Source organism: Coregonus clupeaformis, chromosome 17, assembly GCF_020615455.1.
Source record: "Coregonus clupeaformis isolate EN_2021a chromosome 17, ASM2061545v1, whole genome shotgun sequence".
NCBI lineage: Eukaryota > Metazoa > Chordata > Actinopteri > Salmoniformes > Salmonidae > Coregonus > Coregonus clupeaformis.
The window spans coordinates 40,526,331-40,632,062 of record NC_059208.1 but is presented as its reverse complement, the minus strand read 5'-3'; the positions used below and the strand labels follow the sequence as shown (position 1 = coordinate 40,632,062).

The 105,732-nt window shown below is 44.5% G+C and overlaps 8 protein-coding genes and 1 pseudogene across 11 annotated transcripts; 1 reads left to right on the top strand and 8 right to left on the bottom strand.

The window, feature by feature from the left end:
* Positions 1 to 5,241: 5,241 nt before the first annotated feature.
* On the bottom strand, positions 5,242 to 22,500 carry LOC121586396 (acyl-protein thioesterase 2). 2 transcript variants are annotated; one of them, XM_041903041.1, is made up of 11 exons: positions 22,453 to 22,487; positions 16,872 to 16,879; positions 16,315 to 16,407; positions 15,243 to 15,274; positions 14,563 to 14,628; positions 14,316 to 14,363; positions 13,416 to 13,486; positions 9,620 to 9,693; positions 9,341 to 9,442; positions 7,449 to 7,625; positions 5,242 to 7,312 (listed from the first exon to the last, which is right to left on the bottom strand). In XM_041903041.1, exons 3-11 carry the CDS (start codon positions 16,390 to 16,392, stop codon positions 7,262 to 7,264), a joined length of 699 nt encoding a protein of 232 aa, XP_041758975.1. In that variant the 5' UTR covers positions 16,393 to 16,407; positions 16,872 to 16,879; positions 22,453 to 22,487; the 3' UTR covers positions 5,242 to 7,261. The 2 variants fall into 2 exon arrangements, with proteins under 2 accessions (XP_041758975.1, XP_041758976.1); XM_041903042.1 differs by lacking the exon at positions 16,872 to 16,879 and having other exon boundaries at positions 22,453 to 22,500.
* Positions 22,501 to 22,729: 229 nt separating this feature from the next.
* Positions 22,730 to 25,624, bottom strand: pithd1 (PITH (C-terminal proteasome-interacting domain of thioredoxin-like) domain containing 1). The gene is made up of 6 exons (XM_041901891.1): positions 25,287 to 25,624; positions 24,796 to 24,839; positions 24,600 to 24,677; positions 24,006 to 24,110; positions 23,676 to 23,784; positions 22,730 to 23,479 (listed from the first exon to the last, which is right to left on the bottom strand). Exons 1-6 carry the CDS (start codon positions 25,482 to 25,484, stop codon positions 23,378 to 23,380), a joined length of 636 nt encoding a protein of 211 aa, XP_041757825.1. The 5' UTR covers positions 25,485 to 25,624; the 3' UTR covers positions 22,730 to 23,377.
* Positions 25,625 to 26,172: 548 nt separating this feature from the next.
* Positions 26,173 to 36,889, bottom strand: LOC121586395 (elongin-A). Its single transcript, XM_041903040.2, has 12 exons — positions 36,736 to 36,889; positions 35,428 to 35,484; positions 33,246 to 33,361; positions 32,598 to 33,127; positions 30,405 to 30,739; positions 30,073 to 30,184; positions 29,639 to 29,794; positions 29,032 to 29,129; positions 28,565 to 28,745; positions 28,290 to 28,419; positions 27,139 to 27,284; positions 26,173 to 26,968 (listed from the first exon to the last, which is right to left on the bottom strand). Exons 1-12 carry the CDS (start codon positions 36,805 to 36,807, stop codon positions 26,907 to 26,909), a joined length of 1,995 nt encoding a protein of 664 aa, XP_041758974.2. The 5' UTR covers positions 36,808 to 36,889; the 3' UTR covers positions 26,173 to 26,906.
* Positions 36,890 to 38,172: 1,283 nt separating this feature from the next.
* On the top strand, positions 38,173 to 53,696 carry LOC121586394 (kelch-like protein 31). The gene is made up of 6 exons (XM_041903039.2): positions 38,173 to 38,373; positions 49,213 to 49,986; positions 50,156 to 50,502; positions 50,860 to 51,159; positions 51,326 to 51,501; positions 51,704 to 53,696. The coding sequence occupies exons 2-6, from the start codon at positions 49,545 to 49,547 to the stop codon at positions 52,482 to 52,484; spliced, it is 2,046 nt and encodes a 681-aa protein (XP_041758973.1). The 5' UTR covers positions 38,173 to 38,373; positions 49,213 to 49,544; the 3' UTR covers positions 52,485 to 53,696.
* Positions 53,697 to 54,740: 1,044 nt separating this feature from the next.
* Positions 54,741 to 55,659, bottom strand: LOC121585759 (annotated as a pseudogene).
* A 230-nt stretch (positions 55,660 to 55,889) lies between these two features.
* On the bottom strand, positions 55,890 to 59,083 carry LOC121586393 (60S ribosomal protein L11). The gene is made up of 6 exons (XM_041903038.1): positions 59,035 to 59,083; positions 57,887 to 58,037; positions 57,642 to 57,748; positions 56,974 to 57,105; positions 56,726 to 56,836; positions 55,890 to 55,965 (listed from the first exon to the last, which is right to left on the bottom strand). Exons 1-6 carry the CDS (start codon positions 59,065 to 59,067, stop codon positions 55,936 to 55,938), a joined length of 564 nt encoding a protein of 187 aa, XP_041758972.1. The 5' UTR covers positions 59,068 to 59,083; the 3' UTR covers positions 55,890 to 55,935.
* Positions 59,084 to 60,225: 1,142 nt separating this feature from the next.
* Positions 60,226 to 64,797, bottom strand: LOC121585758 (cyclic GMP-AMP synthase). Of its 2 annotated transcripts, none has more exons than XM_045226326.1 (7): positions 64,419 to 64,797; positions 63,690 to 64,009; positions 62,525 to 62,739; positions 61,709 to 61,937; positions 61,193 to 61,480; positions 60,959 to 61,058; positions 60,226 to 60,827 (listed from the first exon to the last, which is right to left on the bottom strand). In XM_045226326.1, the coding sequence occupies exons 2-7, from the start codon at positions 64,003 to 64,005 to the stop codon at positions 60,302 to 60,304; spliced, it is 1,674 nt and encodes a 557-aa protein (XP_045082261.1). In that variant the 5' UTR covers positions 64,006 to 64,009; positions 64,419 to 64,797; the 3' UTR covers positions 60,226 to 60,301. The 2 variants fall into 2 exon arrangements, with proteins under 2 accessions (XP_045082261.1, XP_045082262.1); XM_045226327.1 differs by having other exon boundaries at positions 61,193 to 61,477.
* A 1,985-nt stretch (positions 64,798 to 66,782) lies between these two features.
* LOC121586391 (elongation factor 1-alpha-like) lies at positions 66,783 to 70,967 on the bottom strand. 2 transcript variants are annotated; one of them, XM_041903034.1, is made up of 8 exons: positions 70,861 to 70,967; positions 70,088 to 70,237; positions 69,157 to 69,336; positions 68,743 to 69,039; positions 68,413 to 68,563; positions 68,056 to 68,312; positions 67,607 to 67,841; positions 66,783 to 67,250 (listed from the first exon to the last, which is right to left on the bottom strand). In XM_041903034.1, the coding sequence occupies exons 2-8, from the start codon at positions 70,229 to 70,231 to the stop codon at positions 67,126 to 67,128; spliced, it is 1,389 nt and encodes a 462-aa protein (XP_041758968.1). In that variant the 5' UTR covers positions 70,232 to 70,237; positions 70,861 to 70,967; the 3' UTR covers positions 66,783 to 67,125. The 2 variants fall into 2 exon arrangements, with proteins under 2 accessions (XP_041758968.1, XP_041758969.1); XM_041903035.1 differs by having other exon boundaries at positions 70,088 to 70,261; positions 70,861 to 70,962.
* Positions 70,968 to 71,217: 250 nt separating this feature from the next.
* Positions 71,218 to 74,759, bottom strand: LOC121586392 (elongation factor 1-alpha, oocyte form). Its single transcript, XM_041903037.2, has 8 exons — positions 74,653 to 74,759; positions 73,780 to 73,940; positions 73,070 to 73,249; positions 72,671 to 72,967; positions 72,425 to 72,575; positions 72,064 to 72,320; positions 71,736 to 71,970; positions 71,218 to 71,634 (listed from the first exon to the last, which is right to left on the bottom strand). The coding sequence occupies exons 2-8, from the start codon at positions 73,921 to 73,923 to the stop codon at positions 71,513 to 71,515; spliced, it is 1,386 nt and encodes a 461-aa protein (XP_041758971.1). The 5' UTR covers positions 73,924 to 73,940; positions 74,653 to 74,759; the 3' UTR covers positions 71,218 to 71,512.
* Between the last annotated feature and the right edge of the window lie 30,973 nt (positions 74,760 to 105,732).

Sequence of the window (105,732 nt, the reverse complement as noted above, 5' to 3'; positions counted from 1 at the left end):
AGCCATAGCTGTCTGGGTTTGCAGCCACCTCAGGGGGATGTAACGTCCCTCCAGGACACAGCCTCTCGTGACATCACACCCCCCTCCTCGGGACCGACGTCCTCGTCGGGTAAAGGCAGCGAAGAAGGCATCACGCCGGGAGAGGGCGTCCGCATTGCCGTGGTGCTTGCCAGACTGCTCTCTCTTCAACTCCTCCAACTCTAGGACCAGGGACTCAGCCTCCTGTTGTCTCTCCTTGAGTTTCTTACTGAACGCATCAGCCTTGGTTTTAGCAGAGTTTAGCTTCTGTTGAGCAGCTTTCAGTTCCTTCTCTCTCTCTGCCTCCGCATTCTTCATCTTGTTCTCCAACACCTTGTACTTCTCCTCTGCCTTCTTCTGGACCTCCTTACTACTGCGCAGGGTCTCCTCACACTCCTCGATGGTCCTGCGCAGCCTCTCCAGCTCCTCCTGTTGCTTAGGGAAGGAGCTCTGTTGGAGTTTAGCCTGGAGGATATCTAACTCTTCTGTCTTCATGTCTAACTGTTGCTTTAACAAACGATACCTCTCAGCGGTCCCCTTCAGACCAGACAGTTCTTTGTCCAGATTCTGTAGCTCCGTCTCTGTGTCGGTCTGGGCACCTGCCATCCCTATCAGAGCCCGGGCGGGAGTGAGTAACTCGGAGGATTGCACCGGAGCCTTCCCAGGATGAGTCTTGCCTCTCCGTTTCCGAGGTACTCGGGTTATCCTCTCCTGAGACTCTCTCCAGAGTGGGTAAAGGCTGGGCAGTCTCGTCCAATTAGGACAGGGACGGGGAGGAATCAACCACCCCCGCCGTCGTGTGTATGGTTCCCCGTGTGCTGGTCATTGTAAGTTCAGTAATGGGGTATTCTCTGGTGTCCCCATGGACACAGGAAACTGGGAGGACTTTCCCCGGGGTCAGACACGTTGGGCCCACCAAATCCTTACGCACCAGGGTGGCCCGGCTACCAGAATCCAGTAAGGCCTCCACATCATGGTGATTCACAGTTACCGGGCAGGTGGGGGTCGATCTGGGCCGCCATCTACGACTCCCAAGAGCGAGGCAAAACGGTGTGTGGGTGCTGCGCTGGAGGACTCCGCAGTGGGCATAGGTTCATCGGCTGGTTTCCCACACTGCCAGGAGATATGTCCCATCTCCCCACACCGGTAACACTGTCGAAGTTTCCCCCTCCTGGTGTACTCTTCTTGGACCCGCCTGGTTTCTGGCTCCCCCTGGAGCCGGGATGAGTCCTGACGTGGCTGGGTTCGAGACCTTGGGGGTCCTTTGGACGGGTTCTTCCCATTTGTGGTGGGGCCGCACTCCTGGGGTCTTTCCGGGGAAGCATTCAGCATCTCCGCTGTGGCCTGGTACTTTTCCACAGCTTCCACGGTCAGATCAGCCGTGGTCAAGGCCTGTTGACTGATGAACCGTTTTGCCTCATAAGGCAGGGCGCGTGGGTAACGATCCACCACAACGGCCTCCACCACCGCCGCTGCTGTATTCCTCTGCGGATCCAGCCATTTCCTTGCGATTCGGACAAGTTCATGCATCTGCGCCCGAGGAGGTTGGTCTGGTTGGAAGGTCCAGCTGTGAAAGCGCTGGGCCATACCAAACTTTTGTGAGTCCATATCTGCTGAGGATCTCAGACTTCAGGGCATCATAGTCAGTAACCTGGTCAGGGCCCAGGTCCCGGACAGCATTCAGCGATTCCCCGGTTAGGAAGGGGGCTAACAGACCAACCCACTGTTGCTTGGGCCAGGCTTCCCTAGTGGCCGTGGCCTCAAATGCATGCAGGTATGCCTCAATGTCATCGGTAGCTCCCATCTTAGATATAAAGTCACTTGCCTTTATTGGGCGGGTATTTTGGACAACCATCTGTCTCTGCAACTGCAATTCCTCTGCCTTCAGAAGGTTGGCTTTCTTTTGCTCCTCCAAGAGAGCCACGTTTGCTTGCATCTGGGCTTGCTGGCCAGCAACAAGGGCTTTCAATATGTCCTCCATTTCAGTCGGCGGGGAGCCTACGGCCAACTTGGAAAACTGGGTGATCAAACCTTGGGTATCCTCCTCTGACATGCACTATTAACGCTAGGCGTGCCCGTATTCTCCACCATCTGTGATGTCACGAGAGGCTACACAGCTTTCAGCGGGATTGCTCAAGTAGTGCAAGGAGACCAGGTTCAACCAAAACAAGGATTTTATTAAAGGTCTGGGGAAACTAACGAAAGTATAACACAATACTGTTCTCTGGTGGCTCTTAAGGGTTAACAGTTCAGGGATGTCTCTTCCACATCCAAAATCATAACTCTCCCTTGCTCAAATAACTTTTCCCCAGTCTTACTGTCTTCCACGTTGCAGCTAGTGGCCAACCCAGCAAAACGTCCTTCCAAATGTCCCACACGTATTTCCACAGGTGTATATATCCAAAGGTGAGTATTTCCCAAAGGTAAGTATCTCCAAATCCTTATATTCCTCATGGAAGTGGACGTGCAGCACTCTTGTCCTCCAGAGGGCCCAGGTTGGAGACTGTGTCTCTTCCCTTCCCAAACCTTCAGCTCATCAGCTCCTCATTTGTTTCAGCTGCGTGGGAAGATTGGCCATAGAGGGGTGGAGTTCCCGACCATACCAGCAGATGGAGCCATAGCTGTCTGGGTTTGCAGCCACCTCAGGGGGATGTAACGTCCCTCCAGGACACAGCCTCTCGTGACATCACAATACAAACAAATTACGTTGGTAACAAAGGTAGCAAAGGCGGACATGGCTACTCTTGAAAAGATGAAACAGTTGACAGAGGAGAGATTACAAACTGTAGGTTTGAGGAGTTTGAGCAAAGTAAGCCTGAGACAACAATGACAGATGTAAGAGAATCCACTATGGAGAAGAGAGAAAAGCAAGCTCAGGTGATGGATGACCTGCAAAAAGACCAGTAAAAAACTGAAAGAAAGGAGGAAACTAAGGGCATACAAGAGACAAAGACAGAGAGGGAGAAGGATGGGCTCTAACGGGTTACCATAGAGTCCTAGAGACTGTTGGAAGATCTAGAGAACATTGTGGAGGAGACCACGGAGAAAGAGGGTACAGAGGAAATGGCTATCCAAATACAAAAGCAAAAGGAGGACAATGTGAGAACCATTGAGGAGATATAGCAAAATAAGGCTGCTTTAGAGCAGATGAATGTGGAGATGCAAAGTGAGAGAAAAGAAACTGACTCAAACAAGGCCATAACTGAAAGGGAGAAGGTTGGCCTGCAATAAATGAAGTCTGAGATTACACAGCAAAGAGCTGAAATGTAACAATTCCCAGCGGTCTTAAAGGATGAGAAGGACACTCTTGAACAATTTAAGATTGAGATGGAAAGACAGAGACAAGAGATGATGAACAATATGGACTTGATGGAAAGAGAGAGAGATGAACTGGAAAAGACAAGGTCTGAGATGGATGAGTTGGAACACATGACAGCTGAAATAGAAAGACTGAAGGATGAAATTGACAAAAGAAAGGGTGCAGCAATGATGGAGGTGCCTCAGCTGGAGGAAAGAGAAGATAGCATTCAGAAACAGAGGGATGAAGTTGTCTTCGCCTCAGATACAACACAGACAGAAAAAATAAAGGATGAACCCGAACAAAGCAAGGTTGAGACACTTCAGACAGAGGAAGAAATGATGGACTCAATCAAGAAGGAGAGAGATGATCTAGAACAAATGAGAGCTGACATACAAAAAGACATGGAAGACATTAATAAAAACAAGAATGTGACAGATAGGGTGAAGTATAGGTTGGAGCAAAGACAGTTACTACTAAACCAGCATGAGGAGGAAATGGAAATCTTGAGGCAACAGTTAAAGAAGGAGAGAGAACTGATAAAGCAAGAAACAGAAAAAGATATAAACCAATCATTAAAATGAAAGGAGCTATATACGAATGCTGTGACACAAATGCATTCAGAAGAGATGGAAAAAGCGCACAAAGGTCTGGAGCAGGTGAATTCTGCAACACAAACTGGAGAGAGAATAAATTGAGGAAGTAGGACAGTTGAAAAAGGAGGATGCAAAGGATGACCTTGCGCTACTGATGGCTGAAATAGACAAACAGAGAAAGGAGCTAGAAAACAACATGGTGGAAATAGAGAGAGAAGAAGGAGCTGCAACAGATCAGAGCTGAGATACAGACAGACAAAAAAGAACTGGTGGAGACTGAGATGCAGAGACAGATCAAAGATTCCACTCAACTTAGAGAAGAAACTGAGAACAACCTCAGACAGAAGACAACGACAATGTAAGTTGAGCTGGATCTGACAACAGATGAAAGGCTTCCAAAGAGAGATCATTTGGAGAAAATCGGTCAAGAGGCTCGGACGGAAAGTGAGGAGATTGAGAAGATTAAGTGCAGGTTTCATGAAATTAAAGAACATCTAGAGGAAAGACTAGTGGTGATTCAGAGACATGAGTTGGTACAGAGAACAAGAATACAAAGAGAGAATGAAGAGTTAAAGAAGATGACGGCGGAGTTGGAGAGAGGCAGCCAAACTCTGCAAAGAGAGTGGGACAGAGGTAGGAGGAAACTTCAGGACAAGGACCAGGAGCTTGAGATGCGAAAAGTGGAGATGTTCAGAGAGATTGAGAGACTTCAGGTTAATATAGACAAAGAGACGGAAACACTCAAGACAAGTGACAAACGTATCCAAACCTCAGACGTGGTATTAACCATAGAGGAAGAGAGACTGTGGTTGATAGAGGAGCACACAGTGATAGAGGATGCTCCGATGAGCGTAGTAGGAGCAGAAGCTGCTCCACCTGGATTCAGCAGAGCGCTACGGTGGTATGTCATATATCTTGTTCTGTTCGTTTAGCGTGGTAACTACCCCTTAAAACAACCCAAATTCATACATATTTCAGTGTTTGCACCATAGATAGAGGACTCATCTTTATATCTGTGCTATTATAGCGTCTGTGACCGCATGGGCAGCGCCATTGAGGCTACCACCCATAGGAATCCCCACCCAGTTGACTACTTTGACTACTTTAAAAATGGCAGAAGCATGGTGGAAGCCCTCAATGGCTCTGCCCATGCTAAAACAGCCTTTTGGCCACTAGAGAACTCTTTCATTCTCTATGGTCTGCAGAAGTGACTTGCACACATGCACACTTTGGCTGTCTGTATTTTCTTGAACAATGTTATGCACAGTTCACAGACCAGACATATTACTACTGTAATCATGTTCGACAACAAAAAACTCAGCTCAAATATACTGTTGTTATTTGCATCATTTATTTCACACACAGGTGTCCTAGAAAATAAAATAACCTGAGGGACCAACAGTCGCTCAACATGTTTTAGCCAGTCAAATTAACAGACACAATGATGACATGACAAAGCGACAAAACACATTCAAACAAAATGAAAAATCTAAATGAGCCACAACTGTAAAAATTCAAACAATGACAAACCACAACTCAAGAGAACATTCATGAGACACTTTATCCAACCTTGTCCCACAGGTAATTAGGTGATAGGAGGATGGGACTAGAAGGCAAAAAGGGATGGAAGAGAGATGAAAGTAACACAGAGAAAAGCATACAAAATGTAGCCCACTAATACAAGCGAAAAGTAAACAGATGTGTTGGGGTCAAGGAAGATGACATGGGGAAAGTTGTATAAGACATATAGGGAGTAAGAGACATTCATTAAATAGCGGAACAATCAATACAGATGTTTTTATTCTCCAATGTCTACCATTTAAAATTAAGTTTCAGTAATACAGAATAGGTCATCATAAAGAGAAAACATTGACAAAAGGAAAATACAGAACACCTGATTTTAGCACAATGACTCAGAGTTAAAGTCCTACGCCCAAGCTCTGCAAGTTGTTCAAGATTAATGCTTTTTAAAAATCACCCTTCAATTAAAACGAACAGCTTTTTTCTATCAAAGCCTTCCCAGTGCACACCCATTTTAAGAGTACAATTACAATAGAGCTGGTTAAAGTTAACTCCGACCTTTCACACTGTATTAGTGGGTGAAGGTAAGTTGTCAAATGAGTAAATCGTTTTGCTTGACAGTAAAAATGACCTCTGTCAGCGTGAGAGCGGAAACTGATTTGTGCTGGACATGGATGGAATGGAACATGGCTCACTGGTCAAATGCTAGATGCTAAGAGGGAACGGCTAGGAAGAGCTGCAGTGAAATGAGGCAAGTTGTGTAAACTACACTTTATGTTCTGGTCTGGTTCTGGCACCATCTGGAGTAATACATTACCAATCTATTTTAGCGTTGCTGACTTTCTTTAGTGCAATAGATGAATACAAGTAGCTAAAACAATTTCTATGATAATTTTTTAAGCCCTAAACCCTTTAAGGTGTATGAAATTAAACATTTTAATCTTTATCAGTCAATACATTTAATGAAATCCTGCCACTATCATTTTGGACTTCGGCAATGGAAATGTCAGATTTTTTTTATCATGGCCCATTCATGGCAAACAAAATAAATCACATAAATGTACACATTATCCACATCATCAACAACCCTAAATTGTGGTAAAGAACAGAACATTGTGGCAAAAGTAATAATCAATTTGTTTCCTTTATTTAAATTGGGTTTTTATAATGTCAGATATTTGAATCAGCATAAGTATGGGCACCCAGGAGTAACAGGGGCACCCATGGGTAGCTGAGGCGTGACCACAACCCCACCAGCGGCCGTGAACCAGTTGGGAACAGCATGCAGAGCAGCGTAGCACCAGAGTCACTCCAGACGGCACCAGACCTCGGGGCCTGAGGACCAGAACCACAGGCTGCTGAACCTGCTATCTCCTCAGCCTGGGTCAGGCTCTCTGACACTGGGTGGCATCTAGGAACAGGAGGAGCCCACCTGCTCACTTACTGCTTCACTAACTGACTCACTGACACACAGCATTGGAGGGAAATAGGAGTGGAGGTTGAGCGAAAGAAAGAGGAGAGGATAATGGTGGGTTGGGTAAGAATAAAGAATCCCAGGGGAATGTACTGTGTGAATCAGTGATTCTCCCTCAAAGCTAAGACTTGTTGTTTGCGCACTTCAATGTGTTAAAAAAATGGTGTGTCCAGTCTGATGTGCGTTGGATTGTTATGGAATGAGGCATGTATTTTGATGTTATGTGAAAGTAAGTGTTACTGAGTCTGTTTGTGTGTGTGGAGGGGGCGGTGCTCATGGCTGTTTCCTGTGAGAGAATGGCAGGTCAGAGGTGAGAGATCAGTGTCTAAGGGTCACAGTGAGGTTGATGTGAGGTCAGATTCGGGGCAACTGCTTCTCAATGAATTCCTTCACTGCCGCCATCTCCTGTAAAATCAAAATAAAGAGGCTTATAAGAAACCGAACATCATGAATACTTCCACACTGATACTCATAGCAAACCATTAACACACATAGAACAACATTGATACTCATGCATGTTACAACCAAAATCCCCTTTTACCTGAGGACAGGAGCTGTGCATGAGTCCCGGGTAGGTCCGGAAGGTGATTTTCTGAGGATTGACGATGATCTTGAGCTTCTCGGCTGTCATGGCCCCAAACTGCACTGGGATCATGGGGTCCATCTCCCCATGACACTGCAGTATGGGCATGTCCCTATTCCCACTGGCGCTCGCTGCCTAATGGGCACAACAGATCATTACATTCAATTACTACAAGCAAAAAGTTCATTCATATCTAGACAGCAGAGATCTAGTATATTTTCCAGTTTGGAATCAAATCAAATTCTATTTTTCACATGCGCCGAATACAACAGGTGTAGACCTTACCGTGAAATGCTTACTTACAAGCCCCTAACCAACAATGCAGTTCAAGAAATAGAGTTAAGAAAATATTTACTAAATAAAAGTACAAAATAAAATAAGTAATACAATTACATAATAACGAGGCTATATACAGAGGGTACCGGTACCGAGTCAATGTGCGGGGTACATGTTAGTCGAGGTAATTTGTACATGTAGGTAGGGGTAAAGTGACTATGCATAGATAATAAACAGCGAGTAGCAGCAGTGTAAAAACAAGGGGGGGGGGTCAATGTAAATATTCCAGGTGGCCATTTGATTACTTGTTCAACAGTCTTATAGCTTGGGGGTAGAAGCTGTTAAGGAGCCTTTTGGACCTAGACTTGGCACTCCGGTACCGCTTGCCGTGCGGTAGCAGAGAGAACAGTCTAAGACTTGGGTGACTGGAGTCTGACTATTTTTGGGGCCTTCCTCTGACACTGCCTACTATATAGGTCCTGGATGGCAGGAAGCTTGGCCCCAGTTATGTATTGGGCCGTACGCACTACCGTCTGTAGCACCTTACGGTCGGATGCCGAGCAGTTGCCATACCAGGCGTTGACGCAACCGGTCAGGATGCGCTCGATGGTGCAGCTGTAGAACTTTTGGAGGATCTGAGGACCCATGCCAAATCTTTTCAGTCTCCTGAGGGGGAAAAGGTGTTGTCGTGCCCTCTTCACAACGGTCTTGGTGTGTTTGGACCATGATAGTTTGTTGGTGATGTGGACATCAAGGAACTTGAAACTCACGACCCGCTCCACTACAGCCCCGTCGATGAGAATGGAGGCGTGTTCGGCCCTCCTTTTCCTGTAGTCCCGATCATCTCCTTTGTCTTGCCCACATTGAGGGAGAGGTTGTTATCCTGGCACCACACGCCCAGGTCTCTGACCTCCTCCCTATAGGCTGTCTCATCGTTGTCGGTGATCAGGCCTACCACTTGTTGTGTCGTCAGCAAACTTAATGATGGTGTTGGAGACGTGCTTGGCCAAGCAGTCGTGGGTGAACAGGGAGTACAGAAGGGGACTAAGCGCGCACCCCTGGGGGGCCCCGATGTTGAGGATCAGCGTGGCAGATGTGTTGTTGCCTACCCTTACCACCTGGGGGTGACCCGTCAGCAAGTCCAGGATCCAATTGCAGAGGGAGGTGTTTAGTCCCAGGATCCTTAGCTTAGTGATGAGCTTTGTGGGCACTATGGTGTTGAACGCTGAGCTGTAGTCAATGAACAGCATTCTCACATAGATGTTCCTTTTGTCCAGGCGGGAAAGGGCAGTGTGGTGTGTGATTGAGATTGCGCCATCTGTGGATCTGTTGGGGCGGTATGCAAATTGGAGTGGCTCTAGGGTTTCCGGGACGATGTTGATGTGAGCCATGACCAGCCTTTTAAAGCACTTCATGGCTACCGACGTGAGTGCTACATGAGTGCTAAGGGGTGGTAGTCATTTAGGCAGGTTACCTTCGCATCCAGCCCAGTAATAAAAGAAACAGCTCTGTGGAATGTTCAGGGGACTGAGTACTGTAAATGTTAGAGAAAGAAGTAAGCTATGTAAATGTACCTGTGGGAAACTCTTGTGAAGCGGTAGCCAGCAACTGAGAGCAACAACACCCGCCAATTGCTGCTGACAGGTGAGGGCGGTATACAAGGACAGAGCCCCACCCTGGGAGACAGTGAAAAAGAGGGAAAGAGGTAGAATGTGTTTAGACCTATGGAGATGTTGTTCATGGTTCACACAGTTTAAACAGCAATGTTGAAAAATCACTTACAACCAGGAACTGGAAAAATAAGTCTTCATTTACACAACACCTTCAGAGCAATTCACATTGATTAACCTTACCTGAGAGAACCCTCCAAGCATCACACGATTGGCGGGTATCCCATTCTTTGCCTCATGGTCGATTATGGCCTTGACTGTGGAGAAGTAGGGTGAAAACGGAGACTGAATATATACCTGGGGGGCTGATAATGTCTAGTTATGATGCACACCATTTTAGCTAACATGGTTATGTTCATAGATCTTAGTATGATATCTATGTGCATCTACAGTGCTACACGGTGCATTCAGAAAGTATTCAGACCCTTCCCCTCTCTCTCCAGATAACATCCTGCGACTTGTGACTGCAGGCCGCCCAACAACCTGCCCGCTTGACCCCATCCCCTCCTCTCTTCTCCAGACCATCTCCGGTGACCTTCTCCCCTACCTCACCTCGCTGATCAACTCATCCTTGACCGCTGGCCATGTCCCTTCCGTCTTCAAGAGAGCGAGAGTTGCTCCCCTTCTCAAGAAACCAACACTCGATCCCACTGATGTCAACAACTACAGACCAGTATCCCTTCTTTCTTTTCTTTCCAAAACTATTGAGCGTGCCGTCTTTAGCCAACTCTCTTGCTATCTCTCTCAGAATGACCTTCTTGATCCAAACCAGTCAGGTTTCAGGACTGGTCATTCAACTGAGACTGCTCTTCTCTGTGTCACGGAGGCTCTCCGCACTGCTAAAGCTAACTCTCTCTCCTCTGCTCTTGTCCTTCTAGACCTGTCTGCTGCCTTTGATACTGTGAACCATCAGATCCTCCTCTCCACCCTCTCCGAGCTGGGCATCTCCGCGCGGCTCACTCCTGGATTGCGTCCTACCTGACCGGTCGCTCCTACCAAGTGGCGTGGCGAGAAGCTGTCTCCGCACCACGTGCTCTCACCACTGGTGTCCCCCAGGGCTCAGTTCTAGGCCCTCTCCTTTTCTCCCTATACACCAAGTCACTTGGCTCTGTCATATCCTCACATGGCCTCTCCTATCATTGCTACGCTGACGATACACAACTAATCTTCTCCTTTCCCCCTTCTGATAACCAGGTGGCGAATCGCATCTCTGCATGTCTGGCAGACATATCAGTATGGATGACGGATCACCACCTCAAGCTGAACCCCTGGCAAGACGGAGCTGCTCTTCCTCCCGGGGAAGGACTGCCCGTTCCATGATCTCGCCATCACGGTTGACAACGCCGCTGTGTCCTCCTCCCAGAGTGCGAAGAGCCTAGGCGTGACCCTGGACAACACCCTGTCGTTCTCCCGCCAACATCAAGGCGGTGACCCGCTCCTGCAGGTTCATGCTCTACAACATTCGAGAGTACGACCCTGCCTTACACAGGAAGCGGCACAGGTCCTAATCCAGGCACTTGTCATCTCCCGTCTGGACTACTGCAACTCGCTGTTGGCTGGCCTCCCTGCCTGTGCCATTAAACCCCTACAACTCATCCAGAATGCCGCAGCCCGTCTGGTGTTCAACCTTCCCAAGTTCTCTCACGTCACCCCCATTCTCCGCACACTCCACTGGCTTCCAGTTGAAGCTCGCATCCGCTACAAGACCATGGTGCTTGCCTATGGAGCAGTGAGGGGAACGGCACCTCTGTACCTTCGGGCTCTGATCAGTCCCTACACCCAAACGAGGGCATTGCGTTCATCCACCTCTGGCCTGCTGGCTCCCCTTCCTCTGCGGAAGCATAGTTCCCGCTCAGCCCAGTCAAAACTGTTCGCTGCTCTGGCACCCCAATGGTGGAACAAGCTCCCTCACGACGCCAGGACAGCGGAGTCACTCACCACCTTCCGGAGACATTTGAAACCCCACCTCTTTAAGGAATACCTGGGATAGGATAAAGTAATCCTTCTACCCCCCCCAAAAAAAATTGTAAAGTGGTTATCCCACTGGCTATAGGGTGAACGCACCAATTGGTGAGTCGCTCTGGATAAGAGCGTCTGCTAAATGACGTAAATGTGCCCTTGAGCAAGGCACTTAACCCTAATTGCTCCTGTAAGTCGCTCTGGATAAGAGCGTCTGCTAAATGACTAAAATGTAAATGTAAGGTAAAAACAGAAATACATTATTTAAATAAGTATTCAGACCCTTTGCTATGAGACTAGAAATTGAGCTCAGGTGCATCCTGTTTCCATTTATCACCATTGAGCTGGTTCTACAACTGGATTGGAGTCCACCTGTGGTAAATGCAATTGATTGGACATGATTTGGAAAAGGGACACACCTGTCTATATAAGGTCCCACAGTTGACAGTGCATGTCAGAGCAAAAACCAAGCCATGAGGTCGAAGGAATTGTCCGTAGAGCTCCGAGACAGGATTGTGTCAAGGCACAGATCTAGGAAAGGGTACCAAAAAATGTCAGCAGCATTGAAGGTCCCCAAGAACACAGTGGCCTCCATCATTCTTAAATGGAAGAAGTTTGGAACCACCAAGTCTTCCTAGAGCTGGCCGCCCAGCAAAACTGAGCAATGTACTCCTGAGTGGCGCAGTGGTCTAAGGCACTGCATCGCAGTGCTAACTGTGCCACTAGAGATCCTGGTTCGAGGCCGGCCGCGACCGGGAGACTCATGGGCGGCGCACAATTGGCCCAGCGTCGTCCAGGGTAGGGGAGGGAATGGCCGGCAGGGATGTAGCTCAGTTGATAGAGCATGGCGTTTGCAACGCCAGGGTTGTGGGTTCGATTCCCACGGGGGGCCAGTATAAAAAAAAATGTATTCATTAACTGTAAGTCGCTCTGGATAAGAGCGTCTGCTAAATGACTAAAATGTAATGTAAATGTAAATGCAATCGGGGGAGAAGGGCCTTGGTCAGGGAGGTGACCAAGAACCCGATGGTCACTCTGCCAGAGCTCCATAGTTCTTCTGTGGAGATGGGAGAACCTTCCAGAAGGACAACCATCTCTGCCGCACTCCACCAATCAGGCCTTTATGGTAGTGGCCAGACGGAAGCCACTCCTCAGTAAAAGGCACATGACAGCCCGCTTGGAGTTTGCCAAAAGGCACCTAAAGGACTCTCAGACCATGAGAAACCAAGATTGAACTCTTTGGCCTGAATGCCAAGCGTCACTTCTGGAGGAAACCAGGCACCGCTCATCGCCTGGCCAATACCATCCCTACGGTGAAACATGGTGGTGGCAGCATTATGCTGTGGGGATGTTTTTCAGCGGCAGGGACAGGTAGACTAGTCAGGATCAAGGGAAAGCTGAACGGAGGAAAGTAAAGAGAGATTATTGATGAAAACCTGCTCCAGAGTGCTCAGGACCTCAGACTCGGGCGAAGTTTCACCTTCCAACAGCACAACGACCCTAAGCACACAGCCAAGATAACGCAGGAGTGGCTTCTGGACAAGTCTCTGAATGACTTGAGTGGCCTAGCCAGAGGCCGGATTTGAACCCGATCTAACACCTCTGGAGAGACCAGAACATAGCTGTGCAGCATCGCACCCCATCCAACCTGACAGCGCTTGAGAGGATCTGCAGAGAAGAATGGGAGAAACTCCCCAAATACAGGTGTGCCAAGCGTGTAGCGTTATACCCAAGAAGACTCGAGGCTGTAATCGCTGCCAAAGGTGCTTCAACAAAGTACTGAGTAAAGGGATACTTGTGAATTTCTCTTTTTATACATTGGCAAATATTTCTAAATACCTGTTTTTGCCTTGTCATTATGGGGTATTGTGTGTAGAATGATTAGGAAAGAAAACAATTTAATCCATTTTAGAATAAGGCTGTAACGTAACAAAATGTGGAAACAGTAAAGGGGTTTGAATACTTTCCGAATGCAGTGTATATAACATGTATAATACTTGTGTTTCACTTAATTACTTACTGTTCTCCGCTGCCCTCTTGATGCCAGCCTCGTCCTCTGGAGAATCTGGGCTGAGACCCATCAGGTCAAACCTACAGAAACGTACAGATCCATGTTCAGACGATTTAATACATCTCATCTCATACAGTGAGCTCCAAAAGTATTGGGACAGTGACATTTGTTGTTTTGGCTTTGTACTCCAGCACTTTGGATTTGAAATGAGTGATAGTTTGACGCATAAATATCATAATCATCATTATTCACGACTCATTCAGGACTATCCGTAATCATGGTAGCATCCACATTAATGTACAAGTGTTTAGAAACATATTATATTCTTATTTACAATAAAAAGTGACTCCAAAATCACAATACATTATTTACCATTAATTTCTATTGGGCACAAAATAATCTGAAACAACCAAAACAAATAGCAAATGCATCCAACAAGTTTGTGGACTTACAATCTTGATGTAATCATTGCGTGCTAGGAATATGGGACCAAATACAAAACCTTTAACTACTTTAATACACATAAGTGAATTTGTCCCAATACTTTTGGTCCCCTAAAATGGGGGGACTATGTACATAAAGTGCTGTAATTTCTAAACGTTTCACCCGATATGGATGGAAATACCCTCAAATTAAAGCTCTGACGATGAGATTAAAGTGCAGACATTGTATCATTTCAAATCTAAATTACAGAGCCAAAACAACAAACAATGTGTCACTGTCCCAATACCTTTGGAGCTCACTGTATATCTTATGTAACCCTGATATCCTGGTAGTGTTCGTGTCTTTGAAGGAATTCCATGTGCACCAAATCGCTTACCAAAAGGAAATATTTTCCACTGAAGTGTAGTTTACAGTCAAGCCATTGGCCAATGTCAAATATTTTAGATCAGTGCCAACATGACTCACCATGAGGGCATGGTCATCTTCATATTAAGAGTGACAGGGATTCTGGGCCTGTGGAGAAACAAGTGAATCAATGTACACATGGTATACATGGGTGGAGGACTAAATGGTTGTACAGAAAGATAAGAGATGAGACACTACCAAACAGAAGATTCGACTCTGATTGCAACACTCCAGAAACTGAGACAAGAGGCACTCAAGAAGAGAAATAAACATGTCAGAAAATATGACAGATAATACATAGACTCACGCGTGGGGGCAGATATACTTTACATGTGGCAGTCGGATAGCAGTCATGGTGTCTGCCCAGCCATGCCTGACAAGAGGAAGAAAAGGAGCAGTTCAGAGAGAGAAAGTGGTACTCTTTACAGTTTAGGCTATAAGACTTATACTGATTATAAAGGTGCCCGCATACTAGGTTCGGTTTGCTCCTAGCAGAATTCTGCTTGGCGAAGCAAACGTCTGTGCCTCGCATACTCCCATAAAAAGACCTTCGCTTGAAAAACGAGAAATACATGAAATTTTACTGTTTGTCCCCCTTGAGACGCCGTAGCAACATAACCAGTATACACCAATGACCATAGAAGTGTTGGTATACACTTCCTCAAAATAGTCTGATTTAATCTAAGATAATTAATTACAGATTTCTTGATTTGGCGCTTTTGACGAGGTCTTAGTTGTGCAATTTTACATCTAACTAAGATGTTTGGTGCAGTATTTCTCTAGTGAAAACATTTGCATGAAAACTAACAGTTTCTCGTTGAATGACAAACACTTCATTGAAGAATCCCGTCCATAATTCCCAGTCCTACTAGGAGTTGTACTGTCGTCCAATCACCGACGAAGGGGTGTAGACTTCGACTACATGCCTCAAGAAAAAAGTGTGTGGGTGTGTGTGAAATGCTGGGAAGCCTGAGACAGGAAACTCACCCTGAGTCACCCAAACCATGAAGGAAGATCACCTGTGGTAGAGATAGGGAGATTGACAGTTTTACAGTAGGTAATGGTGCATTATGAACATCAATGAGCATGCCCATTTACTGGCTACTGCCCTGTATTCGCATATAAACACCATGTTCAAGTGAATCATTCCCAACAGCAAAAACAAAGGGCAAATTCCTACTGTTGCCAAGACGACGCTCAGTTTATATTACTGCTTGCCAACTCTAAAGAATTGCATTTATCAGAGGCATCATAAGAGAACATCTGAATTTGGCGAACAAGATAGATTTGTTGCACTCTATGTAAAAATCTATTATTCGCCTTCACAAATGAATTGAGTTGGTTCTGACCTAACAAGTGCTTGCAGACCCACTTAACTTCAGTGTAATCGGTTTGTTATGCCTTTAAGCGACAATATTTTAACATAGCACAGTTCTGATAGGGCTGTGCAGCAACCATGGTAAATCAGTTCAACGTTTTTTATTTATTTACATTTGGTTGAGTTGTCAACTAATGTAAATTCAATGTGAAATCACCAAAAAATGTCACCATGTCATTGGATTTAGGTGAAAAGTTGGGTGGAAAAAAAGACTAAATTCTCTTACGTTGATGACTTTTTGCAAATCCAATCAGTCTTCCACGTTGATTCAACCAGTTTTTGCCCAGTGGGTTCACAGTAGGGCCGGGACGATAACAGTATCGCAATACTTGTTAGTATCGTGGCAAGTAAACAAAACGGATCTAACTTCTTTAGGAAAAAGCCCTAATGTTGCAAACAAACATCATGTTGTCATCCAGAGTCACATTTATTTATTTTCCAATTCAAAGACGACAATATAATATATACAGTAGGTTTTTAAAGGACTAAAGACTTATCTGCTTCGGTTTTTCATTTTTGCCATGGTACTGGTATCGTCCCTGCCCTAGTTCACGGCACCTCTGAACAACAAATTAGCTTCAGCATGGCAACTCTTGCGCTTGCTTTGAAGCTTTGCAACAAGTGGCCAAATTTGCTGATGGATGCCGTAAGTTACACTATGGTGTTGCTGTGGTCTCTCACCGCAGCGGTCTCCTTCTCTGTCCCAGACACCGTCACAGCCTCGGCGAGCAGCGGCACAGACATGTTGTTGCCACACATACACTGTAAGGGGTGCTAGAGAGAGGGGGGGGCATATCAATGATGTGGCTGGTTATCAATGCAGCTATTCAGCATAGGGACAGACATAACAAAAGAACTGAACATGCCACAGTTTATGGCTGCTATGAACCAATGAGACAGGCTGAGTACTGAGAGTAATCTCTTCAGTCAGGAAGTTCTGAAACTCATTAACTAAATGCACTCCGAACTGCAATTATGTTAACCAAAATGCCAATAGGCTAGTATTAGCGCCACTGCCTATACACTGAAAATGGATATCGGCTTGCTAGAGCATATTGTTTTCAAAGTCAACATTTAATACCCTCATAGCGTCAGGTTGAGCGACATATGACAAAAGGTTGAGGCTAGCAAGAGACAAAAAAAAAACAATGAGAGGAGAAATGAAAAGGGAAAGTGAGGAGGTTAATGTATAAACCTTCAGGGAGATTATACACCGAGTTAGTTACAATTCTACCCACCTAATGACCTGCAGTTAGTGAAAGCAAAGGGAGACAGAGAAAGAGCCAAATCAGGGGAATGAGAATGACAGGCTCAATAGGGAAAAAGAACAGGACTGTGCGTCACGCATCATAACTTTTTGCACTGCAATGACACGCATGCTCATTGTGCCTTTGCCTCATTTCCTTGTCACTGTCAGCTATTGTACACTTTAATAGGCTTAGTGCCTACCTTTAAAAAAGGTTGTACCTTCAAGAGGTGATGAATAGCTAATATTAGTTCAGTTAATTTAGGCCCACTACAAAAAACCAAGCAATACAGTGAGGGAAAAAAGTATTTGATCCCCTGCTGATTTTGTACGTTTGCCCACTGACAAAGACATGATCAGTCTATACTTTTAATGGTAGGTTTATTTGAACAGTGAGAGACAGAATAACAACTAAAAAATCCAGAAAAACGCATGTCAAAAATGTTATAAATTGATTTGCATTTTAATGAGGGAAATACGTATTTGACCCCTCTGCAAAACATGACTTAGTCCTTGGTGGCAAAACCCTTGTTGGCAATCACAGAGGTCAGACGTTTCTTGTAGTTGGCCACCAGGTTTGAACACATCTCAGGAGGGATTTTGTCCCACTCCTCTTTGCAGATCTTCTCTAAGTCATTAAGGTTTAGATCCACAACTAGAATCCCTCCACAGCCTCATAGAGGATCTAGATACATTTTCTAACCTCTCTGGATTAAAACCAAATTATGACAAATGTACTATATTACGTATTGGATCACTAAAAAATACAATTTTTACATTACCATGTAGTTTACCAATAAAATGGTCTGATGGTGATGTGGATATACTCGGGATACATATCCCAAAGGAAATAAATGATCTCACTTCAATAAATTTTAATAGAAAGTTAGCAAAAATAGATAAGATCTTACTACCATGGAAAGGAAAATACCTGTCAATTTGTGGAAAAATCACCCTGATTAACTCTTTAGTATTATCCCAGTTTACCTATTTGCTTATGGTCTTGCCTACGCCTAGCAAACAGTTTTTTAAATTATATGAGAAAAAAAATATTCAATTTTATTTGAACGGCAAGCCAGACAAAATTAAAAGAGCATATTTATATAATGAATATGAATTCGGAGGACAGAAATTATTAAATATTAAAGCATTAGACCTATCACTAAAAGCTTCAGTCATCCAAAAGTTATACTTAAATCCGAACTGGTTCTCAAGCAAATTAGTAAGATTGTCTCACCCACTGTTCAAGAAAGGCCTTTTTCCCTTTATTCAGATTACAACCTCTCACTTTCAGTTATTTGAAAAGGAAATAATCTCCCAAATGTCACTATTTCTAAAACAAGCCATAGAAAGTTGGTTGCAATTTCAATTTAATCCTCCAGAAACGACAGAACAAATAATGCAATAAATATTGTGGTTAAATTCAAATATACTAATTGACAAAAAACCTTTATTTTTTGACAGAATGTTTAAAAAAGGTATAATCTTCGTAAATGATATCATCGGTAGGACTGGTGGAGTTATGTCGCACATGCAGCTAACAAAAACATATGGAAATGTCTGCTCTACCCAAAATTACAACCAAATAATTGCAGCCTTACCGCAAAAGTGGAAGAGGAAAGTTGAAGGGGGAGAAAGTAAGGAACTTGTCTGTCGGCCTTGCATTAAAGAACATAATTGGTTAAGGAAAACTGTGATAAATAAAAAAGTATATCAGTTTCACTTAAGGACCAAAGGATTGACAGCAGTCCCATATAGATTGCAAAATAGTTGGGAAGAGATCTTTGACGTACCGATCCCATGGCATAGTGTTTATGAACTGACACGCAAAACGACACCGGATTCAAAAATTAGAATCTTTCAATTTAAATTATTATATAAAATTCTTGCTACCAATAGAATGTTATTTATATGGGGGATACAATCTTCCCAGCTCTGCAGATTTTGCTGTGAAGAGATAGAATCATTAGATCATTTGTTTTGGTTCTGTCCATTTGTAGCTTGTTTTTGGACACAGGTCCAGGAATGGCTAAAGGATTGCAATATTTACCTGGAACTAACCTTGCAGATAGCATTACTGGGTGATCTGAAAAGTCATAGTCAATCAATCAATAATATAATAATACTTTTAGCAAAAATGTTTATTTTTAATTCACAATCTGTAGAAGCAATGAGAATAGAAAGGTTCAGAACTTTTGTAAAACATCACAGTATGGTTGAAATATATATGGCAAATAGAAATCCTATATGGATGGTGTTAAGAGATAGATGGGAGGTATTGAATAGAGTTGAAGGATGGGACTAATAACAAATAACAACAAATAATAACAAAGATAGCTAATAATGTAAGCATACTGTGTCCATAATAAGTATATAGGTTGTATGTTGGGAGCTTTTGGGAAAGAGCACAGTTAGAAAGATATGGCATTTAGAAGCAAACCGGATGGACATCATGAAAATGATCGGAGAGGTTGAGAGTAGAAGAAGTTCAGGAGCAAATAAATAAATAAATAAATAAATATATATATATATATATATAGATATAGATATATAATTATTGTAAAATTAACTCTGTCCATAAGGTGTAGATAGTAAGTATAGACCGGAAGTAGAGGCCTGGGCGTTGTTGTTCACTAATTTACTCCAAGTAGGGAAAGGATGGTGGGGTTGAAAAGTAATAAAGGGGAATATATATATAAAAAATAAAAAAAACATGGGGGATTGGAAGTGATGCAGACAACTACATTGATAGAAGATACAATCTATCTGCAATATTAAGCTGATCCATCCCCCCGAGAAAAAAAAAAAAAAAAAAAAGTCATTAAGGTTTCGAGCCTGACGTTTGGCAACTCGAACCTTCAGCTCCCTCCACAGATTTTCTATGGGATTAAGGTCTGGAGACTGGCTAGGCCACTCCAGGACCTTGAGCCACTGTGTTTTGGGTCATTGCCATGCTGGAATACCCATCCACGACCCATTTTCAATGCCCTGGCTGAGGGAAGGAGGTTCTCACCCAATATTTGACGGTACATGGCCCCGTCCATCGTCCCTTTGCGGTGAAGTTGTCCTGTCCCCTTAGCAGAAAAACACCCCCAAAGCATAATGTTTCCACCTCCATGTTTGACGGTGGGGATGGTGTTCTTGGGGTCATAGGCAGCATTCCTCCACCTCCAAACACGGCGAGTTGAGTTGATGCCAAAGAGCTCCATTTTGGTCTCATCTGACCACAACACTTTCACCCAGTTCTGCTCTGAATCATTCAGATGTTCATTGGCAAACTTCAGACGGCCCTGTATATGTGCTTTCTTGAGCAGGGGGACCTTGCGGGCGCTGCAGGATTTCAGTCCTTCATGGCGTAGTGTGTTACCAATTGTTTTCTTGGTGACTATGGTCCCAGCTGCCTTGAGATCATTGACAAGATCCTCCCGTGTAGTTCTGGGCTGATTTCTCACCGTTCTCATGATCATTGCAACTCCACAAGTCTTGCATGGAGCCCCAGGCTGAGGGAGATTGACAGTTATTTTGTGTTTCTTCCATTTGCGAATAATCGCACCAACTGTTGTCACCTTCTCACCAAGCTGCTTGGCGATGGTCTTGTAGCCCATTTCAGCCTTGTGTAGGTCTACAATCTTGTCCCTGACATCCTTGGAGAGCTCTTTGGTCTTGGCCATGGTGGAGAGTTTGGAATCTGATTGATTGATTGCTTCTGTGGACAGGTGTCTTTTATACAGGTAACAAACTGAGATTAGGAGCACTCTCTTTAAGAGTGTGCTCCTAATCTCAGCTCGTTACCTGTATAAAAGACACCTGGGAGCCAGAAATCTTTCTGAGAGGGGGTCAAATACTTATTTCCTTCATTAAAATGCAAATGAATTTATAACATTTTTGTCATGCGTTTTTCTGGAGTTTTTTGTTATTCTGTCTCTCACTGTTCAAATAAACCTACCATTAAAATTATAGACTGATCATTTCTTTGTCAGTGGGCAAATGTACAAAATCAGCAGGGGATCAAATACTTTTTTCCCTCACTGTATGATTCCCCGAGGCAGGTAGGCCTACAGCACTCTGTACTTGCTATCCGGGATCCTTGGGACATCCCTACCCCATTGAAGTTGACATTTAAAATGGATAAGGTAAGGGTTAGGCTTGGGTTATGTAAAGGTTATGGTTAGGGTAGGGATGTCCCAAGGATTCCAGATAGCTCTAACCCTTGCTGATGCATTTATGAATTGGATACTAGCATCAGTGACACAAAATTGAGGCTTTGTTCCAGCATGCCTGTGTAATATTTGACTTTATGCCATCACTTAACGTTAGCCAGCCTGTAATTGTATTTGCAAGGCAAACATCCTCAGTTCAAAAATAAAGTTCAAATAGCTGTTTGTCCTGCATTGATTTTCCATGATCCCCTGTCAGCAGTTGAAAAATAGCTAAGCATGGATGGAAGGAAATGCACCGATTTCACGGTCACCTCTCTCCCTCTCAGCAAGCCTTCTACGGGTGATACAAACAATGCCGTACATGCACTGCTACAACATCACGAGTTCCCATCTGACTTGCATTCAACTGGAAAACCAAACTTTGACTGGTTCAGTGGTTGGCGTAAAAATAACGTGCCACTTTGGCCCTTTATTCACTTGCATTTATAACAGCTAATGGCTCGATTTTATCAGTAGTCAAGCGCAATTGTTACTGGGATAAAGGCCCTGTAAGGTCTACCCGGTGCGCAAATTCTAGCCACCAGGCAATCATCGAGTAATATGCGACAGTCAGTATAGCCAGCTAGCACCGGCAGCAACACTGGGGTGTATTAATTCCGCTGATTCTGTTGCAAAACGTTTCTTAAACGTAACAAATCGGGACATACCTGGAATTTTCCAATAGAAAATCTCGTTATAGTTGCAAAACTATACTGTTTGGATTAAAGATTACACCCCTGATTTTATTAGCCAGCCAAGTTACGCATGCTAGGTAGCTGCTGTGGCTACTTGCAACACGTCATTCAGTTATATTTTTATATTAGCTAGTTTAGTTCAATCATTTGACGTAGACATATGTGGCAATACATTGACAACCAGCGATCCATGGTACGGATATGTTGTTAATTAGCTAGCTTAAGGAAGGGGGTGGGGATGAAGAAACAATGGGGGCTGAGATGCAGTTTAGCTCGCTACTAGCTAACACAGCCGTTGTGCAACCTGGTGCGCGAATTCAGGAGAGAATAAGTGCAAAGCCGCTAGCTAAATTGTTTCAAAACGTGGAAAAGCTAGCCATCTACATCCAAGCAGCCAGCTTAATCCTGTTTAGCTGGCTACACTCACTTTACATCCTCAAACGCTCAATGACTACCAAGCTAACCACACAGCAGCAATTTGTCTCAGTACACTGCCCTCCGCTCTCTTTCGCGCTTGGTTCGATTGACATGTGGGCTAAATTCGACAAGGTATTTGAATATATCACTTCCCCATGCCCTTCAACCAAATCTGTAAGCAAAGGCCCATGTGGGTTCGGTTCGGATGGGGTAAAGGAGTATTGTAATCCCGCGGCCCGCTAATACAAATTCATACACTCACCACTTGCTGTCCCAGAATCTCAACGGAACTTCCGCTACTGGTGTAGAAGGGCGGGGATTCTTTAAAGTGATGTCATCATGATGTCCACACCCTTTCTCGTGCTTGCACTGTACACCCTGCCATCAATTGATCCATTGATAGGCAATACATTCCAGATAGTGCAATTTACACTAAACAAATTTATTATACCAAATGCAAAGAGCATCTTTTCAATAAATAATACTGTAGCTTTTTATCAATTCAAAATCTACATTTCAATAAAATAAAAATACAATTATTATCTTATGTAACATATCTTTATTCTTCAAATAATTACATCACACACACAACAGCATAGGGCATTTTCTATTTCTCAGACTAGGCATACAGCATTTTCCTCAAATTCCCAACTCCAACAAAGCAATCACATTCAGCCACTGGCTGCCACAGACCGATCGCCTCATTAATAATGCAATGAAATCATGAGTTAAACAGCTTTTGTGTTTCGTGGGTGTCAAAGGAAGCAGTGTGGTATAGTAAGCAACTCAAATCTAATCCATTCAAATGAAAACATTATGCTGATCTACTTTTGTTGTGTCAAAATGTCTACATCGTCACATTATTGCTATGCATTCAGAGCTTGGATGAGAAAGAATGTGAGTGATCTCCCACTGCAGGTGATATTGGAGTCATTCCAGTTTTGCTGAGACAAGTTGTAATATTACAACAAACCACTAGGTGGCACAGTGTCCAGATATATTTGAGATAAAAGCACTTTGATGCTTTTTCACAGGGTTACCAGTGAGTGATATTAAATGTATTCATTTACCAAATGAAAACTTACTCACTTCTTTCAGCCTCCACTCTTTGTGGTACAATAAGTGTAACAACTGAGTATCCATCACCACTTCCTTTTGACCCATATCTGTCCCACCCCTCCTTTTTCTCAGGAGATGAAATTTGTTTGTGGGATGATGCTGTCGACTTTATGGTCTGCAGGGTTAGCGGACGCCTCGTAGTTGCAGATGGTTACTTCATGTCTGTGAGCCTGGGAGGAAGAAAGCAAAACAGATGAGACTGAGGTGAGGTGTTTTGCCATTTAACAAATGGACAAGACAGAACAGTCAAAGTAAAGCCTGATACATAAGTGAAACATAATTCTGCAAATCAATAGAGCGATAAGAAACAAAGAAAAAGAATTCAGCCTCAGAAAATGTACTGAGGTGGGTCTCATTTGTTCTCACCTGGGAGTACTCCCCTCTCAGCCCAATGTAGTAGACCCGTGTGGACTCTGTCCCAAAGTTCCGTGATATGTGAATGGACAAGTGATTAACGTTGGAGAAACGGGCAATCCTGGAAAGAATGGTAATTTAGGGATGATTAGTTTAGTGGGTTTTAGGTTAGGTGGGTACTTAGGCATATTTCACCGAAATTGTATTTTTTTTCAAGTGTTTTGTTTTCTTGTCTCTGAAATAGTCTATGGGTGAGCAGTGACCACAAACCCCACTGTTTTCTGGGAAAACAATAGTACTTTTAGTGTGTGTGTGTGTGAGAGAGAGTTCTGTTGCTCTTACTTAGTTGGGTATTCCAGCTGAGCCAGTGGATCTCTATTGAGACGGAAGGCTTGCTCAGGTTCTCTGCCTGTGTCATCAAAGGACATGTGGGGTATGTTCTTGTACCTACACGGACAATGCAACACCACACAGTGACAAACAGTTAGTTCTCAAAACCACACATGCTGACAATAAATAGATCCAGTTCCATGCTGATGTAGCAGGAACTAGCTAATTGTCACTAGCTGTCTTGTCTCACTGTGTGAAGTGTGAGTCAAATGTCACTCACAGAGCAATAAGTTAGCTACTTGCTCTTTCAGTTTGCACAGTTGGATCAGAGCTGGGGGTCTATTCACCATGAACCAAACGAAAGCAAACCGAAGCAAACGGAACAAAACGGAGAGGGACCTACCTGAATCTGTCCAATAGAAACTTGTTGCAAGACATTTTCCGTTGTGACCCGTTTTGCACTAATGAATACACCCCTGGTTGAGTTGTGAGTAATAAGCATCATATCAAATCTCAGAGCGAGTTGATACATGCTACACTGGCGCAATGCAATCCCACAGTCAGGACCCAAGGTGTTTCTGAAAGGCAGAAACAGTACTCACTCACAGTCTCATTTCAGCAGGATGCGATTCATCGTCTTCACCGGCTATGATTATCCCTTTCAGCTTGACACTTCCGGTGAACCTGAGAAAAATATGATTTGTGAAAGAATGCATAAACACAATATGATGAAACAAGTCTGAAGTTAAAATTACAGGATAAGAAAGGGTGAAAAGGGGGTTAAAGGGTGGGATTTTCTTACGGGATGTTGAACAGGAGCTCTTCATCAGCATCACTCTCAACAAACTACAGAGGATAGAGACCGTTTCAAGAGAATTCATGGTAGAGAAAAAGTTGATCACATAACAGTTATGAGAAATTGGCTTTCACTAATGGAAGAGGTCGTCCAGATCAGCTCTAAGGATAGGTTCACTGACACTAAATGTTCCACCACCTGTGTACATATTTCGTTTAGTGTACAAAACAAGTCAACATGGGTTTTTATTATTACAAGGAAATGTGTACCATATCATCCAGTCTGGCCTTTACTGACAAGTGCAGTATCGCTCCATACAAAATTTGTCTAGCCAATTACGCGATACATTTTTGCAATGTTTGATATACCGAAGAGCCAAAATGGCAGCTGTCACAACTGAGTTTAATAATTTCAGACGAGAATTCAGGGCTTCTACACCCTCAAAAATTGTTACATTCAGATGACGTACTATACACTCAAGGAGTCGATAACATTACCTTCTCCCTGTCTGTCCGTTGATCCCATGGTTTAAACACGAGTTTCCCATCGCCTTCTCTTGTTTCGTTGAGACATTGCAGTTTCTCGATGTCAATGCGCTGATACAGTGCATACTCCAGGCCTCGTTCCGCTGGCTCGTGCTCGTCTTCACAGCAGCGATGGCTGTGCCCACCATGACCATGGCCGTGACCAGACATCGCAATGCTAAATATCGCACTTTAGAGAAAAGTAAGTCCAAGCTACAGGCTGTCTGACTAGCTAAGTTACTTGTTTCAGACTGACCTGGCTGTTTTCACTTTTCCACAACATTCTGGAGAGGAAACGTTTCAAAATCACATGTACGTTAATAGCCAATCAAGATGGACGTACAGATGCAGAACATCAACGTGCTCTCTGATTGGCCTGGCCAAAACCAATGAACAAGCACACGGTTTCCACTAGCTATTTGGTTAATAGATTTTACACCAACAAAATAAGGTTAGCAGTGTGGTTAAGGTTAGGTTTAAAAATAACATTTTAAGATTAGAAATTGTAGAAATGGGCGGGGTTTGTCACGACCCAAGCACACGAACCTGTAAAACCCATAACTGATCTTAGATCCGTGTCTAGTGGAAGGTTACTCACATTTGTTCTGCACCCAACATCCATTGCATATTTATTTCAGTAGTCATTATTACAGTGAGTGATACAATGTTACAATATAAAGTTGAACAATTAGGTATTCTCTATGTTCTCAATAGTGTAGGGCATACAGAATGTACCCTACTACATACAGCAACTTATTCAGTGCACTATGGCCAGGTTCCATTGCTAGATTTGAGCAGTGTTTTTCTCTTTCATTTCAACATCAACACATTAGACTGAAGAAAATAGACTATGAACATATTTGAGGGCAAAACGTCAATTTTATTGAAAATGTCCATATAACATTTATTAAAATCTATTAAAATTACTATTTGATCCACTTCCATTTGGATCCAGGTTCAGGGGGAGCCAGGGGTCCCAGAGTTGAAAATAAATACATAAGATTGAAGCTGCAGGGTCCTACCACTTGCTCTCTCCTCTTTCTCCCTTTTTGTGTTTTCCTCTTTCAGCACTCAGTTCATTCCTCACTCATCACAGTGAACCAGATAAAAGTAGGGATGCACATGTGGTTCAACACTGAACACAGTAGGAAAACAAGGTGTGGATGCACTGGAATATTATGTGTCTACTCAATTGTATTTAAAAACATGCTGCCTGTAACAGCATTGTCATTTGATGTCTTAACTTATGCGTAGCATAATAAAGCATAGTTCTGTCTGTGTCAGAGTCCCTCTGTAGTGTATGAAGTTGTAACAAATGACTTGTTTTGCCTTTGACATTTTATTTTGTCTGCATGTGTGTGTTTGCCAGGGTCTAGCTGGGAACATTTAAAAATGGAGGACATAATTGTGTGTGTATTTAAGAAACGCTAAAATAATGGAGAAAATCTGTGTGTTTGTATATGTGTGTGCCTGTGTGCACATGTCTGGTGGGCGTTTGTAGATCTCCCATAATTCATTGAATTAAAAAGATCTTAGCTCCTACAATCTCTTCCTCTCCTCTCAATCACTCCATACATTTATCTCTCTCTAGCTCTATCGGCGGGAGAATCTGTTCTTGAAAGCTTTGATAGTTTTGGCCATCATGGGGGCGATTTCTGCAAGACAAACAGATGTGACATTTTAACAGCAGAAAAGTTAACCACGCAGACATGTCCTCTCAGAGATGAAAGTCAACACGTTTTAAATCAGGAAAGTACTTTTGTTTTACATGCATGTTGAGTCTAATATAAATACCTTAACCTATTTTCTTACACACGATACTCACTTTTGACCTGTGGTTTGTTGTCTCTGGCACTGGGCCCACCCCCACCGCTGGGGCCTGAGGAGCAAGAGGTCTCAGGGGGACTGTCATGAGAGGAGGAGTAGCTGGGCTCAGCCGAGTGAGAGCTATACGACAAGGCTGGCCTTATTCTGAAAAGAAAAAACAGGAAGGTCAATCCAATCAGTGTACAGAAAAATACAAAACAGTAGATTTTCATTATAGTGTGTTTTCAAATCCGGGGGGCATTATAAGCTCCATCTCGGAATACTCGGAAAACAAGTAAGTGATGCGATCAACATTTCAAGAACATTTCTATGTGCTCTTCTTTACTCATGTAGCCTAGCTGCTATATCTTCAGATTGAACAACTGTCACGCTTTATTTTCCTGTCTAGCTTTCACAATGTCTCGCTGCAAGTTCGGAATGGCCAGAAAACGTCAGAATGTCTGTCTCTCTTCCATTTCATCCTCCAGTGTGTTGAACCTTTATAATATCTTATGACTGTTCATTCCTCAAACAAGACATATTTGGGTCAAATTTGGGACACAAATATGATGTAGTGCATATTTTCTTAAGTTAGCAATCAGCCAAGCATTTCTGTGTATATGAAAATGTAAGTGCCAATATAACAAAGTGTTTGATGGTGGTGGGGAAATTCCGGAATGTTTGTATGCGCTCTTCTCTTCTAGCCTCCATCCTCACCCTGCTGTCGGATTGAACACACTGGAAAATCTGTGGCTTCGGTCTCTTGCCCTTCCTGTTTAACATACAGTCCTCTGGCTACTCTGGCATCCCTGAAGCTGTGTGTCCTTCAGGGGGTTACGGCATTTTAATTAAATGCACGTTAGGAATCGTAACCCCTCTGTGTGAACTTGGTTAACCTTTATAATTCCCCATGATGACATTGCAACAATTCACATAGAATCATAACGGAATCACAACTTGTAGATTAAAATATGATGTAGTGGACCTTTGAGAATAAGTTTGAGAGTCTGAATTACTTGTTAGCATATAAAGTTACCATTCAGCCAGTCATGTCTTCGTATATGGATATGTAAGTAGGAAAAAATAAACATGGAAGTGCCAACATGAAGAGTGTTCCCTACTATGCAGTGTGTGATAGTGATTGTGGTATGCACATTAGTGTCCACATACTTGATCGGAGCTGCAGCTACGGTGGAGCTGGCAGTGGAGGTGCTTGTGGTGCCAAACTTCTCCTGTCGCCGGCGGACATCACGCGGAGGTTTGGCGACGGAGTTGACAAATGCCATTTTAACCTCTCGACCTGCCAGGAAAATACACAAACATATAAACACATGCCCACTCAAAATAAACACCTTCTGTACACTTTCATTGATGATAACAATAACTCCTAGTAATAATTACTGTTTAGTAGGATTCCGGTCATAGATAGGACATAGAGAAAGCACCTTTGGGCTTGTTGGCATGGGCCGAGCTGATGTTCTGGGTGAGCTTGCGCAGGCGCTCCTCCCGCTCGTCGTACTTCCGCAGGTACATCTCCCGCCACGACTCGTACTCCTGGGGCGTCTCACGCTTGAAGTCCCGCTGGCAGTGGCGCTGCCAAAGCTCATCAGAGTCCTCCATAAAACACTGAGAGGAAAGAATTAGGGTTAAAATGATCAACTACATGAAATATATCCTACAATTTAGTAGCGAGAGTAAACACAATTCATTGTTCAAAGCATAACAGTTAGGAGTCAAGTTTTTGTTTGTACACTTCACCTAGGGTCTTCCTGGTATACAGTATGACTTGGCAGAGCATGAGAACTTGTGTACTACATGCTCACTGACCATCTCGTACTGGGTGAGGGTTTGTGCATTCATGTGTGAGACGCTACTTTGATTGTGTGTGTGTGTGTGTGTGTGTGTGTGTTACCTGATTGCACTGCTCAATTCTGTAAAGTTGTTCAGGGGTGCATCGCTCTAGTACTGGTTCCAGAATCTTAAATGGCACGCCTCCCACCTCATCAATTGCTGGACAAACATACAGTAAGCATCTCATTATACAGTGACTCACACAATCAGCAGGGTGTTAAGTATCTCTCAGATAAAGAATGACAGTGTGGACAAAGCATGGACAGAGCTGTGGTTAGAATACATTTCCTGGACCTAGACAAATATAAGTCTTCGAGGAGTGTTCCATGCGGGTGTAATGTTAAAGAGGAAGTCACGTGTTGTTCTTATTTTTGGTTAAATTATTTTAAGACTGTGTGCAAGTGGATCTAAGTGGGCCAGCAGCCATAAGAATCCACACGACAATTAAGTTGGTGGTGTTTGAACAATTGCCCATTATAAATGGGTTAAGTGATCCATGTCTTTGCCTTCTCTCTTTTGGGAGATGTTAGGTGTACTACATTAACATATAATTTACACTTGACTAAATTAACTACATATGTGATAACAGAAATTGAAATAAAACCTAAGCATTATGATAACGGCGCCATTACATGGCATTCACAGTGTCACTAGGAGACAACACTCACAGTCAATGTTGTTTTGAAGCACCCTGATGCACTGCTCGTACAGACTCATCATCTTGGGCAGGTAGGACGTCTTTGAACCTGAGTACACTGTCATTTTAGAGTTAAAGCGTCTCCCAGTGAAGACGGTGTCCTCCTCGGCGTCATTTGACACAGGACCTGCAGGAAAGAGGGCAAAAGTTAAACATGAGAAATTACCGACAATCAGAACTAACTGTATTAGGCCTAGAGAGTAACGCATATCTTAATACAAATGTACCCAAATTACAAGTCCAGACAAGTCCAACACATACAAACTGTACTTCCGATATCCACGCTAGCATACTACATAGAATGAATCAATGTATTGGCAATGCATTCTCAGTTGTACACAAGTATGGATATTGGAACATACCCACACACAGACATTCACAGTGTGAAGGAATAATAATAAGTACCTTTGCGCCGCTGAGGGGACAATGGTGTGAGATCAATGGAAGGCAGAGGTCTGTAGTAAGGTTGGATGGCCGGCAGAGGGATTTCAGGAAGTGTGGACACAACCTCGACCACCTGGGGTAAAAGAAAGAGTACATTAAAGAGAAAGTTCAGTCAAGAACCTGAGAACAAGGACTCTCATAATATGAGAACATCAGGGTCAGGGTAACTGGTTAATAAAAGCATATCGTAAGGACTTACTGTACAGCCCCCAAAAATATGACAGCAAATTTAACATTCTCCAATTGAACATACGCATCTTGTGAGAGGAAAAGTTCAGTGAAGGTCTTCTTACCTTGCTGCGTTTCTCAGGCACCGGAGTCGTTGCTGTCGAGGTCGGGGCTGGACCCGCCCTCTTGCTGCGGCTCCCGTTGGCCTTGCTGGGTTTGGACTCCTTGGAGGAGGAAGGAGCAGCAGGCGAGGGCTGGACAGGCGGACGAGGAGGTGTGTGGTGGTGGGAGGAGGGCCGACTGCTGCTGCTGCCGGGCTTCTTCTTCTTCTTAGTGGGCGTAGGGGCGTCATATGTGAGGAAGGATTCAAACGACATGGTGGGGGTATCAAATGCCTCTTCCGCCTGCTCCTCAGGTGCCTGGACTAATACAGGGGAGTCCCTCGGCTCACGTGACCTCCCTAGAGAGTAAGGAGAACAAGGAGGGAATAATGTTAATGGGATGTCGTTTTTTAAAGAGAGAAGTGGGTGAGAGACAACCCACATCTTTCAGGATCAGGTTAATGGGAAAATGGTTCTCATTTTTATTTAACCTTTATTTAACCAGGTAAGCCAGTTGAGAACAAGTTCTCATTTACAACTGCGACCTGGCCAAGATAAAGCAAAGCAGTGCGATAAAAACAACAGGGTTACATATGGGGTAAAACAAAACAAAGTCAAAAATACCACAGAAAATATATATACAGTGTGTGCAAATGTAGCAAGTTATGGAGGTAAGGCAATAAATAGGCCATAATGCAAAATAATTACAATTAGTATTAACACTGGAATGATAGATGTGCAAGAGATGATGTGCAAATAGATATACTGGGGTGCAAATGAGCAAAATAAATAACAATATGGGGATGAGGTAGTTGGGTGGGCTAATTTCAGATGGGCTGTGTACAGGTGCAGTGATCGGTAAGGTGCTCTGACAACTGATGCTAAAAGTTAGTAAGGGAGATAAGAGTCTCCAGCTTCAGAGATTTTTGCAGTTCGTTCCAGTCATTGGCAGCAGAAAACTGGAAGGAATGGCGGCCAAAGGAGGTGTTGGCTTTGGGGATGACCAGTGAGATATACCTGCTGGAGCGCATACTACGGGTGGGTGTTGCTATGTTGACCAATGAGCTAAGATAAGACGGGGATTTGCCTAGCAGTGATTTATAGATGGCCTGGAGCCAGTAGGTTTGGCGACGAATATGTAGTGAGGACCAGCCAACAAGAGCGTACAGGTCACAGTGGTGGGTAGTATATGGGGCTTTGGTGACAAAACGGATGGCACTGTGATAGACTACATCCAATATGCTGAGTAGAGTGTTGGAGGCTATTTTGTAAATGACATCGCCGAAGTCAAGGATCGGTAGGATAGTCAGTTTTACGAGGGCATGTTTGGCAGCATGAGTGATGGAGGCTTTTTTGTGAAATAGGAAGCCGATTCTAGATTTAACTTTGGATTGGAGATTCTTAATGTGAGTCTGGAAGGAGAGTTTACAGTCTAACCAGACACCTAGGTATTTGTAGTTGTCCACATACCCTAGGTCAGACCCGTCGAGAGTAGTGATTCTAGTCGGGTGGGCGGGTGCCAGCAGTGTTCGATTGAAGAGCATGCATTTAGTTTTACTAGTGTTTAAGAGCAGTTGGAGGCTACGGAAGGAGTGTTGTATGGCATTGAAGCTCGTTTGGAGGTTTGTTAACACAGTGTCCAATGAAGGGCCAGATGTATACAAAATGGTGTTGTCTGCGTAGAGGTGGATCTGAGAGTCACCAGCAGCAAGAGCGAAATCATTGATATACACGGAGAAAAGAGTCGGCCCAAGAATTAGGTCCAGACAACAGGCCCTCCGATTTGACACATTGAACTCTATCTGAAAAGTAGTTGGTGAACCAGGCGAGGCAGTCATTTGAGAAACCAAGGCTATTTAGTCTGCCAATAAGAATGCGGTGGTTGACAGAGTCAAAAGCCTTGGCCAGGTCGATGAAGATGGCTGCACAGTACTGTCTATTATCGATCGCGGTTATAATATCGTTTAGGACCTTGAGCGTGGCTGAGGTGCACCCATGACCAGCTCAGATTGGTTTTAACCGACATGGTTAAATAAATATAATACATGACTGGAAAACCATCTATTAACAAGCCAACAGCCCAACAGTGACTCAAAGCTTGAAAGAGGCATCTATGGAATAGGGTGTCATTTGAGAACCAGCCTCTCTGTAAATGTCACAATGACACAGAAGTCACAGTGAAATTCTCTCAGCAAACTCACTCGGCAGCACACTCACCATCACTTCCCCCTCTCTTGTCCTTCTTGCTCTCGTGCGGGGTGGAGTGCCGACTGTGCTTGGAGGCCTTGCCAATGTGATGCGGTTCCCTCTCCGCGCTGCACTTCTTCCCTTCGCCACTGCCGCCGCTACCACCACCACCGCCCGCCTGGGCATGACGTCGCCGCCTATCCTCGTCCCAGTCGCCGTGGGAACCGCGATCCTCCCTGCCAGGCTCTTTGTGTGGTTTGGCGTGTCGGACCTCTTTGCGAGGGAGGCTGGGCGCGGGCTCTGGCTCTTCCTCCATGGGGCTCTCGTAGCCCTCAGACTGGTATCCCCCTCGCTGGCCGCTGTGGCCGAGCTGTGGGGGGCTGTAGTGGTGCTGAGGGGGGGAGGGGGAGTAGTTGGTGTGGTAGCCTCTTTCCTCCTCCTCCTCCTCCTCTACATGAGGCTCCTCCGGGGATAGTTCCCGGACACGTTTGTGGCTTACGTCCGTTCCCTCGGATCTGCGAGGGTGCGCATGTGTCCGTAAGTCCTTGGCGTTACCGGGTCTGTGAGGAAGAAGAAAAACAAAGCTACACTTCAGTAGAATTTAGATGACAATACGCTGAGAAAAAGACGAAGAAGACAAATCAGAAGAAGTCCCCCAATCCCTCAGTAATAGCGTACCTTTCAGCAGACGGGGTGGGAACCAGTTTCTTCCACTTGGCCACAAGGCTCTTCGCAAGATCTCCAGCAAGATCATGTTTCCGGAACGAATTCACAGTTTTTTCTACTCCAGTTTCCTGCACCGGCGAGAACAAAATATAAGCATGACATAGATAGTAGGCGGGTGTCCTCATTATCAGTACATTATGTTTTGACACTGGTGTCGTGTGGGTCATGTTTGGAGAGCAACATGGTTTGTATAGATTCAGGCGCTCTAATGGTTAAGTGAGCATGCCAGTACACTTAGTAATGCACATAAAAACAGGCCACATTAGCATTATTGCCCATCATAAAAGGAAGTGAGCATGTTCTGAAGGTTGCTTGACAATATTGAACAGCACATCAACTCCTATAAAGCAGCTGGCTAGGAGAATGTTGCAAAACCAGAGCCTGTATTTGGATTCCTCTTCTAAAAGAACACTGTGAGGAACTATAGTGCAATGCAACCAATGTGTGCAGTCTTGAAGACTACAGAGATACTATCACATTTGCATTTATGAAAGAAGAATCATGACATGAGCATACAGTGAGGGAAAAAAGTATTTGATCCCCTGCTGATTTTGTACGTTTGCCCACTGACAAAGAAATGATCAGTCTAATTTTAATGGTAGGTGTATTTGAACAGTGAGAGACAGAAAAACAACAACAAAATCCAGAAAAACGCAGGTCAAAAATGTTATAAATTTATTTGCATTTTAATGAGGGAAATAAGTATTTGACCCCTCTCAATCAGAAAGATTTCTGGCTCCCAGGTGTCTTTTAAACAGGTAACGAGCTGAGATTAGGAGCATACTCTTAAAGGGAGTGCTCCTAATCTCAGCTTGTTACCTGTATAAAAGACACCTGTCCACAGAAGCAATCAATCAGATTCCAAACTCTCCACCATGGCCAAGACCAAAGAGCTCTCCAAGAATGTCAGGGACAAGATTGTAGACCTATACAAGGCTGGAATGGGCTACAAGACCATCGCCAAGTAGCTTGGTGAGAAGGTGACAACAGTTGGTGCGATTATTCGCAAATGGAAGAAACACAAAAGAACTGTCAATCTCCCTCGGCCTGGGGCTCCATGCAAGATCTCACCTCTTGGAGGTGCAATGATCATGAGAACGGTGAGGAATCAGCCCAGAACTACACGGGAGGATCTTGTCAATGATCTCAAGGCAGCTGGGACCATAGTCACCAAGAAAACAATGGGTAACACACTCCGCCATGAAGGACTGAAATCCTGCAGCGCCCGCAAGATCCCCCTGCTCAAGAAAGCACATATACAGGCCCGTCTGAAGTTTGCCAATGAACATCTGAATGATTCAGAGCAGAACTGGGTGAAAGTGTTGTGGTCAGATGAGACCAAATCGAGCTCTTTGGCATCAACTCAACTCCCCGTGTTTGGAGGAGGAGGAATGCTCCCTATGACCCCAAGAACACCATCCCCACCGTCAAACATGGAGGTGGAAACATTATGCTTTGGGGGTGTTTTTCTGCTAAGGGGACAGGACAACTTCACAGCATCAAAGGGACAATGGACGGGGCCATGTACCGTCAAATCTTGGGTGAGAACCTCCTTCCCTCAGCCAGGGCATTGAAAATGGGTCGTGGATGGGTATTCCAGCATGGCAATAACCCAAAACACACGACCAAGGCAACAAAGGAGTGGCTCAAGAAGAAGCACATTAAGGTCCTGGAGTGGCCTAGCCAGTCTCCAGACCTTAATCCCATAGAAAATCTGTGGAGGGAGCTGAAGGTTCGAGTTGCCAAACGTCAGCCTCGAAACCTTAATGACTTGGAGAAGATCTGCAAAGAGGAGTGGGACAAAATCCCTCCTGAGATGTGTGCAAACCTGGTGGCCAACTACAAGAAACATCTGACCTCTGTGATTGCCAACAAGGGTTTTGCCACCAAGGACTAAGTCATGTTTTGCAGAGGGGTCAAATACTTATTTCCCTCATTAAAATGCAAATCAATTTATAACATTTTTGACCTGCGTTTTTCTGGATTTTGTTGTTGTTATTCTGTCTCTCACTGTTCAAATTAACCTACCATTAAAATTATAGACTGATCATGTCTTTGTCAGTGGGCAAACGTACAAAATCAGCAGGGGATCAAATACTTTTTCCCCTCACTGTACATTGTTTCAAAATCTTACCACAAGGATATCCACAGTCATAGGCAGCTCCCCCAGCCTTTTGAGGGTCTTCAGGAGCTAGATAGTGCAAATACACAAGAATTACAGAGCGCTCACTACATCCTCTGTACTGATCAACCTAGCTAGCCTGATTCTGAGAAGAACAGAACAGTCTGCACACTAGCAAAGTGCACACAAAGCTTGTTAAAGGTAACGTTCAGGTTAATTCAAGGCTGCTGATCATTGAATTAATGAAATATAAAGAGATAACAATATTTACAAAATCAAAGCATTGAAAACAAGAGTCTACTGTGTGAAAGTGTGCGCTATATGTATAAAGGTGTAGGCCAACTGGTAATTTGACTTTGTAGGCTATGTCAAACTGTGTAGTACTTTCAGACTGTGCTTGATTCAGAATTTAACTACACAAATTTGCCCAAATTGCACACCGTCATGGTGTCATCAAGATTTGTCCATTGTCGTGGACTATGTGAGGGGGTTGTGGGGGTAGGCTAGCTACACATATCCGGAGAGGGGGTTGTGTTTACTAAAGTTGATCAGCTGACAAACATCCACCACAACATGGCAATGTGTGCAGGGATTTATATGTTCAATGAGACACAATTAAGATACGGCCGATATCACAATAAGGCACTATGACCGAATGTATTGTTGTTGCCCTTAAACTTGTACTGATCCATTGAATAATGTGCAACAATCTAACAACTAGGCCCGTGCTGCTGTTGCGGTCACTCGATCGTGGAGTTTATACAATCGCTGTGGGGTCATGTCTAGAAGGGATGCAGTTTTTGTCAAATTAACGTCAAAAGTTGAAATGTTTTGCATTTAAGCTAACCCATTTTCCTTGCCATAGCCTAATTCGCCTAACCTGCTACGTTAATTCTAACCTGCTGCGTACATTCTCCTAACCTGCTACGAAAAGTGAAATCTTGACGTTAATTTGACAAAAGCTGGATCCCTTCTAGCCAGGACCTCGCTTCGTTTTCGCTTGTTGTGGTTGTTTCAACACTAGCTAACTGGCTACATTATTGGCACTTTATTAGCAGTGACAGGCTCCATTTCATAAAGTACAGGTCTGCGGAATTGGCAGGTAGCTCGAGGACTAGGTTAAACTTAACATGAACTCTGGTTAAGAAACCCAGTTAGTAGGCTAAGCTACATATCGTGACGTGATCTTAGAAAAAGCACTAGCTAGCTACATTCGCGAAACTACTGTTACCTCCCACGCGACAATATTTGAAAATTTATAGAGGGCGCAAGTCATCCGCTACAACCTTGCTGTTCCATTCTGGCCCTTTCGATTATTACCTTGCGAGGCTCTAGGTTCTCGGAGAGCCGAGACTGAAGTCTCTCCACCGCTTCCAACAGCTCCTCCGCCATGTTTACTGCTGGTGCTCTGTGCCCGGAAGCTGCTTCATTACAGAAGAAATGGGTCAGCGCAGTCCTATCCACAGCTTTAGTCAGCATGCAGTTGACATGGAGATTGGCGGAACTACGTAATAAAACAGCTGACAAAGGATAAACCAGACACCTTTTTGAGGATTAAAGGTCCAATGCAGCCGTTTTTATCTCAATATCAAATCATTTCTGGCTAACAATTATGTACCTTACTGTGATTGTTTTCAGTTCAAATGGACAAAAATATCTTCTTAGCAAACAGGAATTTCTCAAGCAAGAATTTGCTAGGACTGTCTGGGAGTGTCCTGAGTGGGGAGGGGAAAAATTATAACTAGCTGTTATTGGTCTAACTCTTTCTTATAGGTCTATTAACTAATTTACAGCATAGTCTTTTCAAATAGCTCTTACACTAAAAGGGCATTATCATAATTTTCACAATGAAACTGTATTTTTCCAACCTCATAGTGTGGAAATATATAATAAGCACAGGAAAATCACATTTTTACTGCACTGGGCCTTTAATATTATTTGTGCCATCATAATGATATTGGTGATAATGTACTGATATGGCCCTATAGAAATGTTACATCTTACAGTTTTTATAAAAACACACTTTTACCATCATTGGTTATTACCCTTACAATACTGGAATGTATATGTTAATGTGTTCATAATCAATCAAATTATATTGTTGTCAGTGTCATAGTGCATGTGACCTTTCTTGTTGATAGAATCTCTACAATGTTCGGAGTGTCAACATAACACAACTCCAAGTTTAGCACCAGAGCCTCTTCCTCACACACAGACACGCAGACACGCAGACAGGCAGACAGGCAGACAGGCAGACAGGCAGACACGCAGACACGCAGACAGGCAGACAGGCAGACAGGCAGACAGGCAGACAGGCAGACAGGCAGACACGCAGACACGCAGACACGCAGACAGGCAGACAGGCAGACAGGCAGACAGGCAGACACGCAGACACGCAGACAGGCAGACAGGCAGACAGGCAGACACGCAGACACGCAGACACGCAGACAGGCAGACAGGCAGACAGGCAGACACACACACACACACACACATACACACATACACACATACACACACACACACACAACACAGAGAGAGAGAGACTGTGAGACAACCATTCAAACACAGAAACTTGAGCACAGCATATTGGCATACAGAGAGCAAATAGCCCCTCTCCTGTCTGCCCAGCCGAGTGACTGAAGGGGGTGGGATAGCAGAGGGCTGGCCACATATGGAGTATTTTTGGTGGGGAGGGAGGGGGTGCCTGTATTTGGAGTTGTAGGTGGTGGGAGCTGGTAAATAGGGAGGGAGGGTGTCTCATTTCATAGACTTGCTTGGACCTTGACTCACTCAAACACTGAACCACAGTGCACTGACAAACAGACAGAGGACGGAGGGACAGAGGAAAGAGGAAGAGAGAGTAACCTGTGAGCGAAAATCAACAAAGCGAAAGAAAGCCAAGAGAGTAACGAGGAAAGATAAGGAAGAAGAGTGAGTGGAAAGTGAGTGGAGAGAGAGGTAAGCATTTTGACTGTATTTTTCATAAAATGATTTGCATGTCTAATTTGAGTCATAATTTATCCAACTTTATGAGACAGCCTATTGCCTAATCATAAAGCATTTATATATAATATGCAATATGCTGACATTAGAAGTCGAACTGCTGCGCTCTTGTATTTCACCAGAACTGTACAACTTAACTATCGACAATAACACAAAATACAAAGTGTGCAGACATTGTCATGAAAGAAATACCCAAATAAGTACCTTTTCAAACACATTCATTTTAGCCTCAACTTGGCACTATGTAGAATCTGAAGTTGCATTTTCTTTCACACACACTCACAGCTCAAACACATTAAATGCGAGGGGGGGGGGGTAACTCATTCCAGCTCTAGCCTCAACATCTAGAAATAATCTCTGGAGATAGGCAAAGGAATTCTGACACTGGGTAGGTGGGAGTCAGACGCATGATGGCAGTGTACTGCACAGAGCTCCTGCATGCCAGTGTACAGTGAGTTTTGCGCTTTGAGATTTTGCATCTAAAAGTGTTAGTGTTAGTACTAATTATCATTCTTCCTGGCTTTGTGTTTGTTTTGTCATGGTGTCACCTACACAGCTACGTCGGCCGTGTTCCAATATCATTCCCGCCAACTTTTATTCCATCTCTGCTATTTTTCTGATGTTCATGCCCCCTTTTAATTTCTTTCCTCCTTTTGCCTTAACGTCATAAACTGTTCTCTGTTCCTAACCTAAACCATTTAATCTGGTAGTATTATTATCCTTCTTTCCTTCCAATTCTGACCCTCATCATCCTCAACAAAGACATATGTTCAGTATGTAGGTTTTGGCACACTAGTCTTTAGCCCTACGCTTTAGAGTTAATTTCCTGCAATTCTACACATTTTGCCATGGAGCGTAGAGAACATTTTGCAGTTTTAAAGCACGTTTGCTGCTATTCTACACATTTTCCCATGAGGTGGAGAGAAGATTTATCTATTTTATAACTAATTTCATACAATTGTATTTAGTTTTGCCATGGGGCAGAGAGAAATGCAATTATAATTCGTGGTAAAGCCAAATCAACTATCAACACTACCAAAGATTTATATAACTAACCAATGGTACTGCAATTTCTCCAAAAGCATCTGTTTTTGCTGTCATTTGTCACTTGAGTGAGCTCCACTGTCGTAATGTGGAACTGAAGACTCGAGTGTGTCTTCCAAGTTTGTTGCCAGAATATTGCCAAGGAGAAAACAAGTCCTTGATGTCATGTATGGCCATATGCTTAATTCGTAGGTTGATAACAGAAAATGACAGGTAACAGATTATATTTCAGGGTATAAGGGGAAGAGACATTACAGGCTATCCAAAATAAAACTATCATCCTCCCTCCTGGCAGATATCAGACCAAAAGCATTAGATGTAAAACCTGCATAAACAAGTTACGTCTCAGCATTTGACACTTTAAAAAGCAAATCAAATGAGTAGATATGAGGTGTATGTAAACTTCTGACTTCAACTGTATGGGAAGTATTTACACCTATTGAGAGAAAAGTAAACTGTTAATACATGGTGTACGAGGGGAGATGTTTGCGTTAGAGATTACATTAATTACTACACTTCTAATACATTTGTATAATCACATTCTTGGACTCCATTTCTGCAACTAGCTCCGTTTCTGCTTCTAGCTGGGCAAACCTTCTGTCTAAATATTTGGATCTGTTGAGCTGAAAAAGAAAAGGTGACAACCATAGTACTTGCATGGTTATGATTAGAAAGTGTTAGACTTTTCATGACCAATATTTGACCTCAGTGACAGCAAGACTACATAAGTCATAAGTTTGGACACACCTACTCATTCAAGGGTTTTTCTTTATTTTTACATTATAGAATAATAGTGAAGACATCAAGACTATGAAATAACACAAATAGAATCATGTAGTAACCAAAAAAGTGTTAAACAAATCAAAATATATTTTGTATTTTAGATTATTCAAAGTAGCCACCCTTTGCCTTGACAGCTTTGCACACTCTTGGCATTCTCTCAACCAGCTTCATGAGGTAGTCACCTGGAATGCATTTCAATTAACAGGTGTGCCTTCTTAAAAGTTAATTTGTGGAATTTATTTTGTTCTTAATGCATTTCAGCCAATCAGTTGTGTTGTGACAAGGTAGGGGAGGTATACAGAAGATAGCCATATTTGGTAAAAGACCAAGTCCATATTATGGCAAGAACAGCTCAAATAAGCAAAGAGAAACGACAGTCCATCATTACTTTAAGACATGAATGTCAGTCAATACGGAAAATGTCAAGAACTTTGAACGTTTCTTCAAGTGCAGTCACAAAAACTATCACGCGCTATGATGAAACTGGCCCTCATGAGGACCGCCACAGGAATGGAAGACCCAGAGTTACCTCTGCTGCAGAGGATGAGTTCATTAGAGATACCAGCCTCAGAAATTGCAGCCCAAATAAATGCTTCACCGAGTTCAAGTCACAGACACATCTCAACATAGAGGAGACTGCGTGAATCAGGCCTTCATGGTCAAATTGCTGCAAATAAACCACTACTAAAGGACACCAATAAGAAGAAGAGACCTGCATGGGCCAAGAAACACGAGCAATGGACATTAGACCGGTGGAAATGTGTCCTTTGGTCTGGAGTCCAAATTGGAGATCTTTGGTTCAAACCGCTGTGTCTTTGTGAGACGCGGTGTGGGTGAACGGATGATCTCCGCATGTGTAGTTCCCACCGTAAAGCATGGAGGAGGAGGTGTGATGGTGTGGGGGTGCTTTGCTGGTGACACTGTCTGTGATTTATTTAGAATTCAAGGCACACTTAACCAGCATGGCTACCACAGCATTCTGCAGCGATATGCCATCCCATCTGGTTTGGGCTTAGTGGGACTATCATTTGTTTTTCAACAGGACAATGACCCAACACACCTCCAGGCTGTGTACGGGCTATTTTACCAAGAAGGAGAGTGATGGAGTGCTGCATCAGATGACCTGGCCTCCACAATCCTCCGACCTCAACCCAATTGAGATGGTTTGGGATGAGTCGGACGGCAGAGTGAAGGAAAAGCAGCCAACAAGTGCTCAGGATATGTGGGAACTCCTTCAAGACTGTTGGAAAAGTATTCCAGGTGAAGCTGGTTGAGAGAATGCCAAGAGTTGTGCAAAGCAGTCATCAAGGCAAAGCGTGGTTTTTGAAGAATCTCAAATATAAAATCTATTTTGATTTGTTTAACACTTTTTTGGTTACTCCATGGTTCCATATGTGTTATTTCATAGTTTTGATGTCTTCACTATTATTCTACAATGTAGAAAATAGTTTAAAAAAAAGAAAAACCCTTGAATGAGTAGGTGTGTCCAAACTTTTGACTGGTACTGTACATCGTTTGCAAACTCACCTCCCCGGTCAGTGATGATGTTGTCCACAAGTCCAAAATCAATACGTTTGTTGGTGATTATTGAAGCTATCTCTGTTCCCGATTTGCCCTCCAAGGGTTCAGCAGTTACCCATTTGCTGAAGAGGTCAGTCATGGTTAGGGCATATTGGTTACCAGCCGCGGTTCCCTTCTCAAAGGGCCTATGAGATAGAGGCCCAGAATAGACCATGCCTGTCTAACTTCGATAGGATGCATCACAGGGTCCCGCGTTTTCTTGTTATAGTAGAGTTGACACTCTGCACTCCTCAACCTTATAGAATGTGAAAACAGTACATTAGATATAACAAAGGAAAACACTCTTTCATCTTAATTTATAATAACTGTAATAGCACAGTTATAAAAACGGGTTGTTTAGATCCTGGATGCTGATTGGTTGATAGCAGGGAGTTAAAGCGCCACAATCCCCATATTCCACGGGTTAGATTCATCAATACCCATCCACTGTCCCACAGCCCAGCCAGTCAATTTATAAACTTAATCTCCCCTGGAAAAAGGCATCTAGACAATATTTATTCCCCATGCTACTAGCCTAGCATTTGGTTTGGTACAGCAAGGGTTAATATAAGACTCGCTGTGTGCCTATCCGACCTATGCAACATGTTGCCATTTTTTGTATGTCATCTCCACGGTGCCATGCATATGAACGTGACGAGACAGACAGCTTCTCTGATCCAGGCAAATTCATTTATCAGGATCATTATTATAATAGTATATCCAAATAATTGGCAATAGAAACTAAGGAAAAACTAATGAAAATGCACAATTTGCTGTCATTTCAGCTGCTTGGTGTGATTGTGTTACGCTGTAACGCTGAATTCCCGCAATATGGATTGCATTGGCTAGCTAGCAAAGGAGAAGTAACGTTAGTTTGTGATTACGTGTGACTGAGAAAGATAGAAAGTTAGCACTTACCTAGTAGATAGTTTCCTTCAGCAGATGTTCCCAAGTACTGTTTTGAGATAGCCGTCTTGAACAAATATATGCACTATCAATTAAAAAAGTATAGCCAAGTCTTTGCAAAAAATCTCCTCACATCAACCCTCAGCACTTTGACGAGCGAGGCAAAGCAGATGTAGCAAATGCACGGGCCCACAAAACAGTTTTTCGAGGGTGAGAGAGACATCCGCACGAGCTCAACCATCCACACAAAGAGACGCGCGTGCAATTTATTATTGAACTGGGATCATATTCACGCTGTGAGAAATTTTACAACATGACGTCACAATCATAATACAATCAGAACGTGCCTGGTCAGTAATTCGACAAGGATTACTACAAATTCAGACAGCTGGCTAAACTAATTTACCAATCTAAACCATTTTGGCTGACATGGGCAAATTGAGTGACTGTCAGTGACTGACATAACAAGAGAAAAACTGCTGATGCACAACCAAATTTATACATCGCACCTTGTGTGTTCTACTATTCTAACTCTCAACAGTAAGACTCGCTGTGCCCTAAGCAGTCGCTTAGTGGCTAGGGCCGGCTCTGCACACTCCAATACACATTTGAGAAGTAGCCTACACCACATCCTCCAACAATAAGCTCTGCCTCAGACCTCAACTAGCTTGTATAATTTTTTACAAAGATTCACATGCATACTGTATTTGATGCTCTGCCTCCCTCCCTTCCTACTCTCTCTATCTCTGAACTTTGTGTTTTAAAATAGCCCTGGTCAGTCCAGTGGAAGATGCTTGTGACTGGGCTGTGCTCCCCACATATGGAGAGGGAGACAGGACAGCAGCTGTTGTTGGTGTCATGTGAGAGAGAGCTGACACTGTTAGAGTTAGTTACAGGCCAAAGGGAGGATGTGAGGTGCCACCTAGTAGGATGTCGCAACATAGAATTAGGAATTAGAACTGTCTGTCGCAACACCCCCCAAAAAAGATGAAACAGCAGTCACCAGTGATGTACTGTACCACTACTACTAGTATCTTGTAACATATTTGACAAAATCGAGTAGATGGCCAGAGGCGAAAGGCCACCCCTTACGCAAGATTTGTTCTGGGTGCCGAAATTATAGCCTACCATTACTGACCTATAGCTGGTCCAGAGATGAGAACTATTGGAATGATGGGGGAAAGAGATGATAAGTGACGATATGCATCTGCCTTGAAACGTCAACAACACAAGTTTAGGCTGCTTAATAATGTACCTGATATCTCTGAGACCACTTTCTTAGATCTTCTCTGCTGGTGGGCAAGAACCTGACCACCAAAGGAAGCCATTTGCAAAGGCCTTAGAATGTTCAGCAAAATTCTACCAATGTAGCTAACAATATGATGTGATTACATCAAATGAAAATAACCTTCACATAGCACATTAACCCTCACAAATATCTGGAACCAAGGTTGGTGGGAGTCACAGCTGCTGTGTCATCCCCTATACTGGGCGCCCAGCATATAGACACAACAATAGCACAACATCAGACATCATCAAAATACCTAGGCCTATCTCTTAAAACTGGTACTTCATATATCATAGTACATTGAGGAGATGTACACCATTTTGATAGGTCAAGGAGGATTGGTGACCCATATATCCATTGCGGGTGATCTGTAAACAACAGTCTGGACATAAATAGTGTTGGCTGAGGGACAATTTCTGCCAGGATCCCCATGTATGTCTTTTCATAACACACGTGGTGGAAAGCATCTGCACTCTGACATACTGTTATACTCTGGCTCTGGCCATGGAAAGGTATTCTGTTTATTGAGAACATCAGCAGCATAGAGTGAAGAATCTCCATTTAGCCTATCTGATTTGGTTTTTTAGAGAGCGCAAATGTCCTTTCACACAAACATGTACAAATAGAAACAGAAATTCAACATGATTTTTACATACTTTATGATATTTCTCTGCAGATTAATACAAAAATAACAGAGGCATGAAGCGAAATCAAATCAAATTGTATTTGTCACATGCCCCGAATACAACAGGTGTAAGTAAACCTTACAGTGAAATGCTTACTTACAAGCCCTTAACCAACAACACAGTTAAGAAAAATAAGAGTTAAGAAAAATATTTACTAAATAAACTAAAGTAAAAATAAAAGAGCAACAATAAAATAACAATAACGAGGCTATATAAAGGGGGTCCCGGTACCGTGTCAATGTGCGGGGGTACAGGTTAGTCGAGGTAATTGAGGTAATATGTACATGTAGGTAGGGGTAAAGTGACTATGCATAGATAATAAACAGCGAGTAGCAGGAGCGTAAAAAAAGGGTAGCCATTTGATTAGCTGTTCAGCAGTCTTATGGCTTGGGGGTAGAAGCTGTTAAGAAGTCTTTTGGACCTGGACTTGGCGCTCCGGTACCGGTTACCGTGCGGTAGCAGAGAGAACAGTCTATGACTAGGGTGGCTGGAGTCTTTGGCAATTTGTAGGGCCTTCCTCTGACACCGCCTAGTAGAGAGGTCCTGGATGGCAGGAAGCTTGGCCCCAGTGATGTACTGGGCCGTACGCACTACCCTCTGTAACGCCTTGCGGTCGGAGGCCGAGCAGTTGCCATACCAGGCGGTGATGCAACCAGTCAGGATGCTCTCGATGGTGCAGCTGTATAACTTTTTGAGGATCTGAGGACCCATGCCAAATTTTTTCAGTCTCCTGAGGGGGAATAGGCGTTGTCGTGCCCTCTTCACGATTGTCTTGGTGTGTTTGGACCATGATAGTTTGTTGGTGATGTGGACACCAAGGAACTTGAAGCTCTCAACCTGCTCCACTACAGCCCCGTCGATGAGAATGGAGGCGTGTTCGGCCCTCCTTTTCTTGTAGTCCACGATCATCTCCTTTGTCTTGATCACATTGAGGGAGAGGTTGTTATCCTGGCACCACACTGCCAGGTCTCTGACCTCCTCCCTATAGGCTGTCGGTGATCAGGCCTACCACCGTTGTGTCGTCGGCAAACTTAATGATGGTGTTGGAGTCGTGCTTGGCCACGCAGTCATGGGTGAACAGGGAGTACAGGTCTAGGGTTTCTGGGATGATGGTGTTGATGTGAGCCATGACCAGCCTTTCAAAGCACTTCATGGCTACAGATGTGAGTGCTACGGGTCGGTAGTCATTTAGGCAGGTTACCTTGGTGTTCTTGGGCACAGGGACTATGGTTGCGGGATTTCTTATAAGCATCCAGGTTAGAGTCCTGCACCTTGAAAGTGGCAGCTCTACCCTTTAGCTCAGTGTGGATGTTGCCTGTAATCCATGGCTTCTGGTTGGGGTATGTACGTATGGTCACTGTGGGGACAACATCATCGATGCACTTATTGATGAAGCTGGTGACTGATGTGGTATACTCCTCAATGCCATCGGATGAGTCCCGGAACATATTCCAGTCTGTGCTAACACAACAATGAGACTCTTTGCCCAGAGTAGAACACTCAGGGGTCAATTCCATCACAACAAATCAAATGAAATCCAATTTTATTTGTCACATGCGCCGAATACAAAAGGTGTAGACTTTACTGTGAAATACTTACTTACGAGCCCTTTCCCAACGATGCAGAGTTTAAAACAATTATAATAACAACACGAATAATAAAATACATAAGAATTAAGGTATATACAGGGAGTACCAGTACCAGATCAATGTGCAGAGGTACGAGGTATTTGAAGTAGATATGTACATGAAGGCAGTGTAAAGTCACTAGGCATCATGATAGATAATAAGAGTAAAAAAATAACAGAGAGGCAGCAGCGTTTTCCAGGTTTTGGTCCTTTAATGTTGATTATAATGTACCCTTGTGCCACTGAATACAAAGGATCTGTTACAGTCACTAAAGTGATTGTATTTGTCCCTGCCTGTCCTGTTGTCATAGGGAATGGGATGGATTGCTCGGTGTCCATGGCAACTGGCCCCAGACTGTATCCTGTATCAGGGAGGCAAGGCCACCATAGAGATCAGAGTTTTATATCTATGAAGGCTACAGCCACAGCTTGTCCTTCTGTGTTTGTTTACAAAGTGATAAGTGCTAAATGAAGGTACTTTTGATTTAGTGATTCAAATTACTGGGAGGGTATGATGAGGAACAAGAGAGGGGGTATACTGGGTAGTAATCGAAGCAGCAGGGGCACTGCCATGCTTGCTTTGCCCTTAGTGTGTTTTTAGGTGACATGAGCACGCTTGTGTGTCTGTGAATGTGCCATAATCTCCACCCGGCCCAGCCAGAAGAGGACTGGCCACCCCTCAGAGCCTGGTTCCTCTCTAGGTTTCTTCCTATGTTTCTGCCTTTCAAGGGAGCTTTTTCCTAGCCACCGTGCTTCTATATCTGCATTGCTTGCTGTTTGGGGTTTCAGGCTGGGTTTACATTTACATTTACATCATTTAGCAGACGCTCTTATCCAGAGCGACTTACAAATTGGTGCATTCAACTTTTTTTTAATGGGGGGGTGGGGGAGGGGGAGGGGGGTAGAAGGATTACTTTATACTATTCCAGGTATTCCTTAAAGAGGTAGGGTTTCAAGTGTCTCCGGAAGGTGGTCAGTGACTCCGCTGTCCTGGCGTCATGGGGGAGCTTGTTCCACCATTGGGGTGCCAGAGCAGCAAATAGCTTTGACTGGGCTGAGCGGGAACTGTGCTTCCGTAGAGGTAGGGGAGCTAGCAGGCCAGAGGTGGATGAACGCAGTGCCCTCGTTTGGGTGTAGGGTCTGATCAGAGCCTGAAGGTAAGGAGGTGGCGTTCCCCTCACAGCTCCGTAGGCAAGCACCATGGTCTTGTAGTAGATGCGAGCCTCAACTGGAAGCCAGTGGAGTGTGCGGAGGAGCGGGGTGACATGAGAGAACTTGGGAAGGTCGAACACCAGACGGGCTGCAGCGTTCTGGATAAGTTGTAGGGGTTTAATGGCACAGGCAGGGAGCCCAGCCAACAGCGAGTTGCAGTAATCCAGACGGGAGATGACAAGTGCCTGGATTAGGACCTGTGCTGCTTTCTGTGTAAGGTAGGGTCGTACTCTGCGAATGTTGTAGAGCATGAACCTGCAGGATCGGGTCACCGCTTTGATGTTAGCGGAGAACGACAGGGTGTTGTCCAGGGTCACGCCAAGGTTCTTTGCACTCTGGGAGGAGGACACAATGGAGTTGTCAACCGTGATGGCGAGATCATGGAGCGGGCAGTCCTTCCCCGGGAGGAAGAGCAGCTCCGTCTTGCCGAGATTCAGCTTGAGGTGGTGATCCGATGTCTGCCAGATATGCAGAGATGCGATTCACCACCTGGTTATCAGAAGGGGGAAAGGAGAAAATTAATTGTGTGTCGTCTGCGTAGTAATGATAGGAGAGACCATGTGAGGATATGACAGAGCCAAGTGACTTGGTGTATAGAGAGAATAGGAGAGGGCCTAGAACTGAGCCCTGGGGGACACCAGTGGTGAGAGCACATGGTGCGGAGACAGATTCTCGCCACGCCACCTGGTAGGAGCGACCTGTCAGGTAGGACGCAATCCAAGAGTGAGCAGCGCCGGAGATGCCCAACTCGGAGAGGAGGATCTGATGGTTCACAGTATCAAAGGCAGCGGATAGGTCTAGAAGGATAAGAGCAGAGGAGAGAGAGTTAGCTTTAGCAGTGCGGAGAGCCTCCGTGACACAGAGAAGAGCAGTCTCAGTTGAATGACCAGTCTTGAAACCTGACTGGTTTGGATCAAGAAGGTCATTCTGAGAGAGATAGCAGGAGAGTTGGCTAGAGACGGCACGCTCAAGAGTTTGTAGAGAAAAGAAAGAAGGGATACTGGTCTGTAGTTGTTGACATCGGAGGGATCGAGTGTACTGCTGATGTAAAAAGGGCTTTATAAATACATTTGATTTGGATGTTTTGAGCTAGTGAGATATGTTATTTTTCCAAGTATGTGTTGCTTAACTTGCTGTAATGAGTGAGACACTTTGAAATTGAGTTTACACTTTTTGTAAGCAACCTGTATAAACAGCATGTATAACCAACTTTTATACAGAATTTCACATTCAAAACTACTAAAACAGTAAGAGGAAACAAAGGGAATATACATTAGTAGTACATATGCTTAGTAGTACAACATTCTACAATTCTAAGAGTGGTTTGTTAATTTAAGCAGAGCCCTACATAGAATGACTAAAGTAACCTTAAGAAAATCCCCCCTATAGGGCCATTTAAAACATGAATACGATTCCCAGTTGTTCTGCTACTGAAATACACTGGGACTCTGTGTGTGAGTATGAATACAATCACATCGGGCTGCTATAAACCATAAACCTGACACTGCATTTCTGGAAGCCGGAAGCCCCCACAAACACCCACACCTGTCAATCACACACCCCTCTTTTTTAGACTCGGTCTGTGACCAAGAGAAACATAAAGAGTATACAGTATGTTGTTACTGTGTTGCCATGGTCTTTCTCTCTGATGTTGTGATACTTAGTGCTTTTTCTATTTTTTTTTTCAGGTCCTGTGTGCTGTCGCACTGAAACCAACCAACCCACCTCCCCCTTACACACCGTGTCTGTCAATCTGTCCACGTCGTACCCCTTCTGTCAGCAGTAGAGAATACATAGTTAACCCACCAGCCAGTCTAGTCTGTCTGTCCTTCAGTGTTTCAGTGGTTGTGTTTGTCAGTAAAGAAAGTCCACCTTATCACAGTCAGTAAAGAGTCCGTTTTGTCAGTTTGTTGATTAGTTGGCCCATCAGCAAGTGAGTAAGAGTCCTCATCCCTCAGTGTTTCAGTCACCACTCAAGAACCAAAACCTTTAAAACCATACTGTCAAAGTAACCGTCACCATGGCCCCCAAGAAGAAGGCCAATCGTACAAAGAAGATTACCATGGAGCCAGTCGTCGCCCAGGAGACCACTGTCACCACTCAGATGGCAGGAGGAGTGGTGGTGGTGGAGGGCGTGAAGAAGATCGAGGAAATGGCCGCACTGGACATCGTGCAGCTTAATCATCTCAACCTCCCCCTGCCCCCTCCCGTCATCAAGCCCGGAGAGAAGGGCCTGGGCCTGGGCTGTGAGGTGACCCGCCCCCTCCACGGCAATGCCCTGCTGGAGGAGCTGAGCCGCATGCGCCAGGAGCGCTTCCTCACCGACCTGGAGCTGGCCTGTAAGACCAAGGCTTTCGACGTGCACAAGCTGGTCATTTCGTCCGTCAGCCAGTACTTCAGGGAGATCCTGGCCAAGGACTCCGGAATGAAGCGTCTAGAGCTGCCCTCACTCTCCCCCCTTGGTAGGTTTCAAACTAACCCGCCTAACATATAGCTGATATCTATTAGAGGCAGCAGCAAGAGTCTTGTTTGGGAACTTCAGGACTGTGTTCAGTCCAAATATTTCTTAAAGTCTGCATTAATAGACAGAAACACATGAATAAAGCTATGATGTTGTCCCCCTATTCCCAGGCCTGGCCAACGTGATCACATTTGCCTACCTGGGCCGCGTCCACATGTCTCTGTACACCATCGGCTGTACTGTGTCAGCTGCTGCCACCCTCCAGATCCCCCAGCTGCTCCAGATGTGCATGGACTTCCTGCTGGCCGAGATGAATGTGCAGACGTGCGTGTACGTGTGGAACATCGGCGCCGCCTACGGCTTGATTCCTGTACGCGATGCTGCCCGCCGCTTTGTGCTGGAGAACTTTGTTGCGTTCACCGAGACGCCCCTGTTCAACCAGCTGACCCTGGAACAGATCACAGCCTTCCTCCAGGAGGACAGCCTGCTGCTTCCATCTGAAGTCACCGCCTTCCAGGTCAGCTCCGCTCACCATGCTTTTACCCTACTTTTTCTGCCTGTAATAACTGACCTAGGATCAGGTCTCCTCATTCCCTACCCCCAACCGTAGCCATTTTGAGCTAAACCTAAATCCAGCCTCAGACCAGCTGTTAAAGTCATGATATAGCCACATGACATTAGTACACAGACACTTGCCAGACTATGTGACATCCTACTTTGATTAGAAATACTCAGTCAGTATAACTCACTGTATGTATAGTTATAAATACACAATACCAGTAGGGATGAGAGACATAGCAAGGAGGCAGAGAGGGAGCGGTATTTATAAACAGAACAGGATTCTAAGTATAGCTCTGGTTTCATTCAACCACAGTTGGCCATGAAGTGGCTGGACTTCGACCCCAAGCGTCAGGTGCACGCCGCCGAGCTGCTGTCCCATGTGCGCTTCGAGACCATCCCTGCCAGCGAGTTGGTCAGCGAGATCCAGCCCGTGGCAAGGATGATGATGGACCCTCACTGCCACCGCCTGCTGGTGGACGCCATGAACTACCACCTGCTGCCCTACCAGCAGAACACGCTGCAGTCTCGCCGCACGCAGGTGCGTGGCGGACAGGCCACCCTGCTGACTGTTGGGGGGCGTCCCTCCATCACCGAGCGGGCACTGAGCAGAGTGGTGAGTGTTGGGGATCTGGTGGGGGGCTAAACTTTAGGCAGAGGTCAAAGGCATGATGAAGAAGTAAACTAACATTTTAGAAGCCTTCTGTTTCACCAATCACCATGATTCAACAGTATTATCCAAAATGGGAAGTGCTAAGTTGTTGACGTTGGTTCCCTTCCAGGTGCTGTGGAGAGACCCACGTGAGGGTGTGGCCACCTGGCGCCACCTGTCCCAGCTGCCCGCTAAGAGCTTCAACCAGTGTGTGGCTGTGATGGATGGCTTCCTGTACGTGGCCGGAGGAGAGGACCAGAACGATGCACGCAACCAGGCCAAGCACGCTGTCAGCACCCTCAGCAGGTACATGGATATCCACTGTATATGCATGACCAAACACCCACACATGAGAAAAGTCACTAACCAGGTCCATACACATGTATCATACTGTAAATATAATAAGGCAGTAAAGCATACTTGACTGTTCCTTGATTATGGGTAGATTTATTTTCACTTTAGACAAATTAATATTCTGACTCATCACTGTCCATCTCTTGCTCCTCAGGTACGACCCTCGCTTCAACACCTGGCTGCATCTGGCTAGCATGCGCCAGCGCCGCACCCACTTCAGCCTGGTGGCCACTGGAGGGCGCCTGTACGCCATCGGTGGCCGCAACGTGGAGGGCCTGCTGGCCACCACCGAGAGCTACCTGCCCTCCTCCAACACCTGGCAGCTCAAGACGCCCATGGAGGTGCCACGTTGCTGCCACACCAGTGCCGTGCTGCCCTCTGGAGACATCCTGGTGACCGGCGGCTACATCAACTGCGCCTACTCGCGCTCCGTGGCATGCTACAACATTGAGACGGACACGTGGAGTGAGAAGGCCAGCCTGGAGACCCCCCGAGGATGGCACTGCTCCTCCACCCTGGGAGGGAAGGTATACGTGGTGGGTGGTAGCCAGCTGGGCCCCAGCGGAGACCGTGTGGACGTCCTGTCCATGGAGGTGTTCTCCCCAGAGAACGGTGAGTGGAGCCAGGCCTCCCCCCTGCCCCTGGGCGTGAGCACAGCAGGCCTGTCACCCCTCGGGGAACAGCTGTACCTGCTGGGTGGCTGGAACGAGGCCGAGAAGCGCTACAAGGCGGCCGTGCAGAAGTACACCCCGGCAACCGACAGCTGGTCCATGGAGGAGGATCTGCCCGAGGCCACTGTGGGTGTATCCTGCTGCGCCCTGACCCTCCCACCCCGCCACGCCCCCCGCAGGCAACAGCACCGCAATACCCCAGCAACCAAGGAGGAGCAGCCACAGAGAAAGAGCCATGTGGTCCCACAGCCCATCACTGCCTGAGAGATTTAGAAAAAGAGAGGTGAAGAGAGAGAAGGCAGGATGATGGAAGGGAGGAGTGACAGAGAGCAAGAAATTGAGGAGAGGTAGATAGAGAAGCAGAGCAGTAAAGATGAACAGGAAAGATGGAAGGGATAACTATTCACTTCTTTAATGATAACATTAGACGTACATTAGGAAGTTGTATAGAATGACACCTGTGGTTGATGAATGTGAAAATGACAATCCATTTGCAGTATGTGTAAAATATGTATTGCAGTTAGTTAGCAAGGTGGAACAAGTGAGAACTGTGATATGATTACGGAAATGTGTTTGTGTATGTGTGTATGTGCGTGCAAATGTACATACTAGAGTGAATGGTGTGTGTTTGGGTGTTAGAAATGGAGCCATACAAGCTTTTGACAACTATTGCAATACAATTTTCAGCAAAACTTTAATACTTCCCATTAAATAAAATAAATCAGCTAATATATCCATTTATACAAATACTTGTAGTGTAAAATATTTGTCTTAAGTAGTTTAGCTCAAAAGAAACCAGTTACATGAACAGTATTTAAACATGTTTTTTAAGTGAAATGTAATATAATAGAGTTACAATGACTGGTGGAAACAACTTTATAGGTCAAAATAACATTACTTGTTTTTGTCAGTGGATGACATTGTAGAGAATGTGTGAGCAAGAACATGGCCCTGACATTCACAGGCCTCAGAACTCCACCTACCAAAGACAACCAAAAAGCAGACATTTTTTGTAATTTTCAGCAGACTTGAGTAGTCTGATTTGGAAATTAAAATGGGTGGCTTTTTTAGAGATTTGGCTCAGGTCATGTTTTGTAGTTAGGCCACGGGTTTCAGCTCCTGCTCACGCGTGTCTTCGATCAGTGTCCTCCTCAACCATCTCCATCCAGGTGATACAATGACAAGCTACCAGGGTATGGAGTCAGTGAAACTCCTAAAGATGGGAGGACCTACCTGCCAAGGCAGACCTAGGGGTTGAGTCTGACTCTAAAAGGTCTGAGGACTCAACCATAACAATTTGATGTTAATGAGGCTAATTTGGCTTATTTGATTGGAGAAATCCCTGTATTTTGCTCTTACCAAGATGTGAGATGAGGCTGGCACGGGGGAGTGTGTTGTGTTTGTGTGTCCAGAGGTGCCAGATGCTCTGTAACCGTGGGGTTTCACTGAATAAAGCCAATCTGATCTAAATGGTGATTCAGTCTCACTTCAATTAACTTCAATCCTCACACTATGCAGCAAAATATAACCATGTTTGTTCATATTGTTATATTTTGCTAGAAAACCATGGTAAACCCTGGTTAAGTGGCATAAACCATTGGAAACCATAAATGGCCCCTGTGCTCATACCAATTAGTCCAGTGTTTGTATATTCTGGTCCTGGGGACACCTACTGGTGCATATTTTAGTTTTTGCCACAACACCAACTCAATTAAACCTTTAGCTGACTCAGTTGGGCTCATGCTAGGGCAAAAAACAACAAATGTGCACACCTTTGAGTCCCCTGGTCCAGCAGTGGGATACAGCTATTTTTACTCCAAATGGCATTCTGAAGCGACAAAAGACTGTGGGGGGTTAAACTAGACTACCTCCAAAACTACCAGCTTCAGCTACTCAAAATATACCAACCCACTTGACCATACTTTTAACAAATTACATTTTAGTCATTTAGCAGACGCTCTTATCCAGAGCGATTTACAGGAGCAATTAGGGTTAAGTGCCTTGCTCAAGGGCACATCAACAGATCTTTCACCTAGTCGGCTCAGGGATTAGAACCAGCGACCTTTCGGTTACTGGCACAACGCTCTTAACAACTAAGCTACCTGCCGCCCAACCTCTAACTCAAACCTCTCCTCTGGGACCCGCAGATGTTTTACGATTTTGTTAGAGCCCTGAACTAGCTCACTGATTCACCTCATCAAGGGCTTGATAATCAGCTCTGGAATAGTTCAAATACATGACTGGGTCAGACTCTCTCATTCATTCAAGGCACAAAAACCAGAGGCCCATAGCAGTTGATGGACAGCAGGAACAAAACAATGATTAACATTATCCTCCTTCCTCCCACTACTCTACAGAAAGCAAAGATTTATAGCCTAGTCAGAACTATAACTCTATACAGTAGAATACAAAGCGCGCCTAAATATTCTGATATCTTTCCAAAAAAAAATAGTTACACTTGAAATGGGCATGACCTAATTGATTCAACAAAAAAACAAATACCCAAGTTTAGCTTTTTTTAATAAACCAGAAAATAAAGTGATTTCTGGTTGCTCATCAAAGTTAGCTGGCTAACTCATTGATCCTGCTTTGTAGTATCCCCCTGTGGTTGTGGTGTTTAGTTGGCGTAGGCGTCCAGGGGATAGTGGACGTGTCTCCACATGGCCTCCTTCTGCTTGACCAGGTTAGGGGTCATCTCTTCATACACATCAGGTCAGGGTGGGGCTTGTGCCTCTTCTCAGCCTTCTCAAACGCCTCCATCACCATCTTATGGCTCTGCTTCCTCCAGCTCCTTGGACCACCAGGAGCGGGCCGTCATGTAGTGGCGCAGCCAGGAGATGGGGTGGTCCTGCTTGTCCCAGTAGTTCACCTCATCTACAGAGCGGTAGGCCGAGCTGTCGTCGCTGGTGCTGTGGTGACCAATCCTGTAGGTCATGGCCTCAATGAGGAAGGGCTGGTTTTCGGCCACAGCCCTGCGGCGAGCTTCCTTGGTAGCATTGTACACAGCGAACACATCGTTACCGTCCACTCTGATAGACATCATACCGTAGCCTGGACCGCGGGCGGCGATGCCGTCCCCGCGGGACTGCTCGTTGGTCGGCGTGGAGATGGCGTAGCCGTTGTCACGGCAGAAGAAGAGCGGGCACTCCAGGGTGGCAGAGAAGTTGAACCCGGCGTGAGCGTCGCCCTCTCCGAAGTAACAGATGACAGCACGGTTGGTGTTCTCTCTCTTCACTGCATAGGCTGCCCCCGCCGCCTGTGGGATCTGGGTGGCCAGAGGAGAGGAGATGGTGACGAAGTTGAGGTCTTTGCTGCCGTAGTGGACGGGCATCTGGCGACCCTTGTCCAGGTCGTCAACGTTGGCATAGCACTGTGCCATGAACAGGTCCAGGGTTGCAATGGAAGCTTCCGAGGCAAAAACCCAGCAATACAGACCCATACAGCATGCTCTCAAATCACATAACGCCAACATTGCATATTAATATTTACCCTTGAAAGCAGCAAGCTCCATTCTTCCAATTTAATACACAATCTATACTCATTACCGTAGCCCCATTACTATTGCCAACCCTTTCCACTTATGCACGATTAAACTAAATCTGGATTCACTTAACTATAAAGCCAGCATAGGAGGCATAACACATCACTTAATAACCACAGAACAAACTGTTAATTGTGTCATTTTATTGTTATGAACAAGGCCAATGGTATTCCTTTACTTCCCGGGGAGGATGATCCCATCATACTGAAAAAGAAGAGCACAATTAGCTTACAATGCTCAGCAAAGTAGTCTACTCACAAATCAAGAGCAGATAAGTGGCAGACTTGTCAAAATCCACACCAAATAAAACATGTTCAATTAAATACATTAGCTTCAGCCAAAAGCCTTGCTACAAAAATGTCAAACAAGGGTCAGCTGACCGTTCCCTTCCAATAGCATTAGAGCAGGTATGAGCAATCTTACAAGCAAATAGGCAGTGGGAATTCAGTTCCTTCATTCCTGCCAAATGGCAACACCTGCCTCAAAGCTAGTTTGACAGGCTATGCAGTTATAGCGCGCCATTTACAGGCTGCTAAAATTCTAATAGTTCACCTAATTCCAGTTACCGTGACAAAACAAGCAAGTATAGTGTAAAGTGTCATTGTACAAGCTAAACCGCTGTGAAATATATTCTCCATAACAAACCAAAAATTATTGTATTTTCAGCTTGTGTACACAGACTTGCTTTCAATGAGAATGACAGATCTATAACGTGTGAATTTCATCAAGTCACCCCAAAAAATAACTTATTGCAGCTTTAATAGAATCAAGCATTACTGCTCCTAGGAAAAGAGGATTCAATCCTACTAGTAAACTGGGTTTCAGACACTTATCACATTCATCTTTCTGATGTACATCCACAAAGCAAAAAGTCCCACGCCAGCCATTTGCGGGTACCATTGCCCACCCTTAGAGAAACGATTGAAACAAAATCAGTCAGATCATAGCTCAAACTGAGCCTCACCTTCTGCTGGAACCAGCGCATGGCCTCCTCTTTGCGGATGCGGTGCCTGAAACCGATGCGACCGGTTTTCTGCTTCTTGTCAGCAATGCTGAAGCCGGGTCTGCCCAAGACCTGACAGAATGAAAGGAGTGAGAATAGAGGGTGGTTTAGATTAGAAGGCATGCAAATACTTTTGTATACCAACAGGCACGTAAAATCAAAACCAAACTTGATTTAAAAAGCATTCTAAAGCATTTGAAGCCACTCACAACGTAGAAGTCCAGTCCATAGATACCGATGCTGGGGTCATACTTGATTCCTAGATCAATGTGTTCCTGGATGCCAAAGCCGAAGTTCCCAGTGTCAGAGAAGTTGTTCTTCCGCAACTCGTACTCACGCACCTTTGGAAGGATGAGTTGTACCAATTAGTAAAGGCAACATATAGCCACTTCAAGCAATATGCCTAACCACATTCCTAACCATGTGGACAAAGGTCAAAGTTGAACCCTTGACAACACACCATTGGTTGAGGTTGAACATGAGTGATACAACTCAAAACATTTGAGTCATTTAACAGACACTCTTCACCAGAGCAACTTACAGGAGAAATTGGGATTAAGTGCCTTGCTCAAGGGCACATTGACAAACCTCACCTAGTTGGCTCTGGGATTCAAACCAGTTACCTTTTGTTTACTGGCCCAACGCTTTTAACCGCTGGGCTACCTGAGGCCCTAAAAGTATGCATAACTCTAGAATGCTACCAACAGCAGCCAATTTACAGAGGCTACCACTACACTAAGCCCCACCCTAAAAAGGTGTCAGAAACATTCCCTTGACAAATGAATTGCGATTAAGACATATGCAAGGTCATGAAAACCACATCACAAAACATTTAATGCAGTGTTTGTAATAAATAAGTGTAATATTGAAAGTTCACCTTGAGTCCCTTCTCCAGGATCTCCTCAGCCTTAGCTCCACGGACGGTACAGTGGACAGCAATCTTTTCATTTCTGCGGATGCCGAAGGATCGCACAGTGTAGCGGGCTGAAGGGGAAAGACTCATTGTAAGCAAAACACATTTTCCACTGTCAAATAGAATGTGTCTGTCGAAATAGTAAATAACCATCAAACACCGAGCCACAGATTAAAATCACAAACAATCAAAACACTTAGGATACTTACCCTTGGAGAAGACAGGCGTCTGGCCTGTGAGCTGCTCAAGCACCTTAGCAGCACGGGTCAGTCTGTCACCACTCTCCCCAACACAGATGTTCATACAGAGCTTGCGGATGCGAAGCTCACGCATGGGGTTCTCCTTTTTCTCGCTCTGTTCCTGTTGAAATAATAAACAGTTGTCATTAGGAGGCTGGAAGGTTAACATTTACACAATGTAGGCAGTGGTCTAAGGCACTGCATCGCAGTGCTAGCTGTGCCACTAGAGATCCTGGTTCGAATCCAGGCTCTGTCGTAGCCGGCCGCGACCGGGAGACTCATGGGCGGCGCACAATTGGCCCAGCGTCGTCCAAGGTAGGGGAGGGAATGGCCGGCAGGGATGTAGCTCAGTTGATAGAGCATGGCGTTTGCAACGCCAGGGTTGTGGGTTCGATTCCCACGGGGGGCCAGTATAAAAAAATATGTATTCACTAACTGTAAGTCGCTCTGGATAAGAGCGTCTGCTAAATGACTAAAATGTAAATGTAAATCACTAAAATGTAAATAATGTAACTTCTGTTTGGATACATCAGCTGTCTGTTATGCAGGCTGGTTAACATGTTGCTAACTAGTTAGCTAATAAATCCTGGTCAATGTTGTCAATAGACCCAACTGGCAATCTTTAAGCTGTTTCCAAAACGCCATACGTGTTCACACCGACTTAAATCCATTCAAACACGTGATACAAGATGTTCTTTACCTTCCTGACTAACCAACCACTAAATCCTGCCACACGGGCATTCATGTGCAGATCCCCAGATGCTAATAGACAGTTGGCTTGTTAAGCTATAAATTCACAATGTTGCGGAGTCAAATGTCACAATTTCTTGCTGAATTTTTACAGTATTTTCGCACCGTTCGTATACGGACCTTCCAGTTAGAGGTAACTAACAAAGTAATGAGAAATGTATTCGGGGAGATACTTCAACTACAACAGCCATGTCGCTAGCCCTTACTGATGTTTCAATTAAAACAATGATCCATAATATTTTGGCCGTAATACAACTTAATTTCAATGCTGCACATGAACCTACTCATTTCTGGTTATAAAAACACTGCGATATTGGCCACATAACGCTGATGATTCTGGATTTAAACTGTAAACCGACAAAACTCGCCATTTTATGTGTAAACGCTGTACTCACCGCCATGTTTGATCACTAGAAGAGGACGAAACGTTTCCGGTGCACTCTATTTATAGGGAAGTGTTCGAATAAACGGGCCCTACGTAACATCATGAATTTGAAGGACAGTTCCATAAGTGCACAAATTCAATAATAAAGTACAGCAAAACTGTATCTATCATTATTACATTTGGGCTTATATAAGAATATTTAGATTCAAGAACTCTAATATTTATTCAAGAAAAATATGTAAAATGGAAAATTCTAATGTAGCAAGTTAGGACATCCATCAGTTAGTCATCCATCTCAGTTATGTCATTACATTAGTTTTGATTTCAGAAATTGCCATCACCTTTCCTTCCATACAGATTTTGGAAGGGCCTACCCTAATACAGACAGACCAGCAACTCTGTTATAGAAGGAGTGCAACTCACACACACACACACACACAATATGATAAATCACATAAGATCATACATGCAGGACAAGTGTTTCATTGATACATAATATATTTTATTTAAAAGTTTGTCATGAAATACATTGGAGTAGTGGACAGAAGTAGTAAACAACTATATGCTCCTGAGTGGCGCAGTGGTCTAAGGCACTGCATTGCAGTGCTAACTGTGCCACTGGAGATCCTGGTTCGAATTGAGGGAATGGACGGGAAGGGAGGGAATGGCCGGCAGGGATGTAGCTCAGTTGATAGAGCATGGCGTTTGCAACGCCAGGGTTGTGGGTTTGATTCCCACGGGGGGCCAGTATAAAAAATAAAATAATAATAATAATAAAAACATGTATTCACTAACTGTAAGTCGCTCTGGATAAGAGCGTCTGCTAAATGACTAAAATGTATATTATTAGTAATTTGCATAGATTTATCATTTACATACAAATACAGAAATGTTACTTTTGGCCGAAATGTTTCATTGTGTTTATCAAGAGCAAATACATGATTTATAGATAAATAAAAATCTGTTTCAAAATGGCTTACCATTCTCTACATCTGCATAAAATTTTAGCACCCTCTGCTGTAGATGCACTGGCTCTGCCACCTTCCTACTATCGATGGGCAGGATGGGGCGGCAGGTAGCTTAGTGGTTAAGAGCGTTGTGCCGGTAACCGAAAGGTCGCTGGTTCTAATTGCCGACTAGGTGAAAAATCTGTCGATGTGCCCTTGAGCAAGGCACTTATCCCTAATTGCTCCTGTAAGTCGCTCTGGATAAGAGTGTCTGCTAAATATGTAAAATGTAGACACTCCTGTCTACAAGAGGTAACAAACAACACAGACCAAAACCACAACCAAAGCTACAATTTTGAACATTTTCACAAAGGATTTTGTCTCAATAACTTGGGGTGGCTGGATAACAGGAGTCTGCTGTACAACAGGGGATGGCTGGGGCTGGGAGTTACTGGGGGAGTGTACTGCCAGTGGTGGGGCAGGAGCCGGGGGCATTAAAAGGGGAAGCCCCTGTCTCCTCTGCTCCTCCAAAGCCTCAGTCAGAAACACCAGAGCTTTGCGTGGGAAGGTCGGTGGGGCGAAGAGGTTGGAGGTGGGGACAAAGAAGTGGGGGAGGAGGCCGGACTTCGCGTGGCCCTCCAGGGCCCCTAGGAGGTGCATGAAGCAGGCAGGCAGCTGATGGGGCGTCCACAGGGAGTCCTGGGCCCTGATGGAAAGGTTGTGTAGGAAAGCTGTCTTCCCGTGGTAGGAGCACAAAGCATCCAGCTCCTGAGGATAGCGTTTCTTCAGTCCCTCGATCAGACACTTGAGGAGCTTAAAGCACTGCTTACTAAAGGAGAGGAGGAGAGAACGAGAGGTATTGTTCATGATATTGATCAATTCACATAAAAGTATTTGTTCAGTATTAGGGCTAAATGAGTCACAGGTGCTGGTAAATGCTGTAGTAGAGTGAATTATGACCGGCAGCACTTGGTGGTAGAGCTCTCACAGCAGGTCCTCTTGTTCCCATGAGTCCTGATTAGTTCCTTTTCTATGTGAGAAAAGGAAATCCTCCAACTCTCTGCAGGAGACAAGCAGCAACAAATAATCACTGTATCAATCATGTACCATGTATAAATCATGACAAAATCTATCCACATCCAGAGTCATACATCTATGGCTCTGGTACAAAAACAACAATAATGATGCGCACACCTTTAGCTGCCTCACTGAGGTTGCGCCCTGGTGGTTTCTTGGGCACAAAGAAGCAAGTTTGGTGGGTGAGAGAGCGTCGGGTCTTCTTCCCCAGCCAGTTGTTCACATCTGGGCCGGCGCGGGCAGCCAGAGGCCAGCCCTGTGAGGAGGGCACTTCCAAGGCGGGCACCACATCCACAGAAAGTAGTTCCTCTTTCCCATCATCCACCTCCAACAAGGAAAGGGTCACCGCTGGAGAGTTTGGACGCTTCCTATTCACAACCCAACGCCAGCTACTTCCAGGCACTGCTGATCAAAGAACACACAAAAGCATCCAGGCAATGTGTCATGTCATATCTAAACAAACAATTTATATTACTATTATATATATGTGGTTGGAGATGTGGATACACAGACCACTGACCTCTAAGGCTCAAATAATAATTTTGACCACTCAACAACATACAGAATGGGTATGTGAGTACTTGTATGACTGCATTTGCAGACTCTCAGGTGAATATAGAACAGTTACCACACCTTTGTAGGTGCTGATGAACTTGCGGACCAGACGGTGCATTTCACTTATGATCTTGCTGGCTGAGATGGTGAGCCCATCTTCCAATAGGAAAGACCGTATGTGGGAACGTGTTCGTCGGGATAGGGCGACTTCATAGAACAGGCCGTGGTATTGGTCCAGCTCAGTCATTTTGAGGCGGGAAGGAGACTGGAGCTTCAACATCATGTCAAACTCATTTGGGTTGTGTATCTGTTGGCACACAATGGTAATAGGTACTATTTATTATTTACATACTATTTAGTTTCATTCAAAGTATACTCACTGAATGCAAAGGGCAGGTTTGACAGACCCAGATGAACAAAGTCCAAAAGACTTACAAACAGCAACACTTGACATTCAACACAAGAAGTACAAGGACCTCCATATTTGCATGTCATGTTACCCTATTATGTACAGTATGTGTATACTATATGTCTGGGGGTGAGGATTTTTTTTGTTGCTGTATATGTTAGTGGAAAGAATTTTATGTTGAAGGCCAGTACACATTCCTATCAGCGTTAAGGGGGGGCATTGGTGTGTGGGTGAGGGGTAAACTTTACCGGTAATCCAGGACAGGCAGCCACATTGGACAGAACAATTGTTGAAGCTAAACTCATTGGTGGCTGTTAGAGTGAGATAAGGTTCAGTATTGACTAATCGATACTCCCTAATCAGTCACTCAAGGTTAATCCATGTTTATCAAAACACACCTGAAAATGTGGATAATTTGCTGTCGGTAATTCTCTTGTGTTCATGGGTTTTAAATGAGCCGCCAGCCATCTCATGGTGTGAGTTACCTTAACCATCTCGTAGTATGAACCACTGTTGAGCACAGAGGCTGACTGGAAGTAGGGCTGCTCGTCACTGTTCTTGAGGAAGACCAGCAGGCTGTCCCGGAGATGGTTGACCAAGTCCACGGCCCACTGGCGGTCACTCTGGCGGAGCTTGAGGTCCTGGGCCCGAAGCCTGATCCAGCGGGCCAGCTCTTGGGAGATAGGGGCCAGCTCATCCCCTGGTGTGGGGTTGGCGACAGGTAGCTTAGTGGTTAAGAGCGTTGTGCCAGTAACTGAAAGGTCGCTGGTTTTAATCCCTGAGCTGACTAGGTGAAAATCTGTCGATGTGCCCTTGAGCAAGGCACTTAACCCTAATTGCTCCTGTAAGTCGCTCTGGATAAGAGCATCTGCTAAATTACTAAAAATGGGTTCTGGGCTGTGGGCAGATAGAAGTGTTGGCTGGACTGTCTCAGATGAGCATAGTATTGAAGCATAAATTGTGTAATTTTCACCCCCTGTTTTACAGGATTATGCACACATGAACTTCATCTCCAAAATATATTTAAAAAATTGTACTTTCTACCCCTTTTTCTCCCAAATTGGTAGTTACAGTCTTGTCCCATCGCTGCAACTCCTGTACGGACTCGGGAGAGGCGAAGGTCGAGAGCCATGCGTCCTCCGAAACACGACCCTGCCAAGCCGCATTGCTTCTTGACACACTGCTCGCTTAACCCGGAAGCCAGCCGCACCAATGTGTCGGAGGAAACACCAAACAACTGGCGACCGAAGTCAGCGTACATGCGCCCGGTCTGCCACAAGGAGTCGCTAGAGCACAAGTGGACAAGGACATCCCGGCCGGCCAAACCCTCCCCCAACCCGGACGATGCTAGGCCAATTGTGCGCCACCTCATGGGCCTCCCGGTCGCGGCCTGCTGCGACACAGCCTGGGATCAAACCCGGGTCTGTGGTGCAGTGCCTTAGACCGCTGCGCCACTCGGGAGGCCTCCAAAACATACTTCTGTCGCAGATGCAAAAACTCACTCAACTCAGAATATGAATTCTGGCTAGATGAATGAATATAACATGTTACTGATTGATTGTTTTAGCATCTTTGACATGCAATGATACACACATCAGATGAGGACAATCAACAATACCATTGAAGCGAGCAGGTCGACCGTGCCATTACCTGTCAGGTGTGGTCTCTGCCTAGGGAGGGGTGAGTTGGGTGTGGCTGGGGTACTGGAGTTTCCATCAGTCTGCTGACCCAGCGATGCCCCAGTCTGAGAGTCCTCTATGGTGCTACCTCCATCTCCATCTTCTCTGTCCAGATACCCACCCTCCTCTGCCTCTCTGCCCAGGCTAGGTTGGAGGTCGACAGGGGTGGACGGGGTCCTGGCGAGGGCCCGTGATGGAGCAGTTGTCTGGGGCTCTCTAGAGGGTGTGGATGGAACTGAGGTCTGTCTCCTGGAGGATGATCTCCTCTGAGGTGTGGTTCTGTTCATCTTTCTATCGTGATCAACGCACACAAACACACACAAATCAATCGATTAAGAGAAACTAGTATGACGTAAATAGAATTAGAATATCCTCTTCCTTCTAGGTTGAAAGTATATGGGATGGGACTGTGCAATAACAAAAACGACCTTGCTCAGTCTTTAGTGGGTGCTTACTAACATAGTACCACAGAGATCATATTACTAAGTTCTATGTAATTTTAAGCATGGTACGTACAATGACTAACGCTGAGGTCCTGCCCAGAGGAATGAACATAATTGTGGTTTCCAAGACCTTACCCAAACCAGGCTAGATGTTACTCTAGACAACTTCGCTTGCGCCATCTTCTTCATAATCCCAGACTGATTGTTAGAGAATCATTCAACCATTGTGACATTTTACAGGGCTTGTTAAGACTTACCTGCTATTGCCCAGTCGTTGTCACAAATTGCAGCTTGGTAGGGGGACACAGACTGAAATGTCACTATTGCTCCTCTCTCTGTGTCAGCTCACATGTTTCTATTTCCCAAGTGTGATGTCACATATCACTCCAAGATAATAGACCATTGCTTCCACCTTTGTCTCTGGAGCAGTGGATTATGGATTGCACAACTGAATTCTAGGTGTGGTTCTGAAAGTGAAACAGTAAGAAGAGGTTTCACCCCTGTGGCGTCATCCCATAAGGAGACGTTATATGCTCTACTTTGTTATTTTCTTCAATGAGGTTGAACAGCGGTTGGCATCCAATAAATGTTGCATTACCTCCACCTACTAGACTGGAGTATAACTCCCTTTGCTTAAAAAATAAATAAATAATAATACCCTACCATCTAACACTACACACACAAAACTTAAAAAAAAAACTTTAAAAAATACCATACCCCACTATTTAAATCTATTTAGTCCTACTTCAGGCCAACAGCCTGAAAGGATTGGACACTGCCACTTAACACACCCTGTAACTCTTCTGATGTCAAATCTCGCACACCCAAATACCTCTCTGCAGCTGCCACCACAACCTTTCTGCGACTTATGCTCCATCGCTGCAGTACAGTTGATAACCATTGCTATAAATGCCAAAAATCCAATCTTACTGAAACATATATCACTTGTTGGCCTATCCCTCTGTACTGATACAGATCTACTACTCTCACCACTCCTCTCAGGATCCCTCCCCCTTGACCCATCTTCCTCTATTTTCTTCACTGCCTCAGCATACGACAACTTCTTCACTCCTCTAACCCTGGAAACCTCAACCTGCCTCTCTCGCATGGGACATTTCTGATCCCCAGCCCCATGGGCACCCCTACAATTAACACATACCACTACTTTCCCCAATGCTACACATTCCTTTGTCTCATGCCCTTCTGCACACTTCTCACACATAGGAACCTCCCTCCTACACACTGCTGCCACATGCCCATAAGCTTGACACCTGTAACAACGTAATGTATTCGGCACAAAAGCTCGTACAGGATAATTTATATATCCTAACATCACTTTGTCGGGCAAAGACTCAACATCAAAACTCAAAAGAACAGACAATGACTCTTCTGTTTCGCCACTCTCGCCATCCTGTCTGCATCACACCAAACCACAAGCATCACAAACACCGGGATCTTCCCCTTCATTTGGTCAGCTTTCACATTTACCGCTACCCCAGTAATCACTCCTTTCAATGGCACCCTTTTCTTGAGAGCAAAACAATTCACATCTCTTGCCCCCATTCGTTTAACACGGAGCACCTGCTCCCTCTGACCAGCAGAAAACACAAACAATTATCACAAGACCACTGCTGGTGACCCTCACCGATTCCACAGCACCCAACTCTGTTTTCACCCACCCTGAAACCACAAATGGATCAGCCAAAAGGCAAGGGCCCACTTTTTCTGTCACAGACTCATCTTTATCCTGTCACAGTGCAAGCCTCGGGCTCCGAGAACTTCATCACACCTACCACCTCCGATACTTCGCCTGCATTCGTTTCAATTTCTCCTCCTGTCTTCAACTCACCCTGCTTACACTTTCTACCATTCTTCTTTAACAAACCATCTCCCTTTTCCCCGCCATTTTTAACCGACTCAAGCTCCCCCTCTTCCTCCCTCTCTCTCAGACCTCCTCCCCCTCTCTTTTTCCCTCCATTCCTCCTCAGTATTCCAAGTATAGTCTCCTTATGATAATACTGCACTTCTCCTGACATACATCTTGTTCTTGCCTTGTCAAGGGACGCCATTTAACCGGCTGTCACAATCTCCGTACAATCAGCAAGAACCCCTTGGGATGTAACGCTTAACAGTGCATCCCACTTGTAAAACAGCTGCTTTGTTTTGCTGTTGTTCTTTATTAATAGCTACCGTGACACTTTCCCATTTCAAACAAGCACGCTCTCTTTCTCCCGGATTCCTCGATTCGCTTGCTCTGTTCACTCTACTTGGTTTGTGAAAGCTTGCCCTTTTGTAGGAAGCTTTTCTATAAAAATAAAATAAAATAAACAAGTTTCTCCTTCTGTCAGAACCCCTTTACTTGACAGTAGCCGACATTGACTGGTGTACGATTTCACCTATAGAGCAATCACTCTTCTCTGAAAATAGGAATCAACAGCACTTACATTTCTCACATATATTTTTGATGTAACTCAAAGGAGAGAATGCTTAAAATGGAGGCAGTGAATCATTTCTATTGAATATTCCCCAAAGAAGTTGATAGGTATTATTTTCTGTTTGTAGCCACAATTGTAAACCAATGGAGTGTATTCAGCAAATCAATCCAAAATGTGACAATTAGCTCAATGTTTCACAGCAACAGATACCAGACTTTATTTTAATATTCTAACACAACATATAATTTCATGACAGACAGCAGTATGTATCCAACAGTAACTGATTCAGCATTTTGGCTTATGAGAATCAAGAAACAGCAGCGTTTTGGCGGTTCATGGTTTTTATTTTATCATAATTTTCCCTAAAGCTTTATTCTTCGAACATTTGCTTTCCTTTCCTGCGAAAATTTTTGCGATGGGTTTTTATTAGCATTAGCCAGTCCTTGGGTAGAGAGCTCAGGTTCTGAGACACTGCAGGATGGGATGCCGGTGACACGCCTTGTTGTTGCTGGATGTCTGGAGCAGGAATTCATTTAGCTTTGGCGGCCTTAACGGCGGACTTGGTCACCTTGCCAGTGCTGGCAGCCTTCTTGTCGACGGCCTTGATGACACCAACAGCCACGGTTTGCCTCATGTCACGCACGGCGAAACGACCTGCAACGACACAACAGCGAAGAGAAATGGTTACTGGACAGGCCTGAATGATTTTTTGTGTGTAATAGGCTAAATTGGTTTTGCTAAATGGAGTGTCAGCATATTCCAGAAGTCGTTGTAGTTCCTAAACAGTTTTTGTTAGTGACATTGTAAGGTATTGAGACTAGTAAGATCTAGTCACCTTCTTATAAGCAATCAACAGTAAATGTGTGGTGAGTTATTTCAAAACCAAATGGCTGCATTACCCAGATGGGTCCTATACAGTGATGATAACCCCACGTAACATAAAGTTTTTCAATAGCACTGCATAAATAAGACCCATAATCGTCATCATTAGGAATTGGTGTGTGACTCACCGAGGGGAGGGTAGGCGGCAAAGCTCTCCACACACATGGGCTTTCCTGGCACCATGACGATGATGGCGGCGTCTCCAGACTTCAGGGCCTTGGGATTGTCCTCAAGCTTCTTGCCTGAACGACGGTCGATCTTCTCCTTGAGCTCGCTGAACTTGCAGGCAATGTGAGCGGTATGGCAATCCAGCACGGGGGCATAGCCCTGGGAGATGGTGCCCGGGTGGTTCAGGATGATGACCTGGGGATTGGGGTAAAGGTTGGGTAAGGATGGGCTAGAATCTAGAACAACATTGACAGGGTGTTGGGACGTGGGTAAACTGAATTCAGAAAACGTTTAATGAAAGTGCAAACATATGGCCAGAAACGAGACATGAAGGAAAGTAGACTTGGAAATGTGAATATTTTCTATTATCTTTACAAAACCTACATTTAAAATCAGTCCCATCTCTCACCTGAGCTGTGAAGTTGCCGGCCTCCATTGGAGGGTCGTTCTTGCTGTCTCCAGCCACGTTGCCCCGACGGATATCCTTGACGGACACGTTCTTGACGTTGAAGCCGACGTTGTCACCGGGGAGAGCAGCTTCCAGGGTCTCGTGGTGCATCTCCACAGACTTGACTTCAGTGGTCACATTAGCGGGGGCGAAGGTGACGATCATACCGGCCTTCAGGGTGCCAGTCTCCACACGGCCCACGGGTACTGTTCCAATACCTAAAGGGAAACAAGTATTTAACCACAAGAGCCATACCCCTTCATGTCTAAAGAAAATAACCAGTATATTGAAACATTTTGATCTATGACTGGTACTTACCTCCGATTTTGTAGACATCCTGCAGGGGCAGACGGAGGGGCTTGTCGGTGGGGCGGGAGGGGGCCAGGATAGAGTCCAGAGCCTCCAGAAGGGTCACACCGTTAGCGCCACCCTCCTTACGCTCAACCTTCCATCCCTTGAACCAGCCCATCTGCAATGGGCAACAGAAGAAACAATGTTACTGTTTTTGTGTGGATCAAAATTAGGATGAGGCTTGCTGACCTGTCAGTGCTTTACCTTCTATAACATTCCAGCCCTAATCATTTAGGCTTATGACCACCTAAACCTACACTGCTGTGGTCGAGTGTACTGTGTGGACGGGCTACTCACGTTGGGGCTAGCCTCCAGCATGTTGTCCCCATGCCATCCAGAGATTGGCACAAAGGCGACTGTGGCAGGGTTGTAGCCGATCTTCTTGATGTAGGTGCTGACTTCCTTCTGGATTTCCTCAAAACGCTTCTGGCTGTAGGGGGGCTCGGTGGAGTCCATCTTGTTGACTCCAACGATGAGCTGCTTCACTCCTAGAGTGTAGGCCAGGAGAGCGTGCTCACGAGTCTGGCCGTTCTTTGAGATACCGGCCTCAAACTCACCCACACCACCAGCAACGATCAGCACAGCGCAATCAGCCTAAGGATATAAAGTCATAGTGACAGACTTCAAACCTCATGGTAAAATGCCACCACTGATAGATAATTTCATAATTAGGAAACAGATTGAGCAACGGATATTAAAGCTTGTTTTTACCTGAGAGGTACCAGTGATCATGTTCTTGATGAAGTCTCTGTGTCCGGGGGCATCAATGATGGTGACGTAGTACTTGGCGGTCTCAAACTTCCACAGGGAAATGTCGATGGTGATACCACGCTCACGCTCTGCCTTCAGCTTGTCCAGCACCCAGGCATACTTGAACGAGCCCTTACCCATCTACACAAGCAGAGAATCAAGTTCGCGTTCATTCCACTTAGTCTATTGCCTACACTGTTCTGTAATGTTTTTAGATCAAATCTACCCAATTAGGCCTACTACAAAAATAAACAATATTGCCTGTTTTGTCATTTACACAATCCAGACGAACACAAAATGACTCCCTAATCAGATGAATATAAGCTTCTTCTGCTAGTTGAGCAATACTTTGAGCAATTTCCGGCTGCCAAAATCCTGATTTGTCTTGACTACAATCAAGTATGGGTGGTCCTCTGTAGCTCAGCTGGTAGAGCATGGCACTTGTAACGCCAAGGTAGTGGGTTCGATCCCCGGGACCACCCATACACAAAAATGTATGCACACATGACTAAGTCGCTTTGGATAAAAGCATCTGCTAAATGGCATATTATTATTAAACTGACCACTCAATATTGGCATACCTTCATTTTTTATTTGAGTGCTCCCAAATACTCATGTCACAATGCACATTTTTTTGTATCTGACATATCAGAACTACAGATGCATGTAAATAATTGTATCAATAATATATCAAACTTAAGGCATTTTTGCCTTTAGTTACTGCAAGACTGGCCACATAACTGACAGCAATACACAATTGTGTACAGTAGGTGTCACTGGTGTCAAAACAGTATTTCCAAGGATTTTCATTTCTAACCACGCCCGTTATAACGCCGCAATTCATAGCTGCAACAAACAGAATCCCTAGAAATGCCAGGGCGCCCAAACCTACCTCAGCAGCCTCCTTCTCGAACTTTTCAATGGTTCTCTTGTCAATGCCCCCGCATTTGTAGATCAGATGGCCGGTGGTGGTGGACTTGCCAGAGTCGACATGGCCAATGACCACGATGTTGATGTGGATCTTTTCCTTTCCCATGATTTACTGATTGAAAGGAATCTGGCGTAACTACCGATGCACAAATACATTTACACAAAACAGACATGAAAATGGGCGACATGGTTGCGGGAGATGCAACGGTGTATGCAATGTTGACGCTCATCGGCACCATGTGCTATCCGCAAGTCGCCCTCCATGTTAAATCGGAGGATTAGCGAGCCGGCCATGTTGGGTCGTTACTAGTTACCACAGCCAAAGTCATACACCCCGCCTAGTTGTGGTTTAAACCTAACCACACCGCTAACCTTAAAACCCATTATTAGTTATACTTCTTGTTCACCATGAAGTGAATAGTGCGTTGGTAGCTTGCTACCCACTAAACATGTGACGCGGTCCGCGAGTTGCCTATGTTAGATTGAGCAGGTATCGCCAATGACAAAATGTATGACCCCAAATGCAAACGAGCAGTTAGAAAACTCGTATCTTGTACGAACAGGTCCTAAATCATGCGCCCAAAAAAAATATGTTACTTGTTAGGCTGGCACAACTCTCATAACCATGCCATTCTCACAATTTAAATCCAACAGTATTACAGATTGAAAGGGTAGCAACATGACAATAGTGCCCACCGAGTACGTCCTAAAATCAGTATTCTCTGCTTCACTAACCTGTGACAACCCAGGTAGCGGTATCCCTGCTTTAGACCGGAGAAAAAGGGCAGAATAAGAACTCGCATTTCTTTTTATACCGGTGCTGTGAGGGGCGGGAGAACAGCAAATGCTACAGCCCTACTGTCACCAATAAAATTGGGTGCCATTGGTTGCACCAGTGTTACCCACTAAGGTGATTGGACTGCATAATCCATCACACTGGGCACAGCCCTGCAGCTGTCAGGGATAGCATGTGTCAAAACAGCTGCAAAGACCCAGTTACATACAGTATTGCACTTGTTCTACCCTACGGAGCAGCTCCCACTGAAATGCAAGCGCATGAAGGAAAAAGGATTAAGGAAAACAACAGCAAGGTTTTTGGTCAAGTCATTTAAAGACCTTTATTAGTTACCAGCAGTTTCCTTCCAATTTAATAGTGGCCTCAAACAGGTGCAGTTCAACCATGTCAACGCAATTTAACTGAAAGAGGCACTGTCAGTCATGACGAAGCCACAGTGTATCCACTTTGGGTTCCTTTCCTGCGGAAACTTTTACGATGAGTTTTAATCAGCATTAACCAGTCCTTAAGTATAGAGCTCAGGTTTTGAGATGCCGCAGGATGTAGGGCAGCAGACCCCACCACCCGAGGGCCGTCCTGTGGGAGGGGAATTCACTTTTTACCGGCCTTAACGGCAGACTTTGTGACCTTGCCGCTTGAGGCGGCCTTCTTCTCGACAGCCTTGATGACACCGACAGCAACGGTCTGCCTCATGTCACGCACAGCGAAACGACCTGCAGGAGATGGAAAAGGCAGCTTTACTAATGATCCATAAGCATAGAGGACCTTTAAGGATTATCAATGTTTTGGTTTAGAGGGCCTGTGGATTACTTACCAAGTGGAGGGTATTCCTGGAAGCTCTCCACACACATGGGCTTGCCGGGGATCATGTCAACGATAGCAGCGTCTCCAGACTTCAGGAACTTGGGGGCATCTTCAAGCTTCTTGCCAGAGCGACGGTCGATCTTCTCCTTGAGCTCGCTGAACTTGCAGGCGATGTGAGCGGTATGGCAATCCAGCACGGGGGCATAGCCCTGGGAGATTTGGCCAGGGTGATTCAGGATGATTACCTGTAAAAACAAGACAGGTCGAAAAGAGCATTAATACAATTGTCACTGGAAGAAAAGTGCCCCACCCAACCCAATTTTAAACAGCATGCCTACTTGAGCGGTGAAGACGCCGGCCTCCATCGGAGGGTCGTTCTTGCTGTCTCCAGCCACATTGCCACGACGGATATCCTTGACTGACACGTTCTTTACGTTGAAGCCGACATTGTCACCTGGCATAGCCGATTCCAGGGTCTCGTGGTGCATCTCCACAGACTTTACTTCAGTGGTGACGTTAGCGGGGGCAAAGGTGACGATCATACCGGCCTTCAGGGTGCCAGTCTCCACACGGCCCACGGGTACTGTTCCAATACCTGATGAAGCCAGGGGAGAGTAGATTAACCAACAAGCCTGAGAGCAGAATCAAGCCTTTGCGTGTCAGTCAGTCTACAAACATGAAGTTATGACTGGTTCTTACCGCCGATTTTGTAGACATCCTGGAGGGGGAGACGAAGGGGCTTGTCTGTGGGGCGGGATGGGGGCAGGATGCTGTCCAGGGCCTCCAGCAGAGTCACACCATTGGCGTTACCATCTTTACGCTCGACCTTCCATCCCTTGAACCAGCCCATCTAGAATAGGAGAATAGTCATTTAGATACAGTAGGATGTATGCAAATGACAGGTAAAGAATTAAACAGAGTGTACTGTGGGGACAGTCTACTCACGTTGCTGCTGGCCTCTAGCATGTTGTCCCCATGCCATCCAGAGATTGGCACAAAGGCGACTGTGGCAGGGTTGTAGCCGATCTTCTTGATGTAGGTGCTGACTTCCTTCTGGATTTCCTCAAAACGCTTCTGGCTGTAGGGGGGCTCGGTGGAGTCCATCTTGTTGACTCCAACAATGAGCTGCTTCACACCCAGAGTGAAAGCGAGGAGAGCGTGCTCACGCGTCTGGCCATTCTTTGAGATACCGGCCTCAAACTCACCCACACCACCAGCAACGATAAGCACAGCACAGTCAGCCTGGGGAAAAATAAGTAGTGTCAGCCCAACACACTTGTTACCTTGACAAACTGAAAGGTGGTATATTAACAGTATATTCCGATTGCAGTGGGCCCCACTTACCTGAGATGTACCAGTGATCATGTTCTTGATGAAATCTCTGTGTCCAGGGGCATCAATGATGGTGACGTAGTACCTGCCAGTCTCGAACTTCCACAGGGAAATGTCGATGGTGATACCACGCTCACGCTCTGCCTTCAGCTTGTCCAGCACCCAGGCATACTTGAACGAGCCCTTACCCATCTAAAAGAGGAAGTCAAATTAATTAATAAGTTTAATAATTTCAATGTTTTAAAGCTACAAATTGCATAGTGAGCAAGTAGAACTTGCAGGGCGAAGACTAGAATGGTTTGTGAAACTAGGCCAATCATTTGCATAACTTAAAACTAATTGTTCAGTCTACTTTCAGAAAATTAATGTAATCTTTATGAAGTGGAAACAGGCTGCATGCAATTATGGGGTTTTCCTAGAGATGGGACATATTTGATTTTCCGTAGCAGGTTAGGATGTTTAATTTAGGAAGAGTTATGGTCAGCTAAAAAAATTCAATGAAGTTTGAGGTCAATTAGACTGACGTATCCCTTCTAGCTATTAAGGCCTCAGCCGCCATTACACAAAGTGCATCGTCATTACCCGGACGCTAGGCCCGCGCAAGCACCACCCCACATGCGCGCACTCGTCCCACACCCTGCCGGCTTCGCCAGGTCAAAGACTATGCTGGCGTCGCCATTTAATCCAAACTATTGTAACCAACAATCAAAGAAAATGCTTACCTCAGCTGCTTCCTTCTCGAACTTTTCAATGGTTCTCTTGTCAATGCCTCCGCACTTATAGATCAGATGGCCGGTGGTGGTGGACTTGCCGGAGTCGACATGGCCAATGACCACGATGTTGATGTGGATCTTTTCCTTTCCCATGGTCGCTTACTTAGTTTCTGAAATAAAATGAGAGAACACTTAGCTAAGCCACATTGCCTCTGGGAATATAGTTGCATCTTTGTCGATAGGTAATCAATATCCATATCCCATTAAAAAATAAGATCCTACAAAAGTCAGCTATTCGACAGTGTTAACTCATCCGTTGCGATTTGACAACGGGTGAGCGAGCCATGATCACGTAGGCCTCAGTCCGCCATGGGCAAACGCGACACGTGTTACTTCTGGGCCACGTCGTATGAAGTTACAGAAAGACTTCCAAATATCCGAAAGGAATTTAGCCAGCTCAACACCTGTCGCCTGGGCTTGCGTGCAATTTACATCAATGGAAAAAAGCCATTCCATTTAGTTACTCAGCCACTGCTTTAGTATCCTTTGTTCTTTTCCCCCAGTTTCCCCCTCCCCCAACCGAAAAAAAAATCGTTCTCCGGCAAAATAAAACTACAACTTTACTAAAACGACTACACAATATAACTAATAGCCATTTTTATAAGTTAATTTAAGATTACAGTATCCCAAACGTTACACCATCAAATCCACAGGTTAATTGAAACGATAAAGTTCGACCAAAGCATTCTAACTGAAATTGAGGAACTACATTTTCGCAATATGGCTAGCTATAAAAATAAATAAAAGAAACTTGTAAAGTCAAGAACAGGTTAAGCCTGTTTTTGAAACCACTTGAGGATAAATGATGATAGACGCGCTTACCGGTGTTACTACGAAATCACACTGCTACTGCTGCTGCCCCTAACCAGGTAACAGAAAGAGAAAGAATGATGGTTGAGTTGGAGTTTTATACACGGGGAGGTGGCCAGATTGGGTTGCACCCCCGCTTCCTTTCCCCTCCCGATTCGAATCCGCAAATCACACACAATTCAGCGAAAAACTGGTCAAGGATAGATGGAATACAGGTTATGTGAAATTGACATCAAAAGTTGATTTTTTTGTTGTTGCATTTTAGCTCTTCGCTAACCCTTTTCCGAACCTTAACCTAACTCTCCTAATTTACCACGTTAATTCTCCTAACCTGCTGCGTAAATTCTCCTAACCTGCTACAAAAGTAAATTCTGATATTTCATGATGTAAAATATTTTCAATTTTGAATGTAATCCTTTCTGATTCAATCAAACAATCTAAAAGCAACATAGCTAGGTAATTAATAAATTGGTAAAATAACCCCATGTGGTCAAGACTAGCCTATCATTGGACCTCATATATTCGGATTATTTGAATGTTTGCTACTTCTTGAAAATCTATCATATTCAATGATGATGCTGGAGGTTTGAGAACATTGATGATTCCCATAAGGGGCTACTTGATAAATTGTTGCATTACCATCCTAATTGTCAGCATCACTCTGGCTTTTCTCGTACAACAAAACTAAAATTGTCCATTCAAACCATTGTAATTCACCTCAAATTTGAATTTTATAATTATTTGTATACGATCTAATATGTTGTCTCTGTCTTATTTCCTATAACACTGTCCAAATACACTCTTTATTGGCACAAGAAAAACATAACAAAATAAACCAGAGACTCATTCAATAACACAACTGAGAGTGTTAAACTATAATCTGAAAATAAATTACCCCACTGTATGATGAATGTGATTAGTTATCTCAACAAACCAATCCCCACTCTGTCTCATAAACCTGAATGAGATGATCAAAGCCTGCTTTCTGGAAAGGAAATTCTATTATTTAATCAATTTGGTTTCAATATGAGTACATAGTGTTTACACAATTGTCATATCAAATTTAGATGATACATTTTTCCTCTGTGGACCATAAACTGTCTGTGAAGCGAAGCACATTTCTTGGATTATTGCCTCAGGAGCAGGCTACACTAGACACAAAATATCACCATCCACCGGTATTGACTCTAGGTGACCCAATCAGTATAACAAGATTATTCAAATCCAGAGATTTGCACTCAAACAGTGCACTGAAAAGGGAGACCCAGACTCATTGTTTCAATAGCCTGGAGGGCCCCTCCACCAAATCTCACACACATTCAGATTCAAAAGAGGTTCAGACCAGGCCAAGATGAGTGAATATAGTGATCAATGAGTGTGAGGGAGTCGTGCTAGATTCTCCACTCACATTTACAGAGTATAATACTAACACTGAGTGCTTTCACATAATGATCATATCAAGTAAATTCTCCAATAAATATAGTAAAAGCCAAGTTAAACCTCTCCTTGTTGTATTGCCCACCCAGTCCACAAGCAATGTTCAATTAAATAACACTGCATCAAAGTTGGGTGATGTAACTGTGATTGCAGTTCTACATTCAAAAGTTCATTTTCCATCAAAGTTGGGTGATGTAACTGTGATTGCAGTTCTACATTCAACAGTTCCTTTTCCCCATACCGTAGTCAGTGAGTGTGTTTTATGATAAATGTTAGTGAGGAAAATGACTCTGCATGTTTTTTTATCAACATTTCAGTCAACCTTTTCCAAAAGAACAATCAACTACAATATAAACATTGATTTATTTAATTCCCAGCACCACAAAGATGTGATGACCTGGATATTGACATTTGCCCAATATATGATCAATATATTCTGATCTATAGAGCTTATTCCAAAGGATGCTGTGGAAGTCCATTCTGTGTTTTGGGTGCTGTGGAGAGGTCACAGAGGTCCGACCTCGGGGCCTTGCAGTCTCCTTACTGTCACCATCAGTGTTGAATTCCCAATATAGGACAGCTGGCATCCCTTGGCGCGGTGACGGAGCACCCCCACTATCTCTTCCTCCCTCAGTTCAGGTAACAGCCACTGAGACAGCAGCTGCTGCTTTCAATCAGCTCACAGCACAGTGAGAGGGGGAAAGAGAGAAAGCAGGTGAGAGAGAGTGAGAGTGGGTGAGAGAGAGGGAGAGGGGGAGAGAGTGAGTGCGAGAGAGAAGAGTACTCACAAACCATGTCACAGATAGCGTCCGAGGAAGAGGGGAGATATGGGATGGGAAGCCGGAAGCGGTTGAACAAATATAGTGTCTAAGGAAGAGAGGAGATATAGGATGGGAAGCCGGAAGAGGTTGAAAAAAACAGAGGGGGAAGCAAAGGTGAATAGAAGCTCAGAGGCATTGGCCAGGAACAGGATTTCAGGGGGCCAGAAAAAACATCTTACCCTGCAGGCTATAAGATGACTATCCCAAAGAAGAAAGAGGAGCACTCAGATAGCTGCATGGATCTTTAGGTTTATTCAGGACAAACTAATAGGCTTATATTTCAGCGTGTCAGACACCTTCCTCAGAGCCTCAGAGAGTTCAGGAAGATCTGTTAAAAAGTGTTGTCATGATACATCAGAAAACAGGACAAATGGTTTATTCCATTAAAGTTTCTCCATTACATTATTTTTGCCCACATATTTGGCTGGGTTTTATGTGTAACATTTTTTAGCACATTTATCATAAATAAACTAAGCACAGGAAATGTGCCCTGGTTGTCTCTAATCCCCAAAGATGATACAGTACTGTATCTTCCTTTTAGAATGAGGAAGGATCTAGTACAGAATATCACAGTAAAAAGGCTAACAAGTAAAGGGTGGTTGCAGCACTAAAACCAGAAGAGCAGGTGAATGAAACGGAACTACATTCTTTACAAAAGGGCTATTTGTTGAAGCTACAGCCGTGGGTTGGCTTGCTGACGCCCAATGACATCCAAACTTGTATAATTAAACCATTGCTAAACCACACCCAACAATGTCATGAAGAGACATGCTCTTGGTTCCTAGATGTATTCCTGTTTTGAATAGGGAAGCAGTGACAACAATAAGCATTCAGCTTTAAAATGTGACATAACATTTATGATAATATATGACAAATGACATATTCATATGTTGTGTTATGAATATTCAACTAAGTTTATTTGACAAGTGAAACAAAATGGGAAGTAGGTAGGAGGTGCTTGAGCATTCACTGTAGTGCTATGACTAACAGCTAAAGGAATGAAGACATGCAGTCCACCAGAAAGGGGAAGGGGATGAGAGCAGGTGTGACTGACAAAGAGGGACTAAGAGAAAACGATGCTGTAATAGACGTCCTCCAGTGATTTTTGAACTTTTACTGTTGAAAAGCGATATCCCAAGTATAAATACATTAAAGCACACACACTAAAGGGTAAAAAAAAAAATGTTTTGAGAAAAATAGTGTTTTTTAGACACAACAGCAAACTTCAATGAGTAGAGCAATCAAGGAGTTGGTTTGACGGGAAGTCATGATGTCATCGGCCTCCCCCTTTGCTTGAGGAACTATAGAGAAGCAATAGAGATCCAAACAGGAAAGGACCATCTCCCCACTTGTTTGGTAGAATTTGTGCATATATTATGATTTTGTTTGTTTTGCAAAATAATACATTGTTTTATCTTAGTTAGATGCAAAATTGCACAACTAAGATCTCTTAGGCAAAAACTGCAAAATTAATGACTGATTTTTTGAGTTATCTTAGATTAATTCTGACTATTAATGGACAGACAGTACCATTACTGCTTTTTTCTTGTTTTTCAAGTGAAGGTATTTTAAGGAAGGATAATGAAGTGGGCAGCGTTCGAGAACCGGTCCACAACGACCAGGATAACTGTTTATCCATCAGAATGGGGTAGGGCGGAAATGAAATCCAGAGAGATGTGGGACCAGGGACGCTTGGGGATAGGCAGGGGTCGGAGCAGCCCTGCCGCGGGCTGATGTGAGCTCTTCGTGCGTGCGCACACCAGGCAAGCAGCCACGAAGGCGCGTGTATCCCCCTCAGCAGATGGACACCAGAACCTCCTACGCAGGAACTCCAACGTCCTGGCGCCCCCCGGATGGCTGGTGAGATCGGACACGTGCGCCCACTGAAGCAGTCGCGAGCGTGCAGCATTGGGTACGTACATCCTCCCCGATGGACCTCCGCTCGGATAGGGCTCCCGCATTAGAGCTGCTCTGACCAGCCTATCCATTCCCCACGAAACTGGTGCAGCAATCAGGGCGTTGGGGACAATGGGGTCTTCCCTCTCCACCAGGTCCACGGGGTCGAACTGCCGGGAGAGCGCATCAGGCTTGGTGTTCTTTGACCCCGGACAGTATGAGATGGTGAACCGGAACCTGGTGAAGAACAACGCCCACCTGGCCTGGCGCGAGTTGAGCCTCTTGGCCCCCTGAATGTAGGCTAAGTTCTCATGGTCCATCCATACGACGAATGGATGGGCTGCCCCCTCTAGCCAATGCCTCCACTCCCCCAGGGCAAGCTTGACCGCTAGCAACTCACGGTTCCCCACGTCGTAATTCCGCTCCGCCGGGGACAGCCGACAGGAGAAAAACGCGCAAGGGTGAGTCTTACCATCCGTGAGGAACCGCTGGGACAGGATCGCTCCCACCGCAACATCTGAAGCATCCACCTCCACAATGAATGGCAGGGACGGATCAGGATGCCCTAGGACCGGGGCCGATGTAAAGCGCCGCTTAAGCGCATCAAATGCGTTCCCCGCTTCCAGGGTCAAGGCGAAGGAGTGCAAGCTTGTCTGGGTGAGGGCTGTCAGGGGAGTGGCTAGGGAGCTAAAATTGCAAATAAATTGCCTATACAAATTAGCTAACCATAAAAACCGCTGTAGTTGTTTGAGGGATGAGGGCTGGGGCCAATCCAGTACCGCGCTGACCTTGGCTGGGTCCATCCGTAGGTCCCCCTGGGTAATGATGAACCCCAGGAAGGAGACTGTCTCTGTGTGGAACATGCACTTCTCCGCCTTGACGTAGAGCTGGTGACGGAGAAGGCGTTGGAGGACCTGCCGAACGTGCTGCTGGTGTTCACTCATGTCCTTTGAGAATATTAGGATGTCATCCAAATACATGAAGACTCTGTAGTCGAGGAGATCCCGGAGCACATCATTGACCAACGCCTGGAACACCGCAGGCGCATTGGCTAGACCGAACGGCATGACTTGGTACTCATAATGCCCACTGGGTGTGTTAAAAGCCGTATTCCACTCGTCCCCCTCCCGAATCCTCACCAGGTTGTAGGCATTGCGTAAGTCCAGCTTGGTGAAGACCCGGGCTCCCTGCAACGACTCGAATGCCGTCGTCATCAGGGTGAGTGGATAGCGGTTCTTAACCGTGATGTCGTTGAGCGCCGGGTAATCAATGCACGCCGCTGCCCACCGTCCTTTTTCCCCACGAAGAAGAAGCCTGCGCCCGCGGGTGAGGTAGAGGGACGGATGTGACCCTCGACGAGTGCCTCGTCGATATACTCCCTCATGGCCAGCGTCTCTGGCCGGGACGAGGAAAACAATCGCCCTCTTGTGGGCATGGCGCCGGCAGGAGATCGATAGCGCATTCGTATGGCCTGTGAGGAGGTAGGCCCTTGGCACGCCTCTTACTAAACACCTCCCCCAGATCCCAATACTCCTGGGGAATGCCTGCCAGGTCTGGGCCGGTGACCGAGTCTGTAGCCGCCGTCCTCCTGGTGGCAACCGCCGCTAGTGCGGTAGGTGGTTCGGAGTGCGGGACCCGGGGAAGAGGTGAGGACTGGTAGTTGGTCTGGGACGGTGGTTTGGGCTGATAAGTGGTCGGTGGAGACCGGAACAGGACAGGAGCGGAGCCACCCTCCAGGATGAGCCGCCCCGTGGACCAGTCCATCCGGGGTTTGTGGGTGACCAGCCAGGGGTGCCCGAGGACGAGGGGACACTCCGGAAAGTCCACAATGAAAAACTGGATATCCTCCCATAGCTCCCCTGCCACCCGGACACACACAGGGACAGTGCGCCGGGTGATGAAGCCCGACCCCAACGGCCGGCCATCCAGGTTCATGACCGGAACCGGCTCGGAGAGGGAGAGTAACGGAACGCTCCACCCTTGGGCCAGCCTCGCATCCATCAGGTTTCCCGCGGCCCCAGAATCCACCAGTGCATGCGCCCGACGCGCAGCGCGGGCCCACTGAACCATAACGGGGAGAAAAGTCTGGGAGTCTCTGGAGTTGTGATTTCGGTTACGGCTCGCTAGCACCCCTCCCGATACTAGCGAGCCCACCCGTATCCCGGCTTCTCTGGGCATGAGTCGCAGTGGTGACCTGCCTGGCCGCAGTAAAGGCAACGTCCCTGGCGCAGGCGCTTCTGCCTCTCCGTCCTGGACAAGCACGCCACCCCCAGCTGCATAGTCTCCTCCTGAGGCATCTCCTCCCTGAATCGGCGGAAAGCCTCCGGGTTGATAGGGGGATGCGGAGGCACGCATGCGTCCTCCCGCTCTCATGCGCCCTCTCACGACGCCGATTGTCGTCCCGCACCAAGAGTTTGATGAGGCCGTCCAGTCGCTCAGGCAGCTCCCTGAAGGAGAGTTTGTCCTTCATCCCCTCCGATAGCCCCTGCACGTAAAGGACGACCAGGGCGGCCTCCTCCCATCCTGCCTCTCAAGCCCGGGTCCGGAACTCAACGGAGTAGTTCGCCACCGAACGGTCACCCTGCCGACAGGCCGTGAACCGCCTCCCATCCTCGTGCCCCGACACCACTCGAGAGGTGTCGAACACCTTGCGTAGCTCCCGGGTGAATTGGTAGGAGTCAGAGCGCGCCAGAGTTTGGCTCTCTCACTCCGCGGTAGCCCAGGAAAGGGTCTGACCCATCAACAGCGTGATGATGTAAGCCACCCGGCCCTGCTCCGTCGGGAAGGAGGAGGGTTGTAGGCTGAATACCAGGGAACACTGGGTGAGGAATTCCCTGCAGCCCTCTGGACGTCCGTCATACCTCTCCGGAGGTGGTAGGCGGGGTTCCCACGATGTCGCAGGTGAGACTGGAGACACCGCTGCCGCGGCTTCCGCTCCGCCGGCTGCTGGGGCTGGTCGGGTGTCCACCCGGCTCTGCACGGCGATCGTCAGCTGGCGGAGATTCTCGATGATCTGATGCAGGCTGTGGTCATATTGGTTCAGCATAGCTCCCTGTGTTGCCAATGCGCTCCGATACTGTGCTGCCTCTGCTGGGTCCATATTGGCTCAGTTTTCTGTAAGGGTTGGTGTGAGGTGTGACCCAGGTGCGGTGCAGGATATTCAGTAGGCAGTAGGCAGAGATGGTGAAACAAGGATCTTTACTGGTGGTCCCGAAGCCAGAATACAAAATAACGGACTTATCACGATTTAAAAGAAAGGCGGAGCAAATAAGTCTCCAAAAACCAGCTGACAGCCAAAATACTAAATACTACCTGAGACTGAAACAAATAACAAAACAGGGAGAACACTTCTCAAGTCCTGTACATAGGTCTCCGATCAGACACTGAGTAGTACTGCTGGACCTAGAGAAAATAACAGAGAAAACAGAGCAAGGGCATAAATACACAGGTGAACAGGTAGACACAGGTGACACCAATAGGACACTGATTAGTCCAGACTGTGAGTGAGGAGGTGCCTAAGGTTGTCGGAGGATGACACCTAGTGAAACAGGATGACACCCTCCTGTAACACCTTTTGTTAAGTAAAACAGGTGTTAAATGAGGTGAAAAGGAGACTGGAGTTCCACTTTAATGATAGGGTTTACCCCAAGGAGACTACTGGTAGCTACTTTCATTTTGTCTTGGGGCCTCACTAAACGGACACTAAAATGACAACTTTTGCCTTGGGGGTATAATACATCATGTTGTATTTATACATCATGTTCATCAAATTGGCAGGGCAGATAACAGTTTAATTGGGGCAGAATCCCACTTTAACTGTTCCCTACATCAAAAAACAGAATTAGCCTGTAAGTCCAGTTACCAGTTATTCCTAACAGGAGTGAGTGAGTCTGCGGTGGTACAGCAGACTCAGAGAACCTGGCCTGCAGAGAGAGAGAGTGAAATGTGTTTTACTAACCTCATCTTTACTAGAGGCTGTTTACCTACTAATCTCACTGCAACCCCCCCTCCAGGTCTTTGATCACTTCTTTGTTTATTTTTCTGTCTCCCTCTCCTCCAACCCTAGCCACTCAGCCCCTACCCATATGGTCATGCGCTGTCGCAATCTTCGCTCTCTCTCTCCCACTACTCTCTCCTCTGCTATCCTCTCATCTCTCCCTTCTGCTAAATCCTTCTCCCTCCTGTTTCCTGATTCTGCCTATTCGACCCTACACTCCTCCCTTTCCACATCCTATGACTCACACTGTCCCCTTTCCTCCTGCCCGGCTCGGCCCTCCCCTCCTGCTCTGTGGCTGAATGGCTCATTGCAAGCTTACGGAACAGGGCTACAGGCAGCTGAGCAAAAATGGAGGAAAACAAAACTTCTGGAGGACCTATCATCCTTTCAGTCCCTCCTCTCTACCTTCGGTTCCTCTGTATCTGCTGCTAAAGCCAGTTTATATCACTCAAAATGTCAAGCTTCTGCCTCTAACCCTAGGAAACTCTCCCTCTCTCTCTACGGACGACTTTTAGGAAACTCTCCCTCTCTCTCTACGGACGACTTTGTCAATCACTTTGAAAAGAAGGTTGACGACATCCGCTCCTCATTCACACAGCCTATTGAGTCCACTGGTCCCACTCACACAGAACTACCCTACCCCATGACCTCTTTCTCCCCTCTCTCTCCAGATGAAATCCTGCGACTAGTTACGTCTGCCCGCCCGACAACCTGCCCGCTCGACCCCATCCCCTCCTCCCTTCTCCAGACCATCTCTGGAGACCTTCTCCCATTCCCAATTTTCCTCATCCCTGACCACTGGCTGCGTCCACTCTGACTCCCCTCCTCAAGAAACCAACACTCGACCCCTCTGATGTCAAAAACTACAGACCGGTATCCTGGGATTTATTTCCAAAACACTTGAGTGTGCTGTCTCTGACCTACTCTCTCGCTATCTCTCTCAGAACGATCTTCTTGAGCATAACCAGTCAGGCTTCAAGACGGGTCACTCAACCGAGACTGCTCTTCTCTGTGTCACAGAGGCTCTCTGCATTGCCAAAGCTGACTCTCTCTCCTCTATTCTCATCCTCCAAGATCTATCTGCTGCCTTCGACACTGTGAACCATCAGATCCTCCTCTCCACCCTCTCAGGGCTGGGCGTCTCAGGCTCTGCACACTCGTGGATTGCATCCCACCTGGCAGGCCGCCACTACCAGGTGGCGTGGAGAGGATCTGTGTCTGCACCACGTACTCTCACTACTGGTGTCCCCCAGGGCTCGGTTCCAGGCCCTCTTGTCTTTTCGCTATACACCAAGTCACTCGGCTCCATCATATCCTCACATGGTCTCTCCTATCATTGCTATGCGGATGACACTCAACTACTTTTCCCCTTCCCCCCTTCTGACACCCAGGTGGCGACACGCATCTCTGTGTGCCTGGCAGATATCTCAGCTTGGATGTCGGCCCACCACCTCAAGCTCAACCTCGGCAAGATGGAGCTGCTCTTCCTCCCGGGGAAGGTTGCTCTACAACATGCGTAGAGTACGACCCTACCTCACACAGGAAGCGGCACAGGTCCTAATCCAGGCATTTGTCATCTCCCATCTGGATTACTGCAACTCACTGTTGGCTGGGCTCCCCACTTGTGCCATCAAACCCCTGCAACTTATCCAGAATGCTGCAGCCCGCCTGGTGTTCAACCTTCCCAAGTTCTCGCATGTCACGCCGCTCCTCCGCACACTCCACTGGCTTCCAGTCAAAGCTTGCATAGACCCCGTGTGTGGGTTCGTTTCCCACGGTGGGCCAGTATGAAAATGTATGCACTCACTAACTGTAAGTCGCTCTGGATAAGAGCGTCTTCTAAATGACTAAAATGTAAATGTAACTACAATACCATGGTATTTGCCTACGGAGGAGCAAGAGGAACTGCCCCTCCCTACTTTCAGGCTATGCTCAAACACTACACCCCAACCCGGATCCTCCACTCTGGTCTCTTGGCCCTCCTACCCCTACAGGAGGGCAGCTCCCGTTCAGCCCAGTCCAAGCTCATCTGAAACCCTACCTCTTCACTCAAAGTGACACCCAGATAAAGAACACGAACATAAACACACAGTCATCCACGTCCACGACGACACACACACTCACAGAAACCCTCACACACACTGAAGAGCAGCGGATAACTTGACTAAGGGAGATTGGAGGCAGTTGAAAGAAATAACTGCAGCTGTCCGTGTGTCTGGCTAGCCAACCCACACCCCCCTCCCCCATTCCTAGACATATACTTGCACTCACCAATTACTCAGCATGTCCCGTAGTGGCTCACACCAGCATATAAATATATCACACAACCTTTGTTCCCTGTCGGTAGCCACTGTAGATGAGAAACTCATGACTTTCAGACTGCCTCACATACCAACAGGCCCACAGTGGTAGCACTATTATAAGTCAACCTCAGACAGTAATACCCATTTGTCAGGGTTGAGTGTAGAGGTAGTGTAGAATCAGGCGCAGGACACACAGAGGTTTCGAACAGACGTCTTTAGTGAAGTCCAAAGAACAAGCCAAACACGGCAACAGGCAACAGGCGAACTTTACGCACAGCGGTAAAGTACAAAAATAAAGGCGCACAAAGTGCGGGACTCTCTCTAACACAAAATATACAGAGAGAACAGACAACGAGCTAGCACACAACGTGACAACGAACAATTACACACAACACCTGACCAAACACAAGATAACTAAATAGGACGCCTAATGAACACTAACAAGGAACAGGTGTAACTAAACAGACAAAACCAATCAAACATAGAAACATGGAACGGTGGCAGCTAGTACTCCGGAGACGACGACCGCCGAAGCCTGCCCGAACAAGGAGAAGGAGCAGCCTCGGCCGAAACCGTGACACCATTCAGTGCCGAAAAGATTATTTAATTTAATGTCAGCAGCACACAGCTACAACAAGCAACAGCTGAAGTCTTATTTCACACACTAACTCGGGAAGAGAGAGTGGGCTGTGTCTGGCAGTGTGTCCGTGAGGATGAGTCATGGTGCTGGCTGTCAGCTAATAGCTGTTCCCTCTTCAGAGTTCCTGCTCATAGCACATGGCTCTGTATTACATCAGTTCTGAATCTTCTCTTCCTGATGGCTAAACAGGCAGTTAAGATTGTGACCGCCAGCAACAGTCTTGTTTTTATATTAGTGGCTTAGTAAGCAATAGACAGTATATACTGAACAAATATATAAACGCAACATGTAAAGTGATGGTCCCATGTTTCATGAGCTGAATTAAAAGATCCCCAAAATGTTCCAAACGCACAAAAAGCTTATTTCTCTCAAATATTGTGCATACATTTGTTTACATCCCTGTTATTGAGCATTTCTCCTTTGCCAAGATAACCCATCCACCTGACAGGTGTAGCACATCAAAAAGCTGATTAAACAGCATGATCATTACACAGGTGCACCTTGTGCTGGGGACAATAAAAGGCCACTCTAAAATGTGCAGTTTTGTCACACAACACAATGCCACAGATGTCTCAAGTTTTGAGGGAGTGTGCAATTGGCATGCTGACTGCAGGAATGTCCACCAGAGCTGTTGCCAGAGAATTGAATGTCCAACGTTGTTTTAGAGAATATGGCAGTACGTCCAACCCGGCCTCACAACCGCAGACCATGTGTTACCACGCCAGCCCAGGATCTCCACATCTGGCTTCTTCACCTGCTGGATCGTCTGAGACCAGCCACACGGACAGCTGATTTAACTGTGGGTTTGCACAACTGAAGAATTTATGCAAGTAGTTCATCGTTGTAACCGACTTCAGTGGGCAAATGCTCACATTCGATGGCCACTGGCACGCTGGAGAAGTGTGCTCTTCATGGATGAATTGTAAAGTGGTTATCCCACTGGCTATAAGGTGAATGCACCAATTTGTAAGTCGCTCTGGATAAGAGCGTCTGCTAAATGACGTAAATGTAAATGTAATGAATCCCGGTTTCAGCTGTACCGTGCAGATAGTGTGTATGGCATCGTGTGGGCGAGCAGTTTGCTCATGTCAACGTTGTGAACAGAGTGCCCCATGGTGGCGGTGGGGTTATGGTATGGGCAGGCATAAGCTATGGACAACGAACACAATAACATTTTATCGATGGCAATTTGAATGCACAGAGATACTGTGACGAGATCCTGAGGCCCATTGTTGTGCCATTCATCACCTCATGTTTCAACATGATAATGCACAGCCCCATGTCGCAAGGATCTGTACACAATTTCTGGAAGCTGAAAGCTTCCATGGCCTGCATACTCACCAGACATGTCACCCATTGAGCATGTTTGGGGTACTCTGGATTGACGTGTACAACAGCTTGTTCCAGTTCCCACCAATATCCAGCAACTTCGCACAGCCATTAAAGAGGAGTGGGACAACATTCCAAAGGCCACAATCAACAGCCTGATCAACTCTATGCGAAGGAGATGGGTCGCTCTGCATGAGACAAATGGTGGTCACACCAGATACTGACTGGTTTTCTGATCCACGCCCCAACCTTTTTTAAAGGTATCTGTGACCAACAGTCATGTGGAATCTATTGATTAGGGCCTAATTTATTTATTTAAATTGACTGATTTCCTTATATGAACTGTAACTCAGTAAAATCTTTGAAATTGTTGCATGTTGCGTTTATATTTTTGTTTAGTGTAGATTCCAATCTCTAATGGAAGAGAAACATTAGTCATGCAGTGACATAAAACTGGTGCATGAAAATAGTGGGAAATAGTGTCAGCATAAAATGGTCAGTCAAATAACAATCATGTTCTTCATATAGCCTACTGATTAAGCCACAAACTTAAATTATTGATATCTTAAATATATGTGTACAGTACTCATGCTAATTTTACCTTCAGGGGGCTAATTGCTAATGCAAATATAATATTTAGCAAGACAGTGCCCTCCTGTCACCCTCTGGCAATCTAAAGGAGTTGCTTCACACTTGCAAACAAAGTCCATTTGGTCAGCCTTTTCTTTGGTTTGATCTCAGGCCAAGTGTGAAGGAAGAAAGTCTTAAAACATGCATATGACTCTGGGCCCCAGCTGTCTCATATCTTCAATGAGATTGCAAATGCAGGAAGAGGTGAGCTCAATAGAACACCTTCACAATTTTTTCAAATGTGAATGAAATACTAGGGGGAAATACACATTGGAAGTGAATAAAACGTGAGGATATTATAAAATCATATTTGGACATTTGTCTCAAATACCCCCTTTTAAATAGCAAATTAAAATATCAAAAATGTGTAGTTTGCCTAGTTGTAAAGGACTAGGTAACATGTATTCTGAAATGTATATGTGGCCTATACTGTATACATGTAAATGTGATATTTCAGTTGGGTTTTTTAAAAAGACATTTGCAAAAATGTCTAAAAACCTGTTTTCGCTTTGTCATTATAGGGTATTCTGTGTAGATTGATGACGGGAAAAAACAATTTAATCAAAATGTGGAAAAAGTCAAGGGGTCTGAATACTTTCCTAATGCACTGTAGGCTTATTCTTTTTATTTGAGATTAATTGACAAACTTTGCAAAATTGTGAATTCTGAATACAACAACAACATATACAGTGAGTGAAAAAAGTATTTGATTGATCTGATTTTGTACGGTTGCCCACTGACAAAGAAATTATCAGTCTATAATTTTAATGGTAGGTTTATTTGAACAGTGAGAGACAGAATATCAACAACAAAATACAGAAAAACGCATGTCAAAAATGTTATAAATTGATTTGCATTTTAATGAGGGAAGTATTTGACCCCCTCTCAATCAGAAAGATTTATGCCTCCCAGGTGTCTTTTATACAGGTAACGAGCTGAGATTAGGAGCACACTCTTAAAGGGAGGTCTCCTAATCTCAGTTTGTTACCTGTATAAAAGACACCTGTCCACAGAAGCAATCAATCAATCAGATTCCAAACTCTCCACCATGGCCAAGACCAAAGAGCTCTCCAAGGATGTCAGGGACAAGATTGTAGACCTACACAAGGCTGGAATGGGCTACAAGACCATCGCCAAGCAGCTTGGTGAGAAGGTGACAACAGTTTGAGATTATTCGCAAATGGAAGAAACACAAAGACCTGTCAATCTCCCTCGGCCTGGGGCTCCATGCAAGATCTCACCTCGTGGAGTTGCAATGATCATGAGAACGGTGAGGAATCAGCCCAGAACTACACGGGAGGATCTTGTCAATGATCTCAAGGCAGCTGGGACCATAGTCACCAAGAAAACAATTGGTAACACACTACGCCATGAAGGACTGAAATCCTGCAGCGCCCGCAAGGTCCCCCTGCTCAAGAAAGCACATATACAGGCCCGTCTGAAGTTTGCCAATGAACATCTGAATGATTCAGAGGAGAACTGGGTGAAAGTGTTGTGGTCAGATGAGACCAAAATCGAGCTCTTTGGCATCAACTCAACTCGCCGTGTTTGGAGGAGGAAGAATGCTGCCTATGACCCCAAGAACACCACCCCCACCATCAAACATGGAGGTGGAAACATTATGCTTTGGGGGTGTTTTTCTGCTAAGGTGACAGGACAACTTTACTGCATCAAAGGGACGATGGACGGGGCCATGTACCGTCAAATCTTGGGTGAGAACCTCCTTCCCTCAGCCATTGAAAATGGGTCGTGGATAGGTATTCCAGCATGACAATGACCCAAAACAAACGGCCAAGGCAACAAAGGAGTGGCTCAAGAAGAAGCACATTAAGGTCCTGGAGTGGCCTAGCCAGTCTCCAGACCTTAATCCCATAGAAAATATGTGGAGGGAGCTGAAGGTTCGAGTTGCCAAACGTCAGCCTCGAAACCTTAATGACTTGGAGAAGATCTGCAAAGAGGAGTGGGACAAAATCCCTCCTGAGATGTGTGCAAACCTGGTGGCCAACTACAAGAAATGTCTGACCTCTGTGATTGCCAACAAGAGTTTTGCCACCAAGTACTAAGTCATGTTTTGCAGAGGGGTCAAATACTTATTTCCCTCATTAAAATGCAAATCAATTTATAACATTTTTGACATGCGTTTTTCTGGATTTTTTTGTTGTTATTCTGCCTCTCACTGTTCAAATAAACCTACCATTACAATTATAGACTAATCATAATAATAATATTCCATTTAGCAGACGCTTTTATCCAAAGCGACTTACAATCATGCGTGCATACATTTTTTTTTGTGTATGGGTGGTCCCGGGGATCGAACCCACTACCTTGGTGTTACAAGCGCCGTGCTCTACCAGCTGAGCTACAGAGGACCACATCATGTCTTTGTCAGTGGGCAAACGTACAAAATCAGCAGGGGATCAAATACTTTTTTCCCTCACTGTAATTGAACTAATCAATCAATGAATGACAACAAAATAAACAAATCTTGAGAATAATGTAAATAGGCCTACTTAAACTTTACAGGGTTTTGATTTAATTGATTAAACATTGTAATTGTGCCTCAGGGGAAGAGCAGACCCACTGGGCACAGATGTCAGTTCAATGTCTATTTTTGATGTACATTTGTTGTGAATTAATGTGAATTCCCATAAATATATGAATATATATTCACCATGACATTGGATTTAGGTTAAAAGTCGGGTGAAAAAACAAACATTGATTGAATAATCTTTTGTCCAGTGGGAAGTGTCTGAGCAAAGTATCAGAATGATGAATCTACTGACCATGAGAAATTATTAGAATATTATCAAACAATGAGAAGAATATAATTTCATCAACTTGCAAAAACCTCCCACAAATTCAGTAGGCCTATTATCAAAACAAGTTAGGTGAGATAGGTTAACATCCTGTTTTGCATACCTTTCTTGATGAAGATAAATCAATAGCCTATGATCTCTTTTTGATAGATTAATTATTAATGACTAATTATTACACCCTGAAACTGTGTATAATGTGTTAGAAATGTGTGAGTGTAGGACCAGTAAAGGCTATGGCATTGAGCCACTATTAAGCAATGTGAGTAAGAGTTAGGCCAGACAACAAAGACAACTGAGAAACTAAGATAAAGAGGCCTCCCAATTTAGGGAGGGGAGAAACTGTTATGAAAACATGGTGCAGAATATTGTGAGAACGGCAATAACTGAGTAATGCAGGGAGTAGGATATGTGTGTATGTGTGTGTGTGTGTGTGTGTGTATGTATGTGTGTATGCAAGTGTGTATATGTGTGTGTGTGTGAACTGATGGTCAGTAGAGCAGTTTTAGAGTGGAAAACTACAGCCCGCCTACAGAGGGGAGGGATTTTTTTTGTATGACGTATGAGTATAAAAGATGGACTCTGAAACTGTGATGGCAGAATTCTCAATGAATAAATATCTCTGACTATGCAGACCGGGACTCTGGCCGTTACTTAAATCCCAAAAGACTTACAACCTTTTGGGAGACGCACAGAGACACTGAAATAGTTTGTTAAATAATTCACGTAACACTTTTTCATTGTGATTTTATGCATAATGAAAAAGGTTGTCAGGATAAGTGAAGAATAAAGGGCATTAAATACACTCATTCATAGGCTTTATATAACCTAAAAAGTAACTTATTGTTCTGAAAATGGCCTATATGACATAGACATGAGTCAGAAACATTTATACACCAGAAACATGTCAAAATTGACTACAAAGTGTAAATAGGATAATTTTGGTCATGAAGTCAGTCAAATTAAATCAAATTTGTCACATGCGCCAAATACAACAGGTGTAGACTTTACCGTGAAATGCTTACTTATGAGCCCTTTCCCAACAATGCAGAGTTGTGTTGATGTTGGTACAAGATGGAGGGAAAGTTGGAGCATAACTAATGAAATTACAGTTTTAAAAAATGTATGTTTGATCCAGTATAAACTAATGTTTAGAATTTATTATACAAGAGACAAAATTCACAAATTCTACAGCACAACGGCAGTCATTTCTCAAGTGTAAAAATAATAATGACTCAATAATCCATGCTTTCTGGGAACACTATAAAGTTCAGAAGTTGTGGGCGGAGCTAGAAAGTTGGCTGTGAGAAGTATTACATTTACGTCATTTAGCAGACGCTCTTATCCAGAGTATGAGTGCATAAATGTTTTCTTTCTATACTGGCCCCCCATGGGAAACGAACCCACAACTCTGACGAGCTACATCCCTGCCACCCATTCCCTCCCCTAGATGACGCTAGGCCAATTGTGCACCGCCCCCTGGATCGACAGAGCCTGGATTCAAACCGAGTGCCTTAGACCACTGCGCCACTCGGAAGTTAAAATGTAAACTTGTTTTTTTCAAGACATGACATATGGGGGTGTAGTGAGATACCCAATGACTTGGAAGTCAATCAATCCGCCATCATTGACACAATGGAAAAATCTAATGATTTATTATTTAAAAATTGAAATGTTACAATTTAAGACCAAGTGGCAAACAATAATGCACACACTAGGGATGGGGGGTGAGCATGCAGGTCTGGGCAGAAGAGATGTAGTCATTGTTTGTATGTGTCTGTAAGTTGTCGTTCATTTGTATAAGTTTGTTTGAGTATTTTAGTGGAATGTAGAAAAAAGAAAGAAAAGTAAAATGTGTATATATACAGTACCAGTCAGAAGTTTGGACACACCTACTAATTCAAGGGTTTTTCTTTATTTTTACTATTTTCCACATTGTAGAATAATAGTGAAGACATCAAAACGATGAAATAACACATATGGAATCATGTAGTAACCAAAAAAGTGTTAAACAAATCAAAATATATTTTAGATTTTTCAAAGTAGCCACCCTTTGCCTTGATGACAGCTTTGCACACGCTTGGCATTCTCTCAACCAGCTTCATGAGGTAGTCACCTGGAATGCATTTCAATTAACAGGTGTGCCTTGTTAAAAGTTAATTTGTGGAATTTCAGGGAGTACAGGAGGGGACTAAGCACGCACCCCTGAGGGGCACCTGTGCTGAGGGTCAGCGTGGCAGATATGTTGTTGCCTATCCTCATCACCTGGAGGCGGCCCATTAGGAAGTCCAGGATCCAGTTGCAGAGGTAGGTGTTTAATCACAGGGTCCTTAGCTTAGTGATGAGCTTGGAGGGCACTATGGTGTTGAACGCTGAGCTGTAGTCAATGAATAGCATTCACACGTAGGTGTTCCTTTTGTCCAGGTGGGAACAGGCAGTGTGGAGTGCAATAGAGATTGCGTCATCTATGGATCTGTTGGGGCGGTATGGGTCCAGGGTGTCTGGGATGATGGTGTTGATGTGAGCTATGACCAGCCTTTCAAAGCATTTCATGGCTGCAGACGTGAGTGCTACGGGGCGATAGTCATTTAGACAGGTTACCTTGGCGTTCTTGGGTACAGGGACTATGGCGGTCTACTTGAAACATGTAGGTATTACAGACTGGGTAAGGGAGAGGTTGAAAATGTCAGTGAAGACACTTGCCATGAGTGCATGCTCTTGAGTACACGTCCTACAATCTGTCTGGCGCTGCAGCCTTGTGAATGTTAACCTATTTAAAGGTCTTACTCACATCGGCTACGGAAAGCGTGATCACAGTCGTCCAGAACAGCTGATGTTCTCATGCATGGTTCAGTGTTGCTCTCCTCGAAGCGAGCATAGAGGACATTTATCTAATATGGTAGGCTCGTGTCACTGGGCAGCTTGTGGCTGGGTTCAAAGCGGAGATTTGCGAGATGATAGGAAAAAATTGTATGTCACAGAATGAAGGGTACCGTAACAGTTTCCCTTGGGTTGGGTTCATTTTAAACCTGCCCACATGCACACAGCTGGCAACACCCAAGTAATAATGAATTCGGAGCTCAGCTGCATGTGTCCCAAACGTAATGCCCATGGTCAATTTGGTTTTACATTCGATATCCCTATAGGGCTAGCTAGGGACCATCAGTAAATTACGCAATGTACATGGGAGAATGCGTGTGAACAACAGGCAAAACTAAGTTGTTTTTCTCAAAATTGCCGGAATGCCACATGCATACACTTACAGTGGGGAGAACAAGTATTTGATACACTGCAGATTTTGCAGGTTTTCCTACTTACAAAGCATGTAGAGGTCTGTCATTTTTATCATAGGTACACTTCAACTGTGAGAGACGGAAAATCCAGAAAATCACATTGTATGATTTTTAAGTAATTCATTTGCATTTTATTGCATGACATAAGTATTTGATACATCAGAAAAGCAGAACTTAATATTTGGTACAGAAACCTTTGTTTGCAATTACAGAGATCATACGTTTCCTTTAGGTCTTGACCAGGTTTGCACACACTGCAGCAGGGATTTTGGCCCACTCCTCCATACAGACCCAGGACCTTGAGATGCTTCTTACGGAGCCACTCCATAGTTGCCCTGGCTGTGTGTTTCGGGTCGTTGTCATGCTGGAAGACCCAGCCACGACCCATCTTCAATGCTCTTACTGAGGGAAGGAGGTTGTTGGCCAAGATCTCGCGATACATGGCCCCATCCATCCTTCCCTCAATACGGTGCAGTCGTCCTGTCCCCTTTGCAGAAAAGCATCCCCAAAGAATGATGTTTCCACCTCCATGCTTCACGGTTGGGATGGTGTTCTTGGGGTTGTACTCATCCTTCTTCTTCCTCCAAACACGGCTAGTGGAGTTTAGACCAAAAAGCTCTATTTTTATCTCATCAGACCACATGACTTTCTCCCATTCCTCCTCTGGATCATCCAGATGGTCATTGGCAAACTTCAGACGGGCCTGGACATGCGCTGGCTTGAGCAGGGGGACCTTGCGTGCGCTGCAGGATTTTAATCCATGACGGCGTAGTGTGTTACTAATGGTTTTCTTTGAGACTGTGGTCCCAGCTCTCTTCAGGTCATTGACCAGGTCCTGCCGTGTAGTTCTGGGCTGATCCCTCACCTTCCTCATGATCATTGATGCCCCACGAGGTGAGATCTTGCATGGAGCTCCAGACCGAGGGTGATTGACCGTCATCTTGAACTTCTTCCATTTTCTAATAATTGCGCCAAACAGTTGTTGCCTTCTCACCAAGCTGCTTGCCTATTGTCCTGTAGCCCATCCCAGCCTTGTGCAGGTCTACAATTTTATCCCTGATGTCCTTACACAGCTCTCTGGTCTTGGCCATTGTGGAGAGGTTGGCATCTGTTTGATTGAGTGTGTGGACAGGTGTCTTTTATACAGGTAACGAGTTCAAACAGGTGCAGTTAATACAGGTAATGAGTGGAGAACAGGAGGGCTTCTTAAAGAAAAACTAACAGGTCTGTGAGAGACGGAATTCTTACTGGTTGGTAGGTGATCAAATACTTATGTCATGCAATAAAATGCAAATTAATTATTTAAAAATCATACAATGTGATTTTCTGGATTTTTGTTTTAGATTCCATCTCTCACAGTTGAAGTGTACCTATGATTTAAAAAAATTACAGACCTCTACATGCTTTGTAAGTAGGAAAACCTGCAAAATCGGCAGTGTATCAAATACTTGTTAATATAATAATAATAATATGCCATTTAGCAGACGCTTTTATCCAAAGTGACTTACAGTCATGCGTGCATAAAAAAATTGTTGTGTATGGGTGGTCCTGGGGATCGAACCCACTACCTTGGCGTTACAACCGCCGTGCTCTACCAGCTGAGCTACAAAACAAATAAGCCTCACGTAATTCTGCACTCTATTCTAGACCGCCATACAAAAAAGGGCTTTTCTCATGCGGACAGATTTTGGGCGGAGTAAATCCTCTCGCATTTCGCCTCTTCCTCTCTGACCAAATCTAAAACCAGGCCAAATCAGGAAGTGCAGTCACCTTTTCAGTTATTATTGATGACATATCCATGTATTCATTTGACTGTAGTGTGAATCTGGTTTTACAAGTGACAGGCAGTGCTTGACATGGGCAGGAGCTCACCGGAGCTGAGTACCGGCACCTCACATTTTCTACTGCTTGTGCTCCTGTTCCTATTATAGAATATTAGCTCAAAAGTATTGTGGAGCTCTTGCACCTAAATATAAACAGTACTGGCACCCAAAATGAGTATCAGCACCTATTTCAGTTCAAGTCAAGCACTGGTGACAGGTCACAGAACAGTTAGGCCTACTCAATAAAATATTGGAAACTAATTCAGTTTTTGTCTCAGAGCAATAATGACACATTTTATTTCCCAAGGACTGTGTCTGCAGACACGTCAGAAATATCTAAAAAGGTATCGGCAGTGGTGCTCTCTTGGTCGTTGTAGTCAGAGAGGAAGAGGCGAAGCGAGAGGGTTTATACCGCCCAAAATCAGTCCAAGAAATAACGAAAATAAGACCAATGTAATTGCTAATTTATTATGTGAGATTTAATTGATCGAATAGACGTTTTGTAATGGTTAGGTTGTTACAAATGCACTGATGTAAATGGACGCGCATGGCATTTCGGCAACTTTTGAAGAAAAAAAACGACTATATTTCTGAGTTGTGCCTGATGTTTACATGCGTATCTGCCCTCTCATTGGCTAGAATTGTCCCACCTGATCTCACCTCCTCCCGCCTGCCTTCCATCTTTGAGGACATAGATTTCCATTGTTAGAGCCTCCTGTAGCTCAGTAGGTAGAGCATGGAGCTTGCAACGCCAGGGTTGTGGGTTCGTTTCCCACGGGGGGCCAGTATGGAAAATGTATGCACTCACTAACTATAAGTCTCTCTGTATAGGTGCGTCTGCTAAATGACTAAAATGTAAGAGCGGTCACTTGACTATCTTGTCAATATAATACAAAATCTGTGGCGTAGCGCATCTATGCAGTGATGGAAATTAATAGCTTCTGCAATTTTACTTGTGATTATAAACTGGGTGGGTTAAACCCTGAATGCTGATTGGCTGAAAGCAGTGGTATATCAGACCATATACCAGGAGTATGACCAAAACATTTTTTTTACTGTTCTAATTACGTTGGAAACCAGTTTATAATCGCAATAAGGCACCTTGGTGGTATGTGGTATATGGCCAATATACCATGGCTAAAAGCATATTTATGCTTGATCCGGAAATGTGGTTGAAGGCGCCATATGGATGGTGTGAGACAATTGTGAAGCCTCTGGAGGCATGCAGAGACCAAATTGAGCTCTGTATTGCATGTGCACCACCCAATTTTTTTTACAATATGGAGGGCTCCATATAGCTCCACATTGACATGTTTGGTTGACAGTAGGCAGGTCCAGTATAAACACAAACTCACTTCCTTGACAACAGCTCTGCTCTGCTCAGTAAATATAAATGCCCTGACTTCTGCAGAGGTCGTATGGCAGTAAATGCTGAATGGCCACTGCAGACATCGGATTGACCATGCAGCGCATTTAATGGCTGTATCCAGGCACTCCACATTGCATCATGTGTAAGAACAGCCCTAGCCGTGGTATATTGGCCATATACCACACCTCCTCTGGCCTTATTGCTTAATTATAGCTCAGTGAAGTTTACTGCAATGTACATCCAGATCATTCACACAAACTCTGAGGCAAGCGCCTGATGCACAGACATAGACATTTCTTTATTCACAGCCCTCTTGAGAGTTTTAGCAACTGTCGCAACTCTGACGTCACCCCATTGACTTTGAAATGTAAAATGGTTAGGTTTAGTTAAGGGTTATGGTTATGGTTAGGGTAGGGGTTAAGGTTTAGGGTAGGTTCCCGAATAGCACTAACCATCTCAAAATTACACACACTATTGAATTTGGAAAGACAGAAGCCTTGCTGCCCACCTTGAACATATATTTTTTCTTGATTACTCAAAAATGTATCTATTTATTTTATCATGTGCAGTTCCTCAGAGATTCAACTATTTTGTTTTTTGGTGTCAACTCGTCTCATTTTTGGGGGGAGATTAAAATATGAATATTAGTCAAAAGTAAACTATAACACCTTTAATTTCACATGCTTAACCTTAATGGAATCAAATACATTTTGTTAACTCGTTTTGGTTACAAATTACAGTCAGTACTTTGTTGTAAATTCAATGTAAACCATGACCACATAACTTCATCCATCATCAAACACTGTAGCCTATACTGTATTTTTATATTCATGACGCTTTGCCAAATGTATATGTTGAAGTCAAGTTGAGGTAGGAGGCTACTTTTTTTGTATGTCGATGAAAATGCAGCCAATGCATTAACATCTTTCTTCACAGTCCGTGCGCCATTGTTCGTCCGTGTGCGCGCGCTATTACACATGCCGCAAACTTGGGGATTTTGGAAAGTGTCCTGCAACTAGCATTTGTGACAGACGATTATTTTCTTCACCGTCTTGGCGCACTTTCCACAAACATATCTCCGGCATTCTGAACATACCTCAATAGTTCTGTTCCTACATTTAGTCTTAGCCCCCTGACAATTCTTTATTTTCACTAACTCGCTGGCAGGGCGGGGATCGGGCTCCGACTTTATAGCTCCTTTTAGCATCACATAGTTTGCCCGAAGCTCTGATGCTAGCATCAGGATAAACTCTCTCCTGGTATATCGCATAGTGTCCCACATGAACTCTTTGTAAAGCACATAGGCATTGATGGCTGCCAAGTACAGGACGTTGTAGAAGACGGCACTGGCCACCGCTGGGAGCCCCCCTTCACACTGTACATGCGCGCATGTCTATCCAACACATTCACCCCGACTTTAGTGGAGTTGTAGAAAGTCAGATTCTGGGGTTTTCTTTCTGCCGATACTAGTGCCAACAGACAGGTGCAGGGTGCTGAGAACACTGTTGGTCTTCATTGGCTTACACCTGTACATAGTCAGCGTCGCGTTATTGTGTTTCAGAACGGCACTTGAATAAAGCACAGTTTCTTTGTTGCTGCTGGCAGACGGTGGCAGCTCCCTTCGGCGTTTGTCAATATTTCCAACCAGGGTCGTTCTCTTATGCAGCAACTTATTTGCCAGTTCAAGTGAAGTGGTCGTCGGTGGTCACATTCCTTCCTTTGTCAAGATAAGGTTCCATCAGCTTCAGCACAACACTGCTGTCACACTGGCGCTGTCCAGTTGTCTGGCAGTCATCTATTTCCCCAAGTCGGAGAAACCATTCACGATGTATTTGGAGTCAGCATCCACTGCCAGCCAAAACTTGATTCCATAACGGTCGAGTTTGTTTCCCATGAACTGCGAGAAAACGCACTGTGTGCATTTTGTGGGAAACAACTGCGAATCAACAGTAATATTCGGCCCTGGGATGTAGCAGGTGATGCCATTTTTGACAAAACTGTTCCAAACGTGTGACACGGGGGAAAATATGTCATTTTTTACACTTTCACTCTTTATTTATTTTTGGTTGAAACATAAATATCGCATGATGTCTCTAAATCTGTTCCTTGGCATTGTTTGGCCAAAAAAGATGACCCCCTATTGGTCATTCCAAAAGCTCTCCATCTTCGAGCAATTGCCACCGAACGCCCCACGAACGTAAAGGAGCACAATGAAGGCTTTAAGCTCATCCAAAGACATATCCCAATAACTGTCATCAGTGCATCTGCGCGCTTCTTCTACTGTACATTATCTGATGTGCAGCAACATGTTGATGTCAAACAGGCAATGGAAGGCTGCTGTCTACGTCGCTTTTTGCGCGCTCTGTTGGCCCTGGAGCGTCCATGAAAACATGTTGCGTTGCTCTCTGGCCCACCGCCTCTCCAATGGGGTTTAACCCACGCCAAATGGTGCCATCTTTGCCAGTCTCCTGATCCCCATTTTCTGTTGGAGGAACCGGTTTTCCTGTTGGAGTGATTGGGTTCTTCCGCCGGGGTTTCTCGGTTGGTGGCGCTTCTATCTCACTGTCCTCACTACCAGTGGAAAATTGAAGAGGTTTAGTTAAGAATACATCACTGTCAGGCTCAGATTCACTCATGGAATCTGAATCGTCTTCAGTATTGGGGGGCATTTCAAGAGCCTCAGCGGCGCGTTTTCGTTTAGCCATACTTAAAATATCTCTACTCAGGGTAAGGTGATGCCTTTTTAGTTGTTGGAGCATTCCGAAAAGTGTCTCCCACCTAAAAAAACGACGTACAGAAATGTTGTCACACTCCTGCCAGCAACTAACAACATCCGGGTTGGAAGTTAAAATGGAACCAGGTCATGAGTTTGAAAACTTCAAAATAAAAAAGTCTTACTTTGACGCAATATAAATGCAAATAAAAAATGTATAATGCAATTAGGATAAAATTGTCACTAATATAATTATTCAAAAGTACAAAAATGACAACCCAAAAATTCAGTATGTGAACATTTGGTAAATTATTTAATGGAAAGTTAAACCAGTAGGCTACCGGAAATAGCATATAATTTTGATTTCACTGATTTATTTCTGTTATGAACATTCACATGTATTTATTTTTACATAACACTTACAGAGAATATAACAAAATGTTCTTGCATGAATTTACATTTCCCAACAAAACATTCTTACATGAATTTCCTCAAATTAAACATTTTTGGTAACCACATTTTTTGTGTGCAGCAATGTCCTTAAGGGCACAGTTGTGGTAAAATAAGTGGTGGTAAAAAAAAGTTAAGTTTGATGGTTTTGTTCATTTCAATTGTTAAAGTTCTGTAAGTATGTCTGTCATTCAATTAAAAATATTAAAGGAACAAATGGTTTGGGGCAATAAGTGTTATATAGCCAACTGACTAGAAAATGGCTAATCATAGGCTATGAAACCTGGGAAGAGCACAGGTATTTTTTATAAAAATGTGGCAGATAAAAGTGATACATTAAAAATAATCTAGTTTATTAAAAGCTGTCTGTGTCAGTTATAATTGTAATGGCTTAGCAGATAATAACAAAAGAAGAACAATATTTACATGGCTCAAAGAGAAGGAATATAATATCTATTGTTTACAGGAAACCCATTCAACAATTCTAGATGAAGTTGCGTGGAAAAAGGAATGGGGGGGGGGGCGAAATATACTTCTCCCATGGGCTAAGAAACTCAAAAGGGGTGATGATATTAATTAACAGTAATTTCGATCCGAATGTGCAAATTGTCCAAACAGATACGCAAGGTAGATGGATTATTTTAAATATGTTATTGGACCATAAACAAATATGGCTCATTAACCTTTACGGACCAAATAATGATGATCCACACTTCTTTGAAAATATATATAATAAATTATCGACCCTGCAAGCAATTCAAGACTCTATTATTATGATGGGAGATTATAATACCATTTTAAATACAGTGGGGAAAAAAAGTATTCAGTCAGCCACCAATTGTGCAAGTTCTCCCACTTAAAAAGATGAGAGAGGCCTGTAATTTTCATCATAGGTACACGTCAACTATGACAGACAAAATGAGAAGAAAAAAAATCCAGAAAATCACATTGTAGGATTTTTAATGAATTTATTTGCAAATTATGGTGGAAAATAAGTATTTGGTCAATAACAAAAGTTTCTCAATACTTTGTTATATACCCTTTGTTGGCAATGACACAGGTCAAACGTTTTCTGTAAGTCTTCACAAGGTTTTCACACACTGTTGCTGGTATTTTGGCCCATTCCTCCATGCAGATCTCCTCTAGAGAAGTGATGTTTTGGGGCTGTCGCTGGGCAACACAGACTTTCAACTCCCTCCAAGATTTTCTATGGGGTTGAGATCTGGAGACTGGCTAGGCCACTCCAGGACCTTGAAATGCTTCTTACGAAGCCACTCCTTCGTTGCCCGGGCGGTGTGTTTGGGATCATTGTCATGCTGAAAGACCCAGCCACGTTTCATCTTCAATGCCCTTGCTGATGGAAGGAGGTTTTCACTCAAAATCTCACGATACATGGCCCCATTCATTCTTTCCTTTACACGGATCAGTCGTCCTGGTCCCTTTGCAGAAAAACTGCCCCAAAGCATGATGTTTCCACCCCCATGCTTCACAGTAGGTATGGTGTTCTTTGGATGTAACTCAGCATTCTTTGTCCTCCAAACAAGACGAGTTGAGTTTTTACCAAAAGGTTCTATTTTGGTTTCATCTGACCATATGACATTCTCCCAATCCTCTTCTCGATCATCCAAATGCACTCTAGCAAACTTCAGACGGGCCTGGACATGTACTGGCTTAAGCAGGGGGACACGTCTGGCGCTGCAGTATTTGAGTCCCTGGCGGCGTAGTGTGTTACTGATGGTAGGCTTTGTTACTTTGGTCCCAGCTCTCTGCAGGTCATTCACTAGGTCCCCCCGTGTGGTTCTGGGATTTTTGCTCACCGTTCTTGTGATCATTTTGACCCCACGGGGTGAGATCTTGCGTGGAGCCCCAGATTGAGGGAGATTATCAGTGGTCTTGTATGTCTTCCATTTCCTAATAATTGCTCCCACAGTTGATTTCTTCAAACCAAGCTGCTTACCTATTGCAGATTCAGTCTTCCCAGCCTGGTGCAGGTCTACAATTTTGTTTCTGGTGTCCTTTGACAGCTCTTTGGTCTTGGCCATAGTGGAGTTTGGAGTGTGACTGTTTGAGGTTGTGGACAGGTGTCTTTTATACTGATAACAAGTTCAAACAGGTGCCATTAATACAGGTAACGAGTGGAGGACAGAGGAGGCTCTTAAAGAAGAAGTTACAGGTCTGTGAGAGCCAGAAATCTTGCTTGTTTGTAGGTGACCAAATACTTATTTTCCACCATAATTTGCAAATAAATTCATTAAAAATCCTACAATATGATTTTCTGGAAAAAAAAATCTCAATTTGTCTGTCATAGTTGACGTGTACCTATGATGAAAATTACAGGCCTCTCTCATCTTTTTAAGTGGGAGAACTTGCACAATTGGTGGCTGACTAAATACTTTTCCCCCCCACTGTAGCTCAATGTACTGTAAAGGAAATCACACTACAAACAATCATGCTCTTAAGGAAATCGTGAATGTCATGAATACATTAGAAATAGTAGATACAGTGGGGAGAACAAGTATTTGATACACTGCCGATTTTGCAGGTTTTCCTACTTACAAAGCATGTAGAGGTCTGTAATTTTTATCATAGGTACACTTCAACTGTGAGAGACGGAATCTAAAACAAAAATCCAGAAAATCACATTGTATGATTTTTTAATAATTAATTTGCATTTTATTGCATGACATAAGTATTTGATCACCTACCAACCAGTAAGAATTCCGGCTCTCACAGACCTGTTCGTTTTTCTTTAAGAAGCCCTCCTATTCTCCACTCATTACCTGTATTAACTGCACCTGTTTGAACTCGTTACCTGTATAAAAGACACCTGTCCACACACTCAATCAAACAGACTCCAACCTCTCCACAATGGCCAAGACCAGAGAGCTGTGTAAGGACATCAGGGATAAAATTGTAGACCTGCACAAGGCTGGGATGGGCTACAGGACAATAGGCAAGCAGCTTGGTGAGAAGGCAACAACTGTTGGCGCAATTATTAGAAAATGGAAGAAGTTCAAGATGACGGTCAATCACCCTCGGTCTGGGGCTCCATGCAAGATCTCACCTCGTGGGGCATCAATGATCATGAGGAAGGTGAGGGATCAGCCCAGAACTACACAGCAGGACCTGGTCCATGACCTGAAGAGAGCTGGGACCACAGTCTCAAAGAAAACCATTAGTAACACACTACGCCGTCATGGATTAAAATCCTGCAGCGCACGCAAGGTCCCCCTGCTCAAGCCAGCGCATGTCCAGGCCCGTCTGAAGTTTGCCAATGACCATCTGGATGATCCAGAGGAGGAATGGGAGAAAGTCATGTGGTCTGATGAGATAAAAATATAGCTTTTTGGTCTAAACTCCACTCGCCGTGTTTGGAGGAAGAAGAAGGATGAGTACAACCCCAAGAACACCATCCCAACCGTGAAGCATGGAGGTGGAAACATCATTCTTTGGGGATGCTTTTCTGCAAAGGGGACAGGACGACTGCACCATATTGAGGGGAGGATGGATGGGGCCATGTATCGCGAGATCTTGGCTGAAAGTCCGTATTGCCCAGCGACAGCCCCGAAACCTGAAGGATCTGGAGAAGGTCTGTATGGAGGAGTGGGCCAAAATCCCTGCTGCAGTGTGTGCAAACCTGGTCAAGAACGTATGATCTCTGTAATTGCAAACAAAGTTTTCTGTACCAAATATTAAGTTCTGCTTTTCTGATGTATCAAATACTTATGTCATGCAATAAAATGCAAATTAATTATTAAAAAATCATACAATGTGATTTTCTGGATCTTCTGGATTATTTTTTATTTTTTTACAGACCTCTACATGCTTTGTAAGTAGGAAAACCTGCAAAATCGGCAGCGTATCAAATACTTGTTCTCCCCACTGTATATGGAGGCTTAAATATCCTGATCTAGTGAGATATACGTGGCGGAGACTCAATCAAGCTAGTCATCTTGACTTCTTTCTTATGTCATTCTCGTTGGCACCAAAAGTTTAAAAAGTCTTGATAGGGGACAGAATGTGGTCGGACCATCATATAATTGGCATATACATTACTCTTACTGAATTTCCACGTGGGCAAGGATATTGGAAATGTAATCAAAGCCTATTGGATGATAACTTGTTTTTAACTAGGACAGAGGAATTTATAACTGATTTTTTCCCGACATAACATAGGTACAGCAAATCCCCTTATTGTATGGGACACCTTTAAATGTGCCTTTAGAGGCCATGCAATTCAGTACTCATCTCGAAAACAAAAGCAATTTAGGTCAAAAGAGTCCACACTAACAAAGGAAATAGAAGGTCTAACAGAACAGATAGATAGCAATAAAAACTGTAACATAGAGGTTCAGAATAAATTAGAGGAAAAACAAAAATAAATGGAGAAACTTATTCAAGAAAGATCAAGTGTAATATATTATAAAAATAAAGCAAACTGAATGGAATATGGGGAAAAATGCACCAAATTATTTTTTTATCTTCAACATAGGAATGCTACCAAAAAGAATTCATTGAAACGGGTTACAATTGACGGAGTCACCCATGATTCACCAAATGATATTTTGAAGGAGGAAACAAAGTACTTTAAGCATATGTTTTCGTTTCAGTCGCCTCCACCTCCTCTAACTGAAGCAAATTGTAGAGATTTTTTTTCTATTGATAATGTAAAATGAACAGCCATACAGAAAGACTCATGTGAAGGTGAAATTACAGAGGAGGAACTTCTGGATGCAATTAAAGACTTTAAGTCCGGGAAAACTCCAGGGTTGGATGGCATACCAGTCGAGGTATACCAAACCTTTTTTGATATACTCAGAGGACCGTTATTAGCATGTTTTAACCACTCCTATGTAAATCGTAGATTATCAGACACTCAAGAAGAAGGTCTGATTTCATTTTCATCCAGTCCATTAAAAAAATTGGCGGCCCCTTACACTTCAGTGTTGTGATGCAAAAATTCTAGCAAAATGTATAGTGCATAGAATTAAAAAGGTATTGTCGGACATTATTCATTCTAATCAGACAGGTTTTTTACATGGACGATACATTGGAGATAATATAAGGCAAGTACTGGAAACAATAGAACATTCTGTGAAACCAGGCCTACTATTCATAGCAGACTTCGAAAAGGCATTTGATAAAGTACAACTGGGGTTTATATATAAATGCCTGGAGCATTTCAATTTTGGACAATCTCTTATAAATTGGGTTAAAATCATGTATAGTAACCGTAGGTGTAAAATAGTAAATAATGGCTATTTCTCAGAAAGTTTTAAACTGTCAAGAGGAGTGAAACAAGGTTGTCCACTATCGGTATATCTATTTATTATTGCCATCGAGATGTTAGCTATTAAAATCAGATCCAACAATAATATCAAGGGATTAAAAATCCAGGGCTTAAAAACAAAGGTGTCATTGTACGCTGATGATTCATGTTTTCTTTTAAATCCACAACATGAATCCCTCCACAGCCTCATAGAGGATCTAGATACATTTTCTAACCTCTCTGGATTACAACCAAATTATGATAAATGTACTATATCACGTATTGGATCACAAAAAAATACAATTTGTA

Excerpts from the sequence above, each read along its gene's own strand:
- LOC121586396 (XM_041903042.1), bottom strand. The coding sequence starts at position 16,392 with ATGTGTGGCAACAACATGTCTGTGCCGCTGCTCGCCGAGGCTGTGACG. Across the intron at positions 13,487-14,315 it reads AAGATGACCATGCCCTCATG|GTTTGACCTGATGGGTCTCA; the intron begins GTGAGTCATGTT and ends ACGTTTCTGTAG. Across the intron at positions 7,313-7,448 it reads TGCACAGCTCCTGTCCTCAG|GAGATGGCGGCAGTGAAGGA; the intron begins GTAAAAGGGGAT and ends TTGATTTTACAG.
- pithd1 (XM_041901891.1), bottom strand. The coding sequence starts at position 25,484 with ATGTCTGGTCACGGCCATGGTCATGGTGGGCACAGCCATCGCTGCTGT. Across the intron at positions 24,840-25,286 it reads AACGGACAGACAGGGAGAAG|TTTGTTGAGAGTGATGCTGA; the intron begins GTAATGTTATCG and ends TATCCTCTGTAG. Across the intron at positions 23,480-23,675 it reads TGAGAGGGGAGTACTCCCAG|GCTCACAGACATGAAGTAAC; the intron begins GTGAGAACAAAT and ends TCTTCCTCCCAG.
- LOC121586395 (XM_041903040.2), bottom strand. The coding sequence starts at position 36,807 with ATGGCGGAGGAGCTGTTGGAAGCGGTGGAGAGACTTCAGTCTCGGCTC. Across the intron at positions 33,362-35,427 it reads TGACTGTGGATATCCTTGTG|GAAACTGGAGTAGAAAAAAC; the intron begins GTAAGATTTTGA and ends TCGCCGGTGCAG. Across the intron at positions 27,285-28,289 it reads GTAGCTGCAGCTCCGATCAA|AATAAGGCCAGCCTTGTCGT; the intron begins GTATGTGGACAC and ends TTTTCTTTTCAG.
- LOC121586394 (XM_041903039.2), top strand. The coding sequence starts at position 49,545 with ATGGCCCCCAAGAAGAAGGCCAATCGTACAAAGAAGATTACCATGGAG. Across the intron at positions 49,987-50,155 it reads GCCCTCACTCTCCCCCCTTG|GCCTGGCCAACGTGATCACA; the intron begins GTAGGTTTCAAA and ends CCCTATTCCCAG. Across the intron at positions 50,503-50,859 it reads CTGAAGTCACCGCCTTCCAG|TTGGCCATGAAGTGGCTGGA; the intron begins GTCAGCTCCGCT and ends ATTCAACCACAG.
- LOC121586393 (XM_041903038.1), bottom strand. The coding sequence starts at position 59,067 with ATGGCGGTGAGTACAGCGTTTACACATAAAATG. Across the intron at positions 57,106-57,641 it reads TCCTGGAGAAGGGACTCAAG|GTGCGTGAGTACGAGTTGCG; the intron begins GTGAACTTTCAA and ends ATCCTTCCAAAG. Across the intron at positions 56,837-56,973 it reads ATGGACTGGACTTCTACGTT|GTCTTGGGCAGACCCGGCTT; the intron begins GTGAGTGGCTTC and ends TCATTCTGTCAG.
- LOC121585758 (XM_045226326.1), bottom strand. The coding sequence starts at position 64,005 with ATGAACAGAACCACACCTCAGAGGAGATCATCCTCCAGGAGACAGACC. Across the intron at positions 61,481-61,708 it reads GTTCATCAGCACCTACAAAG|CAGTGCCTGGAAGTAGCTGG; the intron begins GTGTGGTAACTG and ends TTCTTTGATCAG. Across the intron at positions 61,059-61,192 it reads CCTCAGTGAGGCAGCTAAAG|AGAGTTGGAGGATTTCCTTT; the intron begins GTGTGCGCATCA and ends TGTCTCCTGCAG.
- LOC121586391 (XM_041903034.1), bottom strand. The coding sequence starts at position 70,231 with ATGGGAAAGGAAAAGATCCACATCAACATCGTGGTCATTGGCCATGTC. Across the intron at positions 69,337-70,087 it reads TCGAGAAGGAGGCTGCTGAG|ATGGGTAAGGGCTCGTTCAA; the intron begins GTAGGTTTGGGC and ends CTGCTTGTGTAG. Across the intron at positions 69,040-69,156 it reads TGATCACTGGTACCTCTCAG|GCTGATTGCGCTGTGCTGAT; the intron begins GTAAAAACAAGC and ends TTATATCCTTAG.
- LOC121586392 (XM_041903037.2), bottom strand. The coding sequence starts at position 73,923 with ATGGGAAAGGAAAAGATCCACATCAACATCGTGGTCATTGGCCATGTC. Across the intron at positions 72,321-72,424 it reads GGATGTCTACAAAATCGGCG|GTATTGGAACAGTACCCGTG; the intron begins GTAAGAACCAGT and ends TGGCTTCATCAG. Across the intron at positions 71,635-71,735 it reads CCAGGAATACCCTCCACTTG|GTCGTTTCGCTGTGCGTGAC; the intron begins GTAAGTAATCCA and ends CATCTCCTGCAG.